Consider the following 144,179-nt stretch of genomic DNA (forward strand, 5'->3'; position numbering starts at 1 on the left):
CGATTGATAAAGATCTATTGATTTCTCCTTAAGTTTGGCCTTGTTGCACTTTTCTCTTCTACCACTAGGTGGCTGGGAACTTGGTGGTACAGGATATCAGAAGGGCACCCCAAGGTCAGGTTATGGGTATATGGGGTATCTCAGCCAATGGGCAGGTATTTTCTTGAATCTCTTGGCCTGCTGGGAGAACCAATATATTCAGGTAAGGTCAGGTGATTGTCTGTCTGTGTGGACGTGTGTCGTGTGCCCCGGGCTGCTAGGCCAGAGATTGGGCCTATCCCGGGGGCATCTGGCTGCCAGGCTGTATGAGGGCCTATCCAGAAGTAATAGGGCAGCGCAGGGTTGAGACTGTGGCTTGCAGTCCAACTGAAAGTGACGGTTCTGTTAGCCGGAGAATCTGTCAGTGGTCGGAGGTAGAGGAGAAGCTGTCGCCACAAAGGGACCAACCACCTTTACCAGTGACCACAGTGAGTAACTGAAGAAAGTACCTGAACCACATTCTCACTGAATGAGCACGGTGGAGAACTGGGAAACTTCAGGAGGTGACCAAGTCAGGGACCCAACCCACGGAGGAGACGCCTGCAGGGCAGCCTTGTGAGTCAAGCCAGGGCACTCGCCGGTTAGCAGGGGTAAAGCTTGAGAAGTATCTGGAGTGCCAAGCTAGGGACCCAGCAGGGAAGCGGGGGTGAAGCTTGAGGGAGATACCACCGCCAACCTAAGAGGAGCTCAAGGGATTCAGAGTCAGTGAATCAGAGGGTCTTGATGAAGGCTCGTTAGCCGAAACATGTTGGGTGGACTCCCTATGATCACCGCGTTTGATACTTTATGAGCTGTTTACGAATTTATATCATGTGAGTGTTCTCTTTTTATTATTCTAATAAACGCATGCTTTTTAAACGATATCACGCCATGTGAGTTTCTTTCTCTCATGGTTTTTAAACAAACATCCCGTTGGCCCGCTGAAACGTCTGGACGGTTGATGCTGTGACAGATCTTCCCTTCCCCTCTATTTGAAGCTGTGGATACCCGATGTTCCATCCTGCCAGCCCTGGCGGCTAAACAAGCGTTTTGAGACTTGTAAGACGTATGTCTTTTCAGGTCCCCTGCTTCCGGTAAGCCTCCTCAGATGCTTTGGTGACGGTCCTGCTATACACTCAGACGTCTCATTTCAATTGATGCTTTACCCCTTCACTCACCAGAAGCCTTCCAAATTTTGTGTCTTCACCAGTTAACCCACAGAGACTGTTGGTGGTGGTTTTTGATTTTCATCAGGAACACATTAATTAAACATTAATGGACTTTTTTGGTTGATTTTTTATCCATTATTTGGTCTTGTCTTCACACTTCACTGGTGTATTGCAATTATTTTACTTGTTATTTTGTAATATATAGTGCACTTACTGTATTGAATCACTCTTTATCTAATTTTGGAGTTTTCCTTGTTTATATGCTGGCCATTGAGAGATGGCTCGAGCCTAATTTCTTGTTTTATATTTTGTATTATTTATACACATAGCGCTACACTGTATGTTTTCCGATTTATTTTACTTCTATCTATGTCTTAGAGATGTGTTAGCCGCTTAGTGTGTAACCATCTTTTAAACACCATTGGAGCAGCGCTGTACCCTTTCCCCCTTTTTTGATCCCAACAATCAGAGGGTCTTGTGAGAGACCGGGAGCTCAGTGTTGAAGAACTACACGAGGTAGTTGTAGTGAAGCTGAAAGAACTGTTACGTTTAAGTTAGGAACTGTCAAAGGACTGTTGCCATAGGAGACAGCATTTTGTGCAGAAATGGTGCCTTGTTGGGGCCTTTCCCTGCACGGATGTCCTCCTTTTGAAGTTTCGCAGTCTGCCAATTGAATCTACAACTACTTAAGTTCCTGGCCCTAACCCTCTTTCCCCCAAAAATACAAAAAGGACTGTCAAAAGAAATAAACCTCTTTTACATCCAAGAAGTGTCTGGCGCCCAATGACTTTCACCATCTTTGCACATACTATGCCTCACAACTCACCACATATTGAAGGATGTCAGCCATCTTTGGCCATGGAGGTCCTCATTAGACTGGACAAGACTGGAGACCTTGCTAAATGTGTTTTTTTTTTTTTTTTATCTTTTGCTTTTTAAAGATAAAGAAGAGATTTGGAGTATTTTTGACCCCAGATCTCTCCATTAAGAGGACCTGTCATCCCTTATTTCTATTACAAGGGATGTTTACATTCCTTGTAAAAGAAATAAAAGTACCGTAATTAAAGAAAAATTAAAAAAGGGACAGTGTAAAAATAAAAAGTAAAAGAAATAATAAATAAGAAAAAAAAAATGTAAAAGTCCTTTTGCACACACACGCAGAAGTGAACGCATACGTAAGTCGCGCACGCATATGTAATCGGTGTTCGCACCACACATGCGAGGTATCGCCGCAAACGTTATAGCGAGAGCAATAGCATGAGACCTCCTCTAACTTTAAACAGGTAACTCTAAACAGGTAGCGCAATTTTAAAGTGTGACATGTTAGGTATCTATTTACTCGGCGTAACATCAGCTTTCCTATCATACAAAAAAAATTGGGTATATATTGTGAGGTTTTTTTTTTTTTTTTTTTACTTCATTAAAATAGTTTTTTTCCAAAAATATTGCCTTTGAAAAAACGCTGCGCAAATAGTGTGTGAGATAAAAAATTGCAACGATCGCCATTTTATTCCCTAAGTCTAGGGTCTCTGCTAAAAAAAAAAAAAAAATGATAATGTTTGGGGTATAGAAGTCATTTTCTAGCAAAAAATACAGATTTAAACTTGTAAACAAAAAGTGCCAGAAAAAGCCTCGGGGGGAGGGACGTTATGGATTTTCTTTCTCCGCAAAGCACTTCAGTTAGTAAAAGCAGCACACAGTTTACACAAAAACACTGGCTAGGCACACATTTAACCCTTTGGTCACCCCTGATGTTTAATCCCCTTCCCAACCAGTGTCATTAGTACAGTGACAGTGCACATTATTAGCAATTCACTGTATTAGCGTCACTGGTTCCCGCAAAGTGTCAGTTAGTGTCCGATTGTCCGTCACAATATCGCAGTCCTGCCACCCCGCCGCCATTACTAGTGTAAAAATAAATAAATAAAAACTCCAGTATATACCCCCATAGTTTGTAGACGCTATAAACTTTTACGCAAACCAATCAATATATGCGTCTTGGGAATTTTTTTTTTTTTACTAAAAATATGTAGAAGAATACCTTTTGGCTTAAATTTATGAAGAAATTCGTTTTTTTTTTTTTTTTATTGGGTAGGTTTTATAGCAGAATATAAAAAAAATATATATATTGCGTTTTTTTTTTTTTTTCAAAATTGTGGCTCTTTTATTGTTTATAGCGCAAAAATTAACAAAAAAAAATGCAGAGGTGATCAAATACCACAAAAAGAAAGCTCTATTTGTGGGAATAAATGATATAAATTCGGGTACGGCGATGCGAATAGTCAGTTAAAGAAGTAATGCAGTGCTTTATCGCAAAAAATAAAAATAAAAAATGGCCTGGTAATGAAGCGGGGAGTAAATCTTCCAGAGGTCAAGTGGTTAGACGTGCACATTGTAAATGAACCAGATTTCTCTATCCTGCAATAAGTGTGCATCACCATAAGGTGGCAGTATAACGTCACGTATGTTATACCTGTACACTGTATGTTAGCCGCATTTCTTGTAGCTGACCGCGCCCAAACCTGACCTCATTTCCATGCAGTGCCATTGATCTGCGTATTGCCTGCCATATAGAGGTCATTATCACTCCTAGAGACCATCTCCCTTCATTTGTACTCCGCTTTATATATACGATAAAAGAAACTAAGAGCTGGAAATGACATTTCCCCGCCTCCTTTCTACAAATTTCTTCATATTGTCACCTTATATACAGATCACTGATCCAGCGCTGCTTCCTCCTCCACTATCTGTCACCTTATATACAGATCACTGATCCAGCACCGCTTCCTCCTCCACTATCTGTCACCTTATATACAGATCACAGATCCAGCACCGCTTCCTTCTACACTATCTGTCACCTTATATACAGATCACTGATCCAGCACTGCTTCCTCCTCCACTATCTGTCACCTTATATACAGATCACTGATCCAGCACCGCTTCCTCCTCCACTATCTGTCACCTTATATACAGATTACAGATCCAGCACTGCTTCCTCCTCCACTATCTGTCACCTTATATACAGATTACTGATCCAGCACCGCTTCCTCCTCCACTATCTGTCACCTTATATACAGATTACAGATCCAGCACCGCTTCCTCCGCCACTATATGTCACCTTATATACAGATTACAGATCCAGCACTGCTTCCTCCTCTACTATCTGACACCTTATATACAGATCACTGATCCAGCACCGCTTCCTCCTCCACCATCTGTCACCTTATATACAGATTACTGATCCAGCACTGCTTCCTCCTCCACCATCTGTCACCTTATATACAGATTACTTATCCAGCACCGCTTCCTCCTCCACTATCTGACATCTTATATACAGATCCCTGATCCAGCACCGCTTCCTCCTCCACTATCTGTCACCTTATATACAGATCACTCATCCAGCACAGCTTCCTCCTCCACTATCTGTCACCTTATATACAGATTACTGATCCAGCACTGCTTCCTCCTCCACTATCTGTCACCTTATATACAGATTACTCTTCCAGCACCGCTTCCTCCTCCACTATATGTCACCTTATATACAGATCACTGATCCAGCACTGCTTCTTCCTCCACTGTCACCTTATATACAGATCACTGATCCAGCACCGCTTCCTCCTCCACTATCTGTCACCTTATATACAGATTACTGATCCAGCACCGCTTCCTCCTCCACTATCTGTCACCTTATATACAGATTACAGATCCAGCACCGCTTCCTCCGCCACTATATGTCACCTTATATACAGATTACAGATCCAGCACTGCTTCCTCCTCTACTATCTGACACCTTATATACAGATCACTGATCCAGCACCGCTTCCTCCTCCACCATCTGTCACCTTATATACAGATTACTGATCCAGCACTGCTTCCTCCTCCACCATCTGTCACCTTATATACAGATTACTTATCCAGCACCGCTTCCTCCTCCACTATCTGACATCTTATATACAGATCCCTGATCCAGCACCGCTTCCTCCTCCACTATCTGTCACCTTATATACAGATCACTCATCCAGCACAGCTTCCTCCTCCACTATCTGTCACCTTATATACAGATTACTGATCCAGCACTGCTTCCTCCTCCACTATCTGTCACCTTATATACAGATTACTCTTCCAGCACCGCTTCCTCCTCCACTATATGTCACCTTATATACAGATCGCTGATCCAGCACCGCTTCCTCCTCCACTATCTGTCACCTTATATAGAGATTACAGATCCAGCGCCGCTTCCTCCGCCACTATATGTCACCTTATATACAGATTACTGAAGCAGCACAGCTTCCACCTCCACTATATGTCACATTATATACAGATTACTAATCCAGCACTGCTTCCTCCTCTATCTGACACCTTATATACAGATTACTGGTCCAGCACCGCTTCCTCCTCCATTACCTGTCACCTTATATACAGATTACTGATCCAGCACTGCTTCCTCCTCCACTATCTGATAAGACACACAGTCACCTTATATACAGATCACTGATCCAGCACTGCTTCCTCCTCCACTATCTGTCACCTTATATACAGATCACTGATCCAGCACTGCTTCCTCCTCCACTATCTGACACCAGTGATTTTGTTTAAGGCTCCATGACTTTTTTTGCTGGTTTCTGACTCCTGATCTTCCAACAATTACTTTGCAGCACTGCTCTACAATTGAAGTAAACCTGCATTGCCTGGCTGTCCTAGTGCTCCAGTATCTCCGTCACTGTCCTGAATTTACTCTGAATTTAGTAGCTGCATGCTTGCTCCAAGACCATGATTCAGACAGGTGCATTTTAAGCAAGGCCAACGTTCAAAGATTTGGCTCATAACCTTCCCTCCACACATGACGAGAGACAAATTCTAGCAGAGGAAAAAGTTTACTTCACTTGACAAGAAATAACTTGAAATAACGTTACAAGACAATGTTTTTGGCAGTTTCAAAATATACAGCACATTTTTTCCCTGCATGACACACAAAAGACCCCCTTCCCCCCATTTCTGTCGCCCTCACATTCAACTCACATAATCTAACCATGAACAAAAACCCGATGTAAAATCCTTCGTTTGTATTACAGTACATTCAAAACTGGCAGTGTGAACATTTCCATACATGAGATGAATTTGTAAGTTCCAGATAAACACCGATCAGGGCATTGTCCTTAAATTTGTTCTTCTCGGTCTTTAGGTGATTTATCAAATTAAACAGCTTTGTAAATCCTGGCAGAGTAAACTTCCCTCTATATCTTTAACTGTTTGTGTTGACATGAAAGCCTCACCACCGGTGAAACTGGTCTAAGAAAAGACAGACATCATGGACCAGTCTAAGATAAAACCACGCAACAACGACCTTGTATCCTGCAAGTTAGTCCTATGTACGAGGTCCTCATCAAGACTGAAATCAAAGGTTCCTTGTAAATCCTGAAAGAGTAAACGTTCCTTGACATCCTTACTAGTTTGCTTTGATATGAATGCCTCACCACTGGTGAAACTGGTCTAAGAAATGATAGACACCATGGCATAGTCTAGGATATGACCATGCAACAGTGACCTTGTATCCTGCAAGTTAGCCCTGTGTATGAGGTCCTCATCAAAACTGAAATCAAGGGTTCCTTTTAAATCCTGAAAGAGTAAATGTTTCTTGATATCCTTACCAGTTTGCATTGACATGAAAGCCTCACCACTGGTGGAACTGGTCTAAGAAAAGATAGACACCATGGAACAGTCTAAGATATGACCACGAAACAGCGACCTTGTATCCTGCAAGTTAGCCCTTTGTTCCAGGCCTCATCAAGACTGAAATTAAAGGTTCCTTGTAAATCCCGGAAGAGTAAGCCTCACCACTGGTGAAACAGGTCTAAGAGAAGATAGACACCATGGAACGGTCTAAGATCTGATCACACAGCAGCGGCCTCGCACCCTGCCACTTAGCCTTGTGTTCCAGGTCCTCGTCAAGGCCAAAAGCAAAGTTCATTTTCAAATCCTGGAAGAGAAAACGGTTCTTGATATCCCAGTTGGCGCTGTAATGAAAGCCTCACTACTGGTTAAAATGGTCTAAGAGAAGATAGACATCATGCAACAGTCTAAAACCACACAACAGCAACCTTGTATCCAGCAAGTTAGCCTTGTGTACTAGGTCCTCATCAAGAAATTTAAGATGCAAAAGGTTCCTTATGCCCAGAAAAAGACTGATTTTTTTTTTTAATAAGAGAAACAGCTCCATGAAGATTGAGAGAGAACATTATGAAATTTGTAACCCCAGTATCAAAGTCTAAGATCATGGATTTTCTTAGACTTCCTCATTTTGTATTGAGAACGTTGATTAGATTTTTGAGAGTCTATGGTCATATTTAAATGTTTAGGTTTGGATGTATTTGGCAATCAAATCAGAACATGGTACTGTCCAGTCCTTGGCTACAAAAGTTGAGTAGTACTGTTTTGTGTCTAACCTGGGAACCTTGGTCCATGATCTCAGTAACACCACAACGAAACTGGTCTACAAAGAGATTGACAAGTCTACCATGGGAGGTGTCCAAGGCTTGCCAAGATGTTGAAATTATTTCCTGCAAAACATCCTTTTCTTTAGGTCCATTAAAAACAAATGTTATTAAGTTTAATAACCCTGGAGGACCTTTTGATGAACAAGTCAAAGGACTTGAGAACAATTTTTGACCTCATTCAATAAGCACAGAGCCGAAAACTAGCTCCAAATGATTTGGGATTTTTTCTTGTCCTAGGAATGAAGTCCTAAAATCTTTTAGTGTCCAGTCACTTAATACTTTTGGAAATAAAATACGAGAATTTATTTGGCCAAAGCTTGGTGGTCCCCCAACGGAGTGCCAAGCAAACACGTTTCTCTGTTTTGCTTTTCCACCCTGGTCCTAGCTGATGTGAAAGTAACAAGATAGTTTAGTTGCACTATGATAAGTTTCACTATCCAAGATGAGACAACTTATTTCCTTTACATTGTGGCACTGTTATAGTTTTCCCTCCGTTATCCTGCATGAAGAAGATCCAAGGCCAAATTTGGATCACTTTGAAGATCAGAAAGACTAAGTGAACGTTGACTGAAATGAAAGCAACCTGACAAGAACAATGATTCCTTTGAAGCCCAACACAACATTTCCAACTCTTCAGGAGACCTGGAAATTCTCAGAGATCCTTGGTCACTACTTGTGCTTAAAATTAAGTTGTCCCCTTTTATGGGACATTTGTGCTCTTCCAGAAAACAGATATGGATGCATCCAACTGTGGACAGAAAAGCTAGCAGCAGTTTCTGGCCAATCCTCAAATCGACCTTCATCTTTTTCCGGTTGGTTGTAGAACCAAGCATCTTTTTCCTCCTTCAATGGTTGCACAATAAAACCCAGCCTCATTGTTAGGTCCAAACATCTATCAGCGTTTGCTTGCCCAATAATGCAACTCGAGGGCTCAAGCTGAACTAGATTTCTTCTTGACGTCAATAGTCTGGATGACTATCTGCCGTGCCGCCTGCAGGACACGATATCGCTCCCGAAGGTTCCTCCTCCTGACGTGCTCATTGGTAATCTCCTGGACGTAGCGGGCGGGAAACCAGCCCTTCTTGCCATCGGAAAGCCGGATCCCCTCATACCAACCTGAGGATAAAAAACAGTCAGCGTTGCAAGTAATACACATCTGCATACAATATTTAGAATAATAACTTTGCATATTTTCTTGTGATCTGCAGGATTATAGGCTGCAAAATGTTTTTATTTCTTGTTTTTAAGAATATTTTCTACTAAAAGATGTTGGTTTTAGTAGGGGCATGAATGAATGCTTCAGCATAACTCCAATCTGGTGTACCAGAGTCACTGGCCCTCAGCGATTGAGCGCTCCAGCTGCCAACTGCAACAGCTTTTGAGGGCATCAGTGAGCCAACACCCACCCATTCAAAAAAAAACCTTAGGGGTGTGAAATAGCAGGGCTGAAGCGGTTACAATATTTTCAGCAGACCCTTCTACGATATGTCAGCTTTTCCAATTGTATTGATATCTTCATGTCACCATGTTACACTCTGATAACCAATAATTTACTGCACAGAACAAAATGCTATTTTTTTTGGACATCAAATACAATATATATTTGATGGCAATTCCCCCATGGAGGTAAAATGTGTCCTATCTGCCTCCTGCACATTGTTATATAGGGCAGGGGTCCCCAACTCCCGGTCGGTGGACCGGTCCGTGGCCTGTTGATGACCTGGCTGCACTGCGGGAGGCGAGTGTCGACTGCGGTCCGGACAAGGCTATCACAGACCGCGGTCACCGCTCACCTCCTGCTGTGCAGCCATGCTTGTGTGTCCTCTCCAGGCTCTCCCAGCCTGGTGACAATGTCATCCTATTAGCAGGGCAGGGGGCAGAAGGAGCTGGAGATCTGCACAGAGAGCGGGAGTCTTTTCATATTAAGAAGGTGATCACCCACTTGGTAATATGACATGTTGGGCAGCTCCTGCCCTCCATCCAGATCTGCAGCTCCTCCCGCCACCTGCTTGCTAATAGGATAACATCGTCTGTGTGGCAGGAGAGCCGGGAGAGGACACACAGGCTGAATCCTGCCTTTGCCCTGCCAAGAGTAAAAGGGGAAAAGGGGGCGCTGTGATTAGAGAGAAAAGGGGGGGGGGGGGGGGGACGCGTGACTGTAAGGGTCACTGTATTAGGGGGGCTGTGATGTAAAGGGGCACTGTGCTATAAAGAGGGCTGCACTGTAATGGGGCACTGCAATCATTACAGTGCCCCATAACATTACAGTGCAGTCCACTTCCCATCACAACCAACCCCCCCACACACACGATTGTAAACGGGCACTGTGATGTAAAGGGGGGGGGGGGGATTGTGGTCTGAAGGGGGCTGAGGACTGACTACATGAATATTGCGTCACCAACCGAACTGTAAGACCACCTGGAGCAGTAATTTTCCCTTTAACCCCTTCAATACCGGGCACTTTCCACCCTTCCTGCCCAAGCCAATTTTCAGCTTTCAGCGCTGTCACTTTTTAACTGACAATTGCGCGGTCATGTTACACTATACCCAAACTAAATTTTTATCCCTTTGTTCCCACAAATAGAGTTTCTTTTGGTGATATTTGATCACCTCTGCGTTTTTTTTTTTTTTGCTAAACAAATAAAAAAAAGACCTTAAATTTTGAAAAAAAAAATAAAAGTTTTTCTTTGTTTCTGTTATAAAATGTTGTAAATAAGTAAGTTTTCTCCTTCACTGATGGGCACTGATGAGGTGGCACCAATGAGGTGGTACCGATGAAAGGCACTGATAGGCGGCACTGATATGCAGCACTGATAGGCATTGATAGGCAGCACTGATAGACGACACTGAAAGGCTGCACTGATGGACATTGATAGATGGCACTGATAGGCATCACTGATGGCACTGGCAGGCATTGCTGATGGGCACTGATTGGCATCATGTCTGGGCACGGACTGGCATCCCTACAGCTCTCCTCTACTTGCATCTGTCGCGCGTGAGGAAAATCCGATAAACGTCTTTTCTTGTTTACACTGTGATCAGCTGTGATTGGACACGGCAGATCACATGGTAAGGAGCCTCCGTCAGAAGCTCTTTAACGAGATCGGTGCTGCGGTGTGTCAGACTAACACGTCGCACCACCGATCGCCGCGCTGCGTGCCCCCTATGGGCACGCGCCGGCTGTTATCCTAAAAGACGTCATATCCAGTCAGGATAACGGAACCACCGCCCAGCCAGTAATTTTGCTATAGGCCGGACGGGAAGTGGTTAGGCATGCTATTGACCTCTTTTATGCAGAAAAGCCAATGGAGATGGGTAGGGGTTGATTCATTTGAGTTGGGGGGGTTGATTCATTTGAGTTGGGGGGGGGGGTTGATTCATTTGAGAGGGGGGGGGTGATTCATTCGAGATGGGGGGGTTGATAAATTTAAGATGGGGGGTTGATACATTTGAGATGGTGGTGGGGGTTGATTCATTTAAGATGGGGGGGGGGTTGATTCATTTAAGATGGGGGGGGGGGGTTGATTCATTTGAGATGGGGGGGTTGATTCATTTAAGATGGGGGGGTTGATTCATCTGAGATGGGGGGGGGTCGACACATTTGAGATGGGGAGGTTGATTTATTTGAGCTGGGGGGGTGGTGATACATTTGAGATTGGGGGGGGGGGTCGATGCATTTGAGATGGGGGGGGTGATACATTTGAGATAGGGTTTTTGATTCATTTGAGATGCGGGGGGTGATACATTTGAGATGAGGGTCTCTTACTTATAAAAAGCACATGTGGATCTACGATAAAGATTTGGAGATTTGGGCATAGACCCCTGGAAGTAGGTTGTCGTTATAGATTAGGTTACCCAGTTATAAGCAGATAAGCCAACTTCTGAACTACGGTGTGATTTATTCCACATGAACCCAACAGTCTCCATTTCACACCAATCACACGTATTGATTAGCACTCGGTCCTATAGCACTTCCTTATATCCCCTCCCCCCTTTTTTTAGCACTCACCTTCGGATGTTTTGCGCAGCACATTAATGATGTCAGAGGGCTCCAGGTTCAGCTCATCGGCCTGCACGGCGGTGTACTGCTCCACGCAATGTACCTGGGGGCAATCTGGTGATGAAGGGAAAGGGCGTTAGATCAGAGACGTATAAAAAGAGCCACAATCTGAGCAACATGCAGGGGCAGAACCAGCACGCTCTGAGCCAACCTGGGGCAAACCACAGATTCTAATAGTGGTGATAGCTGGTGCTTTAACAGCTTTTAGCAGGTTTGGCTTACATTTAGCAAGCTTCAGTATGCCGAAGTGAAAAATCTGCTGGCTAAAGCCTGATAATGCTTGTTAAAGCTACAGCCAGTGCCACAGTAGGATAATCCAGCACACATTTCTGATCAAATCTTTACCAAGTATTATGAATCCCCCGTGGGGGGGGGGGACTTTAAAGGCTCAAGAAGGTATTTATTTTTCTTATAAAAATGTATACATTTTATTAACCAACACCACACTCAATACTCTCCGCCTTCTGCCCAGTTAGCACCGATGAAATTGATAGACTCCTCCATGGCCCACCTCACCACCTGTCCCCTGGACCCTTGTCCCCTCTCAATTACTGCAACCACCTTCCCACTCTATCCTAAACTCCCTAACCCTCATCTTCAACCTCTCCATCTCCCCCGGCACCTTTCCTTCCTCCCTCAAACATGCTCTGGTTACCCCTATACTTAAAAAACCCTCACTAGACCCCACCTGTTTGAATAACTTAAGACCCATCTCCCTTCTCCCAATTGCCTCCAAGCTCATCGAATGCCTTGTCCGCGACTGAATGATTCGCTACCTCACGGACAACAACCTTCTCGACCCCCTACAGTCCGGCTTCCGTCCACAACATTCCACTGAAACTGCCCTACTAAAACTCACCAATGACCTACTAACTGCTAAAACCAACGGCCATTACTCCATACTCAAACTCTTAGACCTCTCTGCTGCCTTCGACACAGTTGACCACCTGCTCCTCCTCAACCAACTACACTCCCTTGGCCTCTGATTCTGCTTTATCCTGGTTCTCCTCCTACCTATCTCAGCGCACTTTCAGTGTCACTTACAATTCCATCTCCTCCGCTCCCCTTCCTCTTTCTGTTGGGGTACCCTCCCCTCCTATTCTCGCTCTACACCTCTTCCCTGGCTTCCAATACCACCTCTATGCTGACGACACACAGATCTATCTCTCCACTCCTCAACTCACCCCTTCGATCTCCTCACGGATCTCAAACTTATTGAATGACATATCGGTATGGATGTTGCACCACTTCCTCAAACTCAATCTTTCTAAAACTGAGCTTGTTATATTTCCTCCTTCACGGTCCCCCCCCCCCCCATGACTTTACCATTAAGATCAACAGCACAACCATTGGTCCCTCCACACATGCCAGGGTGCTGGGTGTCATCCTTGACTCTGACGTCTCCTTCAGCCCCCACATCCAATCACTGGCTAAATCCTGCCGCCTTAACCTCCGCAACATCTCCAGAATTCGACCCTTCCTGACTAATGACACCACAAAGCAACTTATTCACTCCTTGATTATTTCCCGCCTTGATTACTGCAACTCTCTGCTTAATGGCCTACCCTTAAGCAGGCTATCCCCCCTTCAGTCTATGATGAATGCTGCTGCTAGACTAATACACCTCACTAATCGATCTGTGACTGCTGCCCCTCTCTGCCAATCCCTTCACTAGCTTCCACTACTCCACCGTATAAAATTCTAAATACTAACCACAACATACAAGGCCATCCACAACATCGCCCCCAGCTACATCACCAACCTCATCTGCAGATATCGCCCAAATCGCCCCCTTCGCTCCTCCCAGGACCTCCTGCTTTCTAGCTCCCTTGTTACCTCCTCCCATGCTCATCTTCAGGACTTCTCCAGAGCCTCTCCCATCCTCTGGAACTCCCTGCCCTAGTATGTCCGATCAGCCCCTACCCTGTCCACCTTTAGGAGATCCCTAAAAACTCATTTATTCAGGGAAGCCTATCCCATACCCACATAACAACTGTCCCCGAGCCACCCCCATCAAATCATTCCCTGCATCTATTACCTTTTGTACCACCACCCCCTCCCTTTAGAATGTAAGCTCTATGAGCAGGGCCCTCCTGTACCTTTTGTATTGAACTATACTGTAATTGTGCTGTCCCCCCTCTTCATTGTAAAACGCTGCGTATACTGCTGGTGCTATATAAATCATGTATTATAATAATAACAATAATAATAATAATATTAACCATTTCCCGACCAGGTTGGCTCTCCTGTGTGAATTGCCGTCATTGGACACGTGTACACGTTGATCTGTGGGCGTGCATGCTCGTGCGTGTGACAATTCGCTATCGGGTCCGGCAGACTCTATGTCTGCCGGCCACCCGCGATCACTCCACAGAGAGGCAAAACGGTGATCAGCCAGTGTAAACAAACAGATCCATGTTCTGTTAGGGGAGTAGAGCGAGATTGTCTGTTCCTAGTGATCAGGAACAGCGATCTCTATCTGTACTCCCTGTCAGTCCCCTCCCCCCCACAGTTAGAAACACCTCCCTAGGGAACATTTAACCCTTTGATCGCCCCCCTAGTGTTAACCCCTTCCCTGACAGTGCCATTTATACCGTAATCGCTGCATTTTTATAGCACTGATCGCTGTATAAATGTAACTGGTCCCCAAAAAAGTGTCAAAAGTGTCCGATCTGTCCGCCGTAATGTTGCAGTCCCGCTAAAAATCGCAGATCACCGCCAAAGAATAAATAAATAAAAATGGCATAAATCTATCCCCTATTTTGTAGACATGATAACTTTTGTGCAAACCAATCAATATACGCTTATTGCGATTTTTTTTACCAAAAATAAGTAGAAGAATACATATTGGCCTAAACTGAGGAAGAAACTTGTTTTTTTTTTTTGGGGGGGGGGGGGATTTATTATAGCAAAAAGTATAAAATATTGGGTCTTTTTTTGTTTATAGCGCAAAAAATAACGAAGAGGTGGTCAACTACCAACAAAAGAAAGCTCTATTTGTGGGGAAAAAAAGGACATCAATTTTGTTTGGGTATAACGTCACACGACCGCGCGATTGTCCGTTAAAGCGGCACAGTGTCGTATAGCAAAAAATGGCCTGGTCAGGAAGGGGGTAAATCCTTCCGGGGCTGAAGTGGTTAAAGATACAGTAAATTACTTCTGTTTCCGGCGCCTCATGTGAAAGTAGCGAGGACCAGTGGCTCCGGACTGAACGGTTTACAAAACCCCTCTCTGCAGCCCGGGGACACTCACCCGCCACCTCCCGCTTCACGTCGATGACCCCACGAGAAAGCGGATGGACCGTTTCCTCCTGCACGGCGGGGTCCAACACAGCGGTAGCCTCCCGCTCCAAGCTGTCCTCTCCTGTTATGTCTGCAGCCAGAGGCGTTACTAGGTCTACAAAAGATCTGGGGCTAGAGCCCATAGCAGCATAGTAAAGAAAGTCATACGCTTGGGCGGGCATACATATGTATATAATATACGTGTGTGTGTATATCCCCAGAGAGCCCCCCACCCACATCAGGGTCCCCAGAGATCCCCACTAACATCAGGGTCCCCAGAGAGCCCCCCTCCCCTTGGGGACCCCTGCAGAGACTCAGGGCTATGGGCCCCAGATTCGGGGCTATAGCCCCAAAAGCCACCCCCTAGCGATGCCACTGTCTGCAGCCAATATGGCAGACAGAGAGCACATGCAAACAGGCTGTACAGAGACAAGACAAGCTGCAGCTACAGAGCACACTCTCCCGGAGGAACAATATGCCAAAATAGCTCAGGCCTTAGCAGCTCTGCTCTCACCCACGATTACAGCTGCGGTAGATAAAGCAGTTGCTTCAGGTATTACACAATTAAGGAAAGAACTAGGAGATCAGGCAAAAATGGTTGTCTGAGCTGGAGCACCGCATATCAGACATTGAAGATGAGTTCCAAACCTTTCAGGCGAACAACCAGCAATAAACACAAACCGAACAGTTCATACTCGAGAAACTTGATGACCTCGCAAAAACCGCTCTCGCCGGAACAACTTGAGAATAATAGGTCTCTAGCATGCTGCAGGAGGTCTGCACTACCCGCATACCAGCAGCCCTGGGGATCACCTCATTGTGCCTGGTGGAGAAGGCCCATCGCCTGGGATCCCCTTCAAAATGACCGTCGCTCTCCTTGCCCTGTCATAGTCCGATACCTCAACTACTCGGACAGAGTGGCCCTCCTGAGGTCCTTTCGGAAATCCAAAGCCCTTCAACTGGATGGTCACAAACTTCTTATGTTTGCGGACTATTCCCAAGAAGTGTCAAGACGAAGAAAAATATCCAACCTGTATGTCCAGCCCTTTTCCAAAAGGGGGTGAAATTCACCTTGGCTTACCCTGCAATACTTCGTTTTACTGACCCCTCTTGGTGAACCAAAAATATTCTCACATCTGGAAGAAGCATTCCATTACCTCCAGACCTATCTCCCAATATCTCTGGATCTCCCTCCGCACACAGTGTCTCCTCGCCCTCTGGGCACCAGAGACCAGCGCAGCCCGAGGAAGGACCCCCCGAAGAGACCTCGCTACTCACATGACCACAGCTGCATCAAACCTCGCTGAGTTAAGCGCATATTTCTCCTCACCACTGGATCAGCATCATCTACATTCAAACGCAAGTTTTGATCCTCTAAGCTATTGCTCTTTGTTGTACCACCTTTAGCATGACCGAGCCTCTAGTTCTTCCTCATTGTCAGATGCTTATTATCTGTTAATTGTTATGTAACTATGCCTTACAACTCTGTCCCTCTTGCTTCTCCGTCCACAGCCTTTTCGTAGCGTGCTCTCACATGACCCTGACCCCATTCCCCAAGTTCCTCTGCCATAGGTAGACCAGACACTTCTAGATCAACTCAATATACCAGTCACCCTCCCTGAGGTCACCACAGCAATTGCCAGTTTGGCCAATGGCAAAGCACTGGGCCCCAATGATTACAAGTCTGAATTTTACAAGATGGCCTCCGACACCATAACGCCGACGCTAGTCTCCGTTTTTCAAACAATCCTTGACGGGGGGCCACTACCTCCCCTCTGGCTTTCAGGCCCACATTAAATTGATCCCAAAAAAAAGAAGGATCCTACAGAACCAGGATCCTACTGCCCAATCTCCCTGCTAAATCTTGACTCCAAAATACTATAAAAGCCATAGCCAATAGACTGGCATTGATTATGCTTACCCTGATCCATCCCTCACAAGTAGGCTTTATAAAAGGACACTTGGCCACTGAAAACATCTGTAAAGTCCTCACAGTCCTACAACACGCAAGAACCAACCCCCTCAGTGACCTAGGGATTATCACGCTTGACGCCAAGAAGGCATTCGATGACGTAAGCTTTCGATGGCTACAGTTAGTTCTCCAGAGTTTTGGATTCTCTGGCCCTTTTCTCCATCTGAACACAACTATTTACTCGGCCCCATCTGCGAACGTAATAGCCAGTGGACACATTTCCAATAAAATCCAACTCCATAAAAAGGTACCAGGCAGGGGTTCCCCCTGTCCCCCCTTCTATTTAATTTAGAGCTGGAACCCTTGTCTTGATACCTCTTATCCCACCCACATCTCCACAGGGTTACGGTTGGCAATCACGAGTTACGCACAGCAATCTTTGCCGAAAATATCCTCATCTTCACCTCCAAACCCCAGACAGACATGGCACATATCCAACAGATCTTCTCCCACTTTAGAGCCTGTTCAGGCTTACGTATACATTTCTCTAAGAGTGAGGTCCTTTCATTGCATCAAGCCCATCCACCGGAATGGACGTCTGCCTCGGTCTTCCCTATAGCAAGACGCACATCACATATTTAGGGATCAAAATCGGTGAACTCCCCTGCTCCTTATACCATCTTAACTTTCCCCCGGTCATCTCTAAAATAATCAACGAATTGGAAACATGGGCCGAACTACCCCTTACCCTCTTTGGGAGGTGTCACTTATACAAGATGATCAGTTTCCCAAAACTGTTGTATCCTCTTCAGACTATCTTTCTATTGCTGAAACACAAGGACCTGGTTAGTCACTTGCTATATGACAGGCAGAAGAGCCATCCTCAAACACTGGGCATCTGCGTCTGAACCCAGCATATTGGATGTGAAAACAGATCTCTCAGCCTTGCTCCACAAAGAAAAACTAGACTTAACCCTGTCTCACCAGAACTTATCCTCACGTTTATACCATAAGTGGGACAATTATATCGCTAAAGTCCTCTCAGCCTACTAACCACCCAATACAAAAATGATGCCTCATGCCGCGTACACACGGGCGGACTTTTTGACTGGACTGGTCTGACGGACTTACGACGGACTTTTGAACCAACGGACTTGCCTACACACGATCACACCAAAGTCCAACGGATTTGTACGTGATGACGTACGACCGGACTAAAATAAGGAAGTTGATAGCCAGTAGCCAATAGCTGCCCTAGCTTGGGTTTTCGTCCGTCGGACTAGCATACAGACAAGCGGATTTTTTGACCGGACTCGAGTCCGTCAGAAAGATTTGAAGCATGTTTCGAATCTAAAGTCCGTCAGATTTTCGACTGGAAAAGTCCACTAAAGGTCCGATGAAGCCCACACACGATCGGATTGTCCGCCAGACCAGTCCGATAGAAAAGTCCGCTCGTGTGTACGCTGCATCAGAGCTCTTGACCTGTTTTACATGATGGACACAACTGGGCCCACTGATAGCCCATTTTCTGGAAGGTCACAACCTTAGGTGCTCCCCCCACCCCCGCTACTCTACATTATACTTTATCTCATATATTGTTATGCATGTTCTATTTTAGAAATCCTTCAGATGATAGGTTACACTGTTATGACCTTTGTCATGCAAACTGTAAAATTCAATAAAGTTTCTTAAAAAAAAAAAAAAAAAAAAAGATACAGAAAAATATTTAAAATGTCATATAGTTAAGCGAACACAGAATCATATAATATGATACATATAGACTAATTTTTATGCAAAAATCAAATATTATGTCCAACACGTATCAAAGTCAACTAGCTCCTTTTTCAGGGACAACTCTGCGAATATTATGGTGTGATAAACTGTAAACATTTATGAAAGGGAACAAACAACTTGTGACTGAGGCCAGAGAGCTATCACAATGATCTACAAAAAAACAATCTCTATGAAGGGACACTGGAAATCACAGAAAGCAAACTCACCCCAGTCCTCATATATCGTGTCACTGTCGGATAACTCTTCATTGTTCTTACTGGGCAACGCTCCCGCCCAACGGTGCAAGTCAGACCTGAGTATAACAATATATGACAAGATGAGTGACCCTGTCTATATGTATCACCCTGCAGGAGGAGGACAGACTCATATCTCCTTCTATATGTGTCACCCTGCAGGAGGAGGACAGACTCCTATCCCCTTCTATATGTATCACCCTGCAGGAGGAGGACAGACTCCTATCCCCTTCTATATGTGTCACCCTGCAGGAGGAGAACAGACTCATATCTCCTTCTATATGTATCACCCTGCAGGAGGAGAACAGACTCATATCTCCTTCTATATGTATCACCCTGCAGGAGGAGAACAGACTCATATCTCCTTCTATATGTGTCACCCTGCAGGAGGAGAACAGACTCATATCTCCTTCTATATGTGTCACCCTGCAGGAGGAGGACAGACTCCTATCTCCTTCTATATGTGTCACCCTGCAGGAGGAGAACAGACTCATATCTCCTTCTATATGTGTCACCCTGCAGGAGGAGGACAGACTCCTATCTCCTTCTATATGTGTCACCTTGCAGGAGGAGAACAGACTCCTGTCTCCTTCTATATGTGTCACCCTGCAGCAGGAGAACAGACTCATATCTCCTTCTATATGTGTTAGGGGTGCAACAGATCGTCATCGATCCGTACGGGTCACGGATCGATGACGATCTGTTGCGCTCTGTGGCCTAGGCCATAGGAAAGGCCGCGGCTAAGGCCTAGCTCCGGAGCGGGGCCATCTTGGTACACCCGGCGGCCGTTTAGCATGTGATCGCTCCGTCAAATGACGGAGCGATCACTTGTAACAAACCGGCGTCATGTCATGACGCCGGTTCCTCTCTCCCCTCTGTGTACTGATCTGTACAGTGGAGGGGAGAGATCGGATGTCAGCAATGCCCTGCCAATACTCTGCAATGGCCTGCTGCAATACTCTTCAATGCCCTGCTGCAATACTCTGCAATGCCCTGCTGCAATACTCTGCAATACTCTGCCATACCCTGCCAATATACCTTGCCAATATACCCGCCAATACCCTGCCAATATACCCGCCAATACCCTGTCAATACCCTGCCAATACTCTGCCACACCCTGTCAATAGGGAGATTGTGGATATTACAGTGGGGGAGATTTTTTTTTTGTTGATCCGAAAATGATCCGAACCGTGACTCCTGATCCGAGGAACGATCCAAACCGTGAGTTTTTTGATCCGTTGCACCCCTAATATGTGTCACCCCGCAGAAGGAGAACAGACTCCTATCCTCTTCTATATGTGTCACCCTGCAGGAGGAGAACAGACTCCTATCCCCTTCTATATGTGTCACCCTGCAGGAGGAGAACAGACTCCTATCTCCTTCTATATGTGTCACCCTGCAGGAGGAGAACAGACTCCTATCCCCTTCTATATATATGTCACCCTGCAGGAGGAGAACAGACTCCTATCCCCTTCTATATATATGTCACCCTGCAGGAGGAGAACAGACTCCTATCCCCTTCTATATGTGTCACCCTGCAGGAGGAGAACAGACTCCTATCTCCTTCTATATGTGTCACCCTGCAGGAGGAGAACAGACTCATATCTCCTTCTATATGTATCACCCTGCAGGAGGAGAACAGACTCATATCTCCCTCTATATATGTCACCCTGCAGGAGGACATACTGTGTCACCTGATAATGGGAGGAGCCTACTCACTGTGTTGGTGCCTTAAAGAGCCGGTCACAGGTTTTGCCCTGGTGGTTCTCTAGTAGGGTGAGGAAGAAGCTGTTCTCCATTGTAGGGCAGGACTGGAGTTGAACCAGAGAACGGTGAGCATAGTCCACAACGACATGCCGGTCAGAGCTGAAACAATACGAGTAGAACTTTCAGACGGAGGGATGTAGAGAAGGAAGGATATAGAGGAGAGAAGGACGGAGTGACAAAGATAGAGAAGATAATACGGGAGAGTCTGGTACCCTTTCTTCTGGGTGATCAACAGGAAATCATTGAACAGGAAGAAGTAGACTGGGATCAGTTTGGTGGGCTTGATGCCGAACAAACTCCCCTTCTGCTGCACTTCGCTCAGTTCCCCTTGCTTCTCCAGGAACCGGCTCTGAGAAATGATCGGGATAGCCTGCAAGTGAAATGCATTAGAGATTAATACCACTCAACCCTCATACACATAACCCATGAGACCCTCAGCGTGGCTCCTTTGTCTGCAGTAGCAGTGGCTCCACTCCTGAAAAAACAGGTCCCATTCCTGAGGAGCTACAAAGCCCCACCAATGTGCCACAAAGCTCCACCCCTGAGGTGCATTAAAGGTAAAAACATTTTGCCATGACATACATCAGCAAAAAAAAAAAAAAAAAAAAATGTAACAGGAAGTAAACTTCATACGTGAGCTGACCTTTATTTTGTCAAAATCAATCTTGGAAGAGAGTTGGATCAGTTCCTCCGTCTGCCGCATGCGGCCCACCTCCTGGTTGCACTCCGTGATAATCTGCGGGATTCGGGAGAAAATGCTATAAATGCAATTCTGTCAGGAACATAAGATGGCTTGTAAATGAAAAACAATAAAAATATCCATATAAATCTTTGTTGCCGTGAATATTTGCTTCCAAACTTCCAACGCTGGGACAGTATTTTCTGAGCCTGCAATAATAGGATTTTTTAAAACAGCTTACCTGTAAAATCCTTTTCTTTCGAAGGACATCACGGGACACAGAGCCACAGTAATTACTGATGGGTTATATAGGTATCACTGGTGATTGGACACTGGTCACACCCTATCAAGAAGTTCAACCCCCTATATAATCCCTCCCCCTTGCAGGGATACCTCAGTTTTGTAGCCAAGCAATATAGTGTATTAGAAGAGGGGTGGGACCTCTGTGTCCCGTGATGTCCTTCGAAAGAAAAGGATTTTACAGGTAAGCTGTTTTAAAAAATCCTATTTTCTTTCTCAAACATCACGGGACACAGAGCCACAGTAATTACTGATGGGATGTCCCAGAGCAATGCTACCTGAGGGGGGGGGAACCACGACCAAGTAGGGTGCAATCAGACCTGAGGACCCAGCAACGCTGCCTGCAGCACACTACGCCCAAAGGCGATATCCTCATGCCTTCTCACATCCACCTGATAGAATCTGGTGAATGTATGGACTGAAGACCAGGTTGCGGCCTTGCAGATTTGAGCCATAGAGGCCCGGTGATGCACTGCCCAAGAAGCACCAATAGCCCTTGTGGAATGTGCCCTGACCTGAAACGGAGGAATCTTCTGTTTCAAACCGTAAGCTTGAATGATCAATTGTCGAATCCATTTAGAAATGGTAGCTTTTGATGCTGCCTGTCCTCTATTGGGACCCTCTGGCAGCACAAACAAAACATCCGTCTTGCAGATCTGAGTAGTTGCCCCTAGATAGGCCTTAACTGCTCTTACTACATCCAACGAATGTAGAGATCTCTCTTCCGGAGAACAGGGATCTGGAAAAAAGGAAGGTAGAACAATGTCTTTGTTTAAATGAAAATCAGAAACCACCTTCGGTAAAAAACTAGGATGAGGGCGCAGTACCACTCTATCCTTGTGTATAATCAAATAAGGCTCCTTACAGGAAAGGGCTGCCAATTCTGATACTCTTCTAGCAGAAGAGATGGCTACCAGAAAAATGAACTTCCTTGTCAACAAGACCAAAGGAATCTGACGTATTGGTTCAAAAGGCTGTTTCTGTAACACAGCCAGGACCAAGTTCAAGTCCCAGGGGTTTAGGGGCGCCCCAACCGGAGGATTAAGACGCATCACCCCCTACATAAAGCTTCGGACTAAAGAATGCGAAGCAAGTGGCCGCTGAAATAATACTGATAAAGCAGAGACCTGGCCCTTGATGGTACTCAAGGCCAGCTTCATCTCTAATCCTAATTGTAGAAAGTCAAGGATTCTACCTATGACATATTTCCTGGGATGCCAACCTCTGGATTCACACCAGGATACATAAGCTTTCCAGACTCTATGATAAATCATCCTGGAAGCTGGCTTCCTTGCATTGATCAAGGTAGATATGACAGGACCTGAGAGCCCACGACTCTTCAGAACGTGGGTCTCAATAGCCAAACCGTCAAATTTAGCGTTTGTAAGGCAGGATGGAACACTGGACCTTGAGATAACAGGTCTGGGCGTACCGGTAGTGTCCACGGGGAACCCACCGTCATCCTTACTATTTCTGCATACCAAGTCCTTCTGGGCCAAGCGGGGGCCACCAGAAGTACCGACTTCCTTTCCTGCCTGATCCTGCGAAGGAGTCGTGGTAGTAGCAGAATAGGCGGGAATGCGTAAATCAGTGAGAACTGATGCCACGGAATCACCAACGCATCCGTCCCGCATGCAAGAGGATCTTTCGTCCTTGCCACAAATCTGTCTATCTTTTTGTTGAATCTGGATGCAAAGAGATCTACATCTGGAACCCCCCACTTTAGGCATATGGCCCAAAAGACGTCAGGATGCAGAGACCATTTACCTGGAAGTAACTGCTGGCGACTTAGATAGTCCGCCTGCCAATTCTCTATTCCCGGGATGAAAACTGCCGATATGCATGGCACATGCATCTCTGCCCAGACTAAGATCTGGTTCACCTCCTTTTGAGCAGCTCGGCTCCGGGTGCCTCCCTGATGATTGACATAAGCCACTGCTGTGGCATTGTCGGACTGGATCCTGACCGGACAACCCTGTAGCCTGATAGTCCAGGCTTTTAGAGCTAGATGTATCGCCCGGATCTCCAGAATGTTGATGGGTAAGGTCCTCTCTGTCTTGGACCATACCCCTTGGACCGCAGCCTGTTCCAGAACTGCTCCCCAACCTGACAGACTGGCATCTGTTGTTACCACCGTCCAGGTAACCGGTAGAAAGGATTTCCCCTTCTGCAGGTTTTCGGGTATGAGCCACCAATTGAGGCTCTGACGCACTGCATGCGACAGGTGCATCGGAAAGTCTAATGCCTGAACTTTCTTGTTCCAGGTCGACAGAATACTGTGTTGCAGCATTCTTGAGTGAAACTGAGCATAGGGAACTGCTTCGAATGAAGACACCATCTTCCCTAGTAGCCTCATACAAAGGCGGACAGAGGGACCCTTCTTGGTCCTTACTACAAGAATCAGCTCTCTTAAAGCAGCGATCTTTGCCTGGGGTAGAAATATTTTCTCCTGGATTGTATCTATAATCAGATCTAAATACTCCCGTCTTCTTAATGGTTTTAGGAAAGACTTTTCTAAGTTGAGGATTAGGGTTGTCCCGATACCGATACTAGTATCGGTATCGGCACCGATACCGAGCATTTGCCCAAGTACTTGTACTCGGGCAAATGCTCCCGATGCTTCCCCCGATACCTGGAGGACAGCTGTGATCGGCGCGTGGGGGAGTTACAGGATTCTCCCCCAGCGGCTTTCACCAGCTTTAGTGACATACAGCGGTGATCGCTCACAGCTGACTGTCACTGCATCCTCCTCCGTGCCCCCTCTGTTCCTCTGTGCCTCTCGCTGTCCCCTGCATTCCTCTATCCTTATCTGTCCCCTCCGTACTCCCCCTCCGTTCCTCTCTCCTTATCTCTCCCCCTCCGTTCCTCTATCCTTATCTGTCCCCTGCATTCCTCTCTCATCTGTTCCCTCCGTTCTCCCCCTCAGTTCCTCCGTCCTCCCCCTCCTTCCTTTGTGTATGGATAGAGTCAGCTGACTCTGTCCATTCACATAACTGAAACATTGTAATCTTCTGTGATTACGATGTGTCAGTTTATGAATGGAGAGAAGCCGCTGTCTTCTCTCCATTCATTCTCAGTGCAGCTGACGCTGCAGAGAAAGGGACAGGGGAATCTCTATCCTCGGTCTCTTTCTCTGTCTCAAGGGGGAGATATCAGAGGTCTGTTAAGACCCCTGATATCTCACCAAAGCCCCCCAACAGGGCTGATTTAAAAAAAAAAAAAAAAAACAATAAATAATAAAAAAATATTATTGTAAAAAATAAAAATTGTACAAGAAAACAAAAAAAAAAACACACACACATACAACGTTCACCCCCCCCCCCCCCAAAAAAAATAGCAAAAAAAAAACTGTCACGTGACATTAAAAAAAAAGTATCGGTAATCGGCATCGGCGAGTACTTGAAGAAAAAGTATCGGTACTTGTACTCGGTCCTAAAAAAGTGGTATCGGGACAACCCTATTGAGGATCCAACCCAGGTGTTCTAGATACCTGACTGTGGTCCTCAAGTTTCCATTCAAAGAGGCTACCGACCGGTCTATCAAGAGCAGGTCGTCTAGGTATGCTATGACAGGTATACCCTGAGCCCTTAATCTGGCCAGAGGAGGAGCCAAGATCTTTGTGAACACTCGAGGTGCAGTGGCTATCCCGAAAGGCAGAGCCACAAACTGGAAATGGCGCCCTCCTACCTCGAAGCGCAGAAACTTCTAATGAGCAGGAAAAATGGGCACATGCAGATATGCATCTCTGATGTCTATTGATGCCAGAAATTCTCCTCCCTGCAGGGTGGGAACTACTGTTCGAATTGATTCCATGCGGAAGGATTGAATCCTTAGGAATCGGTTCAGATCCCTTAAATCCAGAATGGGCCTGACATCCCCATTTGGCTTTTGGACCGTAAAAAGGTTGGAATAGAAGCCCAATCCCTGGTCCTTTGCGGGAACTATCATAATGACCTCCTGCGACAAAAGTCGCTCTAACACTAGAAGGAGCGACTGCTTCTTCTCTGGGGACACTTGATCTGAGGAACCGAGGAGAGGGGAATTCCTGAAACTCCAGCTTGTACCCTAAGGTTACCATGGAGATTACCCATCTGTCCTGGAAATCCTCCTGCCAGAGCTCTGAGAACTGTCGCAGTCTTCCCCCCACTCGAGTGAGCGGGGGCGCCCCCTCATGCAGAGGTCTTAGTGTTTTGCCTAGTAGGCTTCTTCCACCAGGACTTCTTTTGTCCCTGGGGTTGACTCTTGTCTCTGGACCCCGATGGAGGCGGCCGTCGAGACTGCCTGGAGGCTGAAGCCACCGGCGCTGGGGAAAGAGTCCGTTTGAAAGAGGGACGCTTACTCTTCTTCTTGACAGGTAAGAGAGTGCTTTTCCCACAAGAGATTCTCTTGATATAGTTATCCAAGTCCTCTCCAAACAACTTTGCACCACAAAATGGAAACCCAGCCAGTAGCTTCTTACATGGTGCTTCGGCTGACCAATTTTTCAACCATAGGATTCTACGTATATGCACCAACCCCAGTGAAAGACGGGAGGTTTGCTCGATAGAATCTCTAATGGCGTCAACCACAAAGCATAAGGCCGCTGGAAGATTAGCCAACCCCTGGGCCTGCTGTTCAGGTAATACTTTGATGACCTGCTTGACATGGTCTCTTAAGTATTGACAGACTCCAATCGCTGCTACTGCAGGTTGGGCCACTAATCCTGCTAAGGAGAAAACATCCTTCAATAGGGATTCCATCCTTTTATCTACAGGATCCCTGAGCATCTGAGCATTGTCTACAGGACAAGTCAGGCTATTATTTACGGAGGAAATGGCGGCATCAATAGCCGGTATTCCCCACATTTTAATAAACTTTTCTTCCATCGGATAAAGTGTTGAAAACTTTTTCGGCGGAAAAAAACGTTTGTCTGGGTGATCCCACTCAGAATAAATGAGCTTTTCGAGTAAAGTATGAACAGGAAAAGCATGTGCTGCTTGGAAAGGTTTCAGTGACCCCAAAGCAGAAGAGGATTCTTTAGCAGTTTCAGGTACGGGCAACTTAAATGTGGAGCGGACCAATCCAGTGAGGATCTGCACTAAGACTTTCTCCTCTTGGGAAGTCGCAGAGGGTCCCTCTCCACCTGATTCCTCCGAAGAGGAATCATCCGTCCCATCCCGATCCTCTGAAAGGGATTTGTCTCCTTTATCCCAGAGCTCCTCTGTCTGAGGGTCTTGGGGAACAGAGGAAGGCCTAGTGCGTTTTCTTTTACTGAGTGAAGACGTAATCACGGCCATTAATCTTTCCTCTAGACCATTAATGGTTGAGGAAAAAACCTCTTGTGTAATATATACAGGGGCTGAAGTGCCAGAAGCAGGTGTAGCCCCTGACCCCGATGGCTCTCCCTGGCTAGCCGTCCCTGGCCCATCAGGGGGGGAGGATGCTGCTGACAGGGGGCCCTCAGAACCTGAACGAGATCCCCTAGTGTCTCTGGTTCCTGGGGTGCTTGAACCTCTTCTACCCATAGTGCAAAGCAACAAGGTGTGAGGTATCCAAATGAACACTGCCCGCTGAGCGATGTAGTCTGGCTAAAAGCCTTGCTACCCAATGCTCAGTCTGGTGTTACTTCAGTAAATGCTGCCTAGGAGAATGCCTGTGTCCCACCTTACATGCGACCGTCAGCTCTGTGTCTCTCAGAAGGCTGTGTGCACCTGTACAGAGTGCCTCTAATAGCCTGCAGCTGGCCTGAGTGGGAGTCTAAGCACTCTGTGCTGACGTCCCGCCCCCCCTCTACCGCCCCCCCTCGAGTTTTGAAAAAAACGAGCGCTTCCCATGCTGGCCGACTCTCCTGTCATGCTTATGGAGGAAGGCTGGGGGAGGGGAAGGAGGGAGAGAAGCTGGTAGTAAAGATCTGCCTGAACGGCAATGGTTAGAGATTGTGGCCTGAGGCCGCAGAGCCCAAGTGGTATAACCACTTTCTAGACCCCTGTGGCCCCTCTCTAGCCTGGGGGGGAACATTCAAACATGAGAAATCCCCCCTTCCATCCTACCTGTGTAGCCGGCCTGAGACGCTGAAAACATGTGCAGCGATGAAAACACTGAGACAGACCGTCCAGCATGTGAAGGTATGTGCTCTTGGCAGCCTCCGGTGGTCACAATAGGCACAGCATGCATTTACCTTAAAGGAGAAAAGCCACTAGAACTCAAAAATTCTGTGGAATCTCCTCTTACCTTATCCAGCCGCAGGGTGCTGTTTACACAGACCCAATCTTCACCTCTCACGGTGGGCTCCATTTGAAAAAACCTTCAGAGACTGGGGCCCCCATCAGTAGGGGGATCCAACAGTTCTGGGACCGTAAAGCACCTCGCCAGAAATTAGGAAGTTTAAAGCCATTTTCTGATCTGCGGGGTCCAGCTCTCTAAAAAGAGAAGCGTTACGGGTAAAACCTCGTTTCTTCGGACACGAGGCCCGGATACCATCCGATTTGGCCTAAAAAGGACACTTTGAATGGATCCGGTTCGCCTGGCCTGCCCCAGTATAGGATATAGGATATTCCCTTTGGAGCTCAGCACAGGACATCTTTACACGTCCATCACCTAAGACACTGGCGTAAAAACTGAGGTATCCCTGCAAGGGGGAGGGATTATATAGGGGGTTGAACTTCCTGATAGGGTGTGCCAGTGTCCAATCACCAGTGATACCTATATAACCCATCAGTAATTACTGTGGCTCTGTGTCCCGTGATGTTCGAGAAAGAAAATATTGTGAAGTTGCCGTGCTGCCTCAGCAGTGACAGGCTCAGTGTTCCCTGTACAGCACTGCGGTATATGTCAGAGCTATATAAATGTATAATAATAGTGTGTGACTGTGGGGGGACATTAGAGTGTAAGTTCCTTTGGTACAGAGTCTGATATGACTTGCTCAGTGTTCTCTGTACAGCACTGCGGTATATGTCAGAGCTATGTAAATGTATAATAATAGTGTGTGACAAGGGGGGGGCATTAGAGTGTAAGCTCCTCTGGTACAGAGACTGATGTGATCAACTCAGTATTCTCTGTACAGCACTGCGGTATATGTCAGAGCTATATAAATGTATAATAATAGTGTGTGACTGTGGGGGGTGGGGGGGCATTAGAGTGTAAGCTCCTCTGCTACAGAGACAGATGTGATTGACTCAGTATTCTCTGTGCAGCACTGCGGTATATGTCAGAGCTATATAAATGTATAATAATAGTGTGTGACTGTGGGGGGTGGGGGGGCATTAGAGTGTAAGCTCCTCTGCTACAGAGACAGATGTGATTGACTCAGTATTCTCTGTGCAGCACTGCGGTATATGTCAGAGCTATATAAATATATAATAATAGTGTGTGACTGTGGGGGGGACATTAGAGTGTAAGCTCCTCTGGTACAGAGACGGATGGGACTGGCTCAGTGTTCTCTGTACAGCACTGCGGTATATGTCAGACCTATATAAATGTATAATAATAGTGTGTGACTGTGGGGGGACATTAGAATGTAAGCTCCTCTTGTACAGAGACGGATGTGTTCTCTGTACAGCACTGCGGTATATGTCAGAGCTATATAAATAAAATATACGGTATATAATAGTTTTGGAATTTTCCTTTCCCAACTCCAAGACATACTATGTCAATGTAAACGCAGCACTTCCTCATCCATGTAACACGTCTGTACCTTGGAGACGGCATCCAGGGCTTTGCTGGCGTTCTGTTCAGCATCTGAACCCTCCTCTGTCCTCTTCAGAATATTCTTTGTGGAAGACAAAAAAAAAAAAAGTATCACTGGCTGGATTTGAGGATAGGTGGAGCAGAGTGTTAGACCACAATGGAAGGAAGGTGTGAGCAGGGATGGCGGGGGATCAGGGTAGGATGGAGAAGAGTAAAAGAGGTTCAGAGTGGGCTGGAGTGAAGGGTGTAAGGAGTTTTAGGGAGAGGTGGAGAGGGGGTTACTGAAAGGCTTAGAGTGGGATGGATAAGGGGTGTGGGAAGGTTCAGACTGGGGTGGAAAGGGGGCACTGGGAGGTTCAGAGTAGGGTAGAGTGGGGGGTATTGGGAAATTCTGAGTGGAGTGAAGAGGAAAGAAGTGGAAGGTTCAGAGTGTGGTGGAGTGGTGGATACTGGGGGGGTTTGGAGTAGGATGGAGTGGAGGACATTTGGAGGTTCAGAGTGGGAAGGATTAGAGGATACTGGGAGGTTCGTAGTGGGGTGGAGTGGAGGATACTGGGAGGTTCAGAGTGGGGTGGAGTGGATGACAATTGGAGTTTCAGAGTGGGGTGAAGTGGAGGGTAGTGGAAGGTTTAGAGTGGGGTAGAGTGAAGGATACTGGGGGGTTCAGAGTAGGTTGGAGTGGAGGACATTGGGAGATTCAGAGTGGGGTCGAGTGGAGGATACTGGGAGGTTTAGAGTGGGGTGGAGGACACTGGGAGGTTCAGAGCGGGATGGAGTGGAGGATACTGGGAGGTTCAGAATGGGGTGGAGGATACTGGGAGGTTCAGAGTGGGGTGGAGTGGAGGACATTGGGAGGTTCAGAGTGGGGTGGAGTGGAGGGTAACGGGATGTTCAGAGTGGGGTGTAGTGGAGGGTGTGGGGAAGGGGGGGTGGGGGGGTCATCTCGGATGGGTGGAGTATTCAGGGTGGAGTCTCTACCTCAATGAGCATCTTGATGCGAGTGATCCTCTGGAAGGGCAGTAGCAGGAAAGACATGAAGGGGAGGCGCTGGCACTGCGGGAGCTCCTGCAAGCGGCATAGTATGGCATGGAAGTGCGGATTCTTCTCCCTGCAAGACCAAGGAGAGCGGCAAAGTCAGCCATGCATGGGAAATGTGGTCAGGTGAGTGGAAAGCGGTCACGCAAGTGGAGAACGGTCAGGTAAGTGGAGAGCGGTCAGGGGAGCGGAGTGCGGTCAGGGGAGCGGAGTGCGGTCAGGGGAGCGGAGTGCGGTCAGGGGAGCGGAGTGCGGTCAGGGGAGCAGAGTGCGGTCAGGGGAGCGGAGTGCGGTCAGGGGAGTGGAGTATGGTCAGGGGAGTGGAGTATGGTCAGGGGAGTGGAGTGCTGTCAGGCAAGCAAGTGGAACATGGCGGTATTGGTCTCACATGAGCTCGCTGTAGGTCTTCTCCTGGTACAGCTGGTTGCGCACATAATCCTTGTAGACGGGGAAGTTATGGACAGCATGGTGATAGATGATGTCGCAGATATCCGATATGACAATGTCCTCATCTACCCGGGACTCCAGATCCATGAGGAACCTGTGGGATACTCAGCATCACTCTAAAGCAGGGGTATTGCATTAAAACTCATGGAGGTCCTATCGCATGTTTGTGTGATGTCTCAGATCCTTTCCATCACAGCCCCCCTCATTTCATATAACAATACCGTTCTCACATCAGTGTTCTCAGTCACCCACTTCACATCAGTTTCCCCTTCACATTAGTGTTCACTGCCCCCCCCCCTACACACACACACAGCACTGCCCCCTTTACACTCCCCCCCTCCTCGGTCCGGACCTGGACCACGACCCTCCATTTAGTGATGCCTGCTCTACAGCCTCTATCACAGAAGATACTCAGCACACTCTATGGTTTCTATCACAGCAGATACTCAGCATCACTCTATGGTCTCTATCACAGCAGATACTCAGCATCACTCTATGGTTTCTATCACAGCAGATACTCAGCATCACTCTATGGTCTCTATCACAGCAGATACTCAGCATCACTCTATGGTCTCTATCACAGCAGATACTCAGCATCACTCTATGGTCTCTATCACAGCAGATACTCAGCATCACTCTATGGTTTCTATCACAGCAGATACTCAGCATCACTCTATGGTCTCTATCACAGCAGATACTCAGCATCACTCTATGGTCTCTATCACAGCAGATACTCAGCATCACTCTATGGTCTCTATCACAGCAGATACTCAGCATCACTCTATGGTTTCTATCACAGCAGATACTCAGCATCACTCTATGGTCTCTATCACAGCAGATACTCAGCATCACTCTATGGTTTCTATCACAGCACATACTCAGCATCACTCTATGGTTTCTATCACAGCATATACTCAGCACACTCTATGGTTTCTATCACAGCAGATACTCAGCACACTCTATGGTCTCTATCACAGTAGATACTCAGCACACTCTATGGTCTCTATCACAGCAGATACTCAGCATCACTCTATGGTTTCTATCACAGCAGATACTTAGCATCACTCTACACACTGTGGCCTACCTTTCGCTGACCTCCTTCACTTTCAGGATGTTGGAGAAAAGGATTTTCTTCTCACGGATGATCAGCGTTTCCTGCAGATCCCGACATCCCAGAAAATGTTCTGTCAGCACATTCAGCGAGCGGAGATACGAGGCTTCCGAAGTCAGGACCTCAAACATGCTCTGAGGACACCAAGAAAGGCCAACTTTTACTAAGTCATATCATGAAGACAACCTGGGCAATTATTACTAACCCATATCATGGGGAGGGGGGGGCTTCTACTACCTCACATCACAGGGGGCACTGAGATGGCCAGCTCTTACTACCCACATCATAGGGGGCACAACATGGCTGACTCTTCCTCCATTATACAGTAATACCATTGGCTGACCCATGGCTCACCTCCTGCATCTTCTTCTCCTCGTTGGTCATGGACTCCAGAACACCACTCTCTGTCACAGAGGGTAATTCCTGCCACAGGGTGTTATGGGGTACAGTGGACCTCCGCCCTTGTTTCGGGGACCCCCCATAGTACAGGGGGCTCTCCTGAGATGAGTCGTAGCTGGTAAAGCTACTGTTGCGTGAAACGGTCTGACGTCGGATCTCCTTATTGATGACTGACTGGCGGTATGTCTGGTACAGCGGCTCTGAGGGTGAGATATGTGCAGTCAATGTGATGTATAATCCACAGGGTCACAGCACTAATCCACCCAACATTACAGTTACTTAACTCTCCTCTCCTGAAATACTCTGCACTGCTGGAGGACTCTGCTTCTTCCTCTAAAACTCTCCTCTCCTGAAATACTCTGCTGGAGGACTCTGCTCCTTCCACTATAACTCTCCTCTCCTGAAATACTCTGAACTATTGGAGGACTCTGCTCCTTCCTCTATAACTCTCCTCTCCTGAAATACTCTGCTCTGCTGGAGGACTCTGCTCCTTCATCTATAACTCTCCTCTCCTAAAATACTCTGCACTACTGGAGGACTCTGCTTCTTTCTCGAACTCTACTCTCCTGAAATACTCTGCACTGCTGGAGGACTCTGCTCCTTTCTCTAACTCTCCTCTCCTGAAATACTCTGCACTGCTGGAGGACTCTGCTCCTTTCTCTAACTCTCCTCTCCTGAAATACTCTGCACTGCTGGATGACTCTGCTCCTTCCTCTATAACTCTCCTCTCCTGAAATACTCTGCACTGCTGGAGGACTCTGCTCCTTCCTCTATAACTCTCCTCTCCTGAAATACTCTGCACTGCTGGAGGACTCTGCTCCTTCCTCTATAACTCTCCTCTCCTGAAATACTCTGCACTGCTGGAGGACTCTGCTCCTTCCTCTATAACTCTCCTCTCCTGAAATACTCTTCTGAAGGACTCTATCCATAACTTACCATCTCTCAGGTGGGACTCCCAGTCTATGCACTTTGGGCTTTTCACTGACGTAGATCTGAAAAATAATTTTAAAAAAATAAGTAAAAATGAACGGCACATTTATTTTTTTAAGTTCTGGGAATCTGGCTGAAATTTGTTTCCAGTTTCAAAAGAAGGGTGTGGAGCAGTTTGGAACCTCAGTCTGGTTATCGGATACAAAAAGGAAACTGTCTATATAATTTTATTTTTTGTTTACTTTCTGCTATATAAAAAACAATACAAAAATGTATGTATTCTGCTACATATTTTTGGTAAAAAAAAAAAAAAAATGCCAATAAATGTATGTTGATTGGTTTGAGTTATAGCATCTACAAATTATGGTATATATACTGGGATTTAATTTTTTTTTATAGTACTATAAAGTATACTAGTTATAATTAGTAATGGCGGCGATCAGCGACTTATAGCGGGATGGCCATATTGCGGCGGACAGACACTGAAACTTTGTGGGAACCAGTGACACCAATACAGGGATCAATACTAAAAATATGCACTGTCACTGTACTAATGACACTGGCTGGGAAGGGGTTAAACATCAGGGGCACTCAAGGAGGTAAATGTGTGCCTAGGGAGTGCTTGGTTACTGTAGGGGAGGTGCTTGTACTACTGGAAGACATGGATCTGTGTTCCTGCTTCAGAGAAACACTAGATCCAGGTCTTCTGTACTCACAGAATGAGTCTGCCTAATGATCGGCAGGTCCTGGTGGACATCAGGTCCGTGGGACCCTTTGATCAGCACCTGCTGTGTAAAATCACAGCGGTAACGAGCCGCCGGTGGCGCGCACTCACGCCCAAATCCAATAGTGCAGAATCACACATATATACACACACACACACGTGATTCTGCACAGAGCGGCTGCCCTATAGCAGTAAATCTGCTATGGGGCAGTCACTAAGCAGTTAAAAAAAAAAAAATCTAATTTCTTCATAAATTTAGGCCAATATGTACAGTATCTCACGACAAAAGTGAGTACACCCCTAAGTAAAAAAATTTCCAAATTGGGCCTAATTAGCCATTTTCCCTCCCCAGTGTCATGTGACTCGCTAGTGTTACAAGGTCTCAGGTGTGAATGGGGAGCAGGTGTGTTAAATTTGTTGTTATCGCTCTCACTCTCTCATACTGGTCACTGGAAGTTCAACATGGCACCTTATGGCAAACAAAGAACTCTCTGAGGAGCTGAAAAAAAGAATTGTTGCTCTACATAAAGATGGCCTAGGCTATAAGAAGATTGCCAAGACCCTGAAACTGAGCTGCAGCACGGTGGCCAAGACCATACAGCGGTTTACAAGGACAGGTTCCACTCAGAACAGGCCTCGCTATGGTCGACCTAAGAAGTTGAGGTCATGTGCTCAGCGTCATATCCAGAGGTTGTCTTTGAGAAATAGACATATGAGGTTGAAGGGGTGGGGGGTCAGCCTGTCAGTGCTCAGACCATAAACCGCACACTGCATCAAATTGGTCTGCAATGCTGTCGTCCCAGGAGGAAGCCTCTTCTAAAGATGATGTACAAGAAAGCCCACAAACTGTTTGCTGAAGACAAGCAGACTAAGCACATGGATTGCTGGAACCATGTCCTGTGGTCTGATGAGACCAAGATAAACTTATTTGGTTCAGATGGTGTCAGGCGTGTGTGGGGGCAACCAGGTGAGGAGTACAAAGACAAGTGTGTCTTGCCTACAGTCAAGCATGGTGGTGGGAGTGTCATGGTCTGGGGCTGCATGAGTGCTGCCGGCACTGGAGAGCTACAGTTCATTGAGGGAACCATGAATGCCAACATGTACTGTGACATACTGAAGCAGAGTATGATCCCCTCCCTTCGGAGACTGGGCCGCAGGGCAGTATTCCAACATGATAATGACCCCAAACACACCTCCAAGATGACCACTGCCTTGCTAAAGAAGCTGAGGGTAAAGGTGATGGACTGGCCAAGCACGTCTCCAGACCTAAACCCTATTGAGCATCTGTGGAGCATCCTCAAACAGAAGGTGGAGGAGCGCAAGATCTCTAACATCCACCAGCTCTGTGATGTCATCATGGAGGAGTGGAAGAGGACTCCAGTGGTAACCTGTGAAGCTCTGGTGAACTCCATGCCCAAGAGGGTTAAGGCAGTGCTGGAAAATAATGGTAGTCACACAAAATATTGACACTTTGGGCCCAATTTGGACATTTTCACTTAGGGGTGTACTCACTTTTGTTGCCAGCGGTTTAGACATTAATGGCTGTGTGTTGAGTTATTTTGAGGGGACAGCACATTTACACTGTTATACAAGCTGTACACTCACTACTTTACATTGTAGACAAGTGTCTATTCTTCAGTGTTGTCACATGAAAAGATAGAAGAAAATATTTACAAAAATGTGAGGGGTGTGCTCACTTTTGTGAGATACTGTATATATATATATATATATGTGATTCTGCACAGAGCAGCCGCCCTTTAGCAGTAAATCTGCTATGGGGCAGTCACTAAGCTGTTTAAAAGAATTAAAATTTCTTCCTAAATTTAGGCCAATATGTATTCTTCTACATATTTTTAGTATAAGAAAAAAAAAAAATCCCCATAAGCGTATATTGATTGGTTTGCGCAAAAGTTATAGCGTCTACAAACTATGGTGATATATATTGGGATTTAATTTTTTTTTTTTTACTAGTAATGGCAGCGATTAGCAACTTATAGCGGGACTGGGATATTGCGGCGGCCAATTGGACACTAACTGACACTGCATGGGAACTAGTGACACCAATACAGTAATCAGTACTAAAATATACACACTCACTGTACTAAGGACACTGGCTGGGAAGGGGTTGAACATCAGGGGCGACCAAAGGGTTAAATCTGTGCCTAGCCAGTGTTTAGGTGTGCTGTTTTCACTAAGGGAAGTGATGGATTTTTTTTTACATCGCTTTGCAGGGAAACAAAATCCAGCACATCCCTGCTGACAGAACGGTGCTCTGCCTTGTTTACATAGGCAGAGCTTCGTCCAGTGGGTATCCTCGCTGATCAGCGGGTGCCGGCGGTCATCTATTGGCTAGCACCCGCGGATCGGCTTCTGATGTGACCACTATAGACTGGGGGGGGGGGGGGGGGGGGGGGCAGTCACGGGTGTGAAGATTGGCCAACACTGACTAATGGTGGGGAGGAGCTAGGGATGGATCATGACGATTCTTCACCATACACTGACCTAAAGATGGAGGACTCTGAACCGGACGACTCTGCAGGAGAGAAGAAAGAGAAAACACTGTAACTAAATGACCCAAACTACAAACATAGTCATTTTCACCCCAATACCCCATAAATCCGATCACTGATTGGCTGGACACTGACTTATAGTGTTGCATGATGAATAAAAAAAAAAAAAAGAAGGATTCTTTTCATTAAGAGTGATAAAGTGGTCCTAATCTATTATAGTGGTCATGGCAAAAGGCCTGGATGACTTCTTCGCAAATAACGATGCCCACAAATATAATTACTAGAGGGCAGTATTGTATATATTCCAATTTCAATAATGAATGCACCATCGTCATTACCATAAGGCAGAGTTGGCGACAGTTACCTTGGGGAAGGTGGGGGGAGGGGGTTGTTTTGTCTTCCTCTGGATCAAAATGGTTTGTCTAGTTCAGTGGTCTCCAAACTGTGGCCCTTTTGCCCACCTATATCTGGCCCTTGGGGCACTATTACTCCCAGTGACACCAACAAGGGGGCACAATTACTCCCACTGACAGCAGTAATGAGGCATTATTCCTTTTCCTGATGGGGCACCATTCCATCCCACTAATACCAATGATGGGGCGCCATTCCTCCCACTGACACCAGTGATGGGGTACCATTCCTCCCATTGACACTAATGATGGGGCACCATTCCTTCCACTAATACCAATGATGGGGCACCACTCCTCCGACTGACACCAATGATGGGGCACTATTCCTCCCACTGGCACCAAGATGGGGCACTATTCCTTTCCCTGATACCAACAATGGGGCACTATTCTTCCTATTGGCACCAATCACTGGTCACTATTCCTCCCACTGACACCAATGATTGGGCACTATTCCTCCCACTGACACCAATGATTGGGCACTATTCCTCCCACTGACACCAATGATGGGGCACTATTCCTCTCACTGAAACCAGTAATGGGGCATTATTCCTTCCCCTGATACCAACAGTGGGGCACTATTCCTCCCACAGATGCCAATGATGGGGTACCATTCCTCCAACTAATACCAATGATGAGGCATTGTTTACTTCTATTGGCGTCAGAGCATTTTCCACTCATATTGACGTACCAGCCCCCCCAAAGTCCGAAAAAACAGTAAACTGGCCCTTTGTTTAGAAAATTTAGAGACCCCTGGTCTAGTTAAGTGTGTTGATTACTTACCGTTGGCGTCCTCTGATGAGGAATGGCGATCTCTACCCCTCTCCACCGGAAGGCTGCATACAGATGCCTTCTTATCTCTCTCTGGCAGTTCCTCTGAGTTCCCTGTCGAATACCTCTTCAGAGATCCCTTTCTCAAAAATGGGGGAGGAGCCAGTGGAGGTGGAGGGGCTGCCCCCCGGGGGGGCTTGCTGGGCACTTTAGGGGGAACAATTGCCAGGGGCTCGGGTGGTTCACACATGGACTGAATAGGCGGCACCTTGCTCCGGCGGGCTGGTTTACGGATCTTGAGCCGATTTTCCCCAGCCTGGTCTTCCCCCGTTGGGGGCTCCATCCTCGAAAGCTCCGGAGCAGATTGTGAAGCATCTGTGGCAGACAAACTCGTCAAACTTTCTGTCGAGTCGCCAGAGTTTGAATTCATATCTTTGTCCGTGATGGGCACCACCTGATCAGAGAATGAGATACTTTTTAACTTTGAATTTTTTATGATGGGTGCATAGCCATTTGTGGGTTCAAGGGAAGGTCCGTTACATAAATTAGTTGGGGGAGGGTTCGTGGTATGAGTGACAGAAGAGTCTATATCACTACTGAATTTTGCTTTCCAGAAAGATGCCACTCCATGTTTAGGAACCTCTGGAGCATTGTCCAACCTGGGAATTTCACCCTGAAGGTTATCCACCTCCTCGCACGTAGAGCTGGGCAAGTCACTGTTAAAGTTACAGTCTACCGTGGATTTATAAGAGGTGAGTACAATTCCACTGCTGACTTTCTCATCCCCAACCCCATCAGCCGAGTTCTGCTGGGAACGCTCTGCGTATCTCAAGGAACGGCGTCTGACGGGGTAGCTTGTCCCAGCTGTCATTTTGTCCTTCAGAAGCTTCGGGCCCCACTTTTCTCCATCATCATCATCATCATCATTTAGTGATGAGATCCTCTGCAACTCGCTGCCGTCATCAGAAGAGTCCAAGACTTCACTGGCGTTGAGTCCACGGGGCACAGAAGATTCTGGAACCCAAACTAACACGAAACCGGGTCTCTGTTGGTGGCAACCACAGCAGCATCTACTGGGGCAGGCCAGTCGAGGTAGGCAGAATGCCATTTTGGCTGATCGCTCATCTGGGTCTTGGAAAAGCTTTGGAGGCAGTGCTGTTGATGGAAAGAGAAGAAAAAGAGGATATTAAAAAAAAACATTGGTCAAGAAGATAAAAGCAGAAGCATTTATGGAGAGAAGATGCTAAAAAAAAATTCCATACAAACAATCTAAATTTCTACAACTGGTTACATCCAAGGTGGCACTTGACTGATTTCCAGGTTCTCTATGGTGGCACTTGACTAATTTCCAGGTTCTCTAAGGTGGCACTTGACCGATTTCCAGGTTCTCTGTGGTGGCACTTGACTGATTTCCAGGTTCTCTATGGTGGCACTTGACTGATTTCCAGGTTCTCCTGGAAGCCAGAATCCACCAAGTTGCTAAAGACTGCTCTACAGAAAATATAGTAGTTTCCACACACTTTGTGTTTGTCTCTTGAAACAACTGCAAACAAGCAGTTGTCAGAAGTGATCTGCTCCTTCATTTTTTGCAATTCTCTTAGTTGACCAACTATGACTAAACAGAGTCTGGGCAGATAGGAAAGCTTGGCAACTTGTAAACACTCCTTCAGATAATCCTGGCCAACAGATGTTGGGCAAAGAAGTCCACTAAACAGGTACAGAAATCTTGTCTCACCAAACTATTTCCCCAATGAAATGTCATCATTTTCAGGCTATGATGTCATCATTTGTCATCAGGCTGGAGCTGAATGGGCCACTTTAATCTCATGCTACTAAAAAATTTTTGTTGGGCGCACGGGGGAGTTTTTTGTTACCGTGATCATTCTGCTATAGTTGCAAGTTGCAAGTAGGTACAGCTAATCACAAAATGTTGGAGCGCTGTGTGGTCATTAGGAGGGGCAACTGGCCCCCCCCCCCCCCCCAGAACTACATCTCCCAAGAGCCCTTTCCCTTCACATATAGTGTGGGCCAGGGTCTTGGGAGTCGAAGCAGCAACATTATTTTACTGGAGTTTTGTAGTCCAGCAGGTAGGGCCAAAACCAAACCTTAGGAGCTCACTGGATTTCTGGCAGATCAATAGAATTGAATTGCCTATGGAAACTTTAGGCAGAAAAACCTTTCAGTTGGTGGAAACCGAGGATTTGCCTCCTGTATCAACAGCATTTGATGACTTCATGCCGGAGGGAATTGGAAGCTGTTTGATAACTGATAATTGGCTCATTATAAAAAATTCCCGCAGTGGGACAATGAGACCTATTGAAGTGCGTCAGGGAAAGTGAAGTTAAGCTTTTTGTTCCGAGTGGTAAAACGAATGTAGACAATGGAAGGTCCTGTTCTGGGAATTAAGAAGATTTAAAGTGAAACAAGCGAGCATTAAGGATTATTAACTATAACGAGGAGCCTAAGAGCTCTACAAATACTATAGGGAAAGCAATTAGGGACTACTCATATCCTGGGGGCTCGAAAAACCACATGGAGCTCTCTATAAAAAAAAGGCTGACCGCACGCTCATCTGCTCAGTGCCAATGACTAATGACCCATCGATCGATGAGCCCTCCATCCTCACCTCCCGCTCCGTAGGAATCAGTCAGTTTAACTCCATCTATTCTTATAGATTTATCCAATTTCTTCCGCTATATAGCACTGACATATACCGCAGTGCTGTACAGAGGACACTGACCCAGTCACCTCAGTCTCTGTACCAGAGGAGCTTACACTCTAATGTCCCCCCCCCCACAATCACACACTATTATTATTATACATTTATATAGCTCTGACATATACTGCAGTGATATTAAAAACTTGACCAAGCCAGCACTGTGGATACTTCTAGAGCCTGTACAGCCACAGCGAATCCGGACAGGTGACAGTATTGATGCAGCCAAGGCTTTCACTGGCCAGTCTCACAGGGTCACCTCTGTCAGTGCCAGGGGACGAGTCCTAGTTGCTGTTTCTGGCTCCGGAGGAATAATCCCGGACAAGCCCCCTATTATTATTATTAGGTCAGATTTCTATACCAATTCCGACCTCCATCTGTCAGTTACCAGAAAGGAAAGCGTGGGCTGAGAAATCACCACGGCCTCACCCTGATGACGCGACTTTCCCAGGATCTGCCATGTGTTGGTGGTTTAGAGGGATCTGCTTTACATCCCAGCCCGTTTAAAAAGGAGGGGGCGGCGAGAGGAGGGAGACCACCGGGACACATAATGAGCCTTACACAGGGAACCTCCAAAGCCTGGTCCGTGTTATACAGGATTATTTAGTCATCATTACACAGCAACACTGATTTTCCGTTTATATCAGGGTGTGCAGTCCACATTCAAACTTTCCCATTGTATTTTTACTAATATTATACAAATGCAACTAATTCATACAATCTCAGAAATTTAAATATTTAAAAAAAAGAAAATTGTATATTAAAAAAACGAAATAAAAAAAATATAAAATGCATGCAATCTGAAATGTATTTATATAAATATGCATCAATTTAAATATTAAAAAAAATACAAAATGTTATAATATATATATATATTTATATTCCATATAACATTTTGTATTTTTAATATTTAAATTGCTGCACATATTCATATATATATATATATATATATATATATATATATATATATATATATATATATATATATATATATATATATATATACACACACACACACATACATACATACACACACACATACTTACACACTGTATATGTAACTGCATGCATTTTATATTTTTTTTATTTCCTTTTTAATATACGACTGACTTTGCATTGATGGGCACAGGTGAGATTGTACTGACGGGCACAGGTGAGACTATATTGACGGGCACAGGTGAGACTGTACTGACGGGCACAGGTGAGACTGTACTGACGGGCACAGGTGAGACTGTATTGATGGGCACAGGTGAGACTGTACTGACGGGCACAGGTGAGACTGTACTGATGAGCACAGGTGAGGCTGCACTGATGGGCACAGGTGAGGCTGTATTGATGGGCACAGGTGAGACTGTATTGACGGGCACAGGTGAGACTGTATTGACGGGCACAGGTGAGACTGTACTGACGGGCACAGGTGAGACTGTACTGATGAGCACAGGTTAGGCTGCACTGATGAGCACAGGTGAGGCTGCACTGATGGGCACAGGTGAGGCTGTATTGATGGGCACAGGTGAGGCTGTATTGATGGGCACAGGTGAGGCTGTATTGATGGGCACAGGTGAGGCTGTATTGACGGACACTGGTCACGCTGTATTGATGGGCACAGGTCATGCTGCATTGATGGGCACTGGTCACGCTGTATTGATGGGCACTGGTGAGGCTGTGCTGAGGGGTACTGATAAAGTTGTTGTTAATATTTATTTTTGTAACTTAATTCTGCATAAAACATTTAAATGTAATTTCATGAGATAATTTATGAGGGTGGGATTAGGGCCGGGCATGGTTGGGGTTGGGTGGGGAAAGTAACCCTTAAGGCCTGGCTAGTAGCTCAGGACTTGAAATTTTGAGCCCTGTACATATACATACTGTATATACATACACATTTTTCTCTTAATATTTCATCATTTATAGGGGTGTTATGGGTTTTACATATTGTTTTCATATATGAAAAATATATGATTTGGACATGGTGTGGCTGGCTTAGTGTTCTCCATACAGCACTGCAGTATGTCAGAGCTATAGTAATATATACATATATATTATACACACACACATACATACACAGTATTTCACAAGAGTAGGTACACCCCTCACATTTTTGTAAATATTTCATTCTATCTTTTCATGTGACAACACTGAAGAAATTACACTACAATGTAAAGTAGTGAGTGTACAGTTTGTATAACAGTGTAAATTTGCTGTCCCCTAAAAATAACTCAACACACAGCCATTAATGTCTAAACCGCTGGCAACACAAGTGAGTACACCCCTAAGTGAAAATGTCCAAATTGGGCCCAAAGTGACAATATTTTGTGTGGCCACCATTATTTTCCAGCACTGCCTTAACCCTCTTGGGCATGGAGTTCACCAGAGCTTCACAGGTTGTCACCGGAGTCCTCTTCTACTCCTCCATGATGACATCACAGAGCTGGTGGATGTTAGAGACCTTGCGCTCCTCCACCTTCCGTTTGAGGATGTCCCACAGATGATCAATAGGGTTTAGGTCTGGAGACATGCTTGGCCAGTCCATCACCTTTATCCTCAGCTTCGTTAGCAAGGCAGCGGTCGTCTTGGAGGTGTGTTTGGGGTTGTTATGTTGGAATACTGCCCTGCGGCCCAGTCTCTGAAGGTAGGGGATCATGCTCTGCTTCAGTATGTCACAGTACATGTTGGCATTCATGGTTCCCTCAATGATCTGTAGCTCCCCAGTGCCGGCAGCACTCATGCAGCCCCAGACCATGACACTCCCACCACCATGCTTGACTGTAGGCAAGACACACTTGTCTTTGTCCTCCTCACCTGGTTGCGGCCACACACGCTTGTCACCATCTGAGCCAAATAAGTTTATCTTGGTCTCATCAGACCACAGGACATGGTTCCAGTAATCCATGTCCTTAGTCTGCTTGTCTTCAGCAAACTATTAGCGGGCTTTCTTGTGCTTCATCTTCCTTCTGGGACGAAAGCCATGCAGACCAATTTGATGCAGTGTGCGGTGTATGGTCTGAGCACTGACAGGCTGACCTCCCACCCCTTCAACCTCTGCAGCAATGCTGGCAGCACTCATACGTCTATTTCCCAAAGACAACCTCTGGATATGGGGCTGAGCACGTGCACACAACCTCTTTGGTGGACCATGGCGAGGCCTGTTCTGAGTGGAACCTGTCCTGTTAAAACGCTGTATGGTCATGGCCACCGTGCTGCAGCTCAGTTTCAGGGTCTTGGCAATCTTCTTATAGCCTAGGGCAGTGATGGCGAACCTTGGCGCTCCAGATGTTTTAGAACTACATTTCCCATGATGCTCATGCACTCTGCAGTGTAGTTGAGCATCATGGGAAATGTAGTTCCAAAACATCTGGAGTGCCAAGGTTCGCCATCACTGGCCTAGGCCATCTTTATGTAGAGCACTTTGCCATGAGGTTCCATGTTGAACTTCCAGTGACCAGTATGAGAGAGTGAGAGCGATAGCACCAAATTTAACAAGCCTGCTCCCCATTCACACCTGAGACCTTGAAACACTAACGAGTCACATGACACCGGGGAAGGAAAATGACTAATTGGTCCCAATTTGGACATTTTCACTTTAAAGGTGTACTCACTTTTGTTGCCAGCGGTTTAGACATTAATGGCTGTGTGTTGAGTTATTTTGAGGGGACAGCAAATTTACACTGTTATACAAGCTGTACACTCACTACTTTACATTGTAGACAAGTGTCATTTCTTCAGTGTTGTCACATGAAAAGATAGAATAAAATATTTACAAAAATGTGAGGGGTGTACTCACTTCTGTGAGATACTGTATATATATATATATTCGAGTGGGTTACTTCAAATGTTTCTCTGGTTCTCAATGTAGAGATCAGTGTCAAGGTGGACTCCCAATATTCCACCAATATCCAATAGAAAAAACGACGGGACACGTTCTCCAATTAATTTCCATTGGAGAATATGTCCCGTTGTTTATATAATAATTATTACAATAAAATATTGTTATTTTAAGAATAAGGACTAATTCTAAAAACTTTCAAAAATTTAAAATTAAACTTAGAATGAGTTTACAAAACTAAAGGTTGGACAGTATTTCTAAAGGCAAAAACTAGGGGGCGGTCCTTGACAATTAGCCGTCATGTAACAATTAAGAGCACAGCCCCTCACTATTACGGAGTATCCAGAGACCCTCCACACCATCCCCTTACACCCCCCCCACCATGTACTATGGAGTATTCAGAGACCCCCCACCCCTTCCAGGTACTCTGGAGTGTCTAGAGACCCCCACCCCTTCCCCTTAAACACCCCCCATGTACTCTGGAGTGTCTAGAGACCCCCCACCCCTTCCCCTTAAACACCCCCCATGTACTATGGAGTATCCAGAGACCCCCCACCCCTTCCCCTTAAACACCCCCCCATGTACTATGGAGTATCCAGAGACCCCCCACCCCTTCCCCTTAAACACCCCCCCATGTACTATGGAGTATCCAGAGACCCCCCACCCCTTCCCCTTAAACACCCCCCCATGTACTATGGAGTATCCAGAGACCCCCCGCCCCTTCCCCTTAAACACCCCCCCATGTACTATGGAGTATCCAGAGACCCCCCGCCCCTTCCCCTTAAACACCCCCCCATGTACTCTGGAGTGTCTAGAGACCCCCCACCCCTTCCCCTTAAACACCCCCCATGTACTATGGAGTATCCAGAGACCCCCCCACCCCTTCCCCTTAAACACCCCCCCATGTACTATGGAGTATCCAGAGACCCCCCACCCCTTCCCCTTAAACACCCCCCCATGTACTATGGAGTATCCAGAGACCCCCCCACCCCTTCCAGGTACTCTGGAGTGTCTAGGGACCCCCACACCTTCCCCTTACACCCCCCCCATGTACTATGGAGTATCCAGAGACCCCCCCACCCCTTCCAGGTACTCTGGAGTGTCTAGCGACCCCCACACCTTCCCCTTACACCCCCCCATGTACTATGGAGTATCCAGAGACCCCCCCACCCCTTCCAGGTACTCTGGAGTGTCTAGAGACCCCCACCCCTTCCCCTTACACCCCCCCATGTACTCTGGAGTATCCAGAGACCCCCCCCACCCCTTCCAGGTACTCTGGAGTGTCTAGAGACCCCCACCCCTTCCCCTTACACACACCCCCCATGTACTATGGAGTATCCAGAGAGCCCCAGGACCTCCACCCCTTCCCTAGACCCTCATACCCCCTCTTTGTACCTCTGCTGTGCAGACTGACAGCGGTCGCTGGGTGTAGCAGGCGAGGAGCCTGGAGGGGGGGGGGGGGTGACGCAAGGAGGACATGGGTGGGTGGGGGGGGGATAAGGTTTCAAATTCCATATACTACACAAGCAGAAGGTTAACTCTTCTTATTCTAGATCCCGTCTGCTGCTGGAAATAGAGCAGGTAGTCCGCGATCACCGACCCAACCAGTGACCTGGGAAGCCTCCAGGTATAAAGAGAACCAGTCACCGCTAGGATGACACCAGAACGTTAACATTGACAGTTATAATAAAATAGCCATGCAGGCCTATTGATCAGAGATTCCTTTTTTTTTCAGCTTTACTTATGACAACTCTGGAGCTGGGAGACAGAGCTGGGAGGCTCCTGAGGTCTGATACACGGTCATCTTCCTTGATGATACAAGCTGTCTCCCAGCTCCTACATGAGAATAACATCAAACACAGAACAGCCCTACCATTAACAATCTTCCTACATACAGAGCCGGTCCTGTTATGCACACTCAGGAGACGGTATGTATTAACAGCACAAGGCTAGACAGGCAAAAGCAGCAACCGTCCGACTTCAAGTGACCTCTAATTCTTAGGGTCGAATGTCATCCTCGGACAGAGGGGAGACATTAGAGTGTAAGCTCCTCTGGTACAGAGACTTGTGTGACTGGCTCAGTGATCTCTGTACAGCACTGTGGTATACGTCAGAGCTATATACAGTGCCTTAAAAAAGTATTCATACATTCATTTATTGGGATTTTATGTGATAGACCAACACAAAGTGGTACATAATTGTGAAGTGGAAGGAAAATGATAAATGGTTTTCAACATTTTTTTACAAATAAACATTTGAAAAGTGTGGCGTGCGTTTGTATTCAGCCCCCTTTACTCTGATAACCCTAACTAAAATCTAGTGGAACCAATTGCCTTCAGAAGTCACCTAATAAGTAAATAGAGTCCACCTGTGTGTCATTTAATCTCAGTATAAATACAGCTGTTCTGTGAAGCCCTCAGAGGTTTGTTAGAGAACCTTATAGAACAAACAGCATCATGAAGGCCAAATAACACACCAGACAGGTCAGGGATAAAGTTGTGGAGAAGTATAAAGCAGGATTAGGTTATAAAAAAAATATCCCAATCTTTGAATATCTCACAGAGTTCTGTTCAATCCATCATCCGAAAATGGAAAGAGTATGGCACAACTGCAAACCTACCAAGACATGGCCGTCCACCTAAACTGACAGGACGGGCAAGGAGAGCATTCATCAGAGAAGAGCCAAGAGGTCCATGGTAACTCTGGAGGAGCTGCAGAGATCCACAGCTCAGGTGGGAGAATCTGTCCACAGGACAACTATTAGTCGTGTTCTCCACAAATCTGACCTTTATGGAAGAGTGGCAAGAAGAAAGACATTGTTGCAAGAAAGTCATAAGAAGTCCTGATTGCAGTTTGTGAGACGTCATGTGGAGGACACAGCAAACATGTGGAAGAAGGTACTCTGGTCAGATGATACCAAAATTGAACTTTTTGGCCTAAAAGCAAAACGCTATGTGTGGTGGAAAACTAACACTGCACATCACCCTGAACACACCATCCCCACCGTGAAACATGGTGGTGGCATCATCATGCTGTGGGGACGCTTTTCTTCAGCAGGGACAGGGAAGCTGGTCAGAGTTGATGGGAAGATGGATGGAGCCAAATACGGGACAATCTTAGAAGAAAACCTGTTAGAGTCTGTAAAAGACTTGAGACCGGGGCGGAGGTTCACCTTCCAGCAGGACAACGACCCTAAACATACAGCCAGAGCTACAATGGAATGGTTTAGATCAAAGCATATTCATGTGTTAGAATGGTCCAGTCAAAGTCCAGACCTAAATCCAATTGAGAATCTGTGGCAAGACTTGAAAATTGCTGTTCACAGACGCTCTCCATCCACTCTGACAGAACTTGATCTATTGTGCAAAGTAGAATGGGCAAAAATGTCCCTCTCTAGATGTACAAAGCTGGTAGAGACATCCCCAAAAAGACTTGCAGCTGTAATTGCAGTGAAAGGAGGTTCTACAAAGTATTGACTTCGGGGGGCGCCATACAAATGTACACCACACTTTTCACATATTTATTTATAAAAATTTTGAGAACCATTTATCATTTTCCTTCCACTTCACAATTATGTGACACTTTGTGTTGGTCTATCACATAAAATCCCAATAAAATATATTTATGTTTTTGGTCGTAACATGACAAAATGTGGAAAATTTCAAGGGGTATGAATACTTTTTAAAGGCGCTGTATGAGAGGTATAATAATAGAGTGTGACTATGGGGGGAGATTAGAGTGTAAGCTCCTCTGGTACAGAGCTATATAAATGTATAATAATAAAAGTAATAACAGATCCACAGAATAGGTGTCCTCTCTATATAAATTATATATATATATATATATATATATATATATATATATATATATATATATATATATATATATATATACATATATACACACACACACACATTATATATCACACCCCACATACACAGATCCATATGTAATCCATGTGTGGACAGGCAGGCGCGCTCTCTGTACAGCTGTTATCAGCAGTGGACGCACCCAGGAACAGCTGCAGTGATTATATATAGCCGGGGAGAGGAGGGCACGTCTACATAATGTATAGATCATACCATTACACTCATTGCAGACATTGCAGAGAGATTCAAAGAGAACCTGTCACTCAGACACACAATCAATGAATGTGACGGTGTGATGGGGAATCGCAGGATGCTGACAGAGTTCAGGCACAGTGCCATGCAGATGCCTCCCTATAGGTAAGAGAGGCGCGGTGCATTGTAGAAGTCTGAACTCCGCACAGGAAAGACAATATCCACATTCATGATTGGCCATAATACACAATGTGACCAGCTAAAGGTTGTTGAACAGGGATGATGGGACCTGTAGTCTCACTCCTACTACATCAGACACACAATGACAAATAGAGCTCCTTCTACTTACTACAGAAGAGGTCACTGTATGAAGGATCTAGGGACATGCTGAGCACGAAGGACCCTCTGCCAGGGACATGCTGAACATGAAGGACCCTATGTCAGGGACATGCTGAGTACTAGGTCCCTCTGTCAGGGACATGCTAAACATGAAGGACCCTATGTCAGGGACATACTGAGCACTAAGGTCCCTCTGTCAGGGACATGCTGAGCACTAAGGACCCTCTGCCAGGAACATGCTGAGCACTAAGGAGCCTCTGCCAGGGACATGCTGAGCACTAAGGACCCTCTGCCAGGGACATGCTGAGCACTAAGGACCCTCTGCCAGGGACATGCTGAGCACTAAGGACCCTCTGCCAGGGACATGCTGAGCACTAAGGACCCTCTGCCAGGGACATGCTGAGCACTAAGGACCCTCTGCCAGGGACATGCTGAGCACTAAGGACCCTCTGCCAGGGACATGCTGAGCACTAAGAACCCTCTGCCAGGGACATGCTGATCACTAAGGACCCTCTGTCAGGGACATGCTGAGCACTAAGGACCCTCTGCTAAGGACATGCTGAGCACTTGTGGCCCTCTGCAAGAGACATGGTGAGGACAAAGAGCTCTCTATTAGGGAAGAAGACCAAGAACCTTCTGCCAGGGACATGCTGAGAACTATTGACCCTCTGCCAGGGGCATTCTGAATTCTAGGGGCATGCCGAGCACTAAAGGCTGTCTGCCATGGACTTTCTTGGAACTAAGGACCCTCTGCCAGGGACGTGCTAAGCACCAAAGACCCTCTGTTAGAAACATGCTAAGCACTAAGGACCCTCTGCCAGGGACATGCTGAGCACTAAGGACCCTCTGCCAGGGACATGCTGAGCACTAAGGACCCTCTGCCAGGGACATGCTGAGCACTAAGGACCCTCTGCCAGGGGCATGCTGAGCACTAAGGACCCTCTGCCAGGGGCATGCTGAGCACTAAGGACCCTCTGCCAGGGACATGCTGAGTGCTAAGGACACTCTGCCAGGGACATGCTGAGTGCTAAGGACCCTCTGCCAGGGACATGCTGAGCACTAAGGACCCTCTGCCATGGACTTTCTTGGAACTAAGGACCCTCTGCCAGGGACGTGCTAAGCACCAAAGACCCTCCGTTAGAAACATGCTAAGCACTAAGGACCCTCTGCCAGGGACATGCTGAGCACTAAGGACCCTCTGCCAGGGGCATGCTGAGCACTAAGGACCCTCTGCCAGGGGCATGCTGAGCACTAAGGACCCTCTGCCAGGGACATGCTGGGTGCTAAGGACCCTCTGCCAGGGACATGCTGGGTGCTAAGGACCCTCTGCCAGGGACATGCTGGGTGCTAAGGACCCTCTGCCAGGGACATGCTGAGCGCTAAGGACCCTCTGCCAGGGACATGCTGGGTGCTAAGGACCCTCTGCCAGGGACATGCTGGGTGCTAAGGACCCTCTGCCAGGGACATGCTGGGTGCTAAGGACCCTCTGCCAGGGACATGCTGGGTGCTAAGGACCCTCTGCCAGGGACATGCTGGGTGCTAAGGACCCTCTGCCAGGGACATGCTGGGTGCTAAGGACCCTCTGCCAGGGACATGCTGGGTGCTAAGGACCCTCTGCCAGGGACATGCTGAGTACTAAGGACCCTCTGCCAGGGACATGCTGGGTGCTAAGGACCCTCTGCCAGGGACATGCTGAGCACTAAGGACCCTCTGCCAGGGACATGCTGAGCACTAAGGACTCTCTGCTAAGGACATGCTGAGCACTTGTGGCCCTCTGCAAGAGACATGGTGAGGACAAAGAGCTCTCTATTAGGGAAATGCTGAAGACCAAGAACCTTTTGCCAGGAACATGCTGAGAACTATTGACCCTCTGCCAGGGACATGCTGAGCACTAAGGACCCTCTGCCAGAGACATGCTGAGCACTAAGGACCCCCTGCCAGGGACATGCTGAGCACTAAGGACCCTCTGCCAGGGACATGCTGAGCACTAAGGACCCTCTGCCAGGGACATGCTGAGCACTAAGGACCCTCTGCCAGGGACATGCTGAGCACTAAGGACCCTCTGCCAGGGACATGCTGAACACGAAGGACCCTCTGCCAGGGACATGCTGAACATGAAGGACCCCCTGCCAGGGACATGCTGAGCACTAAGGACCCTCTGCCAGGGACATGCTGAGCACTAAGGACCCTCTGCCAGGGACATGCTGAGCACTAAGGACCCTCTGCCAGGGACATGCTGAGTGCTAAGGACCCTCTGCCAGGGACATGCTGAGTGCTAAGGACCCTCTGCCAGGGACATGCTGGGTGCTAAGGACCCTCTGCCAGGGACATGCTGAGTACTAAGGACCCTCTGCCAGGGACATGCTGAGCACTAAGGACCCTCTGCCAGGGACATGCTGAGCACTTGTGGCCCTCTGCAAGAGACATGGTGAGGACAAAGAGCTCTCTATAAGAGAAATGCTGAAGACCAAGAACCTTCTGCCAGGGACATGCTGAGAACTAATGACCCTCTGCCAGGGGCATTCTGAATTCTAGGGGCCCTTCGCTGGGGACATGCCGAGCACTAAAGGCTGTCTGCCATGGACTTTCTTGGAACTAAGGACCCTCTGCCAGGGACGTGCTAAGCACCAAAGACCCTCTGTTAGAAACATGCTAAGCACTAAAGACCCTCTGCCAGGGACATGCAAAACACAAATGACCTATCATGCACCTGAGGAGCACTAAAGATCCTCTACCCGAGACATGCTAAGGACTAAGAGCTCTCTGCCAGAGACATGCTGGGGACAAAGGACCCTGTGACAGGGACATGCAGAACATCAAGGGCCCGTCATAGACCTCCTGAACACTAAGGACCCTCTATCTGAGACACGTTAACATGCTGAAAACAAAGAACACATTAATCACAAGAAGTGTTTTGTCAGGGTCCACCCAGGGCACTCCTCCTGGAGCAGGCTAAACATGTGGGACCCTCTGCCTGGGACACGGCATGTATGCGGGACCCTCTGCCTGGGACACGGCGTGCACGCGGGACCCTCTGCCTGGGACACGGCGTGCACGCGGGACCCTCTGCCTGGGACACGGCGTGCACGCGGGACCCTCTGCCTGGGACACGGCGTGCACGCGGGACCCTCTGCCTGGGACACGGCGTGCACGCGGGACCCTCTGCCTGGGACAAGCATGCTCCCATTGTTGGAGGTGACATCTCCCATGTTATGACATACAGATATACAGGCAGCGCCGGCCTCGGACACATACACGTTCCGCCATATCAGGACAGACCGGGGCGCACCTTTTCTGTAAATTATTCCTACCGTTCATTCTAGGGACACGCCGCTCCCATTCTACAAACAGTCTGTTGATTTAATATGACATCTTGTACAAGCCGGGAATTTCCTTTCATAAAACGTCAACAGAAAATCTGAGTTCCGGCCAAAATCTGCAAGAATTTGCATATTTGTCAGGTTTATAGTTAGTCTCAAGGACAGGAAGAGAGTGGAAATGTCACCCGGGGGGGCCACGGAGAGGAGCAGAAACCTGACTGAGGATCTAACCCTTCCACAGTCCATACCTGGAGTTTAGGCCCACATTCTGAAGGTACAGGACTTCCAGGGGGCACATGGGCTCAATGTAAACTTGAACCACCTTTAAAAAAACGTAAAAAACCCGCCCATGAGGGGACACCACAAACGGTCTGCTATTGACCAGAGATCCTCCTCTGTGAACCTTCTTGATTTAGTTTCACCTCATTGCACCTTGCTATGTCAGTTCCTACTCACATTTCAAAGAGAAAACAATCCCCCATAATGACAACGTGAAAGAAGTGTGTTTGAAATCTTTGCAAGCTTATTAAACATAAATAACGAAAAAATCTGATGTACAGAACTACCACAGCCTTTGCCATGACACTCAAAGTTGAGCTCAGGTGCCTCCTGTTTCCACTGATCATCCTTGAGATGTTTCTACAAGTTGATCGAAGTCCACTTGTGGTAAATTCAGTTGATTAGACATGATATGGAAAGGCACACACCTGTCTATATAAGTTAGTGCATGTCAGAGCACAAACCAAGCCATGAAGTCCAAGGAATTGTCTACAGACTTTCGAGACAGGATTGTATGGAGGCACAGATCTGGGGGAGGGTACAGAAACATTTCTGCAGCGCTAAAGGTCCCAATGAGCACACTGGCCTCCATCATCCATAAATGGAAGAAGTTTGGAACCACCAGGACTCTTCCCAGAGCGGGGCGCTGGGCCAAACTGAGCAATCAGGGAGGAGACCAAGAACCTTATGGTCACTCTGACAGAGCTCCAGCATTTCTCTGTGGAGAAAGGAGAACCTTCCAGAAGAACAACCATCTTTGCAGCACCCTGCCAATCAGGCCTGTACGATAAAGTTGCCAGACAGAAACCACTTCTCAGTAACATGACAGCCCGCCTGGAGTTTGCCAAAAGGCACCTGATGGGCTCTCAGACCATGAGAAACAAAATTCTCTGGTCTGATAAAACAAAGCTTGAACTCTTTGGCCTGAATGGCAAGCATCATGTCTGGAGGAAACCAAGCACTGCTCATCACCTGGCTAATACCATCCCTACAGTGAAGCATGGTGGTGTCAGCATCATGCTGTGGGGATGTTTTTCAGCGGCAGGAACTAGGAGACTAGTCAGGATCGAGGGAAAGATGAATGCAGCAATGTACAGAGACATCCTTGATGAAAACCTGCTCCAGAGCTCTGGACCTCAGACTGGGGCGAAGGGTCATCTTCCAACAGGACAACGACCCTAAGCACACAGTCAAGATAACAAAGGAGTGGCTACGGGACAACTCTGTGGATGTTCTTGAGTGGCCCAGCTAGAGCCCAGATTTGAAGGCTACTGAACATCTCTGGAGAGATCTGAGAATGGCTGTGCACCAACGCTCCCCATCTAACCTGATGAAGCTTGAGAAGTCCTGCAAAGAATGGGAGAAACTGCCCAAAAATAGGTGTGCCAAGCTTGTAGCATCATACTCAAAAAGACTTGAGGCTGTAATTGGTGCCAAAGGTGCTTCAACAAAGTATTGGGCAAAGGCTGTGACTACTTATGTACATGGGATTTTTTTCCTTTTAGATTTTTAATACATTTGCAAAGATTTCAAACAAACTTATTTCACGTTGTCATTATGGGGTATTGTTTGTAAAAATTTTAGGAAAGTAATGAATTTAATCCACTTTGGGATAAGGCTGGAACATAAAATGTGGAAAAAGTGAAGGGGCCCTCTAGATTGGTGCTCAGATAGAGAAGGGCCCCTTGCAATGGTGGTCAGTGGGAGAAGGGGCCCCTTACATTGGTGGTCAGTTGGAGAAGGACCACCTTACTTTGGAGATTAGGGAGAGAAAGGGCCCCTACATTGGTGGTCAGTAGAAGAGGGGTCTGCTTACATTGGTGCTCAGGTGGAGAAGGACCGCCTACACTACCCTCCTACTGGTCAGTAGAAGGAGGGCCCCCGTGCATAGCAGTCAGATGGAGAAGGGACCCTCATATTGGTGGTCAGTAAAAGAAGGGTCCCTTTACATATAGTCAGACGGAGGAGGACTCCTTACATTGGTGGTCAGTAGAAGAAAGGTCCCTTTACATTGGTGGTCAAGAGGAGAAGGCCCCCCAACACTAATGGTCAATAGAAGAGGGGCCCCCCTTACATAGTAGTCAGATGGAGAAGGGGCCCTCATATTGGAGGACAGTAGGAGAAGGGTCCCATTACTTATAATCATACAGAGAAGGGCAGCTTACATTGGTGGTTAGAAGAAGGGTCTCCCTACACTGGTGCTCAGGTGGAGAAGGACCCCTACACTGATGATCAATAGAAGAAGGGCCCCCATGCATAGTAGTCATATGGAGAAGGGGCCCTCATATTGGAGGTCAGTTAGAGAAGGGTCCACCTACATATAGTCAGAAAGAGAAGGCCCCCCTCACATTGGTGGTCAGGAGAAGGAACCCCTAAACTGATGGTCAGTAGAAGAAGTGCCCCCTTGCATAGTAGTCAGATGGAGAAGGGACCCCCATATTGGTGGTCAGTAAGAGAAGGGTCCCTTTACATTGTATTCAAATGGAGATGGGGCCCTTACATTGATGGTTAGTAGAACTCGTGGTCAGAAGAAGAAGGGTCTCCTTACACTGGTGCTCAGGAGGAGAAGGACCCCCTACACCGATGGTCAACAGAAGAAGGGCCCCTCATATTGGTGGTCAGGAGAAGGACCCCCTACACTGAAGATCAGTAGGAGAGCCTCCTTGCATCGTAGTCAAATGGATAATGGCCCCTTACATTGGTCCGTTTACATTGTATTCTGACAGAGAAGAGCCCCTTACATTGGTGTTCAGTAGAAGAAGGGTCCCCTTCCTGACTAGTGGTCAGGAGGAAAAGGACCCCTACACTGATCAGTAGAAGAAGAGCCCCTTGCAAAATAAACAGATGGATATGGGTCCTTATATTGGTGGTCAATAAGAGAAGGGTCCCCTTACATAGTAGTCAGATGGAGAGGGCCCCTTACATTGGTGGTCACATGGATAAGGCCCCTAATATTGATGGTCAGTAATAGAAGGGTCCCCTTACATAGTGGTCAGACGGAGAAGGACCCCTTGCATTGGTGGTCAGTGGGAGGAGTGCCCCCTTACATTACCACCCCTAACATTGGTGGTCAGTGTAGGAAGGAGACCATAGGGTCAGCGCTCATGGAACCCCCAGCACCCTCTGGAGGAACCCCAGTGGAGAAAGGCTGAATTGGATGATTATAGGGCTGAAACAACTAATCGATTAATTGACAACTAATTGAGTATGAAATTAATCAATTACTATTTTCATAATCAATTAATCGGCCAGCCAATTAGTTGGCCTGCACATCCTCCCGTGCTCCCCCTGCAGGGCGCGGCGCACTCTGTGTTCAGCGAGTCTATGAGACTCGCCTGATCACAGATCGTAGTAAGGGGTCGATCACGACCCCTTACCACGTGATCAGCTGTCAGCCAATAATAGCTGCTCATGTGATGTAAACAGAGCCGGTAATCAGCTAAAAAAAAAGCAGATCACCGGCGGCTGCGAGAGGGACATCGGTCCCGATCATTGAGGTACCTACCAGTGCCCACCAGCGTCACCTACCAGTGCCCACAGTACCACCCATCAGTGCCCACAGTGTCACCCATCAGTTCCACCTATCAGTGCCGCCTATCAGTGTCCACAGTGTCGCCTATAAATTAATCAGTGCGTCATTACCAGTGCTGCCTATCAATACCACCTGCCGGTGCCACCTATCAGTGCCCATCAGTGACATCTGTCAGTGCCACCCATCAGTGCCACCCATCAGTGCCCATCAGTGTCGTCTTATCTGTGCCCATCATTGCAGCCCATATATACCAGCCAACATACCACCAACAGTGTGTGACAACCTTGTTATACAGTATATATCTCCTCTAATAGTATATACAGTATATATCTTCTAATAGTATATACAGTATATATCTCCTCTAATAGTATATACAGTATATCTCTCCTCTAATAGTATATACAGTATATCTCTCCTCTAGTAGTATACATCTCCTCTAATAGTATACACACTATACATCTCCTCTAATAGTATACATAGTATACATCTCCTCTAATAGTATATACAGTATATATCTCCTCTAATAGTATACATAGTATACATCTCCTCTAATAGTATATACAGTATATATCTCTTCTAATAGTATATGCAGTATATCTCTCCTCTAATAGTATATACAGTATATCTCTCCTCTAATAGTATATACAGTATATCTCTCCTCTAATAGTATATACAGTATATCTCTCCTATAATAGTATACACAGTATATCTCTCCTCTAATAGTATGTACAGTATATCTCTCTTCTAATAGTATATACAGTATATATCTCCTCTAATAGTATATACAGTATATATCTCCTCTAATAGTATATACAGTATATATCTTCTAATAGTATATACAGTATTTATTCTCTAATAGTATATACAGGATATCTCTCCTCTAATAGTATATACAGTATATCTCCTCTAATAGTATATACAGTATATCTCACCTCTAACAGTATATACTGTATATCTCTCCTCTAATAGTATATACAGTATTTATTCTCTAATAGTATATACAGTATATCTCTCCTCTAATAGTATATACAGTATATCTCTCCTCTAGTAGTATATACAGTATATCTCTCCTATAATAGTATACACAGTATACATCTCCTCTAATAGTATATACAGTATATCTCTCGTCTAATAGTATATACAGTATATCTATCCTCTAATAGTATATACAGTATATATCTTCTAATAGTATATACAGTATATATCTCCTCTAATAGTATATACAGTATTTATTCTCTAATAGTATATACAGGATATCTCTCCTCTAATAGCATATACAGTATATCTCCTCTAATAGTATATCTCTCCTCTAATAGTATATACAGTATATATCTGCTCTAATAGTATATAGAGTATATCTCCTCTAATAGTATATAGAGTATATCTATCCTCTAATAGTATATACAGTATATCTCTTTTAATAGTATATAGAGTATATCTCCTCTAATAGTCTATACAGTATATCTATCCTCTAATAGTATATATCTTCTAATAGTATATACAGTATATATCTCCTCTAATAGTATATACAGTATATCTCTCCTCTAATAGTCTATACAGTATATCTATCCTCTAATAGTATATACAGTATATATCTTCTAATAGTATATACAGTATATATCTCCTCTAATAGTATATACAGTATATATCTTCTAATAGTATATACAGTATTTATTCTCTAATAGTATATACAGGATATCTCTCCTCTAATAGTATATACAGTATATCTCTCCTCTAATAGTATATCTCTCCTCTAATAGTATATACAGTATATATCTCCTCTAATAGTATATAGAGTATATCTCCTCTAATAGTATATACAGTATATATCTCCTCTAATAGTATATAGAGTATATCTCCTCTAATAGTATATACAGTATATCTATCCTCTAATAGTATATACAGTATATATCTCCTCTAATAGTATATACATTATGTCTCTTCTGTCTGTTATTCTCAGAGTAGATTAGATATTTTGCTCTCTAACAATATAGTTGGTTATTTATATTTACCACTGCATAGAGATATTTAAGAATAAATTGCCGTTTTTTTAAACTTTACATATTAACTAAATTATACACTACACTTTTGAGGTTATTAACCGATTAATCGAAACAATAATCGGCCAACTAATCGATTATGAAAACAATGGTTAGCTGCAGCCCTAGATGATTAGCAGTAGGTGTTTGTCACGTGTTGTTTTTGTCTCTTCTAGAACATTTTACACACAGTCCTGGTAGCAGGCGGCGGGCTGTCTTCTGTACGATCTGGTTGGACTGGTTGGGGCAGTACATGGAGTGGAGTGAAGGTCACGTATGCAGGTACAAAGACAGAGGGATGACATTTCTGGGATGATGATCACCACCTCTGCTTGTCCGCCTCCGGGAAATTCTCTGCCCGCCGCGTGTTTACACAAACTCATTTTCACTTTCGCTCTGACATGTTTATGAGAGTTGCACTTCTCTACACGATTCAGAGTCATGACCACAACGGTGTACGTTCTGCCAACCCACTGTATTTCCTTATTTGCTTTCTGTGTGGAAGCAGTGGTCACTCCGCAGAGGTCTGGCATGCCTACTGCCAATCTAGAACCTGAGCTCTCCAATCAGCAGGAGCAGGGGGCTTAGCTGACTGCAGAGTTATAGGTCTAACTTACAGTGGGTGGGGTCAGAACTCTGCAGATAGACCGCTGCTTCCTCACGGAAAGCAACGGTCTTTCTCAACAGCATGCTGGCGGGTGACAGGCTCTACTACTCAGGCTGTGGCTGCTTCCTAAAACAAACTGTAAGATGCTGAACACCTTCTGATACCCGAGGGGTGTATTTAGAAGGATCCATTGGGATTTAAAGTCGAAGATTTTGGGCTGTATGGACTTTTGCTGCTCTTCTACTTCTATATGAGCTCAGACTTACAGTAGTAGTCTTTGGCAAAGAGCGGGATCTGCGTTTAGCGTGGAGCTGCTGATTGGCTGAACGTCTGCCTTTGAAAGCAAGCTTGGAGATGTCTCTTCACTTACTGTCCCGGTGACAACAATTTCGTTAGATAGGAAGTGTTAGGAAAAAAAAAAAAAAAGAATTGGGGATGCAGATAGCAGTAGAACCCAACTATTCTCAAAACGAAAATCTTGGCTGGACGTGCACTTTAAATTATCGGCCAGCACTGATGCAACACGGATTCCACCCCCGCAGCTTGGACATGTCAGCCCCCCAGATGCATGCGAAGAGCGCCCACACCCCGTCAGCTGCTGCCAGGCGCTATTTAAAGAGCCCTCCTATGTTAAATTTGGCTTCCATCCCGTCCCGATGGAGGATTCTTCACATGACTGATATTCAGGCTGCTGTAATTTAATGTTAATCATCGCTTCTCACCAGGCCGCGCCACTTCCAGGGCTGCGACTCTCACACCGCTGATGGCGGCCGTCTTCACGCATCTATTATTGGCACCAGAAAAGATAAAACTCATCACAGGAACTTTCAAAAACTTTTTTTTTTGTAGGAGTCATACAGTAAATGTAATGTACATGGAAGACTTAGGACACCACAATCAACTGCCAACCAGCGCGAGGTTTCTGGGGGGTCCTACAACAATGTATCTACAGTGGGGAAAAGAATTATTTGATCCCCTGCAGATTTTGTAGGTTTGCCCACTTACAAAGAAATGAAGGGTCTACCATTTTTATGATAGGTGTATTTTATATGATAGAGGCAGAACATCAACCAAAAATTCATAAAAAAAAAAACACGATACAAATGTTATAATATGAGTTGCAGTTCAGTGAGTAAAATAAGTATTTGATCCCCAAGCAAAACATGACCAAGTACTTGGTGGAGAAACCCTTGTTGGCAAGCACAGAGGTCAGACGTTTGTTGTAGTTGGTGACCAGGTTTGCAAACATCTCAGGAGGGATTTTGGTCCACTCTTCTTTACAGATCTTCTCTGAAGGTTTCTTGGCTGTCATTTGGCAACTCGAAGATTCAGCTCCCTCCATACATTTTTTTATAGGATTAAGGCCACTCCATGACCTTAATGTGCTTCTTCTTGAACCACTCCTTTGTTGCCTTGGTATGTTTTGGGTCATTGTCATGCTGGAAGATCCATCTACGACCCATTTTCAGTGTTCTGACTGAGGGAAGAAGGTTCTCATCCAAGCTCTTACAATACATGGCCCCGTCCATTGGCCCCTCAATGCGGTAAAGTCGGTCTGTACATTTAGCAGAGAAACACCCCCAATACATCATGTTTCCACCTCCGTTCTTGACTGTAGGGATGGTGTTCTTAGCCTTTTTCTTCCTCCAAACAGGGCGAGTCGAGTTAATGCCAAAGAGCTGAATTTTGGTCTCATCTGACCACAGCACTTTCTCCCAATCCATCTCTGAATCATTTAGATGTTCATTGGCATGACTGTACATGTGCCTTCTTGAGGAAGGGGATTTTCTGGGCGCTGCAGGATTTCAATCCACGGTGGGGTATTGTGTTACCAATGGTTTGTTTGATGACTGTGGTCCAGTTGTCTTAAGATAATTCACAAGCTCCTCCTGTGTAGTTCTGGGCTGATCCCCCACTTTTCTCATGATCATCCTTACCCCGTGAGGCGAAATCTTGCATGGAGCTCCAGACCGAGGGCGATTGATGGGCATTTCATTTCTTCCATTTGGGAATAATCACTCTAACAGTTGTCTCCTTCTCACCAAGCTTCTTGCTGATGGTCTTGTAGCCCATTCCAGCTTTGTGCAGGTCTACAATCTTGTCCCTGATGTCCTTTGACAGCTCTTTGGTCTTGCCCGTGATGGTGAGGATTGAATGGAAGAAAGAGATTCTGTGGACAGGTGTCTTTTATACACATAACAAGTTGTCGATAGGAGCGCCTTCTTATATTGACAGGACTAATCTGTGTACCATATGAGCGCCTACTGTATCCAGTCTGTGGGAGCCAGAGTTATTGTTGGTTGGTAGGGGATCAAATACTTTTATTACTCACTGAACTGCAGCTCAATTTATAACATTTGTAGCATGTTTTTTTTTTTGTTGATATTCTGTCTCTATCACTTAAAATACACCTATGATAAAAATAATAGACCCTTTATTTCTTTGTAAGTGGGCAAACTTACAAGATCTGCAGGGGATCAAATCATCCATTTCCCCACTGCAGAGGGGGAGGGGCTGGTATATATCTTCAGATTTCAAAATGCAACCATTGCTACATGCTTTCTTTATGGGCTTGGAGGTGAATTTTTAATGGTTTTATCGGGAGGAGGAAGAGGGCTTCCTGCGGTACAATACATGAATTATGCATCAGACACTCTGATCTGCTGCTTGTAGGATGTTCAAAAATCACACCGAATAAAACTGCAGAAAGGAGAATGGGGATGCTGTATATAATGGTGCAGAGAGAAAGAAATCCCTTACCCCTGATAATGTCCCCAGACTCCCCCCTCCCATCCCCCATTATATTATCCCTTACCCCTCATAATGTCCCCAGACTCCCCCTCCCATCCCCCATTATAAATGTCCCCACACTCCCCCCTCCCATCCCCCATTATATTATCCCTTACCCCTGATAATGTCCCCACACTCCCCCCTCCCATCCCCCATTATATTATCCCTTACCCCTGATAATGTCCCCACACTCCCCCCTCCCATCCCCCATTATATTATCCCTTACCCCTGATAATGACCCCAGACTCCCCCTCCCATCCCCCATTATATTATCCCTTACCCCTGATAATGACCCCAGCTTCCCCCTCCCATCCCCCATTATATTATCCCTTACCCCTGATAATGTCCCCAGACTCCCCTCCTATCCCTTTTATATTATCCCTTACCCCTGATAATGTCCCCAGACTCCCCCTCCCACCCCCCATTATATTATCCCTTACCCCTGATAATGACCCCAGACTCCCCCTCCCATCCCCCATTATATTATCCCTTACCCCTGATAATGACCCCAGACTCCCCCTCCCATCCCCCATTATATTATCCCTTACCCCTGATAATGTCCCCAGACTCCCCCTCCCATCCCCCATTATATTATCCCTTACCCCTGATAATGTCCCCAGACTCCCCCTCCTATCCCCTTTATATTATCCCTTACCCCTGATAATGTCCCCAGACTCCCCTCCTATCCCTTTTATATTATCCCTTACCCCTGATAATGTCCCCAGACTCCCCCCTCCCATCCCCCTTTATATTATCCCTTACCCCTGATAATGTCCCCAGACTCCCCTCCTATCCCTTTTATATTATCCCTTACCCCTGATAATGTCCCCAGACTCCCCTCCCATCCCCCTTTATATTATCCCTTACCCCTGATAATGTCCCCAGACTCCCCCCTCCCATCCCCCATTATATTATCCCTTACCCCTCATAATGTCCCCAGACTCCCCCTCCCATCCCCCTTCATATTATCCCTTACCCCTAATAATGTCCCTGGTCTCACCTCCTATACCCTTTATATTATCCCTTACCCCTGATAATGTCCCCGGACTCCTCTCCTATCCCCTTTATATTATCGCTTACCCCTGATAATGTCCCTGGACTCACCTCCTATCCCCTTTATATTATCCCTTACCCCTGATAATGTCCCTGGACTCACCTCCTATCCCCTTTATATTATCCCTTACCCCTGATAATGTCCCTGGACTCCTCTCCTATCCCCTTTATATATTACCCCTTACACCGGATAATGTCCCCGGACTCCTCTCCTATCCCCTTTATATATTACCCCTTACCCCTGATAATGTCCCCGGACTCACCTCCTATCCCCTTTATATTATCCCTTACCCCTGATAATGTCCCTGGACTCACCTCCTATCCCCTTTATATTATCCCTTACCCCTGATAATGTCCCTGGACTCACCTCCTATCCCCTTTATATTATCCCTTACGCCGGATAATGTCCCCGGACTCCTCTCCTATCCCCTTTATATATTACCCCTTACCCCTGATAATGTCCCCGGACTCCCTTCCTATCCCCTTCATATTACCCCTTACCCCTGATAATGTCCCCGAACTTCTCTCCTAGAAGAAAGAAAGAACGAGGAACAAAAGCAAAGAAAAGAAAAACATAAAAGAAAAGAGAAAAGAAAGAAAAGAAAAAAAGAAAAGAAAAGAAAAGAAAAAGAAAGAAAAGAAAAAAAAGAAAAAAAAGGAGAAAAGTATGGGAGAGGAGACTGTTGGGGTTGATTTACTAAAGAAATATAAATAGAATGCCCAATCACATACAAGGAAAAACAAATGTAGATATTTTGTTTGCACATGGAAGTACAGAAAAAGAAAAAAACGATCCATGTGAGTTGCTTTGCAGACTTCAGGGATTGTATCCCACACCCCCTTTCCCGTGGAGCCCAGGCCGCACCTATGTCTAATCTCTCAGCTCAGAGACAGGACAGGAAGAGTAGCAGGAAGTGAGCGGAGGGAGAATTTCCTCTCTGAGGCGATTCAGATTTGGAATGGAATGGAGTAGGAAGCTGGAATCACTGATAGAGCCTAGGACCTCTATCCCCGTTCTCCTCAGATACCCCCTACACAGCCACTGTGTCCCACCAGTCCTCTCCTGCAACCAGGAGACCTACTTCCACCCTTCTCCTTAGATACCCCCCTACACAGGCATCACATCCCACCATTCCCATCCTGCAACATGGGGACCTACTTCCACCCTTCTCCTGAGATACCCACCTACACAGCCACTGCATCCCACATTCCCATTTTGCAACCCGGAGACCTCCTTCCACCCTTCTCCTAAGATACCCACCTACACAGCCATTCCGCCCAACCAGTCCCATCCTGCAACCCAAAGAATTCCATACCCGCTGCTCCTCAGATACCCCCTACACAGCCAGTGTCCCCCATCAGTCCCATCCTGCAACCCAGAAATCTCCACCCCCCTTCTCCTAAGATACCCACCTACACAACCATCGCATCCCACCATTCCCATCCTGCAACCCTGAGACCTCCTTCCACCCTTCTCCTAAGATACCCACCTACACAGCCATCGCATCCCACCATTCCCATCCTGCAACCCTGAGACCTCCTTCCACCCTTCTCCTAAGATACCCACCTACACAGCCATCGCATCCCACCATTTCCATCCTGCAACCCTGAGACCTCCTTCCTCCCTTCTCCTAAGATACCCACCTACACAGCCACAGATTTCCACAATTCCCATCCTGCAACCCAGAGAATTTCTTCCACCCTTCCCCTAAGATACCCACCTACACAGCCATTGCATCCCACCATTCCCATCCTGCAAACCTGAGACCTCCCTTCTCCTAAGATACCCACCTACACAGCCACAGATTTCCACAATTCCCATCCTGCAACCCAGAGAATTTCTTCCACCCTTCTCCTAAGATACCCACCTACACAGCCACTGCATCCCACCATTCCCATCCTGCAACCCGGAGACCTCCTCGCACCCTTCTCCTAAGATACCCACGTACACAGCCATTGCGTCCAACCAGTCCCATCCTGCAACCCAAAAAAATACATACCCGCTGCTTCTCAGATACCCCCTACACAGCCAGTGTGTCCCATCAGTCCCATCCTGCAACCCACAAATCTCCATCCCCCTTCACCTCAGATACCCCTATACAGCTATTGTGTCCCACAAAAAAAAATGCTGTTTTTTTTTTTTTTAAAGTTTCCTTGCACGTGATTGGGTATTCTTAGCAAAGTGAAGCTTTACCAAATTTATTCAGCTCTGGAGCAACTGCAAAGTGCACCGTCTATTTGCCTTTAGTGAATCAACCCCATAGTATCAAAAATCTATTCATGCCAAACCAGTTCCCTCATATAATGGGACAATGAAGCCCTCCCCTCCTCCTTCAACATAATCCCAACAACATGGTTTTAATATGCAGCGTACATATCACACGGGGACATGTCACTATAATGGACCTTTCAAGCTGTGGGCAAATTATTTAACATGAACTTCAATATGATCCATTAAGAGCAAGAAGCCTAATTATTATTACTTTCATTATTAAAAGGACTCCTGTACAATGCTGACCCTCCTTTGAAAATGCCAGTTCCCTGGCTGCCTTTGTCAGGAAAGCTGGCCATAAACTCTTAGATTTTTCCACTCCACAGGCTTTCAGAATCATTTAATTGAATGCAGCTGCTGTTCAGCAAAATTTTTTTCCCATCCAAGTCCTTCAATCAAATTCTTCAGTCGAAAGACGTTGGGTGGGTGTCAACAGAGCCCTCAATGGAGGAGTGCATTTGAGCCGGATCATCAGGATCCGGGCAAAATTTGTATAGTGCATGGCCAGCTTTACTCAAGACTATTGAACTCAGAGCTGGTATCTTGTATTTCTCAGTGGAAGTTCAGCTGCCTCCTATTTCTGGAGCTGCTCTTTTATCATCCAAATAAGCAAGCCGGGCGTGTGGTCTACTGCTCCTGTAATGGAGGCTGCAGACCTGGCTGTCATGTCTGCTGCACAGATTTCGGACTTAGTGCTCACGGCACTGCAGAGCTCAGACTGGGTGCCAATCAGGTGTGCTGCATGCAAGTCTGTCGACATGAAACATGCTCGCAGGAGGAGAGAGCAGAGTGACAGAGAGCTGGGCTCATCCTGTCACTGTCCAATCACACGCTGGGGGGACAGACAAGACCTGTAACTGATACAAAAACTACAGCAGACAAGAATCAGGTCTGCTCTGCCACACAAGGCTGTGCTGTGTGGCAGAGCTGTGTAAATCTCAGGACTGGATGGACAGCGCTATAAATATCTCTTACGTATTTTATCTGTGTGTTTAGCTATTTGCCTGGCGATCCATGTGCAGCGTTAGTGGATAGGTAAGGTGTTAATGGGTACCAGTTAAGGATAAAAGGTAGGACTGGATTAGGTGTCATTTTTGTTAGTTTAGGGGTTAAAAATGTAAAAAAAAAAAAAAAAAAAAAAAATGGGAAAGTTTGAGAAAATGCTGAAAAACAAAGAATTCTATCATGAATATTCACGTTTAGTCAAAAGAGCTGTGTCAGCGTTACCAAACCAATTTATCTGGAGTTAAAAAAAGCCCTTCTTTATTATGAAGAACACTATTCCTAGCATAGGTCAACATGGTCTCCGGCTACCAATCAGGACTACTTGGGACCATGTAGAGCCATGGGAGCGTCTACTGTTTTGTTTGTTTTTTGCACTGAGAAATACAGCGAGGGGAAAAAAGTATTTGATCCCCTGCTGATTTTGTACGTTTGCCCACTGACAAAGAAATGATCAGTCTATAATTTTAATTGTGGGTCTATTTTAACAGCGAGAGACAAAATAACAGCAAAAATATCCAGAATAACGCATTTCAAAAAAGTTCTAAATTGATTTGCATTTTAATGAGTGAAATAGGTATTTGACCCCTTCGCAAAACTCAACTTAGTACTTGGTGGCAAAACCCTTGTTGGCAGTCACAGAGGTCAGACGTTTCTTGTAGTTGGCCACCAGGTTTGCACACATCTCAGGAGGGATTTTGTCCCACTCCTCTTTGCAGATCCTCTCCAAGCCATTAAGGTTTCCAGGCTGATGTTTGGTAACTCGAACCTTCAGCTCCCTCCGCATATTTTCTATGGGATTAAGGTCTGGAGACTGGCTAGGCCACTCCTTAACCCTTAATGTGCTTCTGCTTGAGCCATTCTACCCATCCACGACCCATTTTCAATGCCCTGGCTGAAGGAAGGAGGTTCTCACCCAAGATTTGACGGTACATGGCCCCGTCCATTGTCTCTTTGTTTCAGTAAATTTGTCCTGTCCCCTTAGCAGAAAAAGAACCCCAAAGCATAAGGTTTCCACCTCCATGTTTGACGGTGGGGATGGTGTTCTTGGGGTCATAGGCAGCATTCCTTCTCTTCCAAACACGGCGAGATGAGTTGATGCCAAAGAGCTCCATTTTGGTCTCATCTGACCACAACACTTTCACCCAGTTCTCCTCTGAATCGTTCAGATGTTCATTAGCAAACTTCAGATGGGCCTGTACATCTTTCTTGAGCAGGGGGACCTTGTGGGTACTGCAGGATTTCAGTCCTTCATGGCGTAGTGTTACCAATTGTCTTCTTGGTGACTATGGTCCCTGCTGCCTTGAGATAATTGACAAGGTTCTCCCGTGTAGTTCTGGGCTGATTCCTCACCGTTCTCATGATCATTGAAACTCCACGAGGTGAGACCTTGTATGGAGCCCCAGACCGAGGGAGATTTACAGTTATTTTGTGTTTCTTCCATTTGCGAATAATCGCACCAACTGTTGTCACCCTCTCACCAAGCTGTTTGGCGATGGTCTTGTAGCCCATTGCAGTAGGTCTACAATCTTGTCTCTGACATTCTTGGACAGCTCTTTGGTCTTGGCCATGGTGGAGAGATTGGAATCTGATTGCTTCTGTGGACAGGTGTCTTTTATACAGGTAACAAGCTGAGATTAGGAGCACTCCCTTTAAGAGAGTGCTCCTAATCTCAGCTCATTACCTGTATAGCAGACACCTGGGAGCCAGAAATCTTGCTGATTGTTAGGGGATCAAATACTTATTTCACTCATTCAAATGCAAATCAATTTATAACTTTTTTGAAATGCTTTTTTCTGGATATTTTTGTTGTTATTCTGTCTCTCGCTATTAAAAAAAACCTTCCATTAAAATTATAGGCTGATCATTTCTTTGTCAGTGGGCAAACATACAAAATCAGCAGGGGATCAAATACTTTTTTCCCTCACTGTAGAAGTCCGTCGGATGCAAGGGAAACAAATACGACCGCCCCTAGAGACTCCAATTATAAGAAAAAGTACAAAAGACACAGACATACAGTACATACCGATACATTGTATCAAATATTAACACTTATGGATAAGATTAATAATGATCTTGATATGCATAGCTATAATAAAGTAATAAACTAGTTAAAGTAGAACTAGGCAAAACTTTTCATTTTTAAAAATTTTTTTTTTGGATAGGTAGGGTTACAACCCCTGTCAGGTTTTGTGTCCCATTGGCGAGATTCCCCTTCACTTCCCGTCCCATAGCCCAAACAGTAAGTGAGAGGAAATCACTCGAAAGTAGGGCAATCCCTGGTTGTCACCAGAACTAGTGTCCCCATTGGAAGATTTCCCCTATGTTCTGGTGGCAACCCAAATTTTGGGATTTTCTTTCACTTCCACTCGGTGATGGTGGTCACCAGGACAATTAGCGAGGGTGAATCTTTCTAACGGGGGAACAGACAGCAATAAAAAACAGACAAGGGATATAATCCCTCTACACTCTATCCAAACCTTAAAAAAAGTTTTGCCTTAAGTTATACTTTAAGCTAAGAGTGATTTCTCAGGAAGGGAGAAGAGGTCCATCACCTTAGGACACTAGCAAAACTGAGGACTCATGGAGAGCGGGAGGGTTTGTTGTTTGTGTCCCCTCACACACATCTGTGTCATCCTCCGAGCCATCACACCTCCCCCCATAACTGTGTCCCCATCAGAGCCATCAACACCCCCCCCACATACAACTGTGTCCCCATCAGAGCCTTCACCCCGCTCCCCCACAACTGTGCTCCCATCAAAGCCATCACTTCCCAATCGCCCACAACTGTGTCCTCTTTAGAGCTATCACCCCCAACACAACTGCATCCCCATCAGTGCCATCAACCCCCCCCATAACTGTGTCTCCAACAAAGCCATCGCCCCCTCCACACAAAGGTGTCCCCAACTTAGCCATCAACCCTTCTCCTCCACAACTGTGTCCCTTCCAGAGCCATCACCCCCAACACAACTGCATCCCCATCAGTGCCATCAAACCTCCCCCTATAACTGTGTCCCAGACAAAGCCATCACCCCCCCCCCCCCAACCGTCCCCAACAGAGCCATCATCCCCTCCACACAACAGTGTCCGCAACAGAGCTATCACCCCCTCCACACAAAGGTGTCCCCAACAGAGCCATCAGCCCCTCTAACCCACAATTGAGTCCCCTCCAGAGCCATCATCCCCAACACAACTGCATCCCCATCAGTGCCATCAAACCTCCCCCTATAACTGTGTCCCAGACAAAGCCATTGCCCCCCTCCACACAAAGGTGTCCCCAACAGAGCCATCAACCCATCTCCCCCACAACTGTGTCCCCTCCAAAGCCATCACCCACAACACAACTGCATCCTCATCAGTGCCCTCAATCCCCTCCATTTACTGTATCCCCAACAGAGGCTTCACCTTCTCCATGCAAAGGTGTCCCAAACAGAGCCATCAAGCCCTCTCCCCCACAATTGTGTCCCCTCCAGAGCCATCACCAACACAACTGCGTCCCCATTAGTGCCATCAACCCCCCCCCCCCCCCCATAACTGTGTTCCCGACAGAGCCATCAACCCCCACTCCACACAACGGTGTTGTCCCCTCCAGAGCCATCATCCCCCCCCCCCACAACTGTGTACCCATCAGTCTCTCTGTATATTATTTTACCACTGCACAGTGTGCCTTAGGTGCAGACCTTCTGCACCTCCCAGCTGTTGCACTGCTGTCACACAGACACGCTGTATGCAAAATTACAGCAGTAAATAACACAGATTTAAACAGCACGATGGGAGGAAAAGGGGGGCAGCCGGCCTGCACTTAAACACTTCACTGGTTGAAGCTGACGGCCCTATCAACCAACACATGGAGACGCCAGGAGTGATTGCAGGACCTGCACTGCATACTGCTAAGGTGGGGGCGAGCATGCATCGCAGGTCCCCCCACAAAGCTTTAACAGAGAGACCCTGTAGTGAGAATGAGGACTGCGGGCCGGTAAAAACGTCCTAGCGGGCCAGATGTGGCCCAAGGGCCGTACTTTGGAGACCCCTGACCTAATGCTACAAGCCTATAACTCAGGGAATACTTGTGTCCTGTAGTGTACGATTAAGGCTAGTTTCAAACCTCTGCGTATTGGGAACACGTGCAAGATCGCGCACTTTCCCAATTACGCCGAGAAACGCGCTGCCCTTTAGCAGATTAATTGTTATTGCCACCATCATGACTCAAACAGCCCCAAGCAGTTCAGTGCAGTGCAATTTTGGCTAAGAGTCAGGGACTTATTCTCCACCTTCCTTGCCCGTAGGGCAGCCCATTGGAATAAATGGACTGCCTTACGTGTGGAAACGCACCCGTGCTCAGTTGTACCTGTAGGTGTGAACCAAGCTTAGGATAGTATATTCAGACAAAAAGGTCAGCAACTGCGTGTAATGTGCTCTACAATCCAGTTTATTACAACTTCATAAAGAGTACATAAAAGCCCCACTGTCCAAAAGGTTGACGTGTTTCAGCCTGGGTGGGCTTTAGTCATAACCCACCCGGGCTAAAACGCGTCAGCCTTTTGTACGTTGGGACTTTTTTTGTACTCTTTATAAAGCTGGATTTTAGGAACGCATCACACGCAGTTGCCAACATTTTCATCTGGATACAGTTTGTGTGGCTGTAGTCTGGGCACACGTGGAGCTCCTTCCAATCTGGTTTGGGTGGGTCGTAGCACCGTATCGATATTGTGTATACAGGATGGTAGCCTAACCCCTGGGGAAGCGCGGGTGCTCCTTAATGCTGAACTGCCGCATATATGCTTTACTGTCTCGGTCCTTGGCACGCTCAGAGACCTCCAGAACTGTGACCACCGCAGCTCACGGTCAACTACTGTAGATAGAACAAGCTTCTGATGATGTCAATGCTGTGCCGCATAATCTGGAGCTCCTCTTACTGGCCTTGGGTGTCACGGCCCATTTAAAGTGGCATAAAGGGGGTTAAAATTAGTCGAGAGTTCCTCTTTAAACCTTGGAGGCAGGAAGGTGACAACCAAGTAAAATTTAAGAAAAAAAGGAACGTTACCTTGGGGCTCCCGTGACATCTTGAAGACCAGCTTGCTGCTGGGCGCTTGGTATTATGGTCAACTACTGCAGATAGGACAAGCTTCTGATGATGTCAATGCTGTGCCGCATAATTGGGAGCCCCTCTTACTGGCCTTGGGTGTCACGACCCATTTAAAGTGGCATAAAGGGATTAAAATTAGTCGAGAGTTCCTCTTTAAACCTTGGAATCAGGAGGGTGACAACCGAGTAAAATGTGAGAATAAAAGGAACGTTACCTTGGGGCTCTGGTTGGATCTTGAAGGCCAGCTCGCTGTTGGACGCTTGGTATACTGAATATATATGGACTTTGCTTCACCCTCTCTCACTGTTTATTTTGGGACATTGTGCCGGGTGAATCAGCCCGGCTCATCGCACCAATTATTTACAGAACCAAAAAAAAAATTAACTCTTTATTTGCAGCTATTCTTTGATGTTTAGGAGTCTTTCATTTGACATTGCCTGTAGAAACCCAACAATCTATAGTGCAATGCAATTCCAATATGCTCAATGGTATCAACTCTTAACTAATGATCCTCCAACTGACGTTCCACCTCCTACTTAAACTGAATTGCACTTAAAAGTGGAACTAAACCCTCTTATCGTTTTCAGACAAGAAAGCTGCCATCTTGGCCTCTGTTTGATCTTCAACTGTCATGGTGCTGCACATGTGATCAGTTATGACACCAGCCATTGGATGGTTGAGTTTGGTTGAGATCACAACCAATGTGAGTTACATTTCCAGCACGTGCCGGGAATGTAACTGTTTTTTGAAACTGTTAAATCGATGGGTTTAGTTCCGTTTTAATAATCTAATAATTGAGGCCCCTCCCCCTTCCCTTTGCCCACTACCACCATCCATTCATGTGTTTCTTAAAGCAGAGCCTTACCCATAACGGTTTGATAACAATGTTCTTTAGCAAGGAACACACATTCCACATTAATAATTACGCTACCAACAAATTGGCTGCGTGCCGTAAATTGCTTCCAGCAATGCTCCTTTTTCTTCTTGCTGGAGGCCGCCATTTTGTTGAAGACCAGAGCAGTCACTTCCTTATTGGAAACTCTCCTGCTGTCTTTGGTCTCACAAGGTATACATCACTTTATTCAATTAAAACATGTACAGTATCTTTCCAGACTTGATTATATGTCTTGGCTCAGATAGAGGGGAAGGCTGACAGAAGCTTTACAGTGCTGAAGTTCACAGGCTGCCTTGAAGGATAAAGGGGAAAATATCAGAGAGATATGACAAGACACTGTCTTTGTAAGTTTAACTCTTTTGTGTCTCCCTGAAGCAGAGTCTGTCCTGTCACCTCTCCTGCTTTTCCCTCTGCATAATCTGTGCCATTCCTGTTGCTTTCTTCCCCCTTCAGCAACAGTAAACCTTGAGGCTGTCAGCCGATCGGCCCCTATTTTTTTTTTTTATTTCAGATACTTATACCCAATGGGGACACTAACTCTGGTGACCTGGGGGTCCCCCAGGGATTCCCTTAACCCCTTCAATACTGGGCACTTTCACCCCCTTCCTGCCCAGGCCAATTTTCAGCTTTCAGCGCTGTCACACTTTGAATGACGATTACGCGGTAATGCAACACTGTACCAAAATGAAATTTTTATCATTTTCTTCACACAAATAAAACTTTCTTTTGGTGGCATTTAATCACACTGGGTTTTTTTTTTTTTTGTTAAAAAACAAAACAAAAAAGACCGAAAATTCTAAAAAACAAAAACAAAAAAGTTTTTCTTAGTTTTGGTCAGTAAATTTTGTAAATAGCTAACTTTTCTCCTACACTGATAGACTGCACTGATGGGCGCTGATAGACTGCACTGATGGGCGCTGATAGGCTGCACTGATGGGGTGGGACTAATATGCCACACTGATTGCTACTAATAGGTGGCACTGATGGGCGGCACTGGTGGGCACTGATGAGGTGGCACTAATATGCCACACTGATGGCTACTAATAGGTGGCACTGATGGGCGGCACTGGTGGGTACTGATCGGTGGCACTGATGAGCAGGCACTGAAAGGCAGCACTGACTGGCATCACTGATGAACATTGATTGGTGTCACTGATGGGCACTGATTGGTGGCACTGCTGGGGCTACATTGATAATCAGGGCACTCATGATCAGTGCCCTGATTACCTGTACACGCTCTTCTGGGAGGAGATGCCACTGCCCCGTTCTCCTCACCTCGCTCTCTGTCAGTGTGAGGCGAGGAGAGCCGAAAAACTGCACTTCCGTGTTTACACGTGAACGGTCGTGATTGGACACAGCCGATCACACGGTTAAAGTGCCGCGTCATCGGCTCTTTACAGAGATTGGGGTTGCGCCATGTGCTAGGGAAGTGTCATAGTAAAATGAAAATGGGTAGGATCTCTTCTCTCGTTCTGGGGCGACGTCATATGACGTCGTAATTTTACGATACGCCGGGCGGCAGGTAGTTAAATGTGAAGGGATTTCCTATCACTTCCTGTTTTGGCTATGGGACAGGAAGTGAAGGGAAATCTCCCCAACGGGACACAAATGGCAAAAAACAAACCAACAGGGGTTATAATCCTCCCTTAGTCTATCCAAAATGAAAAAAAAAAAGTTTTGGCTGTAGTTCCACTTTATTTAAAATCGTGAAAAAAAAAAAAACAAAACTATCCATAGATGACGCTTTAAAAGCCTTTACAGGTCATCAGTTTGGAGTTAAAGTATAACTAAAAAGGCAAATTTTTTTTTTTCCTTTTACAGTTTTGGAAACAGTAGAGGGGGATTAAACCCCCTTTCAGGTTGCTATCTGTGTCCCTGTTCAGGAGATTCACCCTCTGGTGACCAGTATCATGGAGAGTGAAAGTGAAAAAAAATCCCACATTTTGGGTTGTCGCTGGAACAGGAATTGAGGGGAAAACGTCTAATGGGGGACACCAGTTCTGGTGACACCCACTTTGGAGGGATTTCTTTTCACTTCCTATAGTGGCTTTGGGACAGGAAGTGAAGAGAAATCTCCCTAAAGAGACACAGATGGCAAAAAAAAATTAAAATAATAAACCGACAGGGCTGACTATCTAAAATTAATTTTAAAAAGTTTTGTCTTTAGTTCAACTGTGAATATTGGCCCTAGAATTTGGCTCTCACTCTGATGTCCACGGCGATACCTCACATGTGCGGAGCAATTTATGTTTAACCCCTTGCCTCCCAAGCCAATTCTGACACTTCTGTCCTACATGCAAAGAACATTTTTTTGCTAGCAAAATTACTCAGAAACCATAAACATTATAGATGGGTTTTTTTTTTTTTTTTAGCAGAGACCCTAGAGAATAAAATAGTGTCGTTGCAACTTTTTATGTCACACGGTATTTGCGTAGAAATTTTTGGAACAAAAAAAAAAAAAAAACAGTTTCATGCATTAAAAAAAACAAAAACAGTACTTAGCCCGATTTTGCATAATGTGAAAGATGATGTTACGTTGAGTAAATAGATACCGAAAATGTCACGCTTTAAAATTGTGCACACTCGTGAAAAGGCGCCAAACTTCAGTACTTAAAAATCTCCATAGGCGACGTTTTAAAATTGTTTACAGGTTACCAGTTTAGGGTTACAGAGGAGGTCTAGGGCTAGAATTGTTGCTCTCGATCCAACATTCACAGCGATACCTCACATGTGTGGTTTGAATGCAGTTTACATATACGGGCTCAACGTACATATGCGTTCGCTTCAGCGTGTGGGGATGGTGGCGCTTTAAATTTTTTTTTTTTTATTATTTTATTGTTTATTTTACTTTTATTTTTATAGTTTGACACTTTCCCTTTACATTTTTTTTTATCACTTCTATTCCTATTACAATACGGCATGACAGGTCCTCTTTACAGTGAGATTTGGAGTCTATAAGACCCCACATCTCTCCTCCAGACTGGAAAGCATGAGATCTAAAAAAATAAACAAAAAAAAAAACTATCTCGGCTTCCAAGTTGAAGAAATGGCAGTGTTTACATCTGACGAGGCCAGTTGTGACGTCATAACATTGAGCCCGGCCTCAAAAGGTCATAAAGATGACTGGGGACCATCTGGTCTGCGCTATTTTCTAAGGTAAACGGCCGCCGCTGGCCAATTCACTCTCCGGCTTGCCGATAATACGGCAAGACGGTAGAAGCACCGGAGGGTGGCGGGGGGGGATGTATAAGGCCCCCCCAATGTCTCCCCTGCAGCTAATCAAACATAGCTTGTGCTTGATTAGCTGCTTCCCTGGCTATAGTAGCCGAGGAATGACGGCTGTGAACCAGGAAGGGACGCAATTCTTATCCCTTCCAGGTTCATTAGTCAGGGGGGCCAAATATCGGCAGCCGGGGTGGTGCGGGGTTGGGGGGTGTAGGAGGAGCACCTTCAGAGCCCCATAAAAAGGGATCATTATAGATTTTAGCGATTGGGTTTATATAAGCATCCCCCCCCCCCCTCCAGCTAAAACAAGAATACGTCTGGCTATATGAAAATATATATATATTGTGCATTTCTCAGAATAGCAAATTGCATCATAGGACTGAGAATTGTTTACTGCATTCCAGACTAGTCACAGCCATGATCCCCAGAAAGGGTTAATCCCCCCCAGGTGAATGCCATTCCTGACTTGTCTACCTCGAGCAATGTCTTCTTCCATGATTCACAAACAGGGAAACCGTGACACCAAAAAACAAAACTCGTCAATCACGTGCCGGGTGACCCTGAATTTTAAACGTTTACAGAAAGACGCCGCCCCAAGCCCAGGGAGGTGACTGTAGAAGGAAATGCTTTGCAAACTAGATGGTGATTAATGAGGAAATGCAAATTTGTTCAGGTATAGGGGGATTTGAAATGGCTGACCAAGCCCCAAGAACCGTCCCAAGCACAGGGATGGTGGGAAACCCTCATAATGGGCACAGCAGGTGTACAGACCTGGGAACTCAGCACAGGGTTGGTTGGAATCCCCCATAATGGGCACAGCAGGTGTACAGACCTGGGAACTCTGCACAGGGATGGCGGGGACCCCTCATAATGGGTACAGCAGTTGTACAGACCCGGGAACTCAGCACAGGGATGGTGGGAATTCCCATAATGGGCACAGCAGGTGTACAGACCTGGGAACTCAGCACAGGGATGGTGGGAACCCCTCATAATGGGCACAGCAGGTGTACAGACCCGGGTACTCAGCACAGGGATGGTGGGAACCCCTCATAATGGGCACAGCAGGTGTACGGACCTGGGAACTCAGCACAGGGATGGTGGGAACCCCTCATAATGGTGCTCCTTCCACCAACCCATATAGAAGTCAGTGTTATATTAGTGCACATTTAGCACCCATGGAAGCACCACACCTTTGGAAATACGTTTCATCACGGAGTGCGCACTATACTGTTCTAAATGGAATCATCATGGAGTATATACACATATTACTCCTTCCTCTATTACCCCCTCAGTAATTGCACTATACTGTTCTAAATAGAACCGCAAAGCTTCCACCCCCAAATAATGTGCTATGGGCAACTATAGTGCAGCCACGTTCACAACTTACCCCCTTGTGATCCTTCTTCCACCTCCATTTACTCAATGACTACACAAGATATTTGGTATCACACAACCATACAAGTAACCTCTGGACTAGGATTTGTAGCATTTGATCTATCCAGCTTCCTAAAGTTTCTCCCCAAGCCCCGTCTCTGGCTACAGTTGGCCTCCCTTTCAAATGCTAATGAGCCAATGGTTATGACTAAGGCCTTATAGCCTGAAACACGTCAACTGACTTAATCTGCGTTTGTTTGTACTGTGGCTATTCAATAAAATGAAGAAATTTTAAGAGCAACAATCGGAGTACGGATCATTTTTTCTACAGCATTTGATCTATCAAGTGTCCTAAAGTTTTTCCCCAAGACCCAACTCTGGCTACAATTGGCCTCCCTTTCAAATGCTAAGGAGCCATGAGTACTTCTGGGAAATGGCAAAAAACAGGAGTTACTGGAAAGCCCAGGTTTGTTCAAGTGATTGAGGAACAGCCATTATCTTATCAGGAATTCCTACATGGAAGAGCACAGCTTCCATCCCAAAGATGTGCTATGGACGACCACAGGTATCTATGTACCTGTAATAAGCTGGGATTACATCTATGGTCTTGTAACCACTTGCTGACCAGCTCACGCAGATATACTGCGGCAGGTTGGCAGCCCTGCGGGAAAAACCATACCTGTACGGCGGCTTGCGCAGGCAATATTTCCAGCGGCGTGTTCTCCTTACCGCTGCACGAGCATGCCCGTGGGTCAGGTGGACTCGATGTCCGTCGGCGACCCGCGATCGCCTAGTACAGAGGCAGAACAGGGGTCTGCCAGTGTAAACAAGGCGGATCCCTGTTCTGACAGGAAACAAGACAGAGATCTACTGCTCCCAGTGATCGGGAACAGTGATCTCTGTCATGTCCCAGTGAACCCATCCCCTCTACAGTTAGAACACACCCAGGGAACACAGTTAACCCCTTGATCGCCCCCTAGTGTTAAACCCTTCCCCTGCCAGTGTCATTTTTACATTGATCAGTGCATTTTTATAGCACTAATCAATGGAATAATGTCAATGGTCCCCAAAAAGTGTCATTTGGGGTCAGATTTGTCCGCCGCAATGTCGCAATCCCGCTAAAAATCGCAGATCGCCGCCATTACTAGTAAAAACAACTAAATCTATCTTATTGCTTGTAGATGCAATAACTTTTGCACAAACCAATCAATCGCCTATTGCGATTTTTTTTTTATTTACCAAAAACATGTAGAAGAATACCGTATTTTTCGCTCCATAAGACGCACCTGACCATAAGACGCACCTAGGTTTTAGAGGAGGAAAACAAGAACAAAAAAAAAATATTCTGAACCAAATGGTGTACCAAAATATTTACCAGTGCCCACGAAACGCAGCCTGACTGACCATTGCCATAAATGCAGCCTGATCTGTGCCAAAGAAATGCAGCCTGACCATTGCCCATAAATGCAGCCTGACCATTGCCCATAAATGCAGCCTGACCATTGCCCATAAATGCAGCCTGACCATTGCCCATAAATGCAGCCTGACCATTGCCCATAAATGCAGCCTGACCATTGCCAAAGAAATGCAGCCTGACCATTGCCAAAGAAATGCAGCCTGACCATTGCCAAAGAAATGCAGCCTGACCATTGCCCATAAATGCAGCCTGACCATTGCCATAAATGCAGCCTGACCATTGCCATAAATGCAGCCTGACCATTGCCATAAATGCAGCCTGACCATTGCCATAAATGCAGCCTGACCATTGCCAAAGAAATGCAGCCTGACCATTGCCCATAAATGCAGCCTGACCATTGCCAAAGAAATGCAGCCTGACCATTGCCAAAGAAATGCAGCCTGACCATTGCCAAAGAAATGCAGCCTGACCATTGCCAAAGAAATGCAGCCTGACCTTTGCCAAAGAAATGCAGCCTGACCTTTGCCAAAGAAATGCAGCCTGACCTTTGCCAAAGAAATGCAGCCTGACCTTTGCCAAAGAGATGCAGCCTGACCTTTGCCAAAGAAATGCAGCCTGACCTTTGCCAAAGAGATGCAGCCTGACCTTTGCCAAAGAAATGCAGCCTGACCTTTGCCAAAGAAATGCAGCCTGACCATTGCCCATAAATGCAGCCTGACCATTGCCAAAGAAATGCAGCCTGACCATTGCCAAAGAAATGCAGCCTGACCATTGCCAAAGAAATGCAGCCTGACCATTGCCAAAGAAATGCAGCCTGACCATTGCCAAAGAAATGCAGCCTGACCATTGCCCATAAATGCAGCCTGACCATTGCCAAAGAAATGCAGCCTGACCATTGCCAAAGAAATGCAGCCTGACCATTGCCAAAGAAATGCAGCCTGACCATTGCCAAAGAAATGCAGCCTGACCTTTGCCAAAGAAATGCAGCCTGACCTTTGCCAAAGAAATGCAGCCTGACCTTTGCCAAAGAAATGCAGCCTGACCTTTGCCAAAGAGATGCAGCCTGACCTTTGCCAAAGAAATGCAGCCTGACCTTTGCCAAAGAGATGCAGCCTGACCTTTGCCAAAGAAATGCAGCCTGACCTTTGCCAAAGAAATGCAGCCTGACCATTGCCCATAAATGCAGCCTGACCATTGCCAAAGAAATGCAGCCTGACCATTGCCAAAGAAATGCAGCCTGACCATTGCCAAAGAAATGCAGCCTGACCATTGCCAAAGAAATGCAGCCTGACCTTTGCAAAGAAATGCAGCCTGACCTTTGCCAAAGAAATGCAGCCTGACCTTTGCCAAAGAAATGCAGCCTGACCTTTGCCAAAGAGATGCAGCCTGACCTTTGCCAAAGAAATGCAGCCTGACCTTTGCCAAAGAGATGCAGCCTGACCTTTGCCAAAGAAATGCAGCCTGACCTTTGCCAAAGAGATGCAGCCTGACCATTGCCAAAGAAATGCAGCCTGACCTTTGCCAAAGAGATGCAGCCTGACCATTGCCAAAGAGATGCAGCCTGACCATTGCCAAAGAAATGCAGCCTGACCATTGCCATAAATGCAGCCTGACCATTGCCATAAATGCAGCCTGACCATTGCCATAAATGCAGCCTGACCATTGCCATAAATGCAGCCTGACCATTGCCATAAATGCAGCCTGACCATTGCCATAAATGCAGCCTGACCATTGCCATAAATGCAGCCTGACCATTGCCATAAATGCAGCCTGACCATTGCCATAAATGCAGCCTGACCATTGCCAAAGAAATGCAGCCTGACCATTGCCAAAGAAATGCAGCCTGACCATTGCCAAAGAAATGCAGCCTGACCATTGCCAAAGAAATGCAGCCTGACCATTGCCAAAGAAATGCAGCCTGACCATTGCCATAAATGCAGCCTGACCATTGCCATAAATGCAGCTTGACCATTGCCAAAGAAATGCAGCCTGACCATTGCCAAAGAAATGCAGCCTGACCATTGCCATTAATGCAGCCTGACCTGTGCCATTGCTCGGGCTACTCTGTTTTCTCAGCAGGTGTCAGGCCCAGCCGGGAAATCGCCCGGCACTCGCGAGGGGCCTGGGATGTCTCGCTTCCTGGACTAGCATGGCGACGGCGGCGTGGAGTGGTGGCGGCTGGGGGGCGGTGGCGGCGGCGACGGGTGGGGGGGGGGGGGGGCGATGTCTGTCGTATGTTCGCACCATAAGACGCAGAGACATTTTCCCCCATATTTTGTGGAGAAAAAAGTGCATCCTATGGTCCAAAAAATACGGCATATATCGGCCTAAACTGATGAATAAATGTGTTTTGTTAGATATTTTTTTCGGGATATGTATTGAAGCAAAAAGTAAAAATAATTTTTATTTTTTTCAAAATTGTCGCTCTTTGTTTATAGTGCAAAAAATAAAAAACGCAGAGGTTATCAAATACCACCAAAAGAAAGCTCTATCTGTGGGGGAAAAAAGGACGTCAATTTTGTTTTGGGTACGACGTCGCCCGACTGCGGAATTGTCAGTTAAAGCGACGCAGTGCCGTATCGCAAAAAATGGCCTGGTTATTAAGGGGGCAAATCCTTCCAGGGCTGAAGTGGTTAAATAAAACATCAATTGTCCAACCTGTAGATTCTCCTGCACAATAAAAAAATCAAGGTATCTATAATACATACTGATGACCTGAAGGGGTTGCCATCTTCAAAGATGTGGTGCTCCTTCCACCAACCCATATAGGAGGTCAGTGTTCTGTTGGTGCACATTTAGCACCCATTGAAGCGCCACATCCTTGGAGATAGGACGTTCTATCATGGAGTACGTAAGTATATCACTCTTTCCTCTATCACCCACTCAGTAATTCTAGATGGAACCGTGAAGCTTCCACCCCCAAATAATATCTAAGGACATCACAACTTACCTCCTTGTGATCGGTCTTCAACTTCCATTTCCTCAATGTCTGCACAAGATATTTGGTATCACACAAACCTACAAGTAACCTCTGGACAAGGATTTGTAGCATTTGATCTATCCAGTTTCCTAAATATTCTCCCCAAGCCCCAACTCTGGCTACAGTTGGCCTCCCTTTCAAATGCTAATGAGCCATGAGTACTTCTGGGAAATGGCAAAAAACAGGAGTTACTGGAAAGCTCCCCCCCCCCATATGGCTCCTGCTGCTGTCAATCAAAGCCAGTGAACCAATGAGGAGAGAGCGGGGCCAGGCCGAGCTGCGGCTCTGTGTGTCTTATGGATGCATAGAGCATAGATCAGGAGCGAGCAGGCACCAGTGCCCCCCAGAGCAAGCAGCTTGCTATTGGGATCACTGGCTGAAGAGGAGGAGCCAGGAGCGCCGCAGGGAGACCCGAAAAGAGGAGGATCTGGGCTGCTCTATGCAATACAGTATAACATGTTTTTTTTTTCTTTTTGACCTTTAATGTCACTTTTTATGTACCTTTAATGTCACTTTAAACACAGCAAAAACGTTATCCCCATCACACTCAGCGGGTCAAACGCGACCCATGAAAGTGAATAGGGCTTTGTTGCAATCACCTTGCAACCATGTGCAATGTATATGGTTGTTGATTAGTGATGGGGTCTTTTCAGGGTTACAACATGGGCAGCGAGGAGCCGACATATGGGCTCCCAGCTGCCTATCAACTGCTCTCTGAAAAGCGCTTCACCAGAGATCAGTTTTCAGAGGGGCAACAAGAGCTGCCCTTAAAGGGGTTGTAAAACCCTTGCCGTTTTTCACCTTAATGCAGCAGCGCCCCCGTGCCCCATTTATAATTATCTGAGCCCCGAAATTTGCACGACGGGAACGAGCACACCAGCTCCGGCCGGTGTCTCGTGTCCTGATTGGCTAGTTGGATTGCAGCACAGCCATTGGCTCTCGCTGCTGTCAATCAAATCCAATGACGTGAGTGCTGGGAGGCAGGGCCCGGGAGCGTGCCCGCAAGGTAGCCCTCTCGGGGAAGCGCTTCTCCTAGGGCAGGGATATGCAATTAGCGGACCTCCAGCTGTTGCAGAACTACAAGTCCCATGAGGCATAGCAAGACTGACAGCCACAAGCATGACATCCAGAGGCAGAGGCATGATGGGACTTGTAGTTTTGCAACAGCTGGAGGTCCGCTAATTGCATGTCCCTGCCCTAGGGGGTCATCTGATGCAGGAAGGAGCCGCGAGAGACGCCGGGGGACCCCAGAAGAGCAGGTTCGGGGCCACTCTGTGCAAAACGAGCTGCACAGTGAAGGCAAGTATAATGTTTGTTATTTTAAATTTAAAAAAAAAACGAACACTTACAATCACTTTAAGGCTGGGGGGGGTAGAAAAAAAAAGGCGCTCCTTGACTCCCCCCCACCAGGCTACAAAAGTGGACGAACATGGTTGTACACATGTCAAAGCTGCGATAATTTACTTATTACAGGCCTCAGCAAAAAGTTTACCCCATGTCACCTTTAGTGGGCAGTACTGCCACCGAATGCCACCCATTCAAGTGAATGGAGCTAGACCACAACCACCCTGCAAGCAAGAGTAATGCACGTTGTATGCGGCATATTGTGCAAGCTTTTCGGGGGTTAGAACTGGGGGTGAGGAGACGACATATTGTTTCCAGCCGCCTGTCCGATGTGACAAGGGCAAGTGTGGATGAGCCTTTTACCTGTGACTAGGAATCTTGTGCTAAACCAGCCGAAATCTCTTGCAGCACATTTGCATTTTTCTGTGGTGTGATAACACACATTATAAATCCCGTATAAGAATAATTATGCTGCGAAATAACACGCGTCACATCAGCCCGTTGAAAGGAATGGGCTGCCAACGCACCCTTACAGTACGTGCTGAAACATGGATGTGACCTATTTTATTTCTAGAACAACGCACTGCTGTGCAATGTGGAGCGCCGCAACGCAGGCCTTCCCTGTCACTGCATATTATGTTCTATACAGGGATTTGTACAGAAACTTCGTAGATATTTGCCAGCATACCAAGGATCGGCACAAAGTGGCATCCAAACGGATAGTTTATTGCATGATCACAACACAAGAAAGGTACAACGTTTTGGAGTCACGCGGGACCCCTTCGTCAGGCTTGTGCCTGACAAAGGGGTCCTGCGTGACTCCAAAACGTTGCACCTTTGTGTTGTGATCATGCAATAAACTACCCGTTTTGGACGCCACTTTGTGCCGATCCTTGGTGTGCTGGCAAAGATCTACGTTGTGACTTGAACCAGTATCCAGCTGGTTGTTGCTGCAGCACTCAAACCTTGAGAGCTTATACCAGGAACGTGTGCGATGGGAATATGAAGTATTACTTGTACAGAAACTTGTCTCCTGGTTTTTCAGGTAGATGTACATATTTTCCAGCACACCACGGATCTTCAAGTGACGTCTGAAAGTTTTATTGAAGAGTGATCACTTTACAAAAGGACAAAGTCCAACGTTTCAGATCGGTGCAGGACACCTTCGTCAAGCATGTGATAATCAGTACTGTGCAAAAGTAAGAATTCTAATTCTATCATATATAGAAGTGCTAATAGTTTATTTTTTATCAAATAACAAAATGAGAAGTAAATGAACAGAAGAGAGATCCAATTCAAATCAATATTTGGTGGGACCACCCTTTGCCTTCAAATCTTCTATGTAGACTTGCACACAGTTCTTGAAGGAACTCGGCAGGTAGGTGGTTCAAAACATCTTGGAGAACAAAGCACAGATCTTCTGTGGATGTCGGCTGCCCCAAATCCTTCTGTCTCTTCTTGTAATCCCAGTACCATCATCATGATGATGAGATCAGGGCTCTGTGGGGGGAAAACCAACACTTCCAGGACTTCTTGTTTTTCTTTACACTGAAGATAGTTCTTAATGACATTGACTGTATACTTGTCATTGTCCTGCAGCAGAATACATTTGGGGCCTCCCCGATGGTATGGCATGATGGATAAGTATCTGCCTGTATTTCTCAGCATTGAGGACACCACTGATTGGGCAACGTTGAGGACAGTAGACTCAGTGGTCAGCCAAGGAAACTTTGCAGCAGAGGAAAGACACATCATGCTTACTTCCCTTCCACATTGGAAGATGTCCAGCAGTGCCATCAGCACAGAACTGGTGGAAACCAGTGGGACCCAGGTACACCCATCTACTGTCTGGAGAAGTCTGGCCAGGAGTGGTCTTCATGGAAGAATCGTGGCCAAAAAGCCATACCTCCAACGAGGAAAGAAGGCTAAGCGGCTCAACTATGCAGGAAAACATAGGAACTGGGGTGCAGAAAAATGGCAGCAGGTGCCCTGGACTGATGAGTCAAAATGTGAAGTATTTGGCTGTAGCAGGAGGCAGTTTGTTGGTGAAGAGCTGGAGGGTGGTACAATAATGAGTGTCTGCAGCCAACTGTGAAGCATGGTGGAAGTTCCTTGCATGCTTGGGGCTGAATTTCTGCAAACGGAGTTGGAAATTTGGTCAGAATCAATTGTGTCCTCAATGCTGAGAAATACAGGCAGATATTTATCCATCATTCCAGACCATCAGGGAGGCGTGTGATTGGCCCCAAATGTATTCTGCAGCAGGACAATGACCCCCCCAACATACAGCCAATGTCATTAAGAACTATCTTCAGTGTAAAGAAGAACAAAGAGTCCTGGAAGTGATGGTTTGGCCCCTACAGAGCCCTGATCTCCACATCATAGAGTCTGTCTGGGGTGACATGAAGAGACAGAAGGATTTGAGGCAGCCGCCATCCACAGAAGACCTGTGCTTAGTTCTCCAAGATGTTTAAAACAACCTACCTGTCGAGTTCCTTCAAACACTGTGCAATTCTACCTAGAATTGATGCTGGTTTGAAGGCAAAGGGTGTTCACACCAAATATTGATTCAATTAGAACTTCTCTTCCGTAAATTTACTTTTCATTTTGTTAATTGATAAAAAAAATAAAAATAAACTATTAACACTTCTATTTCTGAAGGCATTCTTCATTTACAACATTTTCTCCACACCGGCCTTAAACTTTTGCCCAGTACAGCTGGCTGTTGTTGCCGCATCCGTTACCTCCAAGCCTATTCCAGGACCCTGTGAGATGGGAGTATTAACATTATCTGGTTTTTCAGATAGACACAAAGGCCTACTGGAGGAGCTGACATGGTAAGCTGACAACCCTGCTGCTGAGGTGAGATGAGGTGACCCCATCCTTGCCCATGGCAGTTGGGTGCAGATGGAAACTTTGGTGGAGAGAACTCATTAGAACAAGGGTCTCCAAACTTTCTTAAAAAAAAAGGGCCAGTATACTGTCCTCCAAACTTTAGAAGAGCTGGACTAGGACCAGTGGGAGTAGAAAAATGTCCTGGCATCCAGTTGAAGTAAACAATGCTCAATCTTTTATGTCAGTTGGAGGAATAGTGCCCCATCATTGGTGCCAGTTGGAAAAATAGTGCCCCGTCGTTGGTGTCAGTGGAAGGGAAAGTGCCCCATTGTTGGCGTTAGTGGAAGGAATCCTGCCCCATTGTTGGTGTCAAGGGAAGAAATAGTGCTCCATTGTTTGTGTCATTGAATGGAATGGTGGCCCATTGTCGGTGTCAGTTGGAAGAATAGTGCCCCATCGCTGATGTCAATGAAAGGAATTGTGCCCCATTGTTTGTGTCAGTAGAAAGAATAGTGCCCCCGTGTTGGTGTCAGTGGAAGGTATAGTGCCCCATTGTTGGTGTCAGTTGGAAGAAAAGTGCCCCATCGTTGGTGTCAATGGAAGGAATTCCAATGAAAAGAATTGTTCCTTATTGTTGTTGTCAGTGAAAGGAATAGTGCCCCATTGTTGGTTTTAATGAAGGGAATTGTGCCCCATTGTTGGTTTCAGTGAAAGGAATTCTGCCCAATCGTTGGTGTCTGTGGGAGGAACAGTGACTCATTGTTGGTATCAATGGAAGGAATTCTGCCACATTGTTGGTGTCAATGAGAGGAACTGAGCCCCGTTGTTGGTGTCAGTGGAAGGAATTTTGCCCAATCGTTGGTGACTGTGAGAGGAATTGAGCCCCATTGTTGGTGTCAGTGGTAGTAATAGTGTCCAATCGGTGTCTGTGGAAGGAATATTGCCTCAAGAACTGAATAAAGGCAAACAAGTGGCCACATCCGGCCCCCAGGCCACCATTTGGAGACCACTGCATTAAAGTAACTGAAGTAAAAAAAATAACCTGAATCACAAAAAACTGGAAGGTGACTCTGGGTGAAGTTGACCTGCAAAGGGGATTTTATAGCTATTTGGCCAATCAGGTTTCAGAACAATACAGGAAAGGGTTACTTACGTGGTGGGCAGGACCGGTCAGCTTCTCGCTCCCCTTCTCCTTTGGCCTTGACTCCCACTGGTTCATCCTTCTTCTGCTGCGTCTTCTCCTCCTTCACCACGAGGGTGGCCGGCTTGGGAGGGAGGCGCGGTTGTGTCTCCTCTAAGCTTCCCCCTCCTGGGTCCTTCTGGAACAATCCAGCAATCTTCTTTACGCACACTCCAGACATCGACTGTTCAGAAAGCATTTCGGGGACTTCAGGCTGGGGTGGGGGAGCCGCTGGGGGTGCAACATGTGGGCAGGGTGGGGGCTTCTGGGGGGGCTTTGGGGGTAGGTGTGGGGGAGGGCGGTTTGGGGGCTTGGCTTTGACAATACGGACCGGCTTCTGGGAGAGGGGGATGGGAGGGGGTAGGGCTTCCGTCGCAGACATGGCTTCCTGGGATTGTCACGCCGGATGATGGCACATCTTGGAAAGGACCTAAGAGAAAGAAAACATGAGATTAGAAATTATTCAACAAACAACTATAGCAATGTCCTCCTCCTGCAGGGGTGACACATATAGAAGGAGATATGAGTCTGTTCTCCTCCTGCAGGGTGACACATATAGAAGGGGATACGAGTCTGTTCTCCTCCTGCAGGGTGACACATATAAAAGGAGATATGAGTCTGTTCTCCTCCTGCAGGGTGACACATATAGAAGGGGATAGGAGTCTGTTCTCCTCCTGCAGGGTGACACATATAGAAGGATATATGAGTCTGTTCTCCTCCTGCAGGGTGACACATATAGAAGGAGATATGAGTCTGTCCTCCTCCTGCAGGGTGACACATATAGAAGGAGATAGGAGTCTGTTCTCCTCCTGCAGGGTGACACATATAGAAGGAGATATGAGTCCGTTCTCCTCCTGCAGGGTGACACATATAGAAGGGGATAGGAGTCTGTTCTCCTCCTGCAGGGTGACACATATAGAAGGGGATAGGAGTCTGTTCTCCTCCTGCAGGGTGACACATATAGAAGGAGATATGAGTCTGTTCTCCTCCTGCAGGGTGACACATATAGAAGGGGATAGGAGTCTGTTCTCCTCCTGCAGGGTGACACATATAGAAGGAGATATGAGTCTGTTCTCCTCCTGCAGGGTGACACATATAGAAGGGGATAGGAGTCTGTTCTCCTCCTGCAGGGTGACACATATAGAAGGAGATATGAGTCTGTTCTCCTCCTTCAGGGTGACACATATAGAAGGAGATATGAGTCTGTTCTCCTCCTGCAGGGTGACACATAAAGAAGGGGGTATGAGTCTGTTCTCCTGCAGGGTGACACATATAGAAGGGGGTGCGAGTCGTGTAATCTGGGCAGGACGTTGCTCTCAGGATGTTTCTGTAGCTATTCTGAGTCAGATATTTATTCAGCTCGCTGTCAGGAAATGGATTTCCTCTGGATAATAATATTTTTTGTCTGTCCGTTTGATATAAAATGTTCCGGATACAAAGGATGGAATAAGTACTCACTGATTTATACCACAGAGGCAAATGTTCTTCTTGTTGCCATACGTCTGCTACGATTCCCAGCCTCCCCCACCTATAGACTGTAAGCTCTTCAGCCTAGCTGGCTCACTGGGTATTATACTGACCTCATGGAAGAATTCCTGAAATTCTACCAGCTTTTAGAACTTGAAGGGGGCTGTGAGGGTTCTCTTTCCGTGTTTCTTTCATTGATGTAATTCTCCAAACTCGGTTCTCTCCATAACTCAGAAATGGAAATCCAACCATGAGGGAGACCTTGGGGGGGGGGGGGCAGAGGCACAAACAAATGGCATCAACCCAATTAACATGCCACGCCTGGCCCACAGTGACCTATCCTCAATGCACACAGATTCAAGATCAAGGTCATCAGAGGTTACTTATGGTCTCAACTGATGGGGGACTCTCATGAGGACCCTCATGTGAGGGAGGAATTCTGATGGAGACCCTGATGTAAGGGAAGACTGACGGGGGCCATGATGTACAGGGAGACCCTGCGGGGAACGAACGTCTAGGGGGAGACCCTGACGGGGTCCCACGTCTAAGGGGAGACCCTGACGGGGACCCACGTCTAAGGGGAGACCCTGACGGGGGACCCACGTCTAAGGGGAGACCCTGACGGGGACCCACGTCTAAGGGGAGAGCCTGACGGGGACCCACGTCTAAGGGGAGAGCCTGACGGGGACCCACGTCTAAGGGAGAGCCTGACGGGGACCCACGTCTAAGGGGAGAGCCTGACGGGGACCCACGTCTAAGGGGAGACCCTGACGGGGACCCACGTCTAAGGGGAGACCCTGACGGGGACCCACGTCTAAGGGGAGACCCTGACGGGACACACCTCTAAGGGGAGACCCTGACGGGGACACACCTCTAAGGGGAGACCCTGACGGGGACACACCTCTAAGGGGAGACCCTGACGGGGACACACCTCTAAGGGGAGACCCTGACGGGGACACACCTCTAAGGGGAGACCCTGACGGGGACCCACCACTAAGGGGAGACCCTGACGGGGGACCCACTCGTAACGGGAGATCCTGACGGGGACCCACTCGTAATGGGAGATCCCGACGGGGACCCACTCGTAACCGGAGACCCCGACGGGGATCCACTCGTAACCGGAGACCCTGATGGGGACCCACTCGTAACCGGAGACCCTGACGGGGACCCACTCGTAGCGGGAGACCCTGACGGGGACCCACTCGTAGCGGGAGACCCTGACGGGGACCCACTCGTAGCGGGAGACCCTGACGGGGACCCACTCGTAGCGGGAGACCCTGACGGGGACCCACTCGTAGCGGGAGACCCTGACGGGGACCCACTCGTAGCGGGAGACCCTGACGGGGACCCACTCGTAGCGGGAGACCCTGACGGGGACCCACTCGTAGCGGGAGACCCTGACGGGGACCCACTCGTAACGGGAGACCCTGACGGGGACCCACTCGTAACGGGGGGACCCACTCGTAACGGGGGACCCACTCGTAACGGGGGACCCTGACGGGGACTCGTAAGGGGAGACTCCGACGGGGACTCACATGTAAGGGGAGACCTACCATAGTGCACTGTGGTGCATTGGGTTACAAATTGTGTCGCCTCTGATTTTTGATTGTCTTGGCACACAATGGACTGCCTTAACACAATGCATATTAACGAATACAATTATATTTAATGCACCACAAAAACATAAATGAGCCCTTATTATTTGTAAGATTGGCTGACAATGACCATACAAGGTGTAATTGGATTGCACAGATAGTAACAGTTTGTGCCCCTTTAAATCTGTTACAGTATCCACCAATTTGTTAATTTAAACATCATAGATTAAGTCAAACCAGGCGAAGTGCAGGAAAAGATATTTACAGTGGGGGAAGGGCAGGAAGGGCCTTGGCACAAAGAGAGCAATATAACGATATAATTATACCGTCTGGCTGGTATAATTACACCCATTGACATAGAATTACTTCTCATCAGAAGTCCCCTCCGGCCAGGACTTGTGTCCATTTCAGGAAGTCCCAATAATCTCTCCACGTCATTATACACTACATCTGCGCTACTGCAACTGCGCTGCTATATACAGTATTTCTGTGGTCTCCCCAACTGCCCCCACTGTGCACACAGGGTCAGAAGGGTGACAACACTCTCCACAATGTGCGATTCCTGGGATCCACATCCTGCTGGCCAACAGCCACATCAACTATTCATTAATAAGAACATTTGTGGGAAGGGAAGGAAGACAGAAAGAAAGAAAGAAAGAAAGAAAGAAAGAAAGAAAGAAAGAAAGAAAGAAAGAAAGAAAGAAAGAAAGAAAGAAAGAAAGAAAGAAAAGAAAGAAAGAAAGAAAGAAAGAAAGAAAGAAAGAAAGAAAGAGAAAAAAAAGAAGGAGAGAGGAGGGGAGAGGAGAGAGACGAGAGAGAATGAGAGAGAGAGAGAATGAGAGATTAAGAGAGAGAGAGATTAAGAGAGAGAGAGAATGGAGAGAGAGAGAGAATATGAGAGAGAGAGAGAATATGAGAGAGAGAGAGAATATGAGAGAGAGAGAGAATATGAGAGAGAGAGAGAATATGAGAGAGAGAGAATATGAGAGAGAGAGAATATGAGAGAGAGAGAGAATATGAGAGAGAGAGAATGAAGAGAGAGAGAATATGAGAGAGAGAGAATGAAGAGAGAGAGAATATGAGAGAGAGAGAATGAAGAGAGAGAGAATATGAGAGAGAGAGAGAGAGAGAGAGAGAGAGAGAGAGAGAGAGAGAGAGAGAATATGAGAGAGAGAGAGAATATGAGAGAGAGAGAGAATATGAGAGAGAGAGAGAATATGAGAGAGAGAGAATGGAGAGAGAGAGAATGGAGAGAGAGAGAATGGAGAGAGAGAGAGAATGGAGAGAGAGAGAATGGAGAGAGAGAGAATATGAGGGAGAGAGAGAGAGAGAGAGAGAGAATATGAGAGAGAGAGAGAATGGAGAGAGAGAGAGAGAGAGAGAGAGAGAGAATATGAGAGAGAGAGAATGGAGAGAGAGAGAGAATGGAGAGAGAGAGAATATGAGAGAGAATATGAGAGAGAGAGAGAGAGAGAGAGAGAGAGAGAGAGAGAGAATGAGAGAGAGAGAATGAGAGAGAGAGAATGAGAGAGAGAGAATGAGAGAGAGAGAATGAGAGAATGGAGAGAGCGAGAGAATGGAGAGAGCGAGAGTGAATGGAGAGAGAGAGAATGAATGGAGAGAGAGAGAATGAATGGAGAGAGAGGGAGAGAGAAGGGAGAGAGGGAGAGAGAGAGAGAGAGAGAGAGAGAGAGAGAGAGAGAGAGAGAGAGAGAGAGAGAGAGGGAGAGGGAGAGGGAGAGGGAGAGGGAGAGGGAGAGGGAGGGAGAGGGAGAGAGAGAGGGAGAGGAGAGAGAGAGAGAGAGAGAGAAGGGAGAGAGAAGGGAGAGAGAAGGGAGAGAGAAGGGAGAGAGAGAGAATGGAGAGAGAGAGAGAGAGAGAGAGAGAGAGAGAGAGAGAGAGAGAGAGAGAGAGAGAGAGAGAGAGAGAGAGAGAGAGAGAGAGAGAGAGAATGGAGAGAGAGAATGGAGAGAGAGTGAATGGAGAGGGAGGAGGAGGAGGAGGGAGGAGGGAGGAGTGAGGAGAAGACCTCTCTGTCAATCCATCTTGTTTAATGGGTAATTCGGATGGCATAAAGGTTGGGAAAGTCTCAGAGGGTTTTATTGTCTATATGAAGAGTTTTATTCACTTCCTCTTTCATCAGCTGCACAGGAAGTGAAAGGAAGTCTCCCCATAGGAAATAGACAGCAATAAATAATTGTGCCCATATTGCTGGCACACCGGAGTCTCCAGACCTTGTTCCATGAATCCACTTCATCTATGACCTCAGTAAAACACAGATCAGAAAACTCTGGGGTGTGCCAGCTATTTCCCCTCACATTTATCACGGTGTGCCCGTCCGTTGGTGGAGAACCCTTTTTCTAAGGTGGTAAAGGTAAGGGATGGAATGCTTTCTAGTAATAAAAAGCCATGAGAGGCGAGAACCTCTCCACTCTATAGAAAAGAAAATGCTTTGGCTTGAGTTCTGCTTGATATTCCCATCATTCTCCTTTGTTTAGTCCAGGTCGTGTTATGTTTCAGGGATTGGAAGAAAGTGGGGCAAGTATTAGAGAAGAGATCATGGGTCAGGAGATGGAGTTATGACTTAGAGAAAAGATTCTAACATTAGACAATAGTGTTACTCTCTGAAAGGTAAATTTCTCTGAAAGCCACCAGCACAATGGACACCGGGAGAAGAGAGCCACTCAGGCCGGACACCGGGAGAAGAGAGCCACTCAGGCCGGACACCGGGAGAAGAGAGCCACTCAGGCCGGACACCGGGAGAAGAGAGCCACTCAGGCCGGACACCGGGAGAAGAGAGCCACTCAGGCCGGACACCGGGAGAAGAGAGCCACTCAGGCCGGACACCGGGAGAAGAGAGCCACTCAGGCCGGACACCGGGAGAAGAGAGCCACTCAGGCCGGACACCGGGAGAAGAGAGCCACTCAGGTCGGACACCGGAGAAGAGAGCCACTCAGTCGGACGGACACCGGGAGAAGAGAGCCACTCAGGCCGGACACCGGGAGAAGAGAGCCACTCAGGCCGGACACCGGGAGAAGAGAGCTCCGGCTCTACACGACACAGCTCCAGCAGCACAGAAATATCTATCTTTCTATCTAACTCCTTTGTAGCTTAATGAGTTTTATTCTTAGTAAATGCAGATTAGTGGTTGGAAGTTCTCTGAGGTTTGAGGTGTAAAGAGTTTTACTCACTTCCTCTTTAATCAGCTGCACAGGAAGTGAAAGGAAGTCTCCCTATTAAAAAACAGACACAGATGAAAACCAGTGACCAGAACTCCGGCACACAGGAGTTTCCAGACCTCAATGTTTTACTGAAGTCCCAATTGCAGAACGTTCTGTGAATATACTTCTGCATCTTTCACCCCAGAAAACTCAGCGTGCCAGCTTCTTTTTTCAGGTTTATCACGCTATCACCGTTGGCTGAGCACCCTTTTACCAAGGTGTTAAAGGTACAGGTAGATATTTTCTAGCAATAAAAACCCGACAGAGGCACTAACCTCTTCCCTACTCTGTGACGAGTAAAACAAATAATGTAATCGCGCCAAAGTCCATGGAAATACAGCCAAAATAAATGGGAAAAAAGTCAATAGATGATGCCAGAAAGAGATCTGTGATCCTAGGATCAATGAAAATCTAGGAATCCGGGAAATCTATTTCTCCAAGATACCAAGGGCAGCTTCCTGTTGAGTGAAGTCAGTCTCCATATGAACATAAAAAACCAAAAAAGAAAGCGCCTCTTAAGTATAGCGGATTTATTTGTGTGTTAAAAACATAGTATACACTCACATTAAGGTAGATGATGTACTGCTTCCATAAAGAACTGGTCCCGGTGTCTCTCGGTGGTGACTGGTGATCAAAAGGGAGCCTAGATGGACGCCGTGCGGTGGCCGCGAAACCTCCGCTCGGAGGCACCGGCTGTACAAGCGGTGTAGTGAAGAAGTCACTTCCGCGTTCCAGCGGATCACGTGGGAGATAACGTCACTGGGACAGTTCAGACTAGCTGGGAACCACTACACGTTTCAGAGCATGCGCGAAGCTTATAACGAGCATGCGCACTCCTTTTTCAAGTGTCTATAGAGCATGCTCGTTATAAGCTTCGCGCATGCTCTGAAACGCGTAGTGGTTCCCAGCTAGTCTGAACTGTCCCAGTGACGTTATCTCCCACGTGATCCGCTGGAACGCGGAAGTGACTTCTTCACTACACCGCTTGTACAGCCGGTGCCTCCGAGCGGAGGTTTCGCGGCCACCGCACGGCGTCCATCTAGGCTCCCTTTTGATCACCAGTCACCACCGAGAGACACCGGGACCAGTTCTTTATGGAAGCAGTACATCATCTACCTTAATGTGAGTGTATACTATGTTTTTAACACACAAATAAATCCGCTATACTTAAGAGGCGCTTTCTTTTTTGGTTTTCTACTCTGTGACGAGAGCTCAGGCCGGACGCCGGGAGAAGTGAGCTCAGGCTGGAAATCAAGAGAAGAGAGCTCTAGCCGGACACCTGGAGAAGAGAGCTCAGGCCAGAAATTGGGAGAAGACTGCTCTGGTTGGACACCTGGAGAAGAGAGCGCTTGCGGGACACCTGGAGAAGAGAGCGCTTGCGGGACACCTGGAGAAGAGAGCGCTTGCGGGACACCTGGAGAAGAGAGCGCTTGCGGGACACCTGGAGAAGAGAGCGCTTGCGGGACACCTGGAGAAGAGAGCGCTTGCGGGACACCTGGAGAAGAGAGCGCTTGCGGGACACCTGGAGAAGAGAGCGCTTGCGGGACACCTGGAGAAGAGAGCGCTTGCGGGACACCTGGAGAAGAGAGCGCTTGCGGGTCACCTGGAGAAGAGAGCTCTTGCGGGTCACCTGGAGAAGAGAGCTCTTGCGGGACACCTGGAGAAGAGAGCTCTTGCGGGACACCTGGAGAAGAGAGCTCTTGCGGGACACCTGGAGAAGAGAGCTCTTGCGGGACACCTGGAGAAGAGAGCTCTTGCGGGACACCTGGAGAAGAGAGCTCTTGCGGGACACCTGGAGAAGAGAGCTCTTGCGGGACACCTGGAGAAGAGAGCTCTTGCGGGACACCTGGAGAAGAGAGCTCTTGCGGGACACCTGGAGAAAAGAGCTCTAGCCGGACACCTGGAGAAGAGAGCTCTAGCCGGACACCTGGAGAAGAGAGCTCTAGCCAGACACCTGGAGAAGAGAGCTCTATATGAACACCTGCAGAAAAGAATTCCAGTTGCACAGTAAAGCTTCTACAGACTGATAGTGGGAATATCGGTCAAAAAGTGTCTGAATCAAACCACAAATAATCAAACCTGCAAATAATAACAATTCATGGGGCTCCATAGCAGAAGTTTTCTGGGCCCCCCCATTAGCAACCTCTCTCTGAGAAACCTAGCAATGTCAGTTGAGACAACAGTGTCACTGATCCTAACATAAAGTTAGGCTACGGCCACTAATATGGAGTTGCCTTTCCCACTACGGCCACTAATATGGAGTTGCCCTTCCCCCTGAAGCCCTTAATATGGAGTTTGCCTTTCCCCTACGGCCACCAATATGGAGTTGCCCTTCTCCCTACGGCCACCAATATGGAGTTGCCCTTCTCCCTACGGCCACCAATATGGAGTTGCCCTTCTCCCTACGGCCACCAATACATTTCTATAGGGCCCCCCGGAGTAAATACTTTGTAGAACCTCCTTTCACTGCAATTACAGCTGCAAGTCTTTTTGTGGATGTCTCTACCAGCTTTGCACATCTAGAGAGGGACATTTTTACCCATTCTTCTTGGCAAGATGTCTCAAGCTCTGTCAGAATGGATGGAGAGCGTCTGTGGACAGCAATTTTCAAGTCTTGCCACAGATTCTTAATGGGATTTAGGTCTGGACTTTGACTGGGCCATTCTAACACATGAATATGCTTTGATCTAAACCATTCCATTGTAGCTCTGGCTGTATGTTTCGGGTCGTTGTCCTGCTGGAAGGTGAACCTTCGCCCCAGTCTCAAGTCTTTTGCAGACTAACAGGTTTTCTTCTAAGATTGTCCTGAATTTGGCTCCATCCATCTTCCCATCAACTCTAACCAGCTTCCCTGTCCCTGCTGAAGAAAACCATCCCCACAACATGATGCTGCCACCATAATGTTTCACGGTGGGGATGGTGTGTTCAGGGTGATGTGCAGTATTAGTTTTAAACCACACATAGCGTTTTGATTTCAGGACAAAAAGTACAGTTTTGGTCTCTTCTGACCAGAGCACCTTCTTCCACATGTTTGCTGTGTCCTCCACATAGCTTCTCACCAACTGCAGACAGGACTTCTTATGGCTTTCTTTCTACAATGGCTTCTCACCAACTGCAAACAGGACTTCTTATGGCTTTCTTTCTACAATGGCTTTCTTCTTGTCACTCTTCCATAAAGGTCAGATTTGTGAAGTGTACGACTAATAGTTGTCCTGTGGACAGATTCTCCCACCTGAGCTGTGGATCTCTGCAGCTCCTCCAGAGTTACCATGGACCTCTTGGCTGCTTCTCTGATTAATGCTCTCCTTGCCCGGCCTGTCAGTTTAGGTGGACGGCCATGTCTTGGTAGGTTTGCAGTTGTGCCATACTCTTTCCATTTTCGGATGATGGATTGAACAGAGCTCCGTGAGATGTTCAAAGCTTGGGATATTTTTGTATAACCTAAACGCTGCTTTGAACTTCTCCACAACTGTATCTCTGACTTGTCTGGTGTGTTCCTTGGTCTTCATGATGCTTTTTGTTTACTAAGGTTCTCTAACAAACCTCCGAGGGCTTCACAGAACAACTGTATTTATACTGAGATTAAATTACACACAGGTGGACTCTATTTATTAATTAGGTGAATTCTGAGGGAAATTGGTTCCTTTAGATTTTAGTTAGGGGTATCAGAGTAAAGGGGGCTGAATACAAATGCACCCCACACTTTTCATATATTTATTTGTAGAAAAAAAAAATTGAAAACCATTTATCATTTTCCTTCCACTTCACAATTATGTGCCACTTTGTGTTGGTCTATTACATAAAATCCCAATAAAATACATTTACGTTTTTGGGTGTAACATGACAAAATGTGGAAAATTTTAAGAGGTATAAATACTTTTTCAAGGCACTGTATATGACACCGTATACAGATATATAGACTGTACACAAAGTCTATACACAGACCATGTTTAATACAAAAGGATGATCCATCCTAACTAACATTCCTCATCTGGGAAGGGGGACCAGAGAGCCCAGACAGGCCGGGATCTCCATAGAGCACTGCGTACCGGGACATCAGTGCAGGCGCTGGAGTGTATATGTGACCTGAGAATGACCCCCGCCTACTGCCGGAGACAGGAAATCCTACAGGAGGAAAATCCCATCATACAGCAACCCCTGGGTACTACATACACACAACTAACCCACAGAGGTGACACTCTAATATACAGAGAGGATACAGTATATAGAGGGACGTGTGTCCTGCAGAGCTGACACTCTAATATACAGAGAGGATACAGTATATAGAGAGATGTGTCTCCTGCAGAGCTGACACTCTAATATACGGAGAGGATACAGATACAATATATAGAGAGATGTGTCTCCTGCAGAGCTGACACTCTATTATACAGAGAGGGGATACAGTATATAGAGGGGTTGTGTCCTGCAGAGCTGACACTCTATTATACAGAGAGGGGATACAGTATATAGAGGGGTTGTGCCCTGCAGAGCTGACACTCTAATACACAGAGAGGCTATAGATACAATATATAGAGATGCATACTGCAGAGCTGACACTCTAATATACGGAGAGGATACAGTATATATAGAGAGAGAGGTGTGCCCTGCAGAGATGACACTCTATTATACAGAGAGCAGATACAGTATATAGAGGAAGGTGTGTCCTGCAGAGCTGACACTCTAATATAAAGAGAGGGGATACAGATGCAGTATATAGAGAGATGTATGTCCTGCAGAGCTGACACTCTAATATACAGAGAGGATACAGTATATAGAGAGATGTGTGTCCTGCAGAGCTGACACTCTAATATACAGAGAGGATACAGTCTATAGAGAGATGTGTCTCCTGCAGAGCTGACACTCTATTATACAGAGAGGATACAGTCTATAGAGAGAGGTGTGTCCTGCAGAGCTGACACTCTATTATACAGAGAGGGGATACAGTATATAGAGGGGTTGTGTCCTGCAGAGCTGACACTCTAATACACAGAGAGGCTATAGATACAATATATAGAGATGCATACTGCAGAGCTGACACTGAGAGCTGAGAGGATACAGTATATAGAGAGAGGTGTGCCCTGCAGAGATGACACTCTATTATACAGAGAGCAGATACAGTATATAGAGGAAGGTGTGTCCTGCAGAGCTGACACTCTAATACACAGAGAGGGGATACAGATACAGTACATAGAGGGAGGTGTGTCCTGCAGAGCTGACACTCTAATATACAGAGAGGGGATACAGTATATATAGAGAGATGTGTGTCCTGCAGAGCTGACACTCTAACATAAAGAGAGGGGATACAGATGCAGTATATAGAGGGATGTGTGTCCCACAGAGCTGACACTCTAATATACAGAGAGGATACAGTATATAGAGAGATGTGTCTCCTGCAGAGCTGACACTCTATTATACAGAGAGAATGCAGTATATAGAGAGATGTGTCCTCTATACATATATAGCAGAGTGTGATCCATACATACAATGATGGGTGGGGTATGGATAATATATTGGGGGGTGGGTGGGGACAGCCAGGTGATGGGTGGGATTGGTATGTATATTATAGGGGGTGGGGAGGACACACATATATATGATGTATATAGGAGATAATGACGAGGACAACATCCAATGTACAGACATGGAGCTCCATAGATCACACACAGGACTGCTGTCATCCTCATCCTGGAGGAGGGGGGGGGGGGGGCACACACACTCCATTACATACAATGTGTCATCCTGATCCTCAGCAGACAATGTACAGCCGGGGTGTAGAATGGAGGACACTCACCTGTGTGCAGAGCGCTGATGGAAGCTGGCACAGCACTGAGCTCAGAGTACAGAGGAGGAGGAGGGAGAGCTGGGAGAGGAGGAGTGGGCAGGGCGAGGGGGAGGAGCCGGGGGAGGGAAGGGAGGGGCAGCGCCCTCTATTGTTCTCCCCTCCCCCTCCTCCTCTCTATTACATGTTACAATGTATCAAAGAGAAGAGATGTGTGTGATCTGTATAGAGGAGACATTCATACCCCTCCTCCTCCTCCTTCATCATCATCATCCTTATCATTCTTATCATGTATATCTTCATCTGATATGTGCAGTATTCTGTGATATGCTTTCCATATATACACTCTTATCAATAATATTATTATCATCATTATCAGCTGCAGTATCCTCTGCTATCCCTTTATTATTATTATTATTATTATTACTATTGTAAGCTCATATTTGCAGAATGTTCTGCTGTGCCACCCTTATATATTATTATTATTAGCAATAATATTTTTTTTATCATCGGCTGATTTCTTCAGTATCCTCTGCTATGCCAGGTTTGAGTACATTATTATTATTATTACTTTTATTTGTATTAGCTAATATCTGCAGTATCTCCTGCTATGCCAGTACTTAATACAGTATTATATTATTATTATTATTTTACCTTTTTTTTTTATTATCCCCTACTAAGTCACCCTTATTTACACTATTATTTATATTATTATTAATATTATTAGCAGCTAACATCTAAAGTATCTACTGCAGTGTCGCCATGGCACCCCTATTTACACTTTATATACTTTATATTTTATATATATATATATATATATATATATATATATATATATATATATATATATATATATATTTTTTTTTTGTTATATATACTTTATATACTATTCTTATTATTATTGGTATGATTATTATTATAGTCGACAGTGTCCTTTGCTATCCACCTGTACTTATTATTTTCATTATTATCATCATTAATATTTACTATTATTTTTATTTTTATTAATATTATCAGCTGCTATTTACAATATCCCCTGCTAAGTCACCCTTATTTACATTATTATTTATATTATTATTATTATTTTTAGCAGCAGATATCTAAAGTATCCGCTGCAGTGCCACCATGTCACCCCTAAATACACTATATATCCTTTATATACTATTATTATTATTGGCATTATTAATATTATTATTACAGTTGGTCCTTTGCTATCCACCTTTGTTTATTATTATTATTATTTACCTTTTTTTATTGTTATTATTATCAGCTAATATTTTCAGCATCCCCTGCTATGTCCCCTTATTTACACTATTATTATAATTATTATTATTATTACTATTATTATTATTACAGTCGGCAGTGTCCTTTGCTATCCACCTTTATTTATTATTATTCACTGTTATTTTAATTATTATTATTAGCATCATTTTTAGCAGCTGATATCTAAAGTATCCCCTGCTATGTCACCCCCATTTACACTATATATACTTTAAATACTATTATTATTATTATTATTATTATTATTATTATTGGTATTATTATTATTATTATTATTATTATTATTATTATTATTATTAATATTATTACAGTCAGCAGTATCTTCTGCTATCCACCTTTATTTATTATTTATTAGCATTATTATTATTATTATTATTATTATTATTTATTTTTTTTTTTTACTATCATATTTATTATTGTTATCAGCTGATACCTGCAATATCACCTGCTATGTCCCCCTTATTTACACTGTTATTAATATTATTATTATTATTACTATTATTATTATTACAGTCGGTAGTGTCCTTTGCTATCCACCTTTATTTATTATTATTCACTGTTATTTTAATTATTGTTATTATTATCAGCTTATATATGCAATATCCCCTGCTATGTCACCCTTATTTACACTATTATTATTATTATTATTATTATTATTATTATTTTTATTATTATCATTTTTAGCAGCTGATATCCAAAGTATCCCCTGCTATGTCACCCCCATTTACACTATATATTCTTTATATACTATTATTATTATTGGTATTATTATTAATAATATTACAGTCAGCAGTGTCCTTTGCTATCCACCTTTATTTATTATTTATTAGTATCATTATTTGTATTATTATTTACTATTATATTTATTATTGTTATTATCAGCTGATACCTGCAATATCACCTGCTATATCCCCTTATTTACACTTTTATTATTATTATTATTATTTTTAGCAGCTGCATAGGTGTGCGCAGCCTATTGCATTAGGGTGTGCACCCCAAAGCTCAAACACACATGAGCGCCACCTGCTGTCACAAGGAGGAGGCTCTGATGGTGGGAGACAGTCGATTAGGAGCATATTACCTTACATCCTAAGTATAGGTGTAATGTGTTCCTAGTTGAACCTAGCCTTCAATATAATGGGGGCATTTACACTGGCCACCGTCACCCCAACCACCCACCTGGTGCCACCCCTGGATAATGCTAATGCACATGGCGTGATTCGGGTGTGCCCAGCCACACCCGGCACACCCTGTGCGCACGCCTATGAGCAGCTGATATCTAAAGTATCCACTGCCATGTCACCCCTATTTAAGCTATATATACTTTATATACTATTAATATTATTGGTATTATTACAGTCGACAGTGTCCTTTGCTATCCACCTTTATTTATTATTATTATTTACTATTCATTTTATTATTGTTATTATTATCAGCTGATACTTGCAATATCACCTGCTATGGCACTCTTTTTTTACACTATTATTATTATTATTATTATTATTAGCAGCTGATATCTAAAGTATCCACTGCCATGTCACCCCTATTTACACTATATATACTTTATATACTATTATTATTATTGGTATTATTACTATTATTACAGTTGGCAGTGTCCTTTGCTATCCACCTTTATTTATTATTATTATTATTATTATTATTATTATTAATAATAATATTATTATCAGACAGCTGCAGTGTCCTTTTGTTATCCACCCTTATATTTTATTATTAACTTTAGCCAATCTCTGCAGCATCCTCTGCTATTCCACTATTATACAGACTGATTATTATATTATTATTATTATTATTATTACTAATATTAATCATTATTCGTAGTTATTAATAATATATTTTTTCAGGCCCTTTGTCTGGGGAGTTATCTATTGAGGGGTTCAACAAACAGAAGTTTTGGGGAGAGGTAAAGGTCCACAGGGCAGTAATCACCGGTCCAGCCAGGACACGACATTCAGGTAGCAAGGCCACATGCATGAATGGGTCACACAACAAAGGATAAGTCCAGAATCGAGACACAGTACCATAAATAGTGAGTTCCGGTACACAAAGCCACTCTATGGAATGGCAAGGAGGGGACCAGAGTCACACTGACAGAGGGACAGCAAGGAGGTAAGTCCAGAGGAACACAAGACAATAACTTGGGTGTAGTGAGGGGCAAACAGGCTACGGTGAGGATTGTACAGGAGGCGGAGGGGCAGGTCTCATGTACCCGGTAGCAGCTGGGCATGCACAAGGTGAAGATCACAGAGAGTCCTGGAAAAGGTGGGGGTCCACAAAGGCAGCGCCATCATTTAGAAGAGGCCAGTGAGGAAAAACATGCCGTATGGTGACAATGTGGCCAAAGACAAGCTGCTCAATGGCAATTTTTACTTTGGAAATTATACTCCCCCCCTCAAAGATGTTATGTATGGAACCCCAATAAGAAACTCTAACCTACAAAAGCAGACTAGTCTTGCTGGAATTGGATGTTCCCCTGTAAGTCCTCTCTTGCCTCTCTCTCTGGGTTAGGAGCTGTTTTGGGCATTTTATCTGTGTGGTGCACGGTGGCCTCCTGGCCGGTGATGTGGACTCACCTAAGGTGCAGGTCCAGAAGACTAAGTAGTCTTCACAAAAACATTCCACAAGGAGCGGTGGGATGGTGACTCTGGTGGCCCCTTAGCTGCTTTGCTCCAAGGTGACAACAGATTGCAGCACTCAGAATTGCCCCGCCAAGCGGTCACAGGAACATGATGGCTACACTATCAGAGTACAGTATTGGGAGGTCAAAGTTTGAGCTGGGGTCAAGACAGGAGGCAGACAAGAGAAAACTCTTTGTCTGGGCAGAGGTCGAGGCAGGTGGCAGCCAAAAGAGTAGTTGAGGTTCAGGCTCAGATTGAGGCAGGCAGTAGGCAAGAGAGTAGTCATTTTCCAGGTAGAGGTTGTGGCAAGTAGCAGGCAAGACAGTAGTTGGGTTTAGGCTGGGGTCAAGGCAGGCAGTAGGCAAGAGAGTAGTACTACTCAGTGTCCAGGTAGAGGTCGAGGCAAGCAGCAGGCAAGAGAGTAGTTGGGTTCAGGCTGCAGTTGAGGCAGGTGGCAGGCAAGAGAATAGTCAATGTCCAGGCAGAGGTCAAGGCAGGTAGCAGGCAAGAGAGTAGCCTGAGTTCAGGCTAAAGTCGAAGCAGGCGGCAAACATGGAGTCAGGGTACAGGCAGAGGTCAAGGTGGCAGGCAAGAGAGAAGTCTGGGTTCAGGCTGAAGTTGAGGTAAGCAAAAGAGTGGTCGGATTTTAAAATCTGTTTTTAACTATCATGATCAATGCTTAGTTTGATTTTATGTATCTTTATAAGGTGTATTTATAAAAAAAAAAAAAAAAAAATCGGCATAGCTGTTCATCAAAACTGCATAAAAAATTGTTCCATGCAAATGGAGCAAAATCAAATGTTCTACAGTCCTATTATTCAGGAACATCCTTGCCTGTGGCAGGTGTGAAGAGATCTGGATGATCTGTTTTGGAGAAGGTCATAGGATTCGGTGAGTCATTTGTGTAGCACCAGGTGGAAGTCACATTGTGTCTGTTCAAATTCTAACATGTTTATGAGAATAAGGGTTCTATATATATGGTCCTGTGTTCTGTGGCTCAGGTATAGGGGATGCATGGTCCTTAGGCTCGGGTAAAAAGGAGCATTGTCCTGTGTCCTTAGCTCATGTACTATATATGGAAGCAATAGGGCATTATGGACCTGTGTCCTTGGCTTCGGTATAGGCAAACATGGCCCTGTGTCCTCGGCTCAGGTTTAGGGAAGCATGGTCCTGCATCCTATGGCTCGGGAATAGTGCATCATGGTCCTGTGTCCTCGAGTTGGGTATAGGCAAACATGGCCCTGTGTCCTTGGCTCAGGTGTAGGGGAGCTTGGCTCTGCATTCTATGGCTCGGGAATAGGGCATTATGGTCCTGTGTCCTCGGCTTGGGTATAGGCAAACATGGCCCTATGACCTTGGGGAGCATGGTCCCTAGGGGAGCATGGTCTTGCATCCTGTGGCTTTGGTATAGGGGAGCTTGGTCCTGTGCTTGTGGCCCGGGTATAGGAGAGCACGGCCCTCTGTCCTACAGCTTTGGTATAGGGGAGCATGGTCTTGTGTCCTCAGGTCAGGTATAAGGGAGCAAGGTCCAGCATCCTATGGCTCTGGAACAGTGCATTATGATCCTGTGCCCTCAGCTTGGGTATAGGGGAACATGGCCCTGTGTCCTCGGCTCAGGTTTAGGTGAGCATGGTCCTGCATCCTGTGGCTTAGGTATAGGGAGCATGGCCCTGCATCCTGTGGCTCAGGTATAGGGGAGCATTGTCTTGCATCCTGTGGCTTGGGTATAGGGGCGTATGGTACTGTGTCCTCAGGTCAGGTATAGGGGAGCGTGGTCCAGCATTCTATGGCTCTGGAACAGGGCATTATGGTCATGTGCCCTCATCTTGGGTATAAGGGAGCATGGTCCTGCATCTTGTGGCTCAGGTACAGGGGAGCATGGTCCTGCATCTTGTGGCTCAGGTACAGGGGAGCATGGACCTGCATCCTGTGGCTCAGGTATAGGGGAGCATTGTCCTGCATCCTGCGGCTTTGGTATAGTGGAGCATTGTCCTGTGTTCGTGGCCTAGATATAAGGGAGCACAGCCCCCTGTCCTACAGCTTTGGTAAAGGGGAGCATGGTCCTGTGGCTTGGGAATAAGGAATTATGGTCCTGTGCCCTTGGCTTGGGTATAGGGGAACACGGTCCTGTTTCTATGGCTCAGGTGTAGGGGAGCAAGGTCCTGCATCTTGTGGCCTGAGTATAGGGGAGTATGGTCCTGTGTCCTGCAGCTTTGGTATAGGGGAGCATGGTCCTGTATCCTCAGATCTGGTATAGGGGAGCATGGTCCTCTGCCCTAAGGCTTGGGTATCGGGAAGCATGGTGTTGTGACCTCAGCTTGGGCAAAGGTGAACATGGTCCAGTGTCCTCAGCTTGGGTATTGGGGAGCATGGTCTTTTGTGTCCTCAGCTCAGGTATTGGGGAGCATGGTCCTGTGTCCTGCAGCTCCACAAATATCACTAATATACAGTGCCTTGAAAAAGTATTCATACCCCCTGAAATTTTCCACATTTTGTCATGTTACAAACAAAAACGTAAATGTATTTTATTGGGATTTTATGTGATAGACCAACACAAAGTGGCACATAATTGTGAAGTGGAAGGAAAATGATGAATGTTTTTCAACATTTTTTATAAATAAATATGTGAAAAGTGTGGGGGGTACATTTGTATAGCGCCCCCCTGAGTCAATACTTTGTAGAACCGCCTTTCCTGCAATTAAAGTCTTTTTGGGGATGTCTCTACCAGCTTTCCACTAGAGAGGGACATTATTTCCCATTCTTCTTTGCAAGATAACTCAAGCTCTGTCAGATTGTGGATGGAGAACGTCTGTGAACAGCAATTTTCAAGTCTTGCCACAGATTCTCAATTGGATTTAGGTCTGGACTGTGACTGGACAATTCTAACACATGAATATGCTTTGATCTAAACCATTCCATTGTAGCTCTGGCTGTATGTTTAGGGTCGTTGTCCTGCTGGAATGTGAACCTCCACCCCAGTCTCAAGTCTTTTGCAGACTCTTAACAGGTTTTCTTCTAAGATTGCCCTGTATTTGGCTCCATCCATCTTCCCATCAACTCTTACCAGCTTCCCTGTCCCTGCTGAAGAAAAGCATCCCCACAACATGATGCTGCCACCACCATGTTTCACAAGTGGGGATGGTGTGTTCAGGGTGATGTGCAGTGTTAGTTTTCCACCACACATAGCTTTGCTTTTAGGTCAAAAAGTTACTTTTTGGTCCCATCTGACCAGAGCACCTTCTTCCACATGTTTGCTGTGTCCCCCACACAGGACTTCTTATGACTTTCTTTCAACAATGGATTTCTTCTTGCCACTCTTCCATAAAGTCCAGATTTGTGGAGTACACGACTAATAGTTGTCCTGTGGACAGATTCTCCCACCTGAGCTGTGGATCTCTGCAGCTCCTCCATAGTTACCATGGACCTCTTGGCTGCTTCTCTGATTAATGCTCTCCTTGCCCAGCCTGTCAGTTTAGGTGGACGGCCATGTCTTGGTAGGTTTGCAGTTGTGCCATGCTCTTTCCATTTTCGGATGATGGGTTGAACAGAGCTCCGTGAGATGTTCAAATCTTGGATATTTTTTTATAACCTAACCCTGCTTTATACTTCTCCATAACTAACACTGCACATCACCCTAAACACACCATCCCCACTTGTGAAACATGGTGGGGGCAGCATCATGTTGTGGGGATGCTTTTCTTCAGCAGGGACAGGGAAGCTGGTCAGAGTTGATGGGAAGATGGATGGAGCCAAATACAGGGCAATGTTATAAGAAAACCTGTTAGAGTCTGCAAAAGACTTGAGACTGGGGTGGAGGTTCACCTTCCAGCAGGACAACGACCCTAAACATACAGCCAGAGCTACAATGGAATGGTTTAGATCAAAGCATATTCATGTGTTAGAATTGTCCAGTCACAGTCCAGACCTAAATCCAATTGAGAATCTGTGGCAAGACTTGAAAATTGCTGTTCACAGACGCTCTCCATCCAATCTGACAGAGCTTGAGTTATCTTGCAAAGAAGAATGGGAAATAATGTCCCTCTCTAGTGGAAAGCTGGTAGAGACATCCCCAAAAAGACTTTAATTGCAGTGAAAGGCGGTTCTACAAAGTATTGACTCCGGGGGGCGCTATACAAATGTACCCCCCACACTTTTCACATATTTATTTATAAAAAATGTTGAAAAACATTTATCATTTTTCTTCCACTTCACAATTATGTGCCACTTTGTGTTGGTCTACCACATAAAATCCCAATAAAATACATTAACGTTTTTGGTTATAACATGACAAAATGTGGAAAATTTCAAGGGGTATGAATTTTTTTTCAAGGTGCTGTAATATATACTTAGTACAGTATATTCTCTAATATCACTAATATAATATCCATTCCACTTAGTTTACGTGATTTAAGTGGATACTATAGGCAATAGCATTGCTGTATGGAAATCAGACCTCTGGGACACAATCACTGTATTGTTCCTCCGTTCTGTCGGGGTATACGCTGTATATACTTTCAGATCGGCGCGGTATATGTTGTGTCAGCTGTGACTGGGTGTGAGATCGAACCTTGGCGAGCGTTCACGTGCCCTTCCCAGGAATAAAACACAACATGATATAGAGACCCACACCCAGCCGTGTAATAACATTCCTCAACCCTCTCCACTCCGCGTGTTTATACAGACGGCGATGAGTCTGTCCTCCTCCTGCAGGGTGACACAGACACAGCGGTTTCACCTTTGGGGAATACATCATATGTGCATACATGCAGGTAGACGTGATGCAAAAAAAGTTCATGCATGTATGGTCTTTCACAGTAATAGCCGGCTGTGCGCTCCACCTGCGGAACACCGACCCCCCCCCGGTGCATCAAAACGCCAGGAATTTTATTCTAGAGAACATTTGCGCGGATACTAATGAGTAAAATACACATCTCTTGCCATATTGTTAACCATTAGATCTCTCCAGTGACGGTTTTGTATGTTGGATATTCAAATCTCTCTTTATAGTGGGTTACTATACTATTTTTTATCATCGTACTTCTACATTTACAGAGTATTTATATATGTGTGTATATATATATATATATATATATATATATATATATATATATATATACACATATAGTCGGTATTTTGCTGACATATCTCAATCAGGAAAAAAAAAAAGAATTTTGGCCACTAGATGGAGCTGACGCTCATAGGAAATAAACATATTAGACAACCTGGATTATTCCGGATGGCTGCGCAAAGGCTCTACAGTCGCACAGCTATTTTTTAATTAATAAATAGGGATCAAATCTAGTATTTTAGCGCGGAAAAGAAGAATACTAAGCATTAATCCTTTATCCCTCATTCTGTGTGTTCTGTGAATGTAAACAAACCACATCTTGAGATGTTCAAATGTAAACCATTGATTTACAACCAAAAATAATTTGATCGGCCAATATATGGCGCTAAGTATTATGGGAAATGTCTATGATACTCAGCTCCATCTAGTGGCTAAAGTCGGTATTTTGCTGACATATCTTAATCAGGAAAATACATCATTACGGCCAATAGATGGAGCTAAACATTCTTAAGAAAACTCCTCTGATAATCAGCTCCATCAAGTGGCTAAAGTTGGTATTTTGCTGACATATCTTAATCAGGAAAAAACTGAATTATCTCCAATAGACGGAGCTAAGCATTATAGGAGATATCAATGATACTCAGTTCCATCTAGTGGCTAAAGGCGGTATTTTGTTGAAATATCTCAACCCAGAAAATACAGCATTTTGGCCACTAGATGGAGCTGGCAATCATAGAAAATAAACATATTAGACAACCAGGATTATTCTGGATTGCTGTGTACAGTGGCAGCGTTTTTTTTTTTTTTTTTTTTTTAGCAAATAGGGAATGAATCCAGGATTTCAGGACTAAAAAGAAAAATGTTAAGCACTAATCCTTTATGCCTCGGAGCAGCTTTAATCTATTTCTAAGTTTTGAGATTGCAGCTGACTGCCAGCACTCACAGAGTTAAAGCCAAATTCCATGTCACCATCGATAACCGATCCCCGCTGTCACGTGTCACAAGGATAGGACTGATCTTTGATCTCAGCTGTGAAGTGATCATTGTGTATCGGATTAATGAGATTTCCTCCTCCATGAAGAATGGCACTAATCCCTTCATACAATGTGTACTGGCCCATCGCCACCACCTGTGGGCTCTCCACCAAACATTCATGGGTGACAAATAGGTGACATCGTCATCTGCGCCAGGTGATTTTTCAAGTTTTCGAAAAGACATACTGTCATACAATATGGGGGATTTCTTCAGTGACAAGGCTTTATTCATAGAATTGTGCACCTGATCACTTATTTCAATATTTTGCTAGGCAGCGAAATTTAGACTTCTCTGGCAAAAAATAAATAAAACCAACAATATGGCACTATTCCTTTCGCTGACACCAGTGATGGGATACTATTCCTCCCACTGACACCGGTGATGGGACACTTTTCCTCCCACTGACACCGGTGATGGGACACTATTCCTCCCACTGACACCGGTGATGGGACACTATTCCTCCCACTGACACCGGTGATGGGACACTATTCCTCCCACTGACACTGGTGATGGGACACTATTCCTCCCACTGACACCGGTGATGGGACACTATTCCTCTCACTGATACCAATGATGGGACACTATTCCTCCCACTGACATCAATGATGGGACACTATTCCTCCCACTGACATCAATGATGGGACACTATTCCTCCCACTGACACCAATGATGGGGCACTGTTCCTCCTACTCATACCAATTATGGGACACTATTCCTCTCACTGATACCAATGATGGGACACTATTCCTCCCACTGACACCAATGATGGGACACTATTCCTCTCACTGATACCAATGATGGGACACTATTCCTCTCACTGATACCAATGATGGGACACTATTCCTCCCACTGATACCAATGATGGGACACTATTCCACCCACCGACACCAATGATGGGACACTATTCCTCCCACTGACACCAATGATGGGGCACTGTTCCTCCCACTCATACCAATGATGGGACACTATTCTTCTCACTGACACCAATGATGGGACACTATTCCTCCCACTGACACCAATGATGGGACACTATTCCTCCCACTGATACCAATGATGGGACACTATTCCTCCCACTGACACCAATGATGGGACACTATTCCTCTCGCTGACACCAATGATGGGACACTATTCCTCCCACTGATACCAATGATGGGACACTATTCCTCCCACTGATACCAATGATGGGGCACTATTCCTGCCACTGATACCAATGATGGGACACTATTCCTCCCACCGATACCAATGATGGGACACTATTCCTGCCACTGATACCAATGTTGGGGCACTATTCCTTCCACTGATACCAATGATGGGGCACTATTCCTCCCACTGACCTCATTAATGAGGCACTTTTCCTGCCACTGGCACCAATGATGCAGCACCATTCCTCCCATTGACACCAATGATGGGGCGCTATTCCTCCCACTGACACCATCGATGGGCCCTATTCCTCCCACTGACACCAACAATCGGACACTATTCCTCCCACTGACACCAACTATAAAGCACTATTCCTCCCACTGACACCAACAATCAGACACAATTCCTCCCACTAACACCAATGATGGGGCACAATTCCTCACACTGACACCAACAATGGGGCACTATTCCTCCCACTGACACCAACAATGGGGCACTATTCCTCCCACTGACACCAATGATGGGGCACTATTCCTTCCACTGACACCAACGATTGGGCACTATTTCTACTATGGACACCAATGATGGACACTATTCTTCCTACTAACCACAGGAGCTATGGCATTTGTTTCTCCCACTCACTACCCAGTAGCGGGGCATTTGCCACTGCCACTGGCCCCAGTCTTGCCCCCCCTAAATTGTGAACTGACCCAGCTGGGGAGTTTAGCATCAGCTGTCATGGAGGAAGGAGCATGGCAAGGTATAAGGGAGTTGGTGGGCCCCTTTGCAAAGACACCATCATTTTGCCCTTAATGGTTAATGTTAGCTGTTGGCTGAAGGCCATGTTTTGGCATTGTTTCTCTCCTGGCTCCTGTACAGTAGATTGAAGAATGCTAGGCTCAGATAACAATCATAATGTGTTTACCTGCACTTTAGGAAGCCCTGAGGCCAGGGCTATACAGGAGAGAAAATATCTGCGCTACCGAGAAATGTCATCATTACCTTACTGATCACCTTCTCATAAGTATCACATTGACTGCACATGGACTCACTGCCAAGAAGCAGGGTCGTCTTTAAGGCAGGGCAAAAGGGGCATCTGCCCTGGGCCCCATCACTGTTATGGGACCCAAAGCAGCTGACTCATACTTGCCAACCATCCCAGTTCAAATTCCCTTGTCCCTTGAAGTTTTAGTCCCTTGCTGTGTCCCGATATCTCAGTGTGAAGTCCTGTTACTAATGCTGCTCAGCTCTGCCCTATTGCCGTGTACAGATGACTCACCTGCAGACCCTTTGTTTACATGTAAATAACATGCATTGATATGCAAATAGTGGTGGCATTAATATGTAAATAGCCATGGACCGTCACCATTGATATGTAGAGCATTCATATGTATATCATGCCCCCCTGAGGTCGTATCCACCATCACTTCTGCTGAATGCTGCCCACTGGGGAGGTAAAGGGGCATGTTTGAAAGCCCTGCCTACTTTGGCCATTAAGCCAAAGTCTGTTCTGCAAATTGGAGGGGGAACACTTTTTTCAAAATAACATGGTGCCACAGCACCGTGAATTGTGGTGCATGTGAATACGCACATCTCAGCAGATGTGTGAGGGTGTCATTCACAATTAATGGCACTGCTGTGTATCTGCTGAAAGGCAGCACGTTTCTGTGGTGTCAGGAAAGCGATTTTGCATGCGTTCCCAACACACACAAATGTGAACGCAGGATAAATGTCTCATCAGTTATATTGGTGGTCAGTGTAAATCTTCTCATTACATTGGGGTTTGGTGTACAATCCTTTCATTCACACTAGTGGCCAGTGTGAAGGTCCCCCTTACATTGGTGGTCAGTGTAAATTCCTTCTTACATTAGTGGTTCCTGTGAATGCTCCTATTACATTAGTGGTCAGTGTAAATCCCCATTACATTAGTGGTCAGTGTAAATCCCTGTTGCGTTAGTGGTCAGTGTAAATCCCTGTTACATTAGTGGTCAATGTGAATCCGCATTACATTGGAGTTTTCTGTCTATTGATGGTCCCCTCACCTCCCCAGTCCATGGTGTGCAGGCAGTGAGGAGATGATGTGCTGTAACCTTTAGCAATCAATCAGTGGGCAGTAATGATGTACACTAACCTCTTGCAATCAATCATTGAGCGGTAAGGACATGCAATAACCTCTGGAAACCAGTTAGTAAGCAATAATAACGTGCAGTAACCCCTAGCAACCAATTGGTGAGTGGTGAGAATGTACAGTAACCTCTAGCAACCAATCAGTGACCAGTATTGATGTACAGTAATCTCTAGCAACCAATCAACAAGCAGAAATCCTGTGCTATAACCTCTAGCAAATAACAAGTGAGCCATAATGTGTGCTTTAACCTCTAGCAGCCAGTTAGTGAGCGGTAATGATACACTGTAACCTCTGGCAACCAATTGCAATCACTGCCTAATCTTATTCAGTAAACTGATTTTGAGTCTAGCTGCTATTTATTGTAGACTCAGAGCAGGTGAAATTGCATGGAGGGGCAAGAAAATGTTTTCCCAGGGTCCAATCAATATTAAAGATGGCCCTCCCAAGAAGGGGTTAATTATTGAGTGTGGATCCCCAGCTCTGGGCTTCATACATTCCCCCCTTCTGATGACCTCCTGCACCACATGCTGGGTCCTCTTCTGATGTTCTGATGTTCTCCTACACCACATGCCGAGTCCTCTTCTGATGTTCTCCTGCACCACATGCTAGATCCTCTTCTGCTGTTCTTCTGCACCACATGCTGGGTCCTCTTCTGATGTTCTCCTTCACCACATGCTGGGTCATCTTCTGATGTTCTCCTGCACCACATGCTGGATCCTCTTCTGCTGTTCTCCTGCACCACATGCTGGATCCTCTTCTGATGTTCTCCTTCACCACATGCTGAGTCTTCTTCTCATGTTCTCCTACACTACATGTTGGGTCCTCTTCTGATGTTCTCCTGCACCACATGCTGGGTCCTCTTCTACTGTTCTCCTGCACAAACATGTTGGGTCCTCTTCTGCTGTTCTCCTGCACCACATGCTGGGTCCTCTTCTGCTGTTCTCCTGCACCACATGCTGGGTCCTCTTCTGATGTTCTCCTGCGCCACATGCTGGATCCTCTTCTGCTGTTCTCCGGCACCACATGCTGGGTCCTCTTCTGCTGTTCTCCTGCACCACATGCTGGGTCCTCTTCTGATGTTCTCCTGCACCACATGCTGGATCCTCTTCTGCTGTTCTCCGGCACTACATCCTGGGTCATCTTCTGATGTTCTCCTTTACTATATGTTGTGTCATCTTCTGCTGTTCTCCTGCACCACATGCTGGGTCTCTTTCTCATGTTCTCCTGCACTACACGTTGGGTCCTCTTCTAATGTTCTCCTGCACCACATGCTGGGTCCTCCTCTGCTGTTCTCCTGCACCACATGCTGGGTCCTCTTCTGATGTTCTCCTGCAACACATGCTGGGTCTTCTTCTGATGTTCTCCTGCACTACATGTTGGGTCCTCTTCTGATGTTCTCCTGCACCACATGCTGGGTCCTCTTCTGATGTTCTCCTTCACTACATGCTGGGTCCTCTTCTGATGTTCCCCTGCACCACATGCTGGTCCTCTTCTGATGTTCTCCTTCACTACATGTTGGATCCTCTTCTGATGTTCCCCTGCACCACATGCTGGTCCTCTTCTGATGTTCTCCTGCACTCCCCACTTTCCATATGGGTGTGATGCATTTTCTGGCAGTGCAGTGTGTATGTACATTGCAGCATGCTGAACTGTGCTGTGTGACCCCCCCCACCACCACCACCACCACCACCACCAACCCCCACACCTCCCTTCCAAGCTCACCTACCCCCTCTTTGAGTCCATAAACAGGCAAAAGTGTTTTAGCAGAATAGGGGGAGTTCAGTGACCTTCCCCCAATCTCTCCTGTGTGCAGTGGGTTCAGACCTGTCTCATTTCAAGCCAGCTGTGGCCAGGTAAATACCACACACTGTATATAGGAGACTCTCTGTCCCCAATCAGCTAGGTCTCAGCACAGGGGAGACACAACAAGTCTTTTTATAAGAACATTTGCTGTGCAAATATCTCAGCATTCACACAGCTGTCACAAATAATCCTCATAACATGTCTAATATGTTTATTCCTGTAGTCGCCAGCTCCATCTAGAGACCATAATGTGGTATTTTCTAGATTGAGGAATTTTAGTAAAATAGCACATTATGGCCACTAGATGGAGCTGATGACTATAGGAATCTAGTGGCCATAATGTGGCATTTCGGCGATTGCGTAATGTTAGTAAAATACCGCATTATTGCCACTAGATGGAGCTGACGACTATAGGCAACTAGTGGCCATAATGTGGTATTTTCTCAATTGGGGAATTTTAGTAAAATACCACATTATGGCCACTAGATGGAGCTGACCACTAAAGGAATCTAGTGGCTATAATGTGATATTTTCTAGATTGTGGAGTTTTTAGTAAAATACCACATCATGGCCACTAGATGGAGCGATGACTATAGGCAACTAGTGGCCATAATGTGGTATTTTACTAAAATCCCCCAATTGAGAAAATACCACATTATGGCCACTAGATGGAGCTGACGACTATAGGAATCTAGTGGCCATAATGTGGTATTTTCTCAATTGGGGGATTTTAGTAAAATAACACGACCATAGGAACAACAAAAAAAACAGACACATTACAGTAGTTATTCACAATGGATGTGCAAATGCTGAAACATTCACAGAGTAAATAAAAATAAATATTTAAAAAGATCTCTAAGAGTCTAATAAATCACTGATGTCTATGTAAAGAGTACATGTCACCTGCACTGTATAGGTGGTTCATCAGCTCCCTTGTAATAGTGATAGAAATAAGTAACAAAATGTAACAGCGAGTTTTAAAAAAAAATCTAATCTAATAAAATAAAAATAATTAAATAAAAATAATTAAATAAAAAATATATATAAAAAAATAAAAATATTTTAAAAAAATCAAAATCCGTCCTTTCTTACTCTTTGACGTCATGATTTATCTACAATTTTTGTACTCTTTTAGAAAAACTCTTAATAATCATATTGAAACAGAAAAAATGAAAAGCCCTCCACACGTGCAAATATAAACACAGATTGCACAACTCATATGAGGTCTTTTTTTTTTTTTGCTGTAATGCAGTCCATGTACAGTAATGAATATGATGTTTCCCTTTAAGGAAAAACATGTTTTAAAATGCAATATTTTTTTTTACATTTGTGGGAAAAGTGGGAACAGCAGGGAAGGGCTTAAATCTACAGCCAGGCTGATGCTAAAGGTTGCTGAAGGGGCTTTGAGAAAGCTGATTGGCTCTTTTTTTTTTTAATGGTTTGGCAATTTTTTTTTTTTTGCTGAAGTTGATACTTGTGAGGGGGAAAAAATCCAGTTTGTTCTGAGCTTTTATGTATTTTTATGCAACTTATTTATTTAATTTTAGTTTTACTGCTTTTTTTAGTGTTTGTGACTCATTCGGCCCTCTTGTGGTCAGTCTTCAGTACTGCAGACTCACTGCAAATGCTGCATCAAACATTGTAACATTTGCCTAGCATCAGCTTTATGTCTCACTAAGTGCAGCATGCTTAGTAATGTGTCAGTGTAACACTTCCAGGTATGTATTAATCCTTTACAGAGATCACAGTACTCCCCCTGGCAATACCTTTGCCTGAGTTTCTCTCCTGCAGGGCAGAGCCATCTTTGTTCAGGCATCATCCAGGGTCACCGTCCACTTCCTGGACTAAGCTGCTGGCTCAGAGGTTGCGAAATGATGTAAATTGTGGTGTCTGTGCAGTTCTTGGCTGCGTTCACAAATGTCTGACACAGATCAGCCCCAGCTTGTGACTTGCTACAAAGTTACAATGTACAGTCTGATCAGGGGGGGAGAGGGGAGTGAGGAAATACATCCTACTGCCTGCAGCAGAGTTATGATGTGTCATGGCAGAGTCCACCTGTTGGAGCTTGAAAATGGCCTTTTAATGATAAAAAGTGAACCGTTTCTGATAAATGACACTGTGTCTGTACATTTTAATGGGTGCATTTCATAAAATATACTAAAGGAGAGAGTACTTACCCCCACCTGGTGAAAAAAATACCTGCTAACTGGCTCTAATCTGACTCATGTCATCATGCTTGATCCTGCAAGTTTTCATACTTGCTACGTGCTTGTTTTTGTGAATTAGAAAGAAGTCAGAAACAGCCAGGCAACTGGCATTTTCAGTAAAGGTAAAAAGAGTTTAAATTGAAGCACCACACCACTGCGAAGAGATCCAGATACAACTTTATTCCATTAAAGGTCAGGGGGACAATTCAAAAAGTGCCCAACGAGTTTCAGGGGTCCAAGTGCTCCCTTCATCAGGGCTTGACTGGCAACAAAGTGAACTGGACCTACAATGGTATTTTATTGCGGTGTGAATTCAAGGCCCAGGCCGAGTCAGCAGCTTGTTTGGCAGCAAAACAAGCTTTGCTGACAGTCAAGCCCTGATGAAGGGGGCGCTTAAACCCCCGAAACGTGTTGGATACTTTTTGAATTGTCCCCCTGACCTTTAATGGTATAAAGTTGTATCGGGACCTCTTAGCAGTGGTGTGGTGCTTCAGTTTCAACTCTTTTTACATCACACTGCAAGCCAAGGAGACTGTGGGGTGTAGAAGCCGCTTACCTACGAACCAGATCATTTACACCAACACTAATACCTTAAGGTGTCAGTGGGAACTTATCTGAGAGGCAGAAAGTGCTCAAAGCTCAAGGAACGCCTAGGAACCTCTCGAGGAACCCTAGTTGAGGAAGAATGTTCCTTACACTTGTGGTAATTGTGAAGTGTTACCCCCTTACAGATAGCTAAAAAGATCAATGGTGTCAGTGGGAACTTATCTGAGAGGCAGAAGTTGCTCATAGCTCAAAGAACCCCTAGGGACCTCTGGAGGAACCCAATGGCTCCTTGGAACCCTGGTTGAGGAAAAATGTTCCTTATACTTGTGGTCATTAGGAAGTGTTACCCCCTTACAGATAGCTAAAAAGATGAATGGTGTCAGTGGGAACTTATCTGTGAGGCAGAAGTTGCTCATAGCTCAAGGAACCCCTAGGAACCTCTGGAGGAACCCAATGGCTCCTTGGAACCCTGGTTGAGGAAAAATGTTCCTTACACTTGTGGTCATTGGGAAGTGTTACCCCCTTATAGATAGCTAAAAAGATCAATGGTGTCAGTGGGAACTTATCTGAGAGGCAGAAGTTGCTCATAGCTCAAAGAACCCCTAGGGACCTCTGGAGGAACCCAATGGCTCCTTGGAACCCTGGTTGAGGAAAAATGTTCCTTATACTTGTGGTCATTAGGAAGTGTTACCCCCTTACAGATAGCTAAAAAAATCAATGGTGTCAGTGGGAACTTATCTGTGAGGCAGAAGTTGCTCATAGCTCAAGGAACCCTAGGAACATCTGGAGGAACCCAATGGCTCCTTGGAACCCTGGTTGAGGAAAAATGTTCCTTACACTTGTGGTCATTGGGAAGTGTTACCCCCTTACAGATAGCTAAAAAGATCAATGGTGTCAGTGGGAACTTATCTGACAGGCAGAAAGAGCTCATAACTCAAGGAACCCCTAGGAACGTCTGGAGGAACTTAAAACCCCGAAACGCATTGGATACTTTTTGAGTTGTCCCCCTGACCTTTAATGGAATAAAGTTGTATGGGGACCTCTTAGCAGTGGTGTGGCGCTTCAGTTTCAACTCTTTTTACATCACACTTCAAGCCAAGGAGACTGTTGGGTGTAGAAGCCGCCTACCCAGGAACCGGATCATTTACACCAACGCTAATACCTTAAGATGACAATACCAGTAAAATAAACCTACGGGTCCAGTGCTATCTTTCCACTTTCCCCAAATTTTTAGAAAAGGGTCAGCAAAAAGCTTATCAAAAATTTGCTTGTCACGATTAATTTCCGTAATGTGTATTTGATGTTATTGCCAACTCCATCTAAGTGGCCATTATGCGGTATCTTCCTGAAATACCTTAGCTCCATCTAGTGGCCATAAAGCTGTATTTTCCTTTGAATACCTCAGTCAGGAAAATTATGCATTATGATCACTAGAGGGAGCTGACAGTCCTGGAAATAAACATATTAGTCCTATTACAGCGATTATTTGTGATGGCTGTGGGAATGCTTAAGGCAATATTTTTATGAATAGACCCCTGTTATGTGTATGCCCAGCTGAAGTTTTGGCTTTAATTAGATCAGCCTTTCTCAACCTTTTCAACATTGAAGAACCATTGAAATAGCATTCTAGTTTCAGGGAAACCCTGCTAAAAAATTAAGAATGCTCCTTACACTTGTGGTCATTGGGAAGTGTTACCCCCTTACAGATAGCTAAAAAGATCAATGGTGTCAGTGGGAACTTATCTGAGAGGCAGAATTTACTCATAACTCAAGGAACCCCTAGGAACCTCTGGAGGAACCCAAGGGTTCCATGGAACCTTGGTTGAGGGAAAATGTTCCTTACACTTGTGATCATTAGGAAGTGTTACCCCCTTACAGATAGCTAAAAAGATCAATGGTGTCAGTGGGAACTTATCTGAGAGGTAGAAGTTGCTCATAGCTCAAAGAACCCCTAGGGACCTCTGGAGGAACCCAATGGCTCCTTGGAACCCTGGTTGAGGAAAAATGTTCCTTATACTTGTGGTCATTAGGAAGTGTTACCCCCTTACAGATAGCTAAAAAGATGAATGGTGTCAGTGGGAACTTATCTGTGAGGCAGAAGTTGCTCATAGCTCAAGGAACCCCTAGGAACCTCTGGAGGAACCCAATGGCTCCTTGGAACCCTGGTTGAGGAAAAATGTTCCTTACACTTGTGGTCATTGGGAAGTGTTACCCCCTTATAGATAGCTAAAAAGATCAATGGTGTCAGTGGGAACTTATCTGAGAGGCAGAAGTTGCTCATAGCTCAAAGAACCCCTAGGGACCTCTGGAGGAACCCAATGGCTCCTTGGAACCCTGGTTGAGGAAAAATGTTCCTTATACTTGTGGTCATTAGGAAGTGTTACCCCCTTACAGATAGCTAAAAAAATCAATGGTGTCAGTGGGAACTTATCTGTGAGGCAGAAGTTGCTCATAGCTCAAGGAACCCTAGGAACATCTGGAGGAACCCAATGGCTCCTTGGAACCCTGGTTGAGGAAAAATGTTCCTTACACTTGTGGTCATTGGGAAGTGTTACCCCCTTATAGATAGCTAAAAAGATCAATGGTGTCAGTGGGAACTTATCTGAGAGGCAAAAGTTGCTCATAGCTCAAAGAACTACTAGGGACCTCTGGAGGAACCCAATGGCTCCTTGGAACCCTGGTTGAGGAAAAATGTTCCTTATACTTGTGGTCATTAGGAAGTGTTACCCCCTTACAGATAGCTAAAAAGATCAATGGTGTCAGTGGGAACTTATCTGAGAGGTAGAAGTTGCTCATAGCTCAAAGAACCCCTAGGGACCTCTGGAGGAACCCAATGGCTCCTTGGAACCCTGGTTGAGGAAAAATGTTCCTTATACTTGTGGTCATTAGGAAGTGTTACCCCCTTACAGATAGCTAAAATAATCAATGGTGTCAGTGGGAACTTATCTGTGAGGCAGAAGTTGCTCATAGCTCAAGGAACCCTAGGAACATCTGGAGGAACCCAATGGCTCCTTGGAACCCTGGTTGAGGAAAAATGTTCCTTACACTTGTGGTCATTGGGAAGTGTTACCCCCTTACAGGTAGCTAAAAAGATCAATGGTGTCAGTGGGAACTTATCTGACAGGCAGAAAGAGCTCATAACTCAAGGAACCCCTAGGAACGTCTGGAGGAACTTAAAACCCCGAAACGCATTGGATACTTTTTGAGTTGTCCCCCTGACCTTTAATGGAATAAAGTTGTATGGGGACCTCTTAGCAGTGGTGTGGCGCTTCAGTTTGAACTCTTTTTACATCACACTTCAAGCCAAGGAGACTGTTGGGTGTAGAAGCCGCCTACCCAGGAACCGGATCATTTACACCAACGCTAATACCTTAAGATGACAATACCAGTAAAATAAACCTACGGGTCCAGTGCTATCTTTCCACTTTCCCCAAATTTTTAGAAAAGGGTCAGCAAAAAGCTTATCAAAAATTTGCTTGTCACGATTAATTTCCGTAATGTGTATTTGATGTTATTGCCAACTCCATCTAAGTGGCCATTATGCGGTATCTTCCTGAAATACCTTAGCTCCATCTAGTGGCCATAAAGCTGTATTTTCCTTTGAATACCTCAGTCAGGAAAATTATGCATTATGATCACTAGAGGGAGCTGACAGTCCTGGAAATAAACATATTAGTCCTATTACAGCGATTATTTGTGATGGCTGTGGGAATGCTTAAGGCAATATTTTTATGAATAGACCCCTGTTATGTGTATGCCCAGCTGAAGTTTTGGCTTTAATTAGATCAGCCTTTCTCAACCTTTTCAACATTGAAGAACCATTGAAATAGCATTCTAGTTTCAGGGAAACCCTGCTAAAAAATTAAGAATGCTCCTTACACTTGTGGTCATTGGGAAGTGTTACCCCCTTACAGATAGCTAAAAAGATCAATGGTGTCAGTGGGAACTTATCTGAGAGGCAGAATTTACTCATAGCTCAAGGAACCCCTTGGAACCTCTGGAGGAACCCAAGGGTTCCATGGAACCTTGGTTGAGGGAAAATGTTCCTTACACTTGTGATCATTGGGAAGTGTTACCCCCTTACAGATAGCTAAAAAGATCAATGGTGTCAGTGGGAACTTATCTGAGAGGCAGAAGTTGCTTATAGCTCAAGGAACCCCTAGGAATCTCTGGAGGAACCCAATGGTTCCTTGGAACCCTGGTTGAGGAAAAATGTTCCTTACACTTGTGGTCATTGGGAAGTGTTAACCCCCTACAGATAGCTAAAAAGATCAACGGTGTCAGTGGGAACTTATCTGACAGGCAGAAAGAGCTCATAGCTCAAGGAACCCCTAGGAACCTCTCAAGGAAACCTGGTTGAGAAAGAATGTTCCTTACACTTATGGTCATTGGGAAGTGTTACCCCCTTACAGATAGCTAAAAAGATCAATGGTGCCAGTGCGAACTTATCTGAAAGGTAGAACCTCTAGAGGAACCCTGAATTATACTTTAAGATAAAAACTGGTTAACTGATCATTGGCATTGTAGCTGTAAAGGCTAACATCAGCGGATTTGCACAGAGAAGAGCATCTGTGATGTATTGATTGATCGTTCATTGAGAAACAATGTAACACAATCCAACTGTTATACAATTCATGGAGCGGCGATGATGGGCGTCTCTTGGGGGAACATGATTTACGTGTTTTATTGGCAGGTTGGGCTAGAGTGTGTTATATGATATACATGGCAGATGTTTCTAGAATGTCTGAGGGATCAGCAAAATCAGGCCATGTCTGAACTTCAAAGAATGGGGCCCTAGTCAAGGTAGCAGCTTCAACCACTCTACCTCCTCAATCGATGACGAGGGGTGGAGGTGACCCTGAACAGGAAGTTGACATCTAGTAGCCCCCCCGCGGCAGATGAAGCTTCAGGTGAGCGAAATGGCCAAATCTGGCAAATGGCAAACAGTTTGGGTTAAACTCAAGCCCGACCCGAAGCTTATCCAAACCAGAAACCACTAGATCAACCATTCTCAACTAGGGTTCCTCAAGAGGTGGCTAGGGGTTCCTTGAGCTGTGACTTATTTACCTCCCATCTGATGGCGTCTGCATAGTTCCAGGACCAATGCCACTTGGCAGGGCCAGTAGTATGCCTGTAAGCAGTGCTGGGACAAGATCATCTAGGGCCCAGGGCGAACAGGCCAAATTGTGTGTGCCCCCTCCCCCAAGATGTATGAGCATTGTGTGTCAGCAAAAATCCCCCCACGCACACAAAAAAAAAGCATTAATCTGCATGTATACCCTCCTAAGCATACATTCCCTCCCCCCCAGTACAAATCCACCCCCTACTAAAATCCCCCATCCCAGAAAAAATCTTTGCCCCCCAGCTCAAGTCCTCTCTCTCCCCATATGCACCCAGAAAACATCCCCCCCCCTCCCCCAAAAAAATCTCCCCCTCCTAGCACAAATCCTCTACCCTTCAAATTTCCCCTCTGAGCACAAATCCCCCACTCCTAATCCCCCCTCTCAGCAACAATTTCCCTCCTCCAATACCCAATCCTAACACAATCCCCCTCCTCTCCAAATGTACCTACCCTTGCACAAATCGCTCCCCCCCCCCCTACCATATCACCTTTTCTAGCACAAACCCCCCAAATCCCCCCTCCTAGTACAAATCATATTCCCCCTCCCAACACAAAACCCCCTTAAATCACCATTCCTAGGGCGGCCAACCCCTCCTGCCCACCCCTTGTCCTGGCCCTGCCTGCAAGGGCGCCATTCTGGCCACCACGGTAAGGGGGCATTCTTCTCATTGACCACAACCAATGTATGGGGTATTTGCTCAATGATTCCCATTAGTCTCATAACAAATGGGGTTCCCTGAGATTTTAAGGACCCCCTCCAAAGATTGGGCTTTTCAGGTCTTTCCAGTGAAGAGTACTGCTATTGCTATAGCAAAACTTGTGGTAACACTTTGGGGAAGACCCTTTTCTGTTCCAGCATGACTATGCCCCTGTGTACAGCTCCATAAAGACATGATTTGACCAGTTTGGTGTGGAGGAAATGGAGTGACCTCAACCCTACTGAACACCATTGGGATGAATTGGAACATGGATTGCAAGCTGGGTCTTCTCATCCAACATCAGTACCTGACCTCATAAATGTTCCTTTGGCTGATTGGACACAAATTCCTACAGACACACTCCAAATTATTGTGGGAAGCCGTCCAAGAAGAATAGAGCCAGCTCCATAAGTGCATGGTTTCATGAGTTTGGTGTAGAGTAACTCTACTGGCCTCTATAGAGTCCTAACCCCAACCCTATTGAACACCATTGAAATTAATTATAACCCAGATAGTGAGCCAGGTCTTCTCACTCACTGTTTTTTTAGCCACAAATTCCTACAACACGCTCCAAAATTTTGTGGGAAGCCTTCCCAGAAGAGTGGAGCTAGACACGGTTTGAGGAGTTTGGTGTGGAGGAACTTGAGTGGCCTCCACAAAGCCCTGACCTCAACCCTACTGAATACATTTGGGATGATCTTGAGTTTGGTCTGGTGGTTATATTAGGTCAATGATGTAAAAAAAAAAAAAAAATTGTCCTACGATGTACTGTATATCTTTCATCAGTCGTATTGTCCAGTGATGCGATAAACATGTCCCTATTTGGTCAATGATGTCACCTCTAGACCCAACCTCTTTGTTAAGATTCGTCTGTCATCGCTGAACCTGATCTTCCGTGGTGGTTAGTCATCTGGAGCATTGTTTTAATTTTTTCTTTTGGCATATTGGTGGGTGTTAGGCATCTTGACCGGACCACGTGACCGATGATGGGGACATCAGGGGACAATGTTTTCTTTTTAATAAAATGACTTGCCAAAGTGAGTCTGTATGTTCATTTTTTTTTGTGAATGAGTAGGGGTACTATGTATCCCCTACTCATTCACAAAGGGAGGTGGCAGTATCTGGGGGCCCCCTTTGGTCAAAGTCGTACCCAAGTCACACCCATCCAAAGTTGCATCAAAGTTGCACTCCAAAGTTGGCGCAACTGTGTGAATAAGTGGTTATATTATATTTTTTATTTTCATATTTTTAAAATATTTTTTATACTGTAAAAAAATTGTGATGAATATTTCCCATGTGCTCTATGTATGGCGACTTTTGGGACACCCTGTAGTATATTTTTGCATCTAACATCAGTGCCCCTTTAACCACTTTCCGCCCGCCAACCGTCAAATGATGAAGGGACGGCGCAGCTCTTATTCCGTCATATGACGGTGCTCCAGAACGGCCGCTCATGGGTGCATGCAGTGCGGAGATCGTGGCCACGCCGTGTTCCTAGGACACGACATGACCCCTATCTCTGTAAAGAGCCGATGACGTGGCTCTTTAACCATGTGATCGGCTGTGTCCAATCACAGCGGGTCCAATGTAAATGTGGTAGTGCCGGTAATCAGCACTCTTCGCCTCACACTGACAGAGTGTGTGGCGAGGAGAGCCAGTCAGCAGCATCTCCTCGCAGGGGACACCAAGACAGGTAATCAGGGCACTGATCCTCAGCGCCCTGATTACAGTAAAGCTCCAGCAGTGCCCAATCATTGCCACCAATCAGTGCCCATCAGTGCCACCAATCAGTGCCCATCAGTGATGCCAGTCAGTGCTGCCTTTCAGTGCCCATCAGTGCCTGCTTATCAGTGCTGCCCATCAATGTCTCCCATCAGTGCCGCCTATCTGTGCCGTCTATCAGTGCCCATCAGTTCCCACCAGTGCCACCCATCAGTGCCACCTATCAGTGCCCACCAGTGCCACCCATCAGTGACCATAAGTGTGGCATATTAGTGCCCCCTCATCAGTACCCAAAAGTGCCGCCTCTTCAGTGCCCATCAGTGCAGCCTATCGGTGCCCATCAGTGCCGCCTCATCAGCACACATCAGTGAAGGAGAAAAAATACTTATTTACAAAATTTACTGATAGAAACTAAGAAAAACTTTTATTCATTTATTTTTTTCGGGAATTTTTTTGTAGTAAAGTATAAAAATAAAAAAAAGGAGTGATTAAATACCACCAAAAGAAAGCGCTATTTGTGGGACGAAAATGATAAAAAATGTCATATGGGTACAGTGTAGCATGACCGCGCAATTGTCATTCAAAGTGCGACAGCGCTGAAAGCTGTAAAATGACCTGGGCAGAAAGGGGGTAAAAGTGCCCTGTATTGAAGTTGGTAAAGGAAAGTGCCCCCTTTGTTATCCACAGTGACATCTACTTTAAGGAAAATATTACAAACCGGCTATACATCGTATTCCCTTTGTTGGCTGGTTTCTGGGGACGTTTATGGAGCTTTGATATACATATATATATCGCTGAAAGTGGTTTTGGGGCTCTAAATGTTTCTCGGCCTCTAAAAACTAAGCCCAGAATAGTCAATCTCCAAGTGTCTGGGGAATGGTTTATCGGAAGGTTGCACCATCGAGAGGTTCCGCATTTGCTGAGCGGTGGTGTCCCAAAAAGCAGAAGTGAAGGGGGGTTGGGGAGAACGGCAGACGGGGGATAAGACACACAGGGATGGACCGACCACTATGCACCATCGTCTTCATCACCTGGGCCCACCTGTGCCGGGGTAAGAGCCCACCAGGGCAGATGCGGACTAGCCTTTCACTGATTGCATCTTTCCCAACTTGGTCATAGATGGATAGATTGGTCACTGAGGATGGCAGGACTGATTGTCACCAGAGACGTCAGCAAAATGTTTTTGCTAGATGGGATGTGAGCTAAAGCAGATATACAGACCCAGGAACTCAGAACAGGGATGGTGGGAACCCTTTATAATGGGCACAGCATGTGTACAGACCCAGGAACTCAGCACAGGGATGGTGGGAACTCCTCATAATGGGCAAAGCAGGTGTACAGACCCAGGAACTCAGCACATGGATGGTGGGAACCCCTCATAATGGGCACAGCAGGTGTACAGACCCAGGAACTCAGCACAGGGATGGTGGGAACCCCTCAGAATGGGCACAGCAGGTGTACAGACCTGGGAACTCAGCAAAGGGATGGTGGGAAAACCTCATAATGGGCACAGCAGGTGTACAGACCTGGGCACTCAGCACAGGGATGGTGGGAACCCCTCATAATGAGCACAGAAGGTGCACAGACCCGGGAACTCAGCAAAGGGATGGTGGGAAAACCTCATAACGGGCACAGCAGGTATACAGACCCAGGAACTCAGCACAGGGATGGTGGGAACCCCCATGATGGGCACAGCGGGTGTACAGACCTGGGAACTCAGCACAGGGATGGTGGGAACCCCTCATAATGGGCACAGCAGGTGTACAGACCTGGGAACTCAGCACAGGGATGGTGGGAACCCCTCATGATGGGCACAGCAGGGGTACAGACATGGGAACTCAGCACAGGGATGGTGGGAACCCCTCATAATGGGCACAGCAGGTGTACAGACCCGGGAACTCAGCAAAGGGATGGTGGGAAAACCTCATAACAGGCACAGCAGGTGTACAGACCCGGGAACTCAGCACAGGGATGGTGGGAACCCCTCATAATGGGCACAGCAGGTGTACAGACCTGGGTACTCAGCACAGGGATGGTGGGAAAACCTCATAACGGGCACAGCAGGTGTACAGACCTGAGAACTCAGCACAGAGATGGTGGGAACCCCTCATAATGGGCACAGCAGGTGTACAGACCTGGGTATTCAGCACAGGGATGGTGGGAACCCCTCATAATTGGCACAGCAGGTGTACAGACCTGGGTACTCAGCACAGGGATGGTGGGAACCCCTCATAATTGGCCTAGCAAGTGTACAGACCCGGGAACTCAGCACATGGATGTAATCTCAGAGGATCTAGTCTCTGGTAGCTTCCTTCTAGGGGAAGGGCAAGGAAAGAGAGGTGTAGGGCTTGTGGGACCACTTGCATCCCTTGGGTATAAGCTTCTCAGCTTGCTCTCATCTCTGCTGTTATCTCTGAAGGAATGTGTTGTCACTGATGGGATTACTGATAGCTTGTATATTTTACCATATTCCAGTAAAATGTCAAAACACTTCCATTATATGGACTTCTCCTAACCTCAAGATGGGAACCTCTTCTGAAAATAAAACTTGTTCTGGGTGGGGCTGCTTTTAAAGTCCATTGGTGAAAGGTCTGAAGAAGTTATGGATAGGTTATGGGAGACTACTGATGGTCCTGGTTGAGGGATGTCTCTGTCATGGCACCCAGGGGAAGAACCTGTGTCCATAGTGCCCTCAGTGAGTCTTTGGAACCTGTGTCCATAGTGCCCTCAGTGAGTCTTGGGAACCTGTGCCCATAGTGCCCTCAGTGAGTCTTGGGAACCTGTGCCTATAGTGCGCTTGGTGAGTCTTGGGAACCTGTGCCTATAGTGCGCTTGGTGAGTCTTTGGAACCCGTGTCCATAGTTCCCCTTTGGTGAGTCTTTGGAATCCGCCTCGATAGTGCCCTCGGTGAGTCATTGAAACCCGTGTCCATAGTGCCCTTGGTGAGTCTTTGGAACCTGTGTCCATAGTGCTCTCATCGAATCAGTAAGGAGAGGAGTGATACTCTGCAGGGAGATTTGATCGGTAAGGAGAGGAGTGATACTCTGCAGGGAGATTTGATCGGTAAGGAGAGGAGTGATACTCTGCAGGAAGAAGGGATCAGTAAGGAGAGGAGTGATAGTCTGCAGAAAGAAGCGATCAGTAAGGAGAGGAGTGATAGTCTGCAGGGAGAAGTGAGAAGTAAGGAGAGGGGTGATACTCAGCAGGGAGACATGATCAGTAAGGAGAGGAGTGATACTCTGCAGGGAGGTGTTATAGGTAGGAGAGGAGTGATACTGTGCAGGGAGGTGTTATAGGTAGGAGAGGAGTGATACTGTGCAGGGAGATGTGATCGGTAATGAGAGATTGATAGTCTGCAGGGAGAAGTGATCGGTAAGGAAAGGGGTGATAGTCTGCAGGGAGAAGTGATCGGTAAGGAAAGGGGTGATAGTCTGCAGGGAGAAGTGATCGGTAAGAAGAGGAGCGATAGTCTGCAGGGAGAAGTGATCAGTAAGGAGAGGAGTGATAGTCTGCAGGGAGAAGTGATTGATAAGGAGAGGAGTGATAGTCTGCAGGGAGGTGTGATCAGTAAGGAGAGGAGTGATAGTCTGCAGGGAGAAGTGATCGATAAAAAGAGAAGTGATAGTCTGCAGGGAGAAGTGATCGATAAGGAGAGGAGTGATAGTCTGCAGGGAGAAGTGATTGATAAGGAGAGGAGTGATAGTCTGCAGGGAGAAGTGATCGATAAGGAGAGGAGTGATAGTCTGCAGGAAGAAGTGATCGATAAAGAGAGAAGTGATAGTCTGCAGGGAGAAGTGATCGATAAGGAGAGGAGTGATAGTCTGCAGGTAGAAGTGATCGGTAAGGAGAGGAGTGATAGTCTGCAGGGAGAAGCGATCGATAAGGAGAGGAGTGATAGTCTGCAGGGAGAAGTGATTGATAAGGAGAGGAGTGATAGTCTGCAGGGAGAAGTGATCAATAAGAAGAGGAGTGATAGTCTGCAGGGAGAAGTGATCGATAAGGAGAGGAGTGATAGTCTGCAGGGAGAAGTGATCAATAAGGAGAGGAGTGATAGTCTGCAGGGAGAAGTGATCGATAAGGAGAGGAGTGATAGTCTGCAGGGAGAAGTGATCGATAAGGAGAGGAGTGATAGTCTGCAGGGAGAAGTGATCAATAAGGAGAGGAGTGATAGTCTGCAGGGAGAAGTGATCGATAAGGAGAGGAGTGATAGTCTGCCTTGAGAAGTGATCGATAAGGAGAGGAGTGATAGTCTGCAGGGAGAAGTGATCAATAAGGAGAGGAGTGATAGTCTGCAGGGAGAAGTGATCGATAAGGAGAGGAGTGATAGTCTGCCTTGAGAAGTGATCGATAAGGAGAGGAGTGATACTCTGCAGGGAGAAGTGATCGATAAGGAGAGGAGTGATAGTCTGCAGGGAGAAGTGATCGGTAAGAAGAGGAGTGATAGTCTGCAGGGAGAAGAGATCGGTAAGAAGAGGAGTGATAGTCTGCAGGGAGAAGTGATTGATCAGGAGAAGAGTGATAGTCTGCAGAGAGAAGTGATTGATAAGGAGAGGAGTGATAGTCTGCAGGGAGAAGTGATCGGTAAGAAGAGGAGTGATAGTCTGCAGGGAGAAGTGATTGATAAGGAGAGGAGTGATAGTCTGCAGGGAGAAGTGATCGGTAAGAAGAGGAGTGATAGTCAGCAGGGAGAAGTGATTGATAAGGAGAGGAGTGATAGTCTGCAGGGAGAAGTGATCGGTAAGAAGAGGAGTGATAGTCTGCAGGGAGAAGTGATTGATAAGGAGAGGAGTGATAGTCTGCAGGGAGAAGTGATTGATAAGGAGAGGAGTGATAGTCTGCAGGGAGAAGTGATTGATAAGGAGAGGAGTGATAGTCTGCAGGGAGAAGTGATCGGTAAGAAGAGGAGTGATAGTCTGCAGGGAGAAGTGATCGGTAAGAAGAGGAGTGATAGTCTGCAGGGAGAAGTGATTGATAAGGAGAGGAGTGATAGTCTGCAGAGAGAAGTGATCGGTAAGAAGAGGAGTGATAGTCTGCAGGGAGAAGTGATTGATAAGGAGAGGTGTGATAGTCTGCAGGGAGAAGTGATCGGTAAGAAGAGGAGTGATAGTCTGCAGGAAGAAGTGATCAGTAAGGAGAGGAGTGATAGTCTGCAGGGAGAAGTGATTGATAAGGAGAGGAGTGATAGTCTGCAGAGAGAAGTGATCGGTAAGAAGAGGAGTGATAGTCTGCAGGGAGAAGTGATTGATAAGGAGAGGTGTGATAGTCTGCAGGGAGAAGTGATCGGTAAGAAGAGGAGTGATAGTCTGCAGGAAGAAGTGATCAGTAAGGAGAGGAGTGATAGTCTGCAGGGAGAAGTGATTGATAAGTAGAGGAGTGATAGTCTGCAGGGAGAAGTGATCAATAAGGAGAGGAGTGATAGTCTGCAGGGAGAAGTGATCGATAAGGAGAGGAGTGATAGTCTGCAGGAAAAAGTGATCGGTAAGGAGAGGAGTGATAGTCTGCAGGGAGAAGTGATCAATAAGGAGAGGAGTGATAGTCTGCAGGGAGAAGTGATTGATAAGGAGAGGAGTGATAGTCTGCAGGAAGAAGTGATCGGTAAGAAGAGGAGTGATAGTCTGCAGGAAGAAGTGATCGGTAAGGAGAGGAGTGATAGTCTGCAGGGAGAAGTGATTGATAAGGAGAGGAGTGATAGTCTGCAGGAAGAAGTGATCGGTAAGGAGAGGAGTGATAGTCTGCAGGGAGAAGTGATCGGTAAGAAGAGGAGTGATAGTCTGCAGGGAGAAGTGATTGATAAGGAGAGGAGTGATAGTCTGCAGGGAGAAGTGATTGATAAGGAGAGGAGTGATAGTCTGCAGGAAGAAGTGATCGGTAAGGAGAGGAGTGATAGTCTGCAGGAAGAAGTGATCGGTAAGGAGAGGAGTGATAGTCTGCAGGAAGAAGTGATCGGTAAGGAGAGGAGTGATAGTCTGCAGGGAGAAGTGATTGAGAAGGAGAGGAGTGATAGTCTGCAGGGAGAAGTGGTTGATAAGGAGAGGAGTGATAGTCTGCAGGGAGAAGTGATCGATAAGGAGAGGAGTGATAGTCTGCAGGGAGAAGTGATCGGTAAGAAGAGGAGTGATAGTCTGCAGGGAGAAGTGGTTGATAAGGAGAGGAGTGATAGTCTGCAGGGAGAAGTGATCGATAAGGAGAGGAGTGATAGTCTGCAGGGAGAAGTGATTGATAAGGAGAGGAGTGATAGTCTGCAGGAAGAAGTGATCGGTAAGGAGAGGAGTGATAGTCTGCAGGAAGAAGTGATCGGTAAGGAGAGGAGTGATAGTCTGCAGGGAGAAGTGATTGAGAAGGAGAGGAGTGATAGTCTGCAGGGAGAAGTGATTGAGAAGGAGAGGAGTGATAGTCTGCAGGGAGAAGTGATCAGTAAGGAGAGGAGTGATAGTCTGCAGGGAGAAGTGATTGAGAAGGAGAGGAGTGATAGTCTGCAGGGAGAAGTGATCGATAAGGAGAGGAGTGATAGTCTGCAGGGAGAAGTGATAATAGTGACATGCCTCTTCTCTCCCAGCCTGTGAGATCTCCCAGGCTCCATCGCTCCTTGTCGCCCTCTCCGGTGATTGGTCCGCCATCCTCTGCACTGCCCGGATTCTGCCACCCACAGCTCACCAGGAGATTATTACATCGGTCTTCTTCAGGGGTGAAGAGCTGGATAGGAGAAAGGATGTCCTCACCAACATAACCATGGAGAAGACTATGAAGTTCAAGGTCCTGACTAGAGAGTCCGGAAACTACACATGTAGACTCACATGTGGGACCCAAATCATAAACAGCAAAGGAACCTACATACATGTCAGAGGTAAGTACCTACACCAGACTCATCACCTTCTCCTGTCCGTGTCCCCCCCTGGGACAGGCTCATCACCCCCTCCTGTCCGTGTCCCCCCCTAGGACAGACTCATCACCTTCTCCTGTCCCTGTCCCCCCCCTGGGACAGACTCATCACCCCCTCCTGTCCGTGTCCCCCCCGGGACAGTCTCATCACCTTCTCCTGTCCGTGTCCCCCCCTGGGACAGGCTCATCACCCCCTTATGTCCGTGTTCCCCCCCCCCTCCGGGACAGACTCATCACCTTCTCCTATCCCTGTCCCCCCCCCCGGGACAGACTCATCACCCCCTCCTGTCCGTGTCCCCCCCCCCCGGGACAGACTCATCACCTTCTCCTGTCCGTGTCCCCCCCTGGGACAGTCTCATCACCTTCTCCTGTCCGTGTCCCCCCCCCGGGACAGACTCATCACCCCCTCCTGTCCGTGTCCCCCCCCCCGGGACAGACTCATCACCTTCTCCTGTCCCTGTCCCCCCCCCCCGGGACAGACTCATCGCCCCCTCCTGTCCGTGTCCCCCCCCCCGGGACAGATTCATCACCTTCTCCTGTCCGTGTCCCCCCCTGGGACAGGCTCATCACCCCCTCACGTCCATGTCCCCCCTGGGACAGGCTCATCACCCCCTCCTGTCCGTGTCCCCCCCGGGACAGACTCATCACCCCCTCATGTCCGTGTCCCCCCCCGGGACAGACTCATCACCCCCTCATGTCCGTGTCCCCCCCTGGGACAGACTCATCACCCCCTCCTGTCCGTGTCCCCCCCTGGGGCAGACTCATCGCCCCCTCCTGTCCGTGTCCCCCCTGGGACAGACTCATCACCTTCTCCTGTCCGTGTCCCCCCCTGAGACAGGCTCATCACCCCCTCATGTCCGTGTCCCCCCCCCGGGACAGACTCATCACCTTCTCCTGTCCCTGTCCCCCCCCCGGGACAGACTCATCACCCCCTCCTGTCCGTGTCCCCCCCCCGGGACAGACTCATCACCTTCTCCTGTCCCTGTCCCCCCCCCCCCCGGGACAGACTCATCGCCCCCTCCTGTCCGTGTCCCCCCCCCCCCGGGACAGATTCATCACCTTCTCCTGTCCGTGTCCCCCCCTGGGACAGGCTCATCACCCCCTCACGTCCATGTCCCCCCTGGGACAGGCTCATCACCCCCTCCTGTCCGTGTCCCCCCCGGGACAGACTCATCACCCCCTCATGTCCGTGTCCCCCCCCGGGACAGACTCATCACCCCCTCATGTCCGTGTCCCCCCCTGGGACAGACTCATCACCCCCTCCTGTCCGTGTCCCCCCCGGGGCAGACTCATCGCCCCCTCCTGTCCGTGTCCCCCCTGGGACAGACTCATCACCTTCTCCTGTCCGTGTCCCCCCATGGGACATGTTCATCACCTTCTCCTGTCTTTATCCCCCCTTGGGACAGACTCATCACCCCCTCCTGTCCGTGTCCCCCCCTGGGACAGACTCATCGCCCCCTCCTGTCCGTATCTCCCCCTGGGACAGACTCATCACCCCCTCCTGTCTGTGTCCCCCCCGGGACAGACTCATCACCCCCTCCTCTCCGCGTCCCCCCCCTGGGACAGACTCATCACCCCCTCCTGTCCATGTCCCCCCCTGGGACAGACTCATCACCCCTCCTGTCCGTGTCCCCCCCGGGACAGATTCATCACCTTCTCCTGTCCATGTCCCCCCCTGGGACAGACTCATCACCTTCTCCTGTCCGTGTCCCCCCCTGGGACAGACTCATCACCCCCTCCTGTCCGTGTCCCCTCCGGGACAGACTCATCACCCCCTCCTGTCCGCGTCCCCCCCCGGGACAGACTCATCACCCCCTCCTGTCCATGTCCCCCCCTGGGACAGACTCATCACCCCCTCCTGTCCGTGTCCCCCCCAGGACAGACTCATCACCCCCTCCTGTCCATGTCCCCCCCTGGGACAGACTCATCACCCCCTCCTGTCCGTGTCCCCCCCTGGGACAGACTCATCACCTTCTCCTGTCCATGTCCCCCCCAGGACAGACTCATCGCTTTCTCCTGTCCGTGTCCCCCCCTGGGACAGATTCATCGCCTTCTCCTGTCCATGTCCCCCCCTGGGACAGACTCATCACCTTCTACTGTCCATGTCCCCCCCCCCCCCCGGGACAGACTCATCACCCCCTCCTGTCCGTGTCCCCCCCTGGGGCAGACTCATCGCCCCCTCCTGTCCGTGTCCCCCCTGGGACAGACTCATCACCCCCTCCTGTCCGTGTCCCCCCCTGGGACAGACTTATCATCTTCTCCTGTCCGTGTCCCCCCATGGGACATATTCATCACCTTCTCCTGTCTGTGTCCCCCCCTGGGACAGACTCGTCACCCCCTCCTGTCCGTATCCCCCCCTGGAACAGACTCATCACCCCCTCCTGTCCTTGTCCCCCCCAGGACAGACTCATCACCCCCTCCTGTCCGTGTCCCCCCCTGGGACAGACTCATCACCCCCTCCTGTCCGTGTCCCCCCCTGGGACAGACTCATCACCCCCTCCTGTCCGTGTCCCCCCCTGGGACAGACTCATCACCTTCTCCTGTCCCTGTCCCCCCCTGGGACAGACTCATCACCTTCTCCTGTCCGTTTCCCCCCCCCCGGGACAGACTCATCGCCCCCTCCTGTCCGTGTCCCCCCGGGACAGACTCATCACCTTCTCCTGTCCGTGTCCCCCCCTGGGACAGACTCATCACCTTCTCCTGTCCGTGTCCCCCCCCCGGGACAGACTCATCGCCCCCTCCTGTCCGTGTCCCCCCCTGGGACAGACTCATCACCTTCTCCTGTCCATGTCCCCCCCGGGACAGACTCATCACCCTCTCCTGTCCGTGTACCCCCCTGGGACAGACTCATCACCTTCTCCTGTCCATGTCCCCCCCTGGGACAGACTCATCACCCCCTCCTGTCCGTGTTCCCCCCTGGGACAAACTCATCGCCCCCTCCTCTCCGTGTCCCCCCCTGGGACAGACTCATCACCTTCTCCTGTCCGTGTCCCCCCATGGGACATATTCATCACCTTCTCCTGTCTGTGTCCCCCCCTGGGACAGACTCATCACCTTCTCCTGTCCGTGTCCCCCCCCCCGAGACAGACTCATCACCCCTTCCTGTTCGTATCCCCCCCTGGGACAGACTCATCACCCCCTCCTGTCCGTGTCCCCCCGGGACAGACTCATCACCCCCTCCTGTCCGTGTGCCCCCCTGGGACAGACTCATCACCTTCTCCTGTCCGTGTCCCCCCCTGGGACAGACTCATCACCTTCTCCTGTCCCTGTCCCCCCCTGGGACAGACTCATCACCTTCTCCTGTCCGTGTCCCCCCCCCCCCCGGGACAGACTCATCGCCCCCTCCTGTCCGTGTCCCCCCTGGGACAGACTCATCACCTTCTCCTGTCCGTGTCCCCCCCTGGGACAGACTCATCACCTTCTCCTGTCCGTGTCCCCCCCCCGGGACAGACTCATCGCCCCCTCCTGTCCGTGTCCCCCCCTGGGACAGACTCATCACCTTCTCTTGTCCGTGTCCCCCCCCCCGAGACAGACTCATCACCCTCTCCTGTCCATGTCCCCCCCGGGACAGACTCATCACCTTCTCCTGTCTGTGTACCCCCCTGGGACAGACTCATCACCTTCTCCTGTCCATGTCCCCCCCTGGGACAGACTCATCGCCCCCTCCTGTCCGTGTTCCCCCCTGGGACAGACTCATCGCCCCCTCCTGTCCGTGTTCCCCCCTGGGACAGACTCATCGCCCCCTCCTGTCCGTGTTCCCCCCTGGGACAAACTCATCGCCCCCTCCTCTCCTAGTCCCCCCCTGGGACAGACTCATCACCTTCTTCTGTCCGTGTCCCCCCATGGGACATATTCATCACTTTCTTCTGTCTGTGTCCCCCCCTGGGACAGACTCATCACCCTTTCCTGTTCATATCCCCCCCTGGGACAGACTCATCACCCCCTCCTGTCCGTGTCACCCCGGGACAGACTCATCACCCCCTCCTGTCCGTGTCCCCCCCTGGGACAGACTCATCACCTCCTCCTGTCCGTGTCCCCCCCTGGGACAGACTCATCACCCCCTCCTGTCCATGTCCCCCCCTGGGACAGACTCATCGCCCCCTCCTGTCCGTGTCCCCCCCTGGGACAGACTCATCACCCCCTCCTGTCTGTGTCCCCCCCTGAGACAGACTCATCGCCCCCTCCTGTCCGTGTCCCCCCCTGGGACAGACTCATCACCTTCTCCTGTCCGTGTCCCCCCCCTGGGACAGACTTATCACCCCCTCCTGTCCATGTCCCCCCCTGGGACAGATTCATCACCTCCTCCTGTCCGTGTCCCCCCCTGGGACAGACTGATAAATGGGTTTTGTCTCCCCCCAGATTCCGGCTATCGAGAATCCGGGGGCCCAGCGGACAGACTGCAGTCTGGACTCATCGCGTTCTTCGTTCTTCTGTTGCTCCTCTCCATTTCGGGGACGTATCTAGTTCTGCCATTCCACCGGAAGAAACAGGTGACATTTATGTGCCAAACTATGCCATCTAGTGGTCATAATGCTATATTTTCCTGATTTGGGTATTGGCAACTAGATGGAGCCGACGATCATTTAATTCAACTCTGTGGTCTGTAGCAGACAGAGAGCCTCGGGTCCAACCACTCGATGAGATTGCAATACATAAAGAAAAAAAAAAACTCCATATGTGGCCAGCGGTAAGGCTTGTATGAAGTCATCCTTTATATTCACAGCACACAATGAGGTCTATTGATAACAAAAAATATCTGTGCTGTGTTTGCATAACCATTGTGAATATCCTCTACACTTTGCCTAATATGTGTATTTCCCATCACCATCAGCTCCATCTAGTGGCTATAATGTGGTATTATCCTGAATTACCGCAATCAGGAAAATACCTCATTATGCCCACTAGAGGGAGCTGAGACATTCACACAACAAATAGGACCCCATTGTTTGAATTCGGACCATTATCTCATGCTGCAGAGAGCAAATCCAGTCTGATGATAACTCCCATGTGTCTATTTTCTCCACCATCAAAAGCTTTCTAGTGTGCCCGCTGCACCCCAAGCAACGCCTACGCCCACCACGCAACAGCCAGAGGAGGAGACACCCGGCTCCCTGTACACGGTGAGTCTCCCGAGCGACGTCTATAAAGAAAATCTTCAGGGTGTTCATTTCAATTCTACATCACAGGCTCCTTTAGGCCTCATGCACACAAAAACACACCCATTTTTATTTAAGTATGTTTATTATTATTATTATTATTATAATATTATTATTTATTAAACACCTATTTATAAAGAAAGGCTTCATAAATAATACTCATGTGTCCAATATGTGGATTTTCTACAATCGTCAGCGCCATCTAGTGGCCATAATGATGTATTTTCCTGAATTACCTCAATGGGGGGGGGGAATACCACCTTATGGCCACTAGATGGAGCTGGCGATCATTGGAAAGGCACATTTTATACACATTATGAAGGATTATTGTTGATGCATGTATGAATACAAATGTATTTGCACAGCGAATGTAAAAGGGTTTCCCTCGCATTGGAAATTTCCTCTCACTTCCTGTTGCGTCTGCGGGACAGGAAGTGAAGGGAAATCTCCCAAAGGAGACACAGTGGTTTTTAACCCTCCACTACTCTAATGGCTTCAGATATCCTTTAATTACACTTTGTTGTGCAGAGTCTTCAGCCGCGTTCAGATGACGTGTATGACGTCCTGGATGAAGATATTACCAAAAAGACCAATGTGGTGAGTCGGGGTTAATGATCTAACTCTCCTCTCCTGAAATACTCTGCTCTGCTGGAGGACTCTGCTCCTTCCTCTATAACTCTCCTCTCCTGAAATACTCTGCTCTGCTGGAGGACTCTGCTCCTTACTCTATAACTCTCCTCTCCTGAAATACTCTGCTCTGCTGGAGGACTCCTCTCCGTCTTCTATAACTCTCCTCTCCTGAAATACTCTGCACTGCTGGGGGACTCTGCTCCTTCCTCTATAACTCTCCTCTCCTGAAATACTGCTGGAGGACTCTGCTCCTTCCTTCATAACTCTCCTTTCCTGAAATATTCTGCTCTGCTGGAGTACTCTGCTCTTTCCTCTATAACGCTCCTCTCTTGAAATTCTCTGCTCTGCTGGAGGACTCCTCTCTGTCCTCTAAAACTCTCCTCTCCTGAAATACTGCTGGAGGACTCTGCTCCTTCCTCTATAATTCTCCTCTCCTGAAATACTGCTGGAGATCTCTGCTCCTTCCTTCATAACTCTCCTTTCCTGAAATACTCTGCTTTGCTGGAGGACTCTGCTCTTTCCTCTATAACTCTCCTCTCCTGAAATACTCTGCTCTGCTGGTGTACTCCTTTCCGTCCTCTATAACTCTAATCTCCTGAAATACTCTGCACTGCTGGATGACTCCTCTCCGTCCTCTATAACTCTCCTCTCCTGAAATACTCTGCACTGCTGGAGGACTCCTCTCCGTCTTCTATAACTCTCCTCTCCTGAAATACTCTGTTCTGCTGGAGGACTCTGCTCTTTCCTCTATAACTCTCTTCTCCTGAAATACTCTGCACTGCTGGGGGACTCTGCTCCTTCCTCCATAACTCTCCTCTCCTGAAATACTCTGCACTGCTGAAGGACTCAGCCCCTTCCTCTATAGCTCTCCTCTCCTGAAATACTGCTGGAGGACTCTGCACCTTCCTCTATAACTCTCCTTTCCTGAAATACTCAGCACTGCTGGAGGACTCTGCTCCTTCCTCTATAACTCTCCTCTCCTGAAATACTGCTGGAGATCTCTGCTCCTTCCTTCATAACTCTCCTCTCCTGAAATACTCTGCTCTGCTGGAGGACTCCTTTCCATCCTCTATAACTCTCCTCTCCTGAAATACTCTGCACTGCTGGAGGACTCTGCTCCTTCCTCTATAACTCTCCTCTCCTGAAATACTCTGCACTGCTGGAGCACTCTGCTCCTTCCTCTATAACTCTCCTCTCCTAAAATACTCTGCACTGCTGGAGGACTCTGCTCCTTCCTCTATAACTCTCCTCTCCTGAAATACTCTGCTCTGCTGGAGGACTCTGCTCCTTCCTCTATAACTCTCCTCTCCTGAAATACTCTGCTCTGCTGGAGGACTCTGCTCCTTCCTCTATAACTCTCCTCTCCTGAAATACTCTGCACTGCTGGAGGACTTTGCTCCTTCCTCTATCTAACTCTTTTCTCATGTAATACTCATCTTCTGGAGGACTCTTTCCGTTTTCTCCTTGCTATTCTATACTGCTCATACACTCCCGTTCCTTCTCCTGCTATTACATTGAGATTCCTTTAACAGAGAAGTGTTCATTTTTTTATCATGTCTCAGATTGTTCCCTCTTCACTTATTCCACAGAAACTTCAAGCAGAAGTCCACAGTGTCCCCGGCAAAAGTCCCATGAAAAGGCCCAAACCTCAGGTTAGAAGATGAACCTATCAGTATTAAGTATCTTTTGTTACACAGTCCTCTGTATAAGAAGTCCGGGATCATTTTATTTCAGGCCAAGTCTGCTGCGGTACAAGAGAAGCCACAGACGATCCCGGACAAGCCCCCAATTAAACAGGTGAGTGCTCGAAACAAGAAGCTAAAAAAAAAAAATGATATCATTATTAAAAGAATGAATTATAACAAATCGGCAAGCCTCAAGGTTGATAATATCTGGGCAAAGTCACACCTTCTTTTGCCAAACCACTTCCAGTTGGGGACTATATTGTCTGTTGGCTCTCGAAATCCTTTTCTTATCAGCGTCCAACTTGGTCTTCAGAACCTTCCAGACCAGACAGACTACATTCCTTAGTGTGTCAATAACAAGTTCAAAATGTTTATAAAGTGTGTGTGTTTGTGTGTGTTTTTTTTTCTTTCGAACAATAATCTATATTTGTCCTTCTAGAAACCAAAGAAATTCACAGCAGAAAATTCCGTGTACGAGAACATCAAGCTTTGACGCTTCCTCTCCCGCTTACTTCTTCTCATCTCATCAACCAACCAGCATGATATTGTTTTGTATTTTTTTTTTTTTTTAAATTAAAAGATCACATCACCATTCCTTCATTGGAACATTTCCAGGGAACCCAATCTGTAAATGTAATTCTGCTTTGGATGAACAACGCCAAAGTCAAATCCACACCTTCAAAGTCCTACCTTGGGTTTGTGGTCTCCACAGAATGTCTATTCCCCTTCCTTCTTGTGTGAGGGCACCACAGGACCAGCAAGCTCCTCCTTATTTCTGCTGCTCGTAATGTAAACTTCCATATACTCAGTGAAGTGACTATCCTCAGGCGATGCGCGGAGATTAAACAAATCCTCCTACATACGTTGTACCTGTTTATCTGCGGCCATTCTATTCTCTAGAGCTGTTCAAAGTCAAGAATTAATAAAGCTTGTCTGAATAAGGGGAGGGGCGGAGAGCTGAAATTACACTCTGCAGAGCTCAGTGAGGAGAGCTCTGAGAGCTGATTGGAAGGAGGGGACACCCCCCCCCACCTTCACACAGCACATGGGAACAGAGCTGAGGCTGTCAATCACAGGCTGTGTGCTGGAGCTCCGTCCCCTGTCAACATTTTTCTCTTGGTGTCAGGAATTATTGTCAGAAGTGACTAATGCTGATAGCAGAGGAAGGAGGCAGCAGGCAGAAATGACCCGCAGTGCTCTGGATTGAGACAAGTACACGCTATAGAGGGGTAGGCTTTGTTCGTATTTCATGTCTGAGGTTTAAGGCCCATCTCTGGGCACCAGTGGCGTTGCTCGGGGGGGGGGGGGCTTTTGGGGCTATAGCCCAGAATCTGAGGCCCATAGCCCCGAGTCTCTGCAGGAGTCCCCAAGAGGAGGGGAAGCTCTCTGGGGACCCTGATGTAAGTGGGGGGCTCTCTGGGGACCCTGATGCAAAGGGGGAGGCTCTCTGGGGACCCTGATGTAAGTGGGGGGCTCTCTGGGGACCCTGATTTTAAGGGGGGCTCTCTGGGAACCCTGATGTAAGTGGGGGGGCTCTCTGGGGACCCTGATTTTAAGGGGGGCTCTCTGGGAACCCTGATGTAAGTGGGGGGGCTCTCTGGGGACCCTGATTTTAACCACTTGACAACTGGGCACTTAAACCCCCTTCCTAACCAGACCAATTTTCAGCTTTTGGTGCTCTCACATTTTGAATGACAATTACTCAGTCATGCAACACTGTATCTTTATGAAATTTTTGTCCTTTTTTTCACACAAATAGAGCTTTCTTTTGGTGGTATTTAATCACTGCTGGGTTCTTTATTTTTTGCGCCGTAAAAGAAAAAAGACCGAAAAATCTGTAAAAAAATACATTTTTCTTCATTTCTGTTATAATATTTTGCAAATTAGTAATTTTTCTTCATATATTTTGGCCAAAATTTATACCGCTACATATCTTTGGTAAAAATAACCCAAATCGGTGGATATTATTTGGTCTTTTTGAAAGTTATAGAGTCCAAAAGCTACGGTGCGAATATCTGAAAATTGATCACACCTGAAGTACTGACGGCCTATCTCATTTCTTGAGACCCTAACATGCCAGAAAAGTACAAATACCCCACAAATGACCCCTTTTTGGAAAGAAGACATTCCAAGGTATTTAGAAAGATGCATGATGAGTTTTTTGAAGTTGTCATTTTTTCCCACAATTCTTTGCAAAATCAAGGTTTTTTTTTTACTTTTTTTTTTTCCACAAAATTGTCATATTAGCAGGGTATTTCTCACAGACCGCATATGCATACCACAAATTACACCCCAAAACACATTCTGCTATTACTCCCGAGTACGGCGATACCACATGTGTGAGACTTTTACACAGCGTGGCCACATACAGAGGACCAACATGCATGGAGCACCTTCAGGCGTTCTGGAGCACCCAGGCCAATTCTGACATTTCTCTCCTACATGTAAAAATCATCATTTATTAGCTAGAAAATTACTTAGAACCCCAAAACATTATATATGTTTTTTTAGCAAAGACCCTAGAGAATACAATAGCGGTCGTTGCAACTTTTTATCTCGCACAGTATTTGTGCACCAATTTTTTTAACGCGTTTTTTTTGGAAAAAAAACTGTTTTGTGCTTTACAAAAACCAAAACAGTAAAGTTAGCCCAATGTTTTTGCATAATGTGAAAGATGAAGTTATGCCGAGTAAATAGATACCCAACATGTCACCCTTCAAAATTGCACACGCTTGTGGAATGGCGCCAAACTTTGCTACTCAAAAATCCCCATAGGCGACGCTTTAAAATTTTTTACTGGTTACATGTTTTGAGTTACAGAGGAGGTCTAGGGCCAAAATTATTGCTCTCCCTCTACCGATCGCAGCGATACCTCACATGTGTGGTTTGAACACCGTTTTCATACGTGGGCGGGACTTACGTATGCGTTCGCTTCTGCATGCGAGCACACAGGGACAGGGGCACTTTAAAAATTTTTTTTTTTTTTTATTGTTCATTTTACTTTATTTATTTTAGTTTGATGCTTTTTTCCCAAAAAAAAAATTTTTGACCACTTTTATTCCTATTACAAGGAATATAAACATCCTTGTAATAGGAATATGGCATGACAGGTCCTCTTTACAGTGAGATATGGGGTCAATAAGACCTCACATCTCACCTCTAGGCTGGGAAGCCTGAAATAAAAAAAAAAAAAAAAAAAAAAGATCCTGGCTTCGATCGTAGCGGTGAGTCGGTAGAAGCGCGGGAGGGGGGGACGTCCCCTCTCGCCTCCCGTAAGAACGATCAAGCAGTGGAACAGCTGCTATGATCATTCTTATGGTGTAGGGAATCGCCGGCTGAAAAAGCTGATATCTGAATGATGCCTGTAGCTGCAACCATCATTCAGATATCTCCGCACAAAGTCAAAGACGTTGTATGACGGCCGGCGGGCAGGAAGTGGTTAAAACGCTTTTTTTTTTTTTTTAACACAAAGTTGTCCATTTATACAATATTTCTACCACATAACATGTACATACCAAAAATGACACCCCAAAATAGATTCTCCTACTCCTCCTGAGTACGGCGATACCACATGTGTGAGACTTCCACAGCCTGGCCACATACAGAGGCCGAGTACAGCTGAGCATGGCTCAGCATGGCAGGGTATGGCGGGGTATTGCGCAGTATGGCGGGGTATTGCGAGGTATGGCGGAGTATGGCGGGGTATGGTGGGGTATGGCGGGGTATTGCAGGGTATGGCGGAGTATGGCGGGGTATGGCGGGGTATTGCGGAGTATGGCGGGGTATGGCGGGGGGCATTGCAGAGTATGGCGGGGGGCATTGCAGAGTATGGCGGGGTATTGCGGAGTATGGCGGGGTATTGCGGAGTATGGCGGGGTATTGCGGAGTATGGCGGGGTATTGCGGAGTATGGCGGGGTATTGCGGAGTATGGCGGGGTATGGCGGAGTATGGCGGGGTATGGCGGAGTATGGCGGGGTATGGCAGAGTATGGCGGGGGCATTGCAGAGTATTGTGGGGGTATTGCAGAGTATTGCACAGCATTGCAGAGTATTGTGGGGGTATTGCAGAGTATTGTGGGGGCATTGCAGAGTATTGTGGGGGCATTGCAGAGTATTGCACAGCATTGCAGAGTATTGTGGGGGTATTGCAGAGTATTGTGGGGGTATTGCAGAGTATTGCACAGCATTGCAGAGTATTGTGCTGGTATTGCAGAGTATTGCACAGCATTGCATAGCAGTGAGGGATGGCTGAGCATGGATGGATGGATGGATGGATGTCTCTGTGCAGCGCGGTGGGCACTACACATACAGCCCACAGCGCTGCAGACATCCATCCATCCCCCTCCCCGCTCACTGTGTACCGATCGGTACACAGGAGGGGAGGGGAGGAACCGGCGTCATCAGATGACGCCGGTCTGTTTACATGTGATCGCGCCGTCATTTGATGGCTCGATCACATGGTAAACGGCCGCGATCAGCGGCCATTTACCGGGATCCGTGATGCGCCGGGTCCCCTGGACCCGGCGGTCACGGATGTGTTCGGGTGCGCGCCCCAGGGGGCGCGCGAGAGGGGAATTCTGGGAGGACGTCATAGTACGTCCTCCCAGAGTTATCCAACCGCCCTGCAGCCGTCATTCGGCTATGGGCCGGTTGGTAACTGGTTAAGGGGGAGGCTCTCTGGGGACCCTGATAAAAAAGGGGAGGCTCTCTGGGGACCCTGATGTAAGTGGGGGGCTTTCTGGGGACCCTGATGTAAGTGGGGGCTCTCTGTGGATATACACACACACGTATATTACTCTATATACATGTGAATGCCCACTCAAGCATATGACTTTCTTTACTACACTACTATGGGCTCTAGCCCCAGATCTTTTGTAGACCTAGCAACGCCCCTGCTGGGCACCTTCCAGATTCGGAGATTACCTCTGCCTTGTAGTAATGTAAAGTTTGATTTCTTCCAACAGCTTTCAAAGATTGCTCTGGGGGGGGGATTGACAGCATAGGGTGCGTCCGCGCATGCGCGTTATTTTGCGCATTCCCACGCATTTGCGCATGGCCTATTTAGAACTGCCTATTCATTTCCATGGGCTGCCAAATGGGCAGGAACGCACAAAAAAGGAGCGCAAGCACAATTTTTCAAACACACCTTACTGCACCATGTAACAAGCCCTCCGTTTTTTATGTAGTTCTGCTTTACTTCCAGTCCCAAGGCATTCTCTGAATGGAAGAGGGGGAGATCGTGAATTCACTGCCCCACCTCTCCACCTCATCCAATCAGGGAATGCCTACCATTAAAAAAATAAAATGCAATGATTAGATGGTGGCCACACCAAGCGAGAGGCTGACCCGCTGTATAGTAACCACAGGGGGTCACTCAATCCGCACAACTGCCATTCAACCATTATAGTTTTATCAGTACATGGGACCCAGAAGCTAGCGGTGATCACTGTAGTAGCGCGGACTACTACAGTGATTTCCAACTTCCACATGTATGGAATATACATACTGTACTTATATCAGTCCCAGCTGGATCCATGTAACCATGCTATAAAATCCATACCTTTAAATGAATTAATAATGTAAATAGTTTTTTACGATGCTGCCATGTCCTCCTTCTGTATATCAGGAAAATATAAAAGAGACATGACACATATGCTGAAATGCAGATATACTTTATTAATGGTTTATGTACAGTGCCAACATGTTTCAGGGGGTCTACACCCTTCATCAGGGCTGGGATATACAGGAAATCATTGACCCGCATTTCACCTACTTCATAGACTTGTATGGGCTTTCCTACTCCTTATCAGATCTGTGATAGGAATAAATTGTTACTTTCTATTACAATTTATAAAGTTATCAGCTCTCTCTGTTTTACAGGAAAACTGAAGTATTAGATGCACTGTGGCTAAGGGATTAAAACTCATTTCTTGAAGTTCTGTGTAGTAATGAGGGAGTCATTCCGAAACCCAGGAGAATCGCTAAATATCCCAACCCCAACACCGATCCTCCCTGGACCCTAATATTACCCTTCTCTGTACACTAAACCCCAACACCGATCCTCCCTGGACCCTAATATTACCCTTCTCTGTACACTAAACCCCAACACCGATCCTCCCTGGACCCTAATATTACCCTTCTCTGTACACTAAACCCCAACACCGATCCTCCCTGGACCCTAATATTACCCTTCTCTGTACATTAAAACCCAACACCGATCCTCCATGGACCCTAATATTACCCTTCTCTGTACATTAAACCCCAACACTGATCCTCCCTGGACCCTAATATTACCCTTCTCTGTACATTAAACCCCAACACTGATCCTCCCTGGACCCTAATATTACCCTTCTCTGTACATTAAACCCCAACACCGATCCTCCCTGGACCCTAATATTACCCTTCTCTGTACACTAAACCCCAACACTGATCCTCCCTGGACCCTAATATTACCCTTCTCTGTACACTAAACCCTAACACCGATCCTCCCTGGACCCTAATATTAC

The 144,179-nt window shown here is 46.5% G+C and overlaps 2 protein-coding genes across 4 annotated transcripts; one reads left to right on the forward strand and one right to left on the reverse strand.

Moving 5' to 3' along the window:
* Positions 1-6,042: 6,042 nt before the first annotated feature.
* On the reverse strand, positions 6,043-98,054 carry LOC141133590 (rho guanine nucleotide exchange factor 15-like). Of its 2 annotated transcripts, XM_073623050.1 has the most exons (16): positions 97,950-98,054; positions 85,852-86,308; positions 37,719-38,861; positions 36,521-36,551; positions 33,301-33,356; positions 32,320-32,564; positions 31,939-32,099; positions 30,796-30,948; positions 30,351-30,480; positions 29,380-29,454; positions 21,372-21,464; positions 20,941-21,098; positions 20,681-20,827; positions 18,935-19,020; positions 11,691-11,795; positions 6,043-8,797 (listed from the first exon to the last, which is right to left on the reverse strand). In XM_073623050.1, exons 2-16 carry the CDS (start codon positions 86,258-86,260, stop codon positions 8,613-8,615), a joined length of 3,177 nt encoding a protein of 1,058 aa, XP_073479151.1. In that variant the 5' UTR covers positions 86,261-86,308; positions 97,950-98,054; the 3' UTR covers positions 6,043-8,612. The 2 variants fall into 2 exon arrangements, with proteins under 2 accessions (XP_073479151.1, XP_073479152.1); XM_073623051.1 differs by lacking the exons at positions 85,852-86,308; positions 97,950-98,054 and adding an exon at positions 70,843-70,922.
* Positions 98,055-124,229: 26,175 nt separating this feature from the next.
* On the forward strand, positions 124,230-138,531 carry NFAM1 (NFAT activating protein with ITAM motif 1). Of its 2 annotated transcripts, none has more exons than XM_073623052.1 (8): positions 124,230-124,374; positions 129,880-130,167; positions 134,562-134,692; positions 135,236-135,322; positions 135,887-135,955; positions 137,578-137,640; positions 137,723-137,785; positions 138,113-138,531. In XM_073623052.1, exons 1-8 carry the CDS (start codon positions 124,320-124,322, stop codon positions 138,164-138,166), a joined length of 810 nt encoding a protein of 269 aa, XP_073479153.1. In that variant the 5' UTR covers positions 124,230-124,319; the 3' UTR covers positions 138,167-138,531. The 2 variants fall into 2 exon arrangements, with proteins under 2 accessions (XP_073479153.1, XP_073479155.1); XM_073623054.1 differs by having other exon boundaries at positions 124,249-124,374; positions 130,007-130,167.
* The last annotated feature ends 5,648 nt before the right edge of the window (positions 138,532-144,179 follow it).

Source organism: Aquarana catesbeiana, linkage group LG03, assembly GCF_042186555.1.
Source record: "Aquarana catesbeiana isolate 2022-GZ linkage group LG03, ASM4218655v1, whole genome shotgun sequence".
NCBI classification, from domain to species: domain Eukaryota; kingdom Metazoa; phylum Chordata; class Amphibia; order Anura; family Ranidae; genus Aquarana; species Aquarana catesbeiana.

What these genes read in the sequence shown, in the direction of transcription:
- LOC141133590 (XM_073623050.1), bottom strand. Translation starts at nt 86,260, where the DNA reads ATGTCTGCGACGGAAGCCCTACCCCCTCCCATCCCCCTCTCCCAGAAG. An exon ending in CACGATATATGAGGACTGGG is followed by an intron (nt 11,796 to 18,934) that starts GTGAGTTTGCTT and finishes CTTCATCACCAG; the next exon opens with ATTGCCCCCAGGTACATTGC. An exon ending in GCTGCGCAAAACATCCGAAG is followed by an intron (nt 8,798 to 11,690) that starts GTGAGTGCTAAA and finishes TTTTATCCTCAG; the next exon opens with GTTGGTATGAGGGGATCCGG.
- NFAM1 (XM_073623052.1), top strand. Translation starts at nt 124,320, where the DNA reads ATGGACCGACCACTATGCACCATCGTCTTCATCACCTGGGCCCACCTG. An exon ending in CACCCGGCTCCCTGTACACG is followed by an intron (nt 135,323 to 135,886) that starts GTGAGTCTCCCG and finishes TTTGTTGTGCAG; the next exon opens with AGTCTTCAGCCGCGTTCAGA. An exon ending in ACAAGCCCCCAATTAAACAG is followed by an intron (nt 137,786 to 138,112) that starts GTGAGTGCTCGA and finishes TTGTCCTTCTAG; the next exon opens with AAACCAAAGAAATTCACAGC.